At 40.3% G+C, this 127748-nt stretch overlaps 1 protein-coding gene across 3 annotated transcripts; it reads right to left on the bottom strand.

Moving 5' to 3' along the window:
* Window positions 1–12057: 12057 nt before the first annotated feature.
* On the bottom strand, window positions 12058–96559 carry Emcn (endomucin). 3 transcript variants are annotated; one of them, XM_013066068.3, is made up of 12 exons: window positions 96326–96559; window positions 64168–64290; window positions 58784–58849; window positions 51478–51588; window positions 36888–36926; window positions 29513–29602; window positions 29247–29300; window positions 27583–27678; window positions 23532–23556; window positions 22203–22264; window positions 17380–17445; window positions 12058–12955 (listed from the first exon to the last, which is right to left on the bottom strand). In XM_013066068.3, the coding sequence occupies exons 1-11, from the start codon at window positions 96393–96395 to the stop codon at window positions 17411–17413; spliced, it is 771 nt and encodes a 256-aa protein (XP_012921522.1). In that variant the 5' UTR covers window positions 96396–96559; the 3' UTR covers window positions 12058–12955; window positions 17380–17410. The 3 variants fall into 3 exon arrangements, with proteins under 3 accessions (XP_012921522.1, XP_021101069.1, XP_012921524.1); XM_021245410.2 differs by lacking the exon at window positions 29247–29300 and having other exon boundaries at window positions 96326–96538; XM_013066070.3 differs by lacking the exon at window positions 58784–58849 and having other exon boundaries at window positions 96326–96538.
* Window positions 96560–127748: the final 31189 nt, after the last annotated feature.

Raw genomic sequence — 127748 nt, 5'->3', positions numbered from 1 at the left:
CATGAAAGTATCTTTTTTCTCCATCAATTTTGAAGGATGATTTTGCAGGGTACATCAATCTTGGTTGGAGGCTGTTTTCCTTTGGGATTTGAAATACATCACTCCAAGCTCTTCTTGCCTTGAGGATTTGCATTGAGAAGTCTGCTGTGACTCTGATGGGCTTTCCTTTGTATGTGATGTGTTTCTTTTCTCTAACTGCTTGTAGAATTTTGCTCTTCTGTTTGGTTTCTGGAATCTTAACTATTATATGCCTACGTGTAGTTTTTTTTGTTCATGGCTACTTGGAGTCCTATATGCTTCACTTATCTGTATGTCAAGTTCTTTTCTCCTGCTTGGGAAGTTTTCTGCAATCACTTCTGTGAAAAGCTTTTTTATGTCATCTGCCCTCTCTCCTGTTTCTTCATTGACTCTGATCAGTCTTATGTTATGTTGCAAATTGTGCAACTGCCATAAGTTGTGTAATGTGAGCCCCACCCAAGTGTCATAGGTTCAATTAAAATGCAGATGATTTAATACAGAAATGCAATGGAGACACAAATAATTGATATATAATATGCAATTGAGACTTAGCAGCACTGTCACCCAGTTGGAGGGAGCTTCAGATCTTCGTGGAAGTTATTGCAGCTGCTCCACAGGCAGGGGAGTGTAGCCAGATGACTCTGTAACATTTGATTTGGAAGAAGTAATTTTGATTTTAAAAAACTTCACAATCAGATAATAATTATTTCATACTAGTAAAGGCGCTGCACTAGAACAGTACCTCGATGAGCTTATTAGAGTGAGTTGAGATGTTGGCGTGTGGATAGCATAGAATAAATTGATCCATTTGATGAGATTATGCAAGGTCATCTGATTAAATTGTATTTGCAAAGAAATGATTTCAAGTTCAGTAGAGCTGGTATAGGCTGTGTGAGCTCCTGAGCTTATTTTGTTATGCATTTCTCTAGCTAATGCCTCTGGCCCAGCTTCCAGTCATGGTGGTAAAACTGCATTAACTTAGTGAACAATGATTGTCCTTTGGTTTACCCCAGCAGATGTATCTCATCACCTAGTAACTATTTAAATATATGGTGTAGATCGGAGACTTAAGGACATAGACTTGATTTCACATCATTACCAATGGATAAATGTCATAAATTTATTTTTTTCACTATAATGTGAGCAACCTTGTTAGAAAACACCCTCAAAAAAGCATTTGAACTGTAAGACCAAGAGTGTGATGTTATTCTTTGGCTCATAGGCAAGTCCTTCAGGAATTTTCAACATGATAAGTGGTGGGTAAAAATTGAGAATAATCTTACCTTACCTTCAACCACATTCTTAATAACTACGTCACTATTGATACCAAGCAGAAATACCATCTGTGTTCATATGTAAAATATTAGGTTTAAAAAATCCTAATTGTAATTTTTGTGTGTGTTGTAGTGGGGACTGAACCCAAGGTCTTCACACTGTGTGACATCCCCAGTGCTTTCTTAATATTTTATGCTGAGACAGGATCACACTAAGTTGCCAAGTTGCCCAGGTTGGGCTTGAGCTTATAATCCTCCTGCCTCAGCCTCCCAGAGTGCTGGGATTACAGATGTGCAACAGCATACCTGGCTTTGCATCTTTTTTTTTTTTTTTGAGAGGAACACATAAGAATGAGAATATCTAGTGGGACACTTGACTTATTTACATTATTTTTTCTTTATGAAAATGATGCAGACAGCACTTTGTTGAGGAATTAATTTGATACTTTGACAAATATCTGCTTCTGAACTGTTTGGTATTGCTCTATCTTTTCAGGCTTGGATATTGCCTTTGCTAAATTCAAGGGTGAAAGTATCTGGAGCCCTTAGACTTGTGCTGCCCAACATGGTAGCCATTACACACAGTGGCCATTAAACATTTGAATTGTGGCCGATTTGAATTGAGATGGGTCATATGTATAAAATACACTTGACTTCAGAGAAATCACTTGAAAAAAAGTATCCTATTTAAAGAAATATTTGTATTATTATATATGTTAAATTAATAATATTAATGATATATTTGGTTAAAATATACTCATGTGTCTTTCTAGTTTTTGATGTGGCTAAGAGAAAATATAAAATGACATACGTGACTTGCCTTTGTTTCTATCAAGTCACATTGCTTTAGACTGCAGACAAATCTCCAAAGGACTGGAAAGTGTAGCACTGACATTGGCTTGAGTTTCAGTGGACCCTAGAGACTTGGTAACCCTGTTAGCCCAGGACAACCAGATGACAAAGCATCTCCATGAGTGCTACCACCCTGTGGATTTGGAATGTTCCCAAGGCCATGAGTGGAAGGTTTGGTTGCCACCTGTGGGGCCGTTAGAAGGTGGGAATTCTTCAGGAGGTTGGACCAGGAAGAAGGAGGCCAAGTCCTTGGGTTTGCACTCTAGGAAGGGATTCCAGGGCCTCTGACATGTTCTCAGAGATGAAAACATGTGAACCTTTTTCTTTTTTCTCTCTAAGGCATGGATAAGAGAATTTACTTTTCAGTCTTTGGTGACTGATGAGGATTTTTGATAAGCCAGCAGTCAAGACTGCATGCTGGGGAGGAAAGTGATCTTACTGAAATCTAGGAAAAGTTAAAATTTCAGCTTCACTGGTGAAATGGTTTTGAACTCAAAGTCAGAGACCCATGTTAAAGACTTTGCTTGGCCACTTACAAACTGTCTACGTGTTTTCCACTAATAAATTATATTTCTGGGAGCCAATAATATGTTGGCATATGTGTAAGAGGGGGGGGAAATTTAATAACAGCAATAAAACCTATCTACACGGCTATTGTGGTAAAAAGAACCATGGTTCCATAATTAAAACTCATAAGTTCAGTATTCATCATTGTCAGATGCATCATGCATTTTTCTTGATGGCCTTGTGTGTGCAAAGTATTGAGATTCTATTACCTTTCAATCAATATACAGGCAATAGGTTGCATATATATTTGTTATGTTTTTTTCCGAGAGAAAATATATATGTAGTCTTTATATAATTGAGATCTTGCTAAATCTAAGCTAAACAGAGATACATTTTTACCATCTTGCCCCCAAATACTATCCAGAGATAAAACTTTAACTATTTCTATTTTCAGTTCTCCCCACGCTCATCATTACCACTCTAAATATTAATATATTTTCTTCTGTAAAATTTTGCATAATGGCCAATAATTCCCTGCTATGAGTGCATAGAATTTAGTTCACTCATACTAACTAAACATTTTCCCTCCTCTCGCCTCCCACTATTTAATGCTTTTATCATCTTTTCTAGCACCTTAGACAATGTTGGGGTGACTCTCATAGAATAAAATGCATCAGCATCCCTCCTGTATCCCCCTCCTTCCCACCACTTTGCAGCTCCATTGACCCACACCATTATTTTGTAGCCTCAGAGTTGATGACATCTTAGGTTCAACCTCACATTCTGTGCACAGTGTGACTACAGCATTGAGAACCTATTCCTGTTCATTGTCAGACCTGGTGGTGGGGCTGACTTTCCGCAGAGACCCGAGTAGCTCTGCTGAGTGCCTGTCTGTGGACTTGACGTGCTGCGTCTCAGTGTGGTACAGCATCCAGTGCCAACCTATAATTTGCCATTAAGACAATAGCAGCTGTCTACATGCACTAACATGGTCCTTGCTTGCACCTGTATGAGAATTTTTCCCTACATCCAGCTTGGTAATAATGTCTTTTAGAAAAGAATGAAAATGGTTTCCTGACATCTATAATAGGAGAACTTAGATTGCAATTGGTTTCTCTTACTGTGAATCATCTTGTCATAAAAGCAGTGGGCAAGGAAGTCACCTCAAGGGACGGATCGAGTGAAGTGCCAACTTTGATCCTGGATGAATTAATTTTTAAATTTACCACTCTTAAAACAGGGGCAAAATAAGTCGCAGAAAATCTTTGGAAATAAAAGAAAGAGATTCAGTTGACTGAAATTTGTAGATCCTGTATGGGTAATAGTTTATGAAGTAACATTAAGGTGAATATTAAGTAGAGGAATTTTTTCTGATAATATTAGGTTGATGTTTGTATCTTAAGATTTGTTGAACCTTATACTTACTGCCTCATAAAAATACTTTATTAATGGGACTTAGCAAGGAGAAGGGAATCTTCCTTTGGCTAAAAATTGTGTCCCAAAATAAATCAAGAGAAGGAAATATAATTTTGTCATTAAATTATGCCACTTAAGGAGGCTAATGTAAGCATCAAGATTATATGCATTCCTTTGGAAATATTTTTAATGGTGTTTTTCTTTCTTTTCTTCATTAAAAGAGTAAAATAAGATTTTTGTTGTGTCTTCTCTTTCTTGCTTCCATTCAATATAACCAAGCTGAAACACATTTAAAATCTCTTTGGTGCTTATAAAAAAAGAGTCCAAACTTTCCAGGATGTGACTTCTACTTGTGTCCCAGCTTTACCTACATTGTTGCTTGTCTGTACTAGCTCTCTGGCACATTTCATATTTTTGTTTTGAAGTTATTTTTCATGCATGGTTTATATATAATAGGAATTGTGGTGAATGATTTGCATACATTACTTAATCTTCTCAACCTTTAATATTGCCATTTTAGAATTGAGAGGGTAGATTGGAGATCTGTTCTGCTCTTGTGAGCTGTATAAGCAAAGCTACATAACCTTTAGTTTTCCATGTAATCACTTCTCTCCACATGCTCACATTAGCAGCAAGGAAAAGAGCACCCTCCTTCTTCTGCCACATGCCTTGCTTTCTATACTAGACAATAAGCTTCTGGAGTAAGTGATTATTCATGCTCCACTTCACCAGTCCCTGTACATAAAACAATACCTTGGACTAGTATGAGATAATAAAACTTTATTGATGAGGGGGATGGTGATGTGAGGATGAAGATAATAATGATTTGCACTTGGTATTAAAGCTGGTTTTAACCTTTGTTTCTTTCCCACACACATTTCTTCAAACTTTAACTTTTGAAATCTTCCCATACTTCTCTCTCCAAGAGTTTGCCTTCGCTTCCACACTGCACGCTCTGAACCTCCACCAAGTGGGAAGCTGAGCCAGTAGGCTCTGTTCCCCTTTCTTGCCAACCCAAGGAGCAGGGCTTTGCCACAACACAGGAAGGAGCCAAGGTGGGTACCTCTTTCTGAGATGCCGAAGTGAACTTCAGTGGATTTCCAAACCAGACTTCTCAGTTAAAGTGATGCTGATTAAAAGCAGCCTTGTGCCACACACACCATAGGCAGCAGTGCTGAGTTCTTTCCTGCAAAGCCAGAGAATATGTCCTTGGTGGCCCCCTCCCAATCCATCATATCTGATAAACTGCGTGATGGGATTAAATGACATTGCAATGGGACGTGCCACACAGTGGCTGACAGAAATGCTCTCATTTGGTTCCAAGTCACAGGCTGTAAATCCTGCCCAGGGCTTAGTTTTATAATTTAAATGCACACAACATTATTATACTGCACTGCAACATCAGCAGGAGAAACCCTCTGAAATATTTTGCCACTACACTGAAGACACTCTGTTCTTTATAGCAACACATGCACACATTGAAAATCAAGTCTGTACTTAAAAAATGTTTTCTCAAACTGTTTGTTCTTATTGTCTGCCTCCACATTGTGAGAAACCACCACTAAATACCAGTGATATTCAGAATGGCTAATTGAGGCTGTGACCTAGGGCTGGGACTCATCAGGAGAAAAGTCTTCACTTTTACAGGTGTGATCTAGGTGCTAGGTCCTAGGGAAGTGTAAGGGTGTGACAGAGGGGCCGGGGGGACATCTGGAAAAGGAATGGGGTTATTCATTTTCCTATGTGATTCTGTACTAAAGCATTTTAATATTGAATGTCATATCAGACAAAAGTCAATCTTGCTAAAATCTCATTTACATGAAAGGTGGTACTAGAATCAAGTAGAGGGTTGAATCTAGAGGTAGAATAGAATGGTTCAGAAAATTTCCTGGTTGTTGGACAGGAATCGAAAGGTTTTCAGTTAATCTCAAATATGGATTTTCCTATTCCCTGGGAAATCCAAGAAGGAAAAAGGTAAAAAGTTGCTGTTTTATGTGTCCTTAATATTTGTAATTTCATTTAATTATGCCAGTAACCTTGTAGGAAATTACATTAGTCTGCAGGCCAAGTAGCTTAAAGAAGAGAAATTTATTTTCTTAAAGTCCAAGATCAAAGTGTGGGGACGTTTGGTTTCAACCTGGGGTCTCTCTGCCTGGCTTATAGATGGTCCTGCTCTCCCACGACTTCCTTCTGTGTATGTGTGTGTGTGTGTGTGTGTGTGTGTGTGTGCATGCGTGTGCCTGTGTGCGTGCGTGTTCTCATCAACAATGTACACAAGTCTGGATTCTACATGTTCCTGCCAACACTTATTATTATTGACCTTTATAAATTTAGCCATTTTTGAAAATCTGTAGTGATAGCTCCTTGTGATTTTAAATTTACATTTTCCTGATTAATAAAGGATGGTGAGGGTCTTTTCATGTACTTATTGACAAATCATATTCTTCCTTACATAAAGTGTTCCTGTATTTTCCCTGTATTTTAGTAGATCTCGACCTCTATTCTAAAGTTTTTAAATTCCTTTCATATTCCAGGTAAAAGTCATTAATATAATTTATGTAAATAATTTTTTCTGTTCTTTGGCTTTGCATTTTCAGTTCATTAATATTCTTTTGAAGAGCAGAAGGTTTTAATTGTGATAAGTTCTATTCAGTATTTTGCATTTAGTTTTGGTCTTTTTGTGTTCTATCTAGGAAATCTTAACGACTTCTAAAGAGGGCAGAGTCCTAAACTGGACAATGTTTAGGTTTGTGGCATATTTTCAGTTACTTCTGCATTTTGTGTGTGTTCCATCATCTTTCTAGAGCACAGGCATCCTAATTGCCTGGAGCCTTTTGGTGAAAATGCTATCTTTTCCCCGTTCATTCCTGTGACACCTTTGACACTTTTGTCAACAATCAGTTGACCATAAAAGGGGATGGACACATGGGGAAAGGGACATATTTATTAACTTCTGGGATTTCTGTTTTGTTCCACTGATTAAATTCTGTTCTTATGTCAATACCACACAGCTTTGATTTCTGTACCTCGACATGGCTAAGTCTGTAAATACAAGCATATGAGTCCTCCAACTTTATGCTTTTTTAAAAAAAAGTTTTAGCTCTACTTGTCCTTTGCATTTCTATATAAACTTTAGATCAACCTTATCAATTTCTATAAGAGGAAAACTGGATTTGGATTGGCATTGTGATAAAATCATAGAGCAACTGAAGTACAAGTGACATCTTAATACTGAGACTCTCGATCTACAATCTACTGTTCTTTAACTTCTTGCAGAAGTTGGGCAGTTAGAAATGTGTTATGGCTTAGACCTAAAACTGCCCCCAAAGCCTCCTGGTTTTGGGGGGTGACTGGGTTATGAAGGCTTTATAGCTGACTCACTCTTGAGAGGTGGGATCCGGTAGGCATGACCTGGAAGGGTTTCTCTCCCTTCTCAGCTCCTCCTTTGACTTGGCTTCTGGCCTGCTGTGAGGTGAACAGCTATTCCTTCCCCGGCCCTCTGCCATGCCCTCCTGCCTTGAAGCCAGCTGAATACAGACTGAACAGGAGTCACAGTAAACTTCCTTCCTTTTAGCTGTGGGCATCAGGTATTTTGTACCAGTGAAAAGAGACTAAAACGAAGTGTACACAAAGCACATGTATTTTACCAAACTTACCCAGAAGCATTTTATATTTGTTGACATTATCCTAGGCATTATTTAAAAACCTTTTCAATATCTATTGTTTTTCTTACTAGTAAAAGTTATTAGTTGATTTTGTATCTTGAACTTGTATTCTACAATTATAATAATTCAGTTATTAGTTCTAGTAGCTTTCTTGCAAATTTCATAGGATAGGTGCATGATTTTTAAAAAAATCTTCCCTACTAGCTGTTTGAACTTTTATTTCTTGAATTACTCCATTGGCTAGGAACCTAGAATCCCCAGAACAATTTTGAATAGAAGAGGTAAGAGTGAATATGGTCTAATTTATAATTTTAGGGAAAATAATTCAGTTTTTATCATTTATATAAAGGGGTTTTTCACAAACATGCTGTTATCAGATTGAAGTTCTTTTTAAGTCCTAGATAAGATATTTTATCATAAATGAATATTGAATATTTTCAAATGCTTTTTTCTACATCTACTGAGATAAGCACACTATTTTTTCTTTATTCTGTTAATATGTTGAATTATAAGGATTGCTTTTCAAATGCTCAATAACCTTGGACTCCAAAGGTCAATCTCTCTTATCATTTTTAAAATTTTCTGGATTTGATTTGCTAATATTTAAATTTGGTGTTTATTTTCATGAGGACTGTTAGCTACAAGTTCTTCCTTTCTTTTCTTTCTTTCAGATGTCTTGGGCTAGTTTTGTTGTCAGGGTAATTGTGGAATTGGCTGTAAATTGTCCATTCCCTTTGTCATTTCTGAATCTGTTTTCACTCACTAATTTTTCTCATGGTCATGCCTTGTAATTTACTTCTTTGGGAGCATATATGTAATTTAAATTGAATAATGATATTTGGAATGTTGTATTGTTCAGTCATGTTTTGTATTTTATTGTCTTTATAAATGATGGCCAGCCTTTGTTCTAGAAGCCTGGTAAATGTCCAGTGGATCAGCTTAATTCCCTCAAGGCTTGTTTCTAAGCCGTGCTAGGCTTTATCCAAGTCTTCTTTACCCCAGGGGTATTTTTTAGCACTTGTACAGAGGTGCCATTGATCAAGGTGAGCCATGAGCATTGTCAAGCACTGTTGTCCAGGTCGAGACTATTTCTCTGCTCTGCCGTTGTCTAGAATCCACACCTCAGCTCCCAGTCACTCTGTCCCAGCTGGGTCTGCATGGCCCCATGGAGTTTTGCCCTCTGTGTGGTCACAGCTTACTACCTCATCACCAGCAGAGAGTCACACACTCGCAGAGGCTTTGGGTTTGAGTTAGTGCAGGTTCTTCTTGTCCACAGATTCTAGTGCCCAAGTCCTCGGCTCCAGTCTGTTTCTCTCTAACACAGAGTGGCTGTCAGCTTCTGGTCAAGTTCCCCTCCACACTGGGGTGGACGAGGCCAGCGCCAGAAAGTCCACAGCTCGGGCTCCTGAGCCCAGCCCTGCCTGCGGTCCACTGAGACAGTGGCTCAGATTCTGCTTGTTAATTGTGAGATTGTAAATTCTTCCACTCCTTTGTGTAGAACAGTAAACTGAGGCTTAGAGAAACTAACTAGTAGGGATTTGGGCATACTTGAAGATCTAAAATTTCCTGTTTAATAGCTGTATGGCCTTTGGCAAAGTTACTTAACCTTCCATGTTGATTTTGAATGGAGAGGCGGCTGCTGGTAATATGCAAGGAGAAATTACCTGTTCTATTGACTTGATGATTAACTGAGCTGGTATCAGCGAAACTTCTCCCCAGTGTTTCACATACAGTGGACACTGGCTATGGTGTTTGTTAACTAGTGATATTGCTCATCATTATTTTGGTAGAATTCCTTTTTAAATAAAATATGATGTAAAATATATCATTTATTTATTTCTAAATGTTAACAAGTCTTTGGCCATCTCTAAATTATTACTGGTGACCTTGGATTTGGAAGAATTTCTGACTTCAAGTTCAGGAATGTAATATTGATGGCAAGAGGAATGCTTTGTCCATTATTTATTAAAGCAATTTCTTTTAAAAAGTCTCCAGGAAGAGAGAATAGGTAGGTTCGAGCCCACAGGACAAATCTTCTGGAAGCAATGACAAAGTACACTCATTTCCTGGAATGAAAGGCTTGTTGGTGTTTGTGGGGAAATTTGAAAGGAAAGTTCTGTGGACATCCGTCACAGATTCTCAGTTCAGACCATGTGGGATGAGGTGAATTAATCACAGTGATAGATGTCTTTAATATTCCCACTGCTGCAGTGAGGATCTCGGTGTCCTCCTCCAGGCCCACGTGGCAGAGACTTACTTGGTTCCTATGTGGTGCTGTGGGAGGTGATAGGAAGGCTTAAGATGTGAGGAGCATGGGTGGTCTCGCTTTCCTTTCCTGTGGGCAGGCCTGCTTCACAGTGCCCCTGTGCCATGATGTGAGCCACGACGTGTGCCATGACATAAGCCAGAAGCAATGGCATCATGTGGGCCTGGCCAGACCCTCCAAATCTGGGAGTCAAAATGCATCTTTTCTTTTTCTAAATTGATTTACCCCAAGTATCTGTTATGGTAGTGGAAAACCGATGAACACAAACACTGATAAGCAGTTTTATAATCTTAGGATATCCATAGCCAATCTGTTCCGGGAGTCTCCACGGAGACCAAAACTTGTGTATGCTTGGGTGTTTTAGATAAAATGATGTGGGATTGCATATCACCTACAGATTTCCTTCCATACACTTGGAATCATCTCCAGGTTACTGTCAGAGCTAACAATATAAAAGCTATGCAAATAGTCCTTATACTGTATGTAAAAGGAAAATGACAGAAAAAAAGAGTCTATTCAGTACAGATGCAATGTTTTTCTTAATTATCTGTGATCTGGGGAGGTTAATCAGTGGATCCAGGAACCTGTGGATACAGTAAGTTGACCACATGGCCACTCAAAAGACAACTTTCAAATCACACTTAGTTTTCACTAAAGAGTGCCATCAATTCTTGATCTTTTTTTCTTTCACTTTTTTTCTTCATGGTGGTGGGGATCAAAGGCAGGTCTCATGCATTCCAGGCAAGTGCTCTGCCACAAAGCCCTATCATCAGCCCTGAGCTCAAAAAAATCTTCATGATAAGTAGCCCACCAGAGAAAAACCAGGCTGAGGTAGCGTGGTCATTGTTAAAGGTATAACTGTGCGCTCAGTTGTTCCTCCTGAGCTTAAATATGGCAGGTAGGTTAGAAATAAAGCATGCTTGTCAGGCGTGTGCAATGAGATATTTCAGGGGAGCAAGAGGAAATGAGACATCTTCCCTGCTGAATGACCACAGCCAGTGTGCCAGCCAGTGGTGCCCTCTTATCCTTGGGTGGCAGTGGCGCCAGTTAATCAGCTCTTGCTTATGTGTCCATTGACAGTCATAAGCAGCACAAACAACAGCAAGTCCTGCCTGTGATCCGAATCCAGGCTTTCCTCCATTTCAGTGAAATTTGAAGCATATCAGAATAAAATTTATAATAAACCGGCATTAAAATTAGACAATCTACTTCTAAAAAAAACTGATTAATGATGATTTTGGCTTGAAAACAAAATACCCTACCTCAATGGAAGTTTAAATTGGTTAACAAAAATGTAGACATTTGGGATTACCTTTGAGAATGATGCTACAAAATTCCATGAACAGCTCCATAAATTCCCCAGTCCCCTTATTCCTTTGAGCTTTTTAAGACTTACCGTTGTAGGTAGTATAAAGTATACTCCTTGTGTAGAATTCTTGAAATGGAATCAACTTCTTTCTTTCGTGGCAGTTTAAATGCTTTCCCACTCCCTAGTCTTTTTTACCCCTACTTCCCATTCTTGAAAACTCCTTTCTAACTATGGTCATGAAAGTTAGAGAAAATGATTTTCTAGAAGCTGTCTCACTTGCAGGAATTTAAACTCTAGACAAGGTCGAGTGTTCAGAATTTGTTGTGTGTAGCTGAGAGACCCTTGGCACATTGCAGGCCTTTGGGGGTGGTCTCCTTGGGAACACAGATGTCCCCATGTGGCATGCCTCCCACCCTCACACCCACTTAGTGACGTGGAAGTTCAAGAGGAGTCTGAGCAGAACATCCCTGAGGCAGAAGCACACAGTGGAGATCCAAGTCCTTTGTTTCTTTTCCTTTCTTTTTTTCCTACTTCCCCATTCTTCTCCAAGAAAATAGAGACACTAACAGAAATGTAGATGCTTGCTTTGTGTGTCTGACTGGAAATAGCCCAAACATTGAGAAGCAAAAATCAAGACAGGTGTCTGATCTGCAAACATGGAAGTTCCCAATACATTTTGACAGAAGAAATTTCAAAAGGTGGAGAGGCAGTGAAACTCACACAGTTTTTAGGACAGTGACACACTGAAAATTAACAGCCCAATTATGTATTTAGGAAATGTTGATTTTGTACAATCCGGAGTTTTAGCAATGATTGCTAGAACAAGTCATTACATTTCTAAAAGAAATAAAACATGTACAGAGTTAGTATCAACCAAATAGATTAATGAGAAGCCACCATCCTGTCCCCTTCTTCATGAATGGAGCCCAGAGCTTGCAAGTCTCCTTATATCCTTGTCAGGCAGAGCAATTACCAATAGAGAGACAAAAAAATATGGTAAATCTCTGTCCCCTAAGAGCATCTGATGCACAGACCCTTTGTCTCTTTCTCACTTATTACAGAAGCTTCTCTCAGAGTCTGATTAGGTCTCCACTCTAAGAAACAATCCAAAGATACTCGTAATCAAGGGAAGACAATACCACTTCCATTTCCCAGTGACGTGGGGATGCTTTTAGTTAACTGCAGCAATTATTTATTAAAGAAACACATGGAAACACGAATAAAATACCTATATGTACAACGTGGCACGGTATGATTTCTAATAATAATACTCAATAATACACTTGCAGTTTCCCTCCATTAACATAGTATAGAACAATAAATACAAACCCTGGGTAATATGAGAACACCAAGAAAGTGGGGATATTTCCGTAGATAAAGCTGTACGCCCTGGAAGCTGTGAGCTTGGCCCCGGCTGGGGTTCAGCACTCACAAAGCCCCCGAACCTGGCTCTCCCGGGAGGTCCCTGGAGGTGGAGTGATATGCTTTGCTACACTGTGGGGACCGGAGAAGCCTGCCGTTCTTTCCGATTCCGTCACTGCAAGTCATCTCGAAGTCACTTTACCGACTGATGAACGGGAGGGGACGTCAGGGCTGATTCCCCGAGACTCTCTTCTCACTGCTGGAGCAGAGAAGCTGAAGATGAAGCCTAGAGCAAGACAACAAAAGTCAGAGTCCAAGGAAGCGGGGAAGAAACAGGTGAGGAGTGATCACAACATGGGGAAGACGCTGTGGACTACAGAAGTTTTCTCCGCATGCAGTGGAGTCACAAGAACACCTCACAGGCTCTGCCAACTCAGCGTGCTTCCTGGGGACCCAGCCCTCGCCCCCAGACCTGTCCCCACTGACCTCATGGGCTCAGGCTCTGCTCTCAGCTCCGGGACGCACCCCGATGCCGCTGGAGGCGGGGATCACTAGCGCCCCGTCCTTTCCCCCTTGTCTCTGCCCACAGCCCATCCATCATCCCTCTCTCTCCTTCTCCAGCCCTGGTCAGGCCTGGCTGTTTCCCGGGGGGAACATTTCCCTCTGAGTGCTCTGCCCCACTCTTCCCACCTCCTAAGACTTGTGCCTCAGATGTGCAGCAGTGTCTCCAGCAAGGCTCCTCAGCCCCTCGCTGTGCTGCACCCTCACTAAGGGGCTGCATCTCCAGACCTGTTCTGGGAGTGAGGATGAGCTACTAACTCTGCGGATGGCTGTCCCGCTTCCCGCTGCGTCCTCACCAAGGAGAAGAATGAACCTGCTACTTGGCCTCTCCTTCACAGCAGGGCCAGCCAGACCTCAGGTTAGGACTGGGATTTCTGTTTGTAGCCTAGACACTGCTCTCGGTGTTGGTCCAAAGACAGTGCAGGCTGAGGTGTCTTCTGTGTCCAGGTGGGAGGCGGCCAGGCCAAGCCAGCAGGGCCGAGGGGCTGGGCTGTGGATGGGATGTGCAGGCTCACCTGAGCCTGGGAAGAGGACGACTGGGTGAGCTGGGGACAGTGGTGGAGGTGTGTCCTTTCTCATGCATGGATGGTGGGAATGCTCCTTTGATAGGGGTGGCTGCTCTGTCTCCTGGCAAGGGGGACAGCTGGACGCCGGCTTCTGTGGCCTGGGGTGGCCACTGGATTCCATGACAAGTTTCTGAAGTCCACCAGAGCAGGAGTGGCTGACACAGGCTCCAGGACGTGCAGAGCAGTGTGAGTCTGGAGAGACTGTGGACCAGGCCCTTGCTCAAGCATGGGGCACACTTCCGGGTGGGGACGGGGCAGCCCTCAAAGTGGGTCAGTGACTTAGGGATGGCGTTCAGGAGCCAGGAGTCTGTGCTCCTTTCCAGCCCCAGCCACTCCTGAAATGTGTCCCGTTCCGTGGTTCTGCCCCTCCCGGAGCCTGCTCGGCTCTCTGCTGAGCTACTTTTCTAGACCAGTGCTCCCCATACTCTCAGCAGCCAAGCACCAGGTGGGCTTTAAAGAATGCCTAACCGGCTGAAACGGATATTTTAAAATACATGATTACGCGAATTACATGCTGCAGGGTGATCAGCTTGTTCTGACAATTTTTAAGCTTTTCATCCTGTCCTGTATACACTGCTCAGTGTCATAACTCTTTATCTTTTGGACATGCTGTTTTTATGCCTACAGGATCTTTCCTTGCCTAGGCTATATTAAGAAAGATAATTCTGTATGTCTCAGTTTAAATACCATCTGTAGGAAACTTGCCATTAAACTTTTGGGGCCACATCTGTCCTTAGATATCATTATCTTATCATTTCCTGCATTTCACCAGCATGGTTTTCCTTCTGTGGGCTCCTCTCCAGTTCTCTGGGGACCTGTTTATTCAGATCATATATTGGCACCAATAAGAAAGCAAGGAAAAAAAAAAAAAGAAAGCAAGGTACTTTGCCTCCTCTATACTTTTGCACATACATTCTAGCTTTAGTTGTTTTAAGTGATAGCAAATAATATTCTCAATTATTCCATCCTCTCCTCTCCTTATCCTGAGAACTAATCTCAGAAAGAGAACAGAACATGTTTTCCCCACCGATGAGCACTAACATGAATAGAAATACAAGTAATGCACACATTTCATACCTTTGATTCTAGTGGCCTTCAAAATTTTTCAGAAGGTATTTTCCATAAATGGCTATTTTGCAGGTGGTGCCAAATCTCCTGAGGAAGGAACCACTTTTTTTTTTTTAGAGCCAAGACCAAAGAGGATTACACAGAGAAGGTGTAAGTTAAGATAACCCTTATCTTATTCTAAGAAAATGACAGTCCTGATATATTGCAATACAGCTGCAGTGAAATAGTGGTGTTTTCTGAAAACCCTGTCTACCTTCCTAGTGTTGATATAGAAGTGGCAGATTCTAGAGTGTGTTTGAATTAATGAGTCAGTATCAATCATGTCCACACAACTTTTTAAATGTTTTCTCTCTTATCTAATTTCTGAGCAGGACTTCATGTTCCTGGTAGATAATGCTTATGGAAGGCAAAGCTATACATTCTGGAATTCCTGTCTGCCCTGACAAATCACATTAAATAGAATTCTCTGCACAAAGTAGATGATCAATAAATGAAAGAGCAGGCATTAATTATATCTAGGGTCATATTTTGATTGAACCTAGATGGTTAAGTCTATGCCTGCTGCTGAATACAAAGATTCAAAGACTTTTCCACTTCTTTCCCTAAACCTTTTAGGTCTGATGAATACATTCCTGTTCATTCTGTATCTCTGCCTCAGTAACTGATTCCTAGCGCACAGCTTAGGAAGTAACTACTCACTAGTTATTCAATTCCCAGTACAGCAATAGAAATACATATTTTAAGAAGACAAATAGGCACTAGAATCGACAGATGTCAAACTTGTTTCCTCCCATTACATTCTGATCTTTACTCTTTAGAACGTGGTTATATAATTACAAAATTACACAGAGGAGAACAAACATTGTGTACCTCTGAAAATCAAAAGTCATGAAATCAGAGCCTAGGGATATTTTTTAAAGTACAAAAATGGAAATGAATGGGAGTTGGACAATTATTTCCTTTGCTGAACTTGTTTGGGTCAGCTCTATGCCTTGTCTCCCATATAACTTTTTCTTCTTTGCCTTTTCTTATGTTCCACAGCTGAAGAGATGACATTTGTCTTTCTCCAAGTTGGACAACTAGCATCTGCTCTTTGAGGATTTTGGTATTCAGAAGGTTTCTCTTTGCCAGACACTGGGGTGCAGAGGAACCAGAGCTGGTTTGCACACATTAGTTACAACCTGCCCAGCGCCCCTACTGGCTCCTGAAAGTGTTCAGTACAAAAAGGTGGCTGACTCCCAGGTTCCTCTCTTTCTAGTTCACCTTAAGTTTTGGTTGAAGAGGGATGACATTTGGATAGGATGTGTGCATCTGTCTTCTGGTACTCTGCAGGAAGCACGGTGGACACCATTTATTCAGCAAGCAACTGCCGAGTGTCTGTGACAGCCCCACATTAACAGCTCCATGGTAGGCATGGTGGTGGACACACAGTGACATTCTTCACCCAGGCCACTTTCCCGAGAGACCATCACTGTGGTCAGGCCAGTTTGGGGCATTTAAGTATTGACTGGTTCTTGGTCCTACTGTTTGTTCCAAAGGACAGAGTCTTCTGCTGGTTCTATGAAGCATCACACATTAAATGTAACAGTGCTTAACCAATGTATCTTAGAGTAACTAACATCAGAAGAAAATCTCCTGACTCAGTTCTAGGAAGGAAAAAGACAATTCTGTACTGAACAATTCCAGTGCAGGTTGAAACTAGCCTGAGCTCTTTCACTGAAGTAAAAAAAGCATTTTCCATCCCCTGGCTCCCGGTCAAGGAGTGAGATAACAAGCATCTGAACAAGCTTCTGAACAAGCTTCATATCCAAGCTTCTGAAAGACTCCCATTGATTACTGACTTGGAATTATTATAAAAAGATCGATTATTTCATCTCATTGATACCTGGAGGTTATAGAGCAGAAAGATGGCAATATGACCAGTAGGGTAGAAAAAGTCCCAAGTGAGGCTACATCTTGAGTCACCTTCTTCACGGTGTTTTGTGACAAGTTCATGGTTCCTGAACCCGGAGGGAAAGTATATCCTGGTGTGGTCCTATGGAAGAAGGCAGGGCTTTCTACCCAACTCCTCCAGGCTCTGCCCTGAGCCAGCCTGGGGCTGTGATGCACAGCCTTACTTTCTGGCTTGTGTACTGTATCCTTTTCTTTCAATAAACTGAAAATTCGCAAGCTTTGTCATTTGGGTCCTGCAAGTCATTGTTAGCTACAGGACCTTGTCTAACTGCCATCGTTGGTGTGTGTTTACTGACCCAGGCAGGCTGCACTTACAGGAAACGGAAAGCAATTTATGTCATCCCTTAGACAGGCAGGGCTAGTGGAAGAATTTTCTACAACCTCAAACATTCATTTCTCTGGCAACTGTTCACAGGGCGTGTTTTTTAGACAGACAATGATGATTTCACTGACACAAACCATTAACTTCTCGGGTTTTAAAAGTCATTAAAATAATCCAAGGTGCAGCCAGCTAAGAAAACAGGAACGAGCAAGGATTCAGGAGTGGAATGGGGACACTTACATACTCATTGCCCGGTGTAGGCGGATTCTTCTCAGTTCTTGGTCTTTCCTGCCACACAGTGCTCACCTAAGGACAGAGAGAGGCTTCGGTCTAGGTGCCCCGAGAGTGGCTCTTGATTTATTTTTTGTTTGACTGGCTCACAGTCTGGAAATTAGTCACCCAGATGCATGAGCTTTTTCTGGCCAGCACCCACCTCACCCTACAGGAGCCCTGCTAAGTTGGCCCCAGGAAGTGGCAGGCAGGGACTGGGTGACACCAAGGCAGCACAGATGCCCCTAGGCACAGGTCACTGACTTTTGCTTGGTGCATGAGTTGGCTCCACCTAAGCAAACCTGTGTCGTATGTGCAAAGTGAGACTGAAGTCAGGGATATATTCGAGGCCCCTTCTGTTCAGGACATCAGTGACAGCCATGGGAAAGTGAGCTTACAAACCAACTCAGACACTTCCGGGACCACAGGGCAGCATGAACTGCAGCAACGCTCAGTCACCTGACACAAAGATGAATCCAGTAGCCTAGGTGAGGGAAACCGCAAGGCCCCATCCCTGTCTCTGTGCCGCTGAGCGCATGACCAGTACATTTCACAGGATCTGTGTCCTTCGGGGGGGACCGGGCCTCAGGGTCAGTCCTGTCCTATATCAGTTCAGAGATCTTGCTTTTGGAATCCAGCTCATCGTGAACTCCAGCTTTTATCTGCTCTTGGCTGGAAACTCTGTCTTCCTTCGACTCTATGGATGTCACTGGTCATGTGCATGGTCACAGCCAGTGCCACAGACCTCTGAGGACAAGCAGGGACACCTCATTTTGTCCTTCTGAGGCCTTCTTGGGCTCTGAGAAATGCTGAACACAGCCTGACAATTCTCTCAGGCCTGCCACATCACAGCGTCTGTTCACTGTTGTTGATTTGTGGCAGGCAAAGAGCTGCCTGGGACCCCCAGCCTGAAGTCCTGGCAGAGGAATAAACAGAATGAGCTTCTACTCCCCCCAGATATCTGTCTGGAATCATGTAGAGCAAGTCATGGGAATACTGCAGTTCCTAATACCTCCCTCAAGTTCTCTCTAACCAGGCATGGATAAGCTGAGAAAGATGCTGTAGCAAGATGGGTTCAACAGTGGTGATAATGATGATTTCTCCTGCAAGAGCAGGTGAAACACATGCAATCTGGGGAAAAAGACCGAAAGGAAATGTGCCAAAAATCAACAGTGGTTGTGTCTAGGCTGTGTTGCATGGATAATTTAAAATTCTTTTGTTTTCTCTGTTTTTTTTCTATTTTCCATTGTGCATAATGTGTTCAACTATTAAAATAGTAGTTTAAGCCATAGGGAAATAGTGCTTCTCAGTAATGCAAATTAATTTGCCAAATGAAGACTAAGCTAAGAGAAGAGGAGACCAGTGACAGCTCAGGTGGCAAGGGGGCCTCTGTGCAAAGGCAGCCTGAGCCACCCCAGAAAGGTTGAGAGGCGGAAGGTGTCTCTGTGGACGGCTTTGTAAGTCTGCAAGTAATTTGCTCATTCTCACTTTTGTTCATTTCTTTTCAATAAGCTTTCCTTTCTAAAATAAATATGCAGAAAAGTTAATAAGTGACTGTGCATCTGCTGAGTAATTACCCTAATACACAAACCAGTGTGCTAGTGACACCTAAAAGTGGGAGATCCCCTCGATGATTGGTGGTGGCAGCTTAAGTGTGAGGGCACAGAGTGAAGGATTGTCCCTTCCTCCCTCACTGGGCCAGGGTCCATGGGGACGACAGTGAGGGGAGGGAGGGTGAAGGCTGGGAATCTGCCATAGGGAATGGTTCTGCACGGAGCTGGAGGAGCGGACATGGCATGGAAGGCTGCACAGATACACTGAAGGTTGACTTAATTGACTTAATCCCAGTGACAGGAATTCATCACAGGTCTCTAAGCAGAAGGATGGGATGACGAATTCAGATCTGCATGCTTTCATTCCAGTGTTTCAAAATCAAGCAATTTTTGAGACTTAGTTCAATAGTAGAGTGTTCTCTTTCTTTTTCGTATAATCATGTATTTTCTATTTTAAGCAATTTTCTTCATAACTTTTCTAGCCTTCCATATTAAAAGTGAAATAATGTACATGCACTTTCTGGTATGGAGGGTGAGGACCACATTTAAAAATGTGTCATGTCACTCATATATTCTGCAGTCAACCAAGGTGACATTAGCTTGGCAAGATATCTCACTAAAGCCGGATGGCATCATCCACGCTTCCCGAGGGACTCCCTTGAGCTGCCACAATTGACACACACATCCCTATGAAAGCATGTTCTTATGACATGCTCATGTACTTACTCTTCTAGAGAAGAGGCTTGTGACATCTCTGGGCTTCATCTGTGGCATCTGAAGCAGGCAGGGAGTGTAGTGGAGGGGCAGTACGACCTCAGTGGAGGGGGGAGGACTTGGGCTCAAGGGACTGACCTCCCAGGAGAGATGACTAAGTCTGACCTTGGCTCCCAAGGGCTCTTAGAAACCCAGACAATTTAGCATCCACTGTCATTCCCAGACCGGGCTGCTACAGAGGTCTGTTTCCTCGGAAACATTGTTTATTGGCTGCTTCAATGACACAATTCATTTGCAGACAAAAGTCCAGAGTTTCTACATTGAATAATGACTGTGCCAGAGAATTGTGACTGCCGGGAAGCTCAGACATCTTGGGGCTACTGATTTACACACATTCATTGACACTATTTTTCTTAGACTTTGAGGCAAACAAGATAAATTGTAACACTCATTGATTCTGATTGGTCAGATATTTGTTCTGGGAAATTGTTTTTTGCATTTAAAAAAATTTAAAGATATTTATGTAGGTGATAGTAGAAAAATTGGACTAAACCTGTGAACTTATGTAAAACCTAATTCTCTGTTTTGTTCTAGTTATATTTTAGGGGAAATGTCAGTATTGGTCCTGAGATATTGGTCCTGAATAAAAATAATCTTAACAATGTAGCATCTGTTAAGTGAACATAGTTTTATAGGCAAAATGAATTTGAATAAATTTTGAAAGGCAGTGGGAAGAGATTGGTTTGAGAATGTTAAGGGGCTATGGAGTCTTGTTAACAGTCGGCTTTAGTAAGTATTATGGTGGTCCAGGGACTGGGTGGTTATTGTTATGCTTGAGGTTATTAATCCTAGGTGATTGAAATCTGCTCTGAATCTTTGTTTTCAGCTTTTCCATATCACCACGTAGTTTTCATGGTAATCACCTTGCAGAGGTTATTTGAACTTGGCAGAAACAAAAGTACCAGAGAATCTACCTTACTGAGTCTGCAAAGTTCCTCTCTACACCTGTGACGAGGAGCTTGGAGGGCTGAGGCTCTGTGAAGATCCCCACCGGTCCACTCCACACAGCCAGTGGGAGGTCGCCTGTCCTTACTGAAGAGTCCACTGTGCATTTTGCAACCAAAATCATTTGAGGTTCTGTGAGGCTTTGCCTGGAGGAAGCCATAATCCCAGTGTCCCGTGTAACTTCCCCAGAGTGGTGTGTGGAAGACAGGAGGTGGCCCTTTGGCAGCCCCTTCTCAGCAGAATCCTTACAGGGACCCACAGGGGGCCAGGAGCTTAGGCCTGCAGGTGACAGGCAGGTTCTTCATGAGGACTGAGCCTGGTTCCTCCAGAGCTGGCCAAGGTCGGCCACTGTGGGCTGCTGGGCTGCTCCCTGACCCTCTCCTTACCCAGGAGGAGAGGTGGCCACTTGGTCAGGAAGGTGAGGGCCCGGGAAGCCTGGCTCTAAGGGTTTCACCTGCGTGCCAGCCAGCATGGCTGCCTGTGTTGAGCTCTCCCACAAAAAACAGCTCCAGGCTGCATGGGAGGCTCTGGCCTGCTGTCCAGACTGAGCACCTGCCCACCCAGCCAGGGACATTAGGCCACGGCCCTGGATATCTTGCTCATGATCTTGGATGATACTTACAGCTTTTTGTCGTACATAATTTTTTTTAACTATAAAAAATATTTATAATGCAGCTTGTCATTTTATAGCTCTCACTTTATATAGCCCTTTGGGGGACTAGTGTGTGTAAGATAAATTTGGCTGGACTGAATGTTGTAAATGTATGAATGCAACTGGATATTAGACTTAGAGCTACCTGGATTATTTTGTAAAATTTATAATTGCTTTAAATTTATTTCTTTTGTGATATCAATGTTGTGATAACAAAAAAAATCTGCACTTTTTTATTTTTAAAACCTCTTTAGTACCTTTTTTCATTGTTCTTGATACAAATATAACTCATACTAATCGTATGTGTGCTTTGAAAGGCTTTTATATTTCAAAAAAACAACTATAATGAATAAATTAGGAAAAATGCAGAGTTTAGCAATGGGAGATTGTGATTATCTTTATTGAGAAGCTCAATTAAGATTGTATGAAATGATATGGAACATGTCTTACACTTTAATGGATTAATAATATGATGTAATAAATATTGCTGGTTTGAGTTGACTGTATACAGCCATTACCAAAATTGAAACAAAACAACAGTGATACTAGGAAGTCTATCAACAAATTTAACATTCTTTTAGCTACCCCTGCAGAGCAGGAAATGTGTCCAGCACCACCTGTTCCTTATAACCCATCCATAACTCAGTGAAAAGCAATCTCAAAAGGCTAGACAGCCTAATGGCCTTATAAAATGATATTTCTAGGGTTCCTCTTTCCTCCATACAAAACATTTCTCCTCTCTGAAAGTTACTAATTGACTACTTCTAAAGAAGTTATGCTTTTTGGTTTTATTTCATGGAACAAATCCAAGGTTATAGGTAGATTTTAAAATAACCATTTTCCACCTAAACAACTGTCTGGGAACTTACCAGACTCATGAGAAATTGTCTTGACAGTGAGCAGCTTCACACTCTCTTTGTCCGACTGCGGTCTGTTTGAAATGGAAAATACCATTAACACATAGCATTAGCAGGGGGTGTCTGTGGAAGAGAGTAAACGCGACACTAAAGAGGGAAGGAAGGCATGGGCCTTGATATATGCTGTATGTCTATCTCCAAGGCTACACCTGCGTTTCTTCACATGCAAACTCACATGCACTGTTTAGCACTTCCAGGTCTGGAATTGGAGCCCTAAAGCCTCTCACTCCATTGCAGTGGTGCCCAGCCTAACTCCTGCATCAGCATGGCAGTGGGGATGCTGTCACAGGGCCACCTCGAACTTGTCTCCAGCTCTGAATTATGAGAGGGAGAAATATAAATGTTCCCAAGCCGATGGGGTTGGGCTGGGCTCTGGGGCTGTTCCTGTCCACTTGTCCTGGACACTGCAGAGTTCCAATGCCCAGCCAGTTTCCAGCCCTCGTGCCCTCCCTGGGACATCTCAAGAGGTTTCATTTCTAATTCAGAGTGGCAGGTGCTTGAAGGTTGTTATTTCCAATGTTCACAACCTGATAAGATACAAAACCACTTATATAAATGCAGGCCACAAATGCAGGCCAATGGAAAATTTAACCACAGTGCTTGTTTTTGACGTGAAAACAGTGATTGTTTGCTCTTCACGGCACTTAGTGGTAACAGTTGCCAGGATTGCTCACAGCTCCTTGTCTGCTTTTGTAAAGTCCAAGTAGAAACCATCTGCCATTCAGGTAGAGCCCCTCAGAGCCAGCTCATGGACAGGCAGGACTTCTCCTAACTGATAAACACGCTGAAAATGTCACTAGGAAAACTATTTTAAAACTCTGGGCGTGTGTTCCATGGTAGTTTCTTTCTTAGTTAGTTTATATTCCATTTCAATTTCCCCTGTCATCTCACTACTCTATCCACACATAAGAGCAGTCTTCTTAGCTATTGGAATTTCTCTGTTCAATAGCGAGAGCTCTTAGAAACAGCCAACCCCCTGACAAATAGCTTTTTATACCTTTTTTCTTCCTTCCTTTTCTTTTTTTCCTTCTTTCCCTGCCCCTTCTCTCTCTCCTTTCTTTCTTTCTCTCTCTCTCTCTCTCTTTTTTTTTTTGGTACCGCAGATCAAACTCAGGACCTTGAATGCCAGGAAGGTGGCAGAACCACTGAGTGACACCCCGGGTCCTCTCCTTTCTTTCTTTCAAAAATAGCACAAAGGATAAGTATTCACCAGAATTAAACATTTTCTGTATGTAAACAGTAAGGTCAGAGCGTCTAGGAAGAAAGAAATGCCTTACTTACTGATCGCTTCCGTTTTCCGGTGTGCCTAGGAGAGGAGATGGTGGTTATGAAAATTGCAAGGAACTTGGGCACCAGAAACCTGGCCCACCTCTCTCTGCCGAAACTCTTCCTACAGCAGTTTTAGTTTTCTTATTCTCCCACAGGAATTCTGTTTTCCTTTATACATTGCTCTTTCTCAGCACACAAATAACTATTTATGGTGAGGGGTGAATGTGATGTAGGTATTATTTCTAATTGCATATTAAGACCACCGATTCAGCCTCTCAAAAGCATCTTGCAAAATATCACTGAGGTTATGAGGTGTGATAAAGATAGGTAAATGACTAAACTGAAAAAAATTATTGCAGGAAAAAACATATTGTCTTTAATCCAACTGAAAATCCTTCCTCTCTCTTGGAACACACTTATCCTATCTCTTGCCACCTTCTGAAGCAGTTCTGGAAGTCCTCTTAATTATGCTGTCCTGGCTGCCTTAGTGTTCTGAATCAATTCAAAATATTTACCTTTCATGGCCATTTTTTACACTGGGGCAGAGGCAGAAGTTGCTCTGTGCCAGATCCCATGAATGTGGTGGATGAGGATGTGCTGTAGTATGTTTACAAACCTGCCTTTCCATTAGATGGAACTAGGAGCAGCATTCACTGCATTTTTGATTGCACCTCATAAAGACACTTATGAAAAAGGACTTCCAGAACTGCTTCAGAAAGTGGCAAAAACAATGGGATACATGTGCTTGAAGCAAGGGGAAGTATTTTAAAGGGGATTCATGGTGATGTGTCTTTTTCTACAATAATTTTTAAAATGTAAGCATTCTCCATATATTTTGATTGTACTGTGTTCTAACTGAAACTTCTCGTTTGTACTCTCTGCCAGGCTGCCTTGCAAGTGTCTGGGAGGAAATCCCTTGGGTCCAGAGTGAGGACCCAGAGTGGAATGGCTCAGTCTGTACACAATATGGCCCCTCTGGAGTGGGTGTTGATGGTCAAGCTCTACTTTGGGTACCTGATGAGCATGATAGATGAACATGTCCCTTGTGAGGCTCCTGAGAGCATCCATTCCACTCAACTCCAATCTCTTGGGTCATATTAGGTCTTGTCACTGGGATAGGCCCTTTGAATGTAACTGTCCTGGCTTTGACCATTCTTGACACTTACTTCCACTAACATTTTGGCTGCATCTATTTTTGTTGCTTTGGTTGAGACACCCAATCATGACTCTTAATCCTGAGGAGTTAATCCATGGCACCGTATGCTGCTCCAGTGGGGTCTAGCCTTGTCTTCTCTTCTTTAAAAAATTTCTGTATTTGTCAAATACAGTTCCACTCATGAGCCTCATGAGCCTGTTTCAGGACGAGTTGGAAGGTTTGCATGCCCATTCTAATGTCTTCCCTCAGGGCCCTGCAGTGATGGTCCTTAGCAGACTGTCGATGTCAACAGATGACTAGCAGCAACGGCACTGTGCTTGCTTGGGTTAAAGTTCAGCCTACCATCACTGTTATCCACATAAATTTAATTTCAAACTGAAATCTCTGAGTCACGTTACCTTCCCGAGATCAGAGTGGGCTTACTAATTTTCTGAACTTAATGGAGTCTCACCCACATACTTGAAGAGTGATTAACCGTGGGTGTTTAATGGCGCTGTTTTAATGATATCAATGCTATAAATTCAGTTTGGAAAACAAAATAAACAGTAACCAAATAGATTTGGCTAATTATATAATTTCCAAACTTAGTCTTAAAGCACTATACGTCTTAAGAATGACTCTCCATGGTGGTAGGAATTCCATATACCCATCGAGTCCTCTTTAAAAGAAAATGTCAACTTTTCAAACAATTCATTTTAAAATTTTCTTTTGCAAAGCAATTTTTCAAGTCAGGTTATTTTTACAAAAGGATTCAACATATTAATTTTTTATCTAACCTATATACTCAACACCCACAATTCCGATTTGGATGGCTGATTTCCCATTAAAAAAAAAAAAAGATTTGTGGTTTAAAATTAAAAAGAAATTAATGGGATTTATAAAAATGCGATTTCCTCTTTGAAACTGGGTAAGAAAACACATTTTAGACATTATGAAGAAGTCTACTCTCTCACTCCTACAGGAAAAGACAATTATTTGTTTTCCTGTTTTCTCCCTGGAGCTAAATGAACGGTGCTGCTTGGTCTCTGACCTCTACTGATCAGGCACTAAAGTCCTGTGAGACCCCACCCTGCCGGCCCGGTGGTGGTCAGTAGTGTCCCGGGGGCCCACTGTCCACAGAGTGACAGAAGCAGAGAGCAGCTGAGGTGTCTTATTAAAACACATGTGTTTTTACCTTTATGCGATTTAGGTTGACTTTAGCTAGTGAAAATGTTTAGAATCAAAGTGAGGAAAGAGAAGATGGCACTCGGGCATAGAGCAAGGGCCTGGTAGATGTTAGGCACAGTACAGTGTTAGTAACGTGGGTTAAGACTGGGAGGGATTATGTAAGGGAGCTCTACATAAAGAAGTAACTATACTATAATATTTTGTGAATTATATCTTCTTTTATTTCAGTACTGAGAATTGAATCCAGGGCCTTAGCACTGGGCTACATCTCCAGATCACTAAAAAACAGGGACTTGATAAGTCATTAAGTTGTAGGAGGGGCTTGAACTTTCCATCCTCCTGCCTCAGCCTCCTAGGGGGCTGGGATTATAGGCCTGCACCATCATCAGATTTTGTAGGATTAAAATTGAAGGGACCATCCCTTCTGCTTGAAGAAGTGGTATGTTATAAAAAGGTACTGTACCCTCCCTTCAACCCCTCCACTCTCCCTATTTACAAAGGCTTTGTTTCTGTTTTCTTCCTATTTCACATTATGTATTATACACTTTGATCCTTATTTACACTTTCAGTTTCCACACACCAGAGAAACTATTCAGTACTTACACATGTGTGAGGGCAAGGGAATGGGGAAAAATAAGAGCTAAGATATATCATGTAAAGGTACAAGATCCCAATGATGACTGTCATCATATTGTATACCTAAAATGTACCAATAAACTTAATAAATAAAAAGGTACTGTAAATCGGTAGATGAGCTGGAACAGATACGGCAAGGTCGGGGTAAGCTGTAGAAGGTAAGGGCAGGGCTGGACATTCCAGGAAAGGGATTGTGTAGATGCAGGCATGGACCAGGACACGACATGGTGCCACCAGGGCAGGCCTGGCATGGGAAGGCACCCTGGGCCCCAGGTAGCACAGACCCCCTTCTGTGGCAGAGGGGCCAGGGGCTGAGCTGAGGGGCTGAGGGGATTCAGGACAAAGCCTGAGCAAAATGGTGCCACAGTCCTCGAAATAGAAAAAAGGATGGAATAAAGACAGAAAGAGACAGGAAAGCAGTCGAGAGTTTAGTTGATAAAAATGTATGGATATTGGCTCATTAATTGTGACAAATACACTATAGTAATATAATATAAGAAGAGGGGAAGTTAGGTATGGTAGATAAAGGCACTCCTTGTTTTTGCAAATTACCCATAGTTTAGATCTATTCTAAATCTAAAGAATATTCTAAATCTAAAGAGTCTGTTTTAAAGAGAAAGTTTACTTAAATAGAGAAAAAATAAAACCCAATCATGGAAGATGCCTTCATTGGAAGGAAGCTGAGTCTTCAAGGAGGGAAGTTGAGGCACAGAGTGGCTCTGAGACCCTGGTTCTTGAGCTGAGTTATTAGTAAGCCCTCCTTCTGTACTGCTATGTGGAAATGGAATAAAAAACCTTCCTGATAGAACAGGCATGCCATTCAATTCCCTCTTGTCTACCATATTCCCTTGAGCACCCACAAAAGGGGCTGTTTCATTAATAAGAATTCCCTCATACTTAATACCTTCCAATAGTAGTTACATTCACCAGCATTCACTGGGTTTCTCTGCCTTCTCCTTCTATCTTTTGTAATCTATTATATGGCATTTTATTTCTCTCTATATAACCACTCTCTCCCTTGAAGTGTTTAAGGTCAAGTTCGGACTGAGCAAATATTCATTCTCCTTTTAGGAAAACAAAACAAAATAAAGTGCTGTCACCTACCTGGGTCATTCTTCCAGCACATTCGATACAAACCCACCAGAACAAACACTGATAGAGTTATGACAATCAAAACGATGACCACTGGCAAAATGACACCTAGAAAGTATGCAGACATTGGCAGTTAAAGTGGTGGCTGGAGTTCATGTGGACAGGTTACATAAAAAGCAAAAGCATGCTTGCTTTCTTCTTTCAATCTGATTCTAATTATTAAATTTCAGGCCAACCAGGTTGATCAGACTCATAGGTTTTGCTCTTGTGTCATTTCTGAGGCATCCACTTGATGTCAGTCTTGCAGCCTTTCTGAAACAACTTCCACCCTAAGAGCCATCACTCCCATCTTCCTGAGCCTCAGGAGGAGGAGATGAGAGGCTGATGGGAGGCTGGAGAGGTAAGGACACCAGCAGATGACAGTTAAGCCACGTCTGCACCTGGTGGTCCTTAAGATTTCAAATGAAGCTACTGGAAAAGAATCATTGCCACTGGCGACTGCTCTAGTCCTAACGCTGGTTTTCCAAAACACACCCAAATATCTTTCCTATAATACTACTTTAAAACTAGAAAAGGCATACCATGACCTAAGCAGATAAAATTCCTGCAGACTGAACAACACAGTTCAAGAGGTGTGGGGGTGTGTGTGTGTGTGTGTGTGTGTGTGTGTGTGTGTGTATGTGTGTGTGTGTTCGGGGGAGTGGTGTTGCTGTCATTAACTTAGGGTGAGGTTTTTTTTCCTGTTTTTATTAAGAGGAGGATTTTTATTTCTTTAAACAAATTTGCCTTCTTCTCTGCCAGTCATTTCCCAGCTTGACTGTGTCTGAAGACAGCAGAAAGGCTGTAAAGGGGACAGAACGGAGGGACTGGAGAGCAGGCCATGTTTGGTTAGTGTCCCCTCTGCTTGTACATCTGCTTCTATGCTCACCAAGGGCAAAACGGGGTCTCCAGTCATGGTAGGTGGTCTGCACCTCCAAGGTCAGGGTCAGACATTTGTCTTAAGTGCACATGCTGATTTGACAACAGGCCTTGGCTGAGGTTGTGACTCCCTCCAGGTGGGGACCCTGAACCAGCAGGCCAGGAATTCCTGTGCTAACTTACTTAATGACATGGCTTTGCTCAAATCCAAGAGAAATATTCATCCTATTCTCAATTGCTAAGCAAACTGACTGTTCCATACTCCTCTTAGCATATGTGTGTGTGTCATGTGACGCATACCTACTTTAGCTGAAATGGAATGTTTCTTAAAGTCCATTGTTAGGAGAAAGTTGTCAAGGTGAAATGTGCCATTTTTTGGTGTAATTTATTTATTGAAGGGATTTAACTGGCAAATGAATATGGGATCTCTACAGAGCATGCAGCACGGTGGTTTGGCGCAGTTCATTTGTAGAAGGACCCCACTCTGCACACTTTGGTTTTTCTGAAACCAGTGCTGTTGATCATCCCTGGCCCTTGGTGGTAATTGTTTAGCACAAATGTGAGAGAAAAAATTGAAAATCAGATTCACAGGAAATTCTCCAAGCAGGCAGCTGTTGCGTAGGCTTAGAATGGAATTGCAGGCTCAGTGAACTCGGGATAAGGCCTTCTCCGAGCCTTCCCTTTATTGCCATGACCCTCTCTCTACTCTAATCCCTTTCTCTATTCACTGCACAAATGGAGATGGGCTTGTTACTCACTGGAATAAGAAGGGCTGGTTGATAAAGAACTTGTATTTTTTCCATCTTTGATGCCTAGTATTTTTAAAAAGAAACAAACAAGTCAGCTTTGTTTATTACGAGCCTCCCTCTACCCCCATAGAAGGAAATGTCTGTGACCTGTAGGTTTGATGCTTCCAGTGCAAACATTATTCTGAAAGAGGCCTGCTTTGAAAGTGGAGCTGGGTGGGGTTTCCTGGATGAGGACACTCTGTAGTGCAAGCCTCCTCTCAGACACACAACTGTACCTTGAGACTGTGAGGTGTTCCTTGAGGTTGTTAGTGTTGAGAGTGATGCAGTAACTTCAGAAGGTGATGGACTTGGTTGTTGGGTGCTGACTGTAGAGAAACCACAAATCCAGGGTCAGACTTTGAGATTAAATCTTGAAGCTGGATTATTTGTTTGCACATTCAAGAAGTTTGCATTTCTGAAGAGCCAGGAAAACTATTCATTATTGAGTTATAGGATACATATAATGGTGGCAGTAAACCCTAAGTGCATCTATTCCTCCTGGAAAAATAGTTAAACTGGAAATCACATGACTTAGGTATCAGCTTTTCATTTTCAAAACCTGGCCAAGAAAACCCATGTGAGTCTCTTCTCTTTGGGTTGATCCAGGATAGCCTGCTGCACGAGATTCTTGTGAGATGCAAATGTACGCAAAAAAGCCACTGAAATGTCACATGTTACAACTTTGGGAGACCGGGATTTTCTCCCTCACACATACTTAGAATGGGCATGAATGCACAAGACTTGGGATTTTATAGTGTTTTCCACAGGTGAAGAGCAAAGATTCCATTGAGGGTTTTGTTAGAATGGTGGAGGGCAAATGCAAGAAGACTACTTCATTTCATCCCTGCAGCTCGGCAGCTGTTTCCACGGTGTGCCTCCTCTAGAATAACTGCCACAGGGCTTTATTTCCACAATTGTCCATACTCTTTTTTTTGTTATTAAAATTTTATTGACAGTATTAGTTATTGAACAATTGCTATCTTCAACCAGAAGCAGTAAGTAGAAATTACGAATAAAGGTTTGTTGTTCAAAATCCACACAGCTCAGTAAGTTTAAAGGAAATACAAGTAATTTAGTGTTTTGCAAGCGGATAGCACCTCGTCTTGTGAATTGGGAATAAAATGTAATTTGTATTTAGAAATTATTTGTGGGTAGTATGAAGCGCTCGATTGTATCACACCTACTCACATCATTGAGAGCAGACCCATCACTGAGGCCCCTCAGAGCCTGGCCACAGCCAGTGTGCAGGACCGGGGAGCCACCTGCTCGGTGGAGCCAAGAGTCACTGCCTCTCAGGAGTTTAAAGGCCCAGTTTAATCGCACCAAAGAAATTGTTATTTCCAAGACTGCCTAGGCTCCTGCGTTGCTCGCCACCCACAGCCCAACATGCTCCTCCACAAGCTCGTGCATTTCTGACATCTGTGGGGGAAGAATAATGTTTAGAGTCTGTACCATTCTCGCCATGTGAGAGCTCTGTGGGAGGAAGCTAGATATATGCCCATAAGAACAAAGGAAAATGTCAGGCTAGCCCACTAAGCAAGCAGAGAAAGGAATACGAACTGGAAGAGTGGGAATGAGCTGAAACCTTGGCACTTGTAGTTACTTTTCCCAGTGTCAAGCTCTTTAGGATGGATGTGTACGCCCTCGGTTATTCTAGTAGGGGATGGAGTGGCTGACTAAATAACCAGTGGACTCAATTTTCAGGATTCCATCTGCTCCTTTCTCCTTGGCAGCCCCAGGACTGAGCACAACCTCTCTGGCTCAGGTAAAATTCCACCCTGCCCCCTCGTGACAGGCAGACTGTCCCAGCCAGCAGTTACTGCTAATGACCCATAGACAGGCAGCAGAATCCACCCTTCCCAGTGCAATGAGTTACTCACTGCTGGGACAAAAACTTTCAATGCTTTGTTTTGTTTTTCTTTTAACTACAGCCCTCAGTTAACAAATCATTTCTGAATTCAACATGGGCACGCACACACACACACACACACACACACTTACCTTCATTATGTGTAATACCATCTGCCATTTCCTGTTCATTTACTTTCATTTTAAAAATATTGATCATGGCTTCTATTAGTTACCCACAATTTGAGAACCCATGTCTTTTTACATGATTTTATTGTTGAAACTATGGTGCTTGGCTTACTTCATAGAGTGTGAACCTGAAGTTATTCATTTTGTGACTGTGATGGAAGGATGATTCTTGTGGGTTTGGTTGAGACTGTCATCCTACATCACAATGGCATTGTCAAGGGAGGAACAGGTGAACTTCGGAGTTCGGAGCAAGACCCTGAAGACAGAGTGCTTGGCCTCAGAGCTGACTCTGGAGCTTACTTTCTACAGAAGCTCGGGCAAGTTGCAGCTTTGTGCCTAATTTCCCACATATATAGATGGGATTATAGCAGTTCCACATCACATTGCTGTAAATATTGACTGAATATGAAGAAGTTTAAACTACCTAGAAGAATGACTGACAATAAATGTATATATTATATAATATTATATTTTACTATATATCATATAATGATTATGACCCAAGGAAGTTGAATCTTTCACCCAAAGTCAGTTTGTCTAACTTTTTTCAAAAATTCTAAGGGTAAAAATACATGCAATAGATTCTTCAGACTCTTCCATGTTGGCAGATGCTTCTTTCTCTAGTCAGGAGGTGGAGAGATTGGACTACATGGTGATCTTAGATGACTAGGCTTGGACTGGGACACTGCCTTGGTGATTATGATGATTAGTGAATCACTGGTGTATCATGCCACCATTAAAGTCCAGTTTGCAAAAGTCAGGTCACAACTCGAAGGAAAGGGTTTGCGGCAGAGTCTGTTAGGGCCAAGTGTGTGTAAACTGACCCCTGATTTCTGACCGTGTACATCACTGGCCTTGAGTGTAAACCAGTGAGTTGATAAATCATTGAATACATTAAGGCTGAGAATGTTTACTGGTGTCCTGGGGACACCTGCACTTGAGAATTTGCCCCGACTGTGCTCTGACTACAGAAGGGCAAGGGACCAAGGTTCCCAGTGCCCTCTGTGATCCATCCCAACATGTGCTCGTGCTATGCTTTCAAGGACACTCCAAGGACACTCTGGGCCAGAAGGGCACCTGGAGAGATGTCCTGCTGAGAGTGCATGGTGACCTAGGGTGCTGCCACCTCCCTTTCCTCTCTCCTGTCCCTTCATTGCACTAGGGTCACTTTGCTGGCAGGTCCTGCCTCTCCCGGCCCCTTCGCCATGCTCTGTCCCAGGTGTTTTCTCTAATAACATCCTGAACATTTAACTGCTCCTCTGAAGATTCTGACTGAAGCGGCCTCCATTAGTATCCACTGGGAAGATCACTTCCTCTGATGGGCGGAAATAGAAACTTGGGAGCTTTAACCAGAAGACGTGGCCACTGTTTGTCTTTGGACACATTTTCTTTCCCCTTCTTTGGAGAATTTCACCCTTCCTATGGGGAAACCTGTGTTGTCACATGAGGTGCTCCTTATTCCAACTGCAGGCACTGTGTGACCAAGGCCCTCTCCTAACAGTCTGCATGAAGAGTTCTGAGCTTTTCCCAGAGTGAAGTTCTGAGCAGACTAACTATGGGATTTAATTAGCCAGGGCCAAGTTTTATTGTTTGCAACCAAATAATTGGAATATTTAATGTATCATTTAATTCTTTTCGTTAACTGGAATAAGGGTTCACATCTCTTGGATCCCTAACACCTGGATCCCCCTTCAGGCGCTGTTCTAATGCTTATCCCACTGTCAACAAACACACAGGTTTCCCTATCAGTTCACTGGTAAAATCATTGGCCACCTGCACAGTATGACTTCAAATATGGGCAAGCTTTCCCATGCCTATAAAATGCCCCTGAAATATCCAGGTCTGCAGTCTCATTCCAGTGTGGCACAAAGTCTTACCACTAGATTTGGACTACACCATAAACTGGTGACACTTTTTCTAAGAAAACCTTTATGAAAGTTCTCTACACAGCCATTCCAAAACATTATTGATTTTACTTGGAGCCCTCAGTTAATAAATCATTTCTGAATTCAACACAGACACATTTACCTTGACTATGTGTAATATCATCTGCTGTTGCCTGCTCTTTTTTTTTTTCCTTTAAAAAATACTGGTCATGGCTTCTATCAGTTACCCACAGTTTGAGAAGCTGTGTCTTTTTATATGGCTATATTGTTGAAACTATGGTGCTTGGCTTATTTTACAAATTGTGAGCCTACAGTTACTCATTCTGTGACTATGATGGAGGGGCTCATGTTGTGGTCCGATGATCAGGATGTGTTTGGTCCATCAGGATGTGTCCAATATATATTCTAGTTATTTTTAGAAAATGAAATTGTGACTCCAAGAAGGATTTCATGTTAACCCACCACTAACGTATAAACCCACAAGCCTGGCTGAGTTAGTCATATCAGATAATTAGGGTTTGCAAATTAGAAAAAAGGAATTAAGAGGGGTGTATGAGATCCACAGTTATCAGTGGGAGCTAAGTGGAGGAGATGTGCAGAAATACAAGTGTGTTTCAGTTTATTTCCCTTATGTTGCCTGTACTTCTTTCCAAATACATGCCGTGTGGCTTTAAAAGAGCACACTCTATTGGGTTTCCTGCAGCTGATTTCCTCAGCTCCTTGGTTGATTCCTTGAAGTCCGCCCGAATTACAGCCTTGAAGTGCCCCAGCACTCAGCCTTGCTCCTAAGCTCCAACTACATTCATTACGTACTTGGCGATCTCATTCGCTCTCGGGGTGGAAACAGTACCACTGCTCATGATCTTCCACTTTATTCCTCTAGCCCAGACCTCTTTCCTCAACTTCAGATTCAAAAGTCCAGATGCCTCCTGAGCAAACAATAAACACTTTAAATGCCACTAGAATTTCTTTATCTGCTGCCTCCCTATTCCTCTTGAGGACAACAATTAATTCCTTCCTAGGGATCAGGCCAAAGCTGGATTTGGATTTGCCTCTTTCTGTCATCTCTTATCTGTGGTCATCAGGAGCACCCAGTGGCTCTACCCCCAAATACGTCCAGAATTTGGAGATTTCATGCCACCCAGCATGCCCTCTCCCTCATCCAAGCTACCAACATGTGGCTGCTGGATAACCTGCAAACGATACTCCTGCTTCACAGACACGTCCTCCTCCATGCTCTGAGTTACACTTAGGAAGGAGGAGTCAGGTCATGGAACCCTTGGGCTCAAAACCCCAGTGGCTTCTGATTAAAGCACACTGTGGTGCTCATTAGAGAAGTGTACTCACTTGGCAATATCACTGAAATACTTTGGTTTCTAAAGGGAGTTTTTAGGATCTTGCACTGTGGACTAGAGTGGTACAAGAACAGGGCAGAAGTGTATTTAACCAAAGTGTATTTAACCAAAGCAAAAGAAAAAACTAAAACTCTTCCTTCTCGGAACCTACACGCCATCATTTATGACAATACTGCTACCCACCTGCAACTGGGGTTATTATAGTTACTTATGACACTGACTGGGCCCCCAAGTGGCCCCGCAGTGGCGGCTTTGTGCATCTCTCATAACTCTGGGTGTTACCTGTCTGAATATCAATGGGAGCAGAATGAGCACTCGTTGAGTGCCCTGCTCGGCAGTAGCTGACTGGATATATTACTAGCAGGGGTCATACTAAAGTTGAAGCTTCGCGAGATGGATCACAGTGGCAGCTGAGCTTTGACCTTCCCACCAGCTTTAGGAACTGAGTGAGACTGTAGCGTGAAGCATCGTTAGGCCTGGCTTTCCACTGCCTTCCATCAGGGCTCCTTTGAATGGAGGCATCTTCAGGCCTTGATCTGTCATTTCCCCATAACCACACGGTCTTTTGCTTATCTTCATTTCATAACACTAAGCATCTTATGTAAGTATGGTTGCTTATCATTCACATTTATAGAGAATTGCCTTATGAATCTCTAATCCCTCAACAAGTAATCATCATCAATTACATATAACAATTATCAAATTAGAAATGGAGTCATTGTTGAAGTAGGTGATAAAATGGAAGTTTTAAAAGAAATCAAAGCTACATAAAAATTATGAAGGAAAATATCAAATGGGAGAATTGTGTATAATATGTTCAAAGCCTACACTTAGCAATTACACATTTATAGAAGGTAAGCAGTACTAGCAATTCTATGGGCTAGAATTTTATATCAACTTTTACCTAAAAGACAAAAACTAATTATTTTTAGTAATATGCCCATTTTTGATCCTATGGATAAATATTTTATAAATTTTATATCCTAATATGTCTGATGACATAAGACGAATAACTAGAAGTTTCAACTAAAGTATCAGATATTAACATATTAATAAATTTGTTAATTCATCTTTGAGGAGACATGAATCTGGATTTAGCATTTAGCCACAGCATACCTCTGAAGTTTGTAGAGTGTAAAGAAATGAAAAAGGCCTTTCTTTTTATTTACTGCTGTCTCCTTTCCTTCTCATCTGTTATTCAAACAATGATTTGTCTCTTATCTGTTTTAGAAGTAGTTTATGCAACACAAAAAAGTCAAATAGGCTAAATGTGCTATTTATCCCATTTAACAAGATTTATGGTTGTAACTGAATTTTGTCAATGTAAATCTTGGGCCAAATGAAGTGTGTTTCGGGGCCTCCTTAGCAGCAGTTCACAGCTAGGAGTTCCCCAGTTCCCCTGATCTCTTCTCCATTGTGAGTCTGTGAGGCAGGAGCACCCTCAGAACCCACCCTAACCCTGCCTGGGTGCAGGCTTTGTGTATCCTAGTGCACAGCACATTTCTTGATTTTGAAGATGGAAATAATTTAAAAATGATGAATAGATGAAAGAAAATTAATAATACAAAATAAAACCACAAATAGTATGTTTTATTATGTAGCAGAAGATAATTTAAAAAGCATAATAATCTGCATTAAACACCTTAAACAAAGGAGGCGGCTGGAAGACTAAAACTGTCCAGGACATGTGATGTGAACATGGTATCAGAGTCATTCATATATTTTTTATGCTTTTTTTAGTTGCATATTTTTAAAGTTTAATTCATATTTTTATTTTATATATATTAAAAGGGACCAGGATTGATAAACCATGACATGTGTCATTAGTACAAGTGCCAGGGAAGATGTAGGAAGGTCAAAACTCTCCCCATAGTTACAGTTTTAAAACCAAAGGAAAAAGCATGTCTTTCTCTGCCGGGAGACCTTTCCTCACTCCTGTTGTTCGTCTACAGTGCATGCAGGACAAAACTAAGGTGTAGCGAGAGCCGAGCTGCTGCTGTGGACTGTTGGCTCTGGCTTCCACCAGGGCCTCTTAGGAGGCCAGGTCTGGACACTGCCTCAAGTGTGGAGCAGATAGATGCTCTGTCTTCTGGAAAGGGACCCTGGCCACAGAGCAGCCAGGAGCTATGGGCTGCAGTCCAAGCTTCCAGGCTGTCCTGTGTGGGTCCTTAGTCGGCATTGTCTTTAAACTCAAGGCCTCCTAAATGGTTTAGCTGCTCTTCTGTGATCTGTTCCCATAGCATTTCACCTGCTCTCAAACTGTATGGCTTTGCTTTGACTCATTGTGGGAATTTGACCCATGATTATACTAAGAGAAGAAAAAATCAACTTACCTGATATTTCTGTTGTTTTGATTGAAGTCTGATTCTCAGCTTTAAAGGCAAGAAAAGAAAAAAAATCACTAAAATTCAACCTCAAACATCAGATCTGCTTTTACATGGTAAATGGATACAGACCTTAGCTTCAGATAGTACGCAAGTATAGATCTTAGCTCATTTCTGATTCACTTCTTCCCCTCAAATCATAAACTCATGAGGCTTCAGAATGAGAGGGAATTTTGGGGAAGAAGTCAACTATCCTTTTTCTTAAATGCCAAATATTTTAGCCGTCGTAAGCTGTAGAGTCTGGGTTACACCTCCTCAACTGCTCCTGTTAGTGTGAATGCAGCCTTATGTAGTACCTACAGAATGGGCATGGCTGTGTCAATAAAACTTTATTTAGTAAAACGAGGGGCCAGATTTGGCCTGTGGAGCAGCATGGTTGCATCCTGCTTTAGGGCATTTAGTACAACTCCACATCTGGAAAACTGGAGGAGCTCAGAGTGTGTGACAGGTACATGGATAAGTGCTTTGTGGACAGTGTTGTGCTGTATTGAGATCCTACTAAGACATGATGCTTCTCATAAGCTGGGGAAGGTGCAGAGAGGCTCAGGTAGACAGTTTGGAAACTTGGGAAATTCCCTTATGTAAATACAGTTTAGGAGAGCTTTCTGCAATAATGTCCCTTCAGAGAATTATAACAAAGATCCCTTCCCTAACTTTGAATATATTGGGCAACAAATAGGATTTGCCACATGAAAAACACAGAAAATAATTTTAAAACAAATAGAAGCCTAACAGTGACATTTAAAAAATATCTGCTTGCCTTCTTTGCAGAGTCACTTGTCCATCAATCCCAGCGTCTCTCATTGCTCAGGCCCCAGGCAGAGCTCTTGCCTGTTCCTGCAAACCTGCCTCTGCCCTACCACCTGCTCTGCTTCTGTTCATGTAGCACCTGGATCTCTTCCTTGAGAACCTCCCACAGCTCCTGGAAAAATCTTGGAAAATTCAGACTCGGCTACCCCAGCAGCACCCTGCTCCCAACAGTGGCTGGCTAGTCCTCCCCAGAGGCAGGCACCTGTCTTGCTTGCCACTTCCTCTCCACTGTCCAGCCCATTGAGCCCTGTTCCACCTGTGACTCTTCCTGCCTGATCTCTCTTTCTTCTCTAAAACACTGTGTATTGTCTGCTGGAACTAACTCCATTGGGAGAGACTTCTTGTCTTGCTTAGAGCTGGGATTCCAGTGCCTACCACCAGGACCTGGCAGATGAGATAGAAAATAGTAACAATAAATCAGAACAACTCTCCCTCCCCGAATTGATCCTTGTTTAGAATTGCCACTTGGATAATGATAGCATTGTTACGCAGCTTTTATGATCAGTTCCATATACTATTTGCTGATGCTTATAAGACAGATACAGTATTATTCACATTTATTATTAGCTGAGGGAAAATACATTAGTCTTTCAAAAGTAGAACCAGGAGTATATTTCAGGTGTGTTGGTTTCAAATCCATTTTCTTTCACTAAAGGAGATAGCTTTTCTTTCCAATAAACTACTCCAAATAAGAGCTTGTATGGTTAATTCTTATTTTTGATAACTAATTACAATACTTTTGAAACTTATAGCATGATGTATTTAGATGATACAGTTAAAAAATAGCTGCTGGAGGATTAGAATACAGAGAAAATAAAAATCCTTTGTTTCTCTTATTAATATCAGATCATAAACTTTTTTGCTCATAGACTTGGTTGGGAGTGAAAAACTTTAAGCTTGTATTAGACAAAACGTTCTGACTATCCTTTATTTGCATTTCATTTAGTTTTGTAAATGCTTTATAATTTTATAGGCACATAAAATATACAGAAAATATACCCATGCCTTAAGACATAGCTGAATCTTAAAATTATATTGAGTATCCTAAGAGGCTCAGATTTTACCTACATATGAGTTAATAAATTGTTACTCTGAGGACAAAATTCTGTAAACCTCAAGTATTTAATTAGGAATAGAATTACATATTTCCCACTCCCCCAGTCAGCAAGATATTTTGAAGATGAAAAAATGTTTTCATATAAGTACAACTTTCAAACTGGACTCAGTTTTGTGGATGGATATAAAGGCTTAGGAGAGATGAATGCTATGAAATATGGCTAAGTTCAATGATAACTGAAGACATTTCTGATTACTCTTTGTTTTCATTTATGACTTTCATGGCATGAACGTGAAGAGGCCAAGTTCTGATCTATGGAGGAAATGGGGAGATTCTAATAGCAAATGAGTGTAAGGTGCTTCTGTTAATCACTGTTAAATTTAGATGTTCAATGAAAACCCGACCTTTAGTCACTATGGTTGGCAGCTTAGAAACCTGTCTGTTGATTTTGATTGCCTAACATGAAAAGGAAGTTTTATGAAATGCAAATGAATTTTAAAATGCTGATCATACTGATGTAAAGCAAAACTTTACTCAAATAGTTATCTTTTAAATCAAAAATCTTTACTATGAATATAACAAATCTTTGCCAAATATTCAAATCTTCAAAGGGCATCATATTTCTAGCTAGTAAGTTACAGTTGCACATAGAACATGTGTGTAGTGAAAACAATTTTTCATTGATTCACTGTAAAATAATTGATCATGACCATGATTCAAATTTTCCATATTTTCCCCCCACACGGCATTGAATGAGTCACTTGGTCATGAGGTTATTTCTGGTTTAGGCTAAAGCATGAAATGTTTTGAAGGCTTTACAGTATTATACTGAAGATTCCTCTTGTACCTGCCCACATGAAATGGTATGAATGAACTAAATACTATATAAGGAAGATTATGGGTAAGGGCCCAAATAAGAGACAGCAATGAATGGTACAATTCACAATAACAGTTGAGGCTAAGTGAGCAATCAGAAAAATTGATATTTCCAAAGAGTGGGATGACAGCGTCATATGAGAGATCCTATGAGGTGATATGATTGGAATATTCAATGAGAAAACTGCTTCCTTTTCACTTTGTTTCAATTTATTTGGTTATTTTGATGAAAATATTTCAAAATTTCAGTTTGGTACATACGTCTAGCATGTGTTTACCTGGAATTATTTTTTTTAAACAAGAATGAGGAATATTTGCACAGCTTGTAGAAGAAGAAGCAGAAAATCTGCACCTTCCTTCAGCTTCCTGAAGAACAGTGTCCAGAGACAATTTACACATTCATGTTAATAAAGGTAACAGCGGAAAGTTTTATTTTTGAGAGCACTATGGTGATTCTGATTTCCTACTAAAAGTACTTATTTGATTTAGATTTTATAAAGAATTTCTCATATGCATTAGTTATCAGCTAGCTATTAAAAGCTGAGTAGAAGTTTTCCTTTGTGTAGTTTAGTACATCATGGTTTAGATCTAAAATGTCCCTCCAACGTCGCCTGTGTTTTGGAGGTGGGGCTTAGGAAGGTGACTAGGCCATTGATGAGATCATGATTGGGTGGCACTAACAGGAAATGATGGAAATTTAGAGTGCTGGGGTCCTGTTGAATGGAGTGGGTCTGCGAAGCATGAGCTTGGGAACTATGTCTTGTCCCTGCCCCCTTCCTTTCTACCTGTGGCTTCCATGAGGTAAACAGCTTTACTCTAGTGCCCATCTGCCACGATGATCAGGTCTAAATGGAACCAGATGATTATGGACTGAAACCTCTCAAACCATGAGCCAAAATAAATCTTTCTTTCTCTAAGTTGATTTTCTCAGGTATTTGGTCACAGTATTAGAAAGCTTACTGACACACTATTTACTTCTTAAAATTTCTCTCTGTACAAAAATTCATTTATAGCAACTTTTGTAAATTGCTATATCCATTCATCTAGTTTTGATTTCCATACTCAGGGCTCTTTTGCAGATAATTTTGCAGTTTATAATATTGTTTCTTTGTAAATGTCTGGCACTTCTCAACAAGTTTTCCAGTTCCTTTAGGTCAGGAACTTGTGTCTAATTGTATATTCCTATTATATACAATAAGAGCTCCTAATGTATACCTTAGATTTTTTGAGAGTTTTAAATTTTATTTTACCACACAAACTCTTTGTTTGCTTGAGAGACAATCATCTAAAACTTGGACAATCATAAATAGAAAATAATGTAGGGATTAGTAAATGATAGATAATCTTTGCTTCTTAATTTGGATTGATGGCATATTTCTATCTGATTAATAAGAATATAAAACTAATCTAGATAATCGAGATTCTGAGCAATTTCCCCTCTTTTGCTAAACATATTTTCTTTATGTACAGAATGTGTTAAGCATGACAGTCCTGGGTGGCTGTCTTCAACAATGTCAAAGGTTGGGTTTTTTCATAAAATACTATTTAAACATTGAGTCTCTTACAATGACTCAGAAAGTCAGGGTTGAAATGACCTCTTGCCTCCCTGTTAATATTCTTCACTCTGAATGCTTCTCTGCTGATATTAATGTAGGCTTTCAGTTTTCTTCTCATTTTAACCAGTGTATATTTAAAGTGGGGTTTTTGAATGCTGCATGTAGTTGGGTTATACTTTTGATCCAATCTTACAGTCTCAACTTTGTAATGGAAATGTTTAAACCATTTCATTTTATGTGATTATGGTTATAATTGGTATAAAAATATGATCCTGACACTTTTTAATTGTCCATTTGTTCTCTATTTCTTTTTTTCTTATTGTCTTCTTGTGATTCAATTCAATGTACTTTTTTTTTTTTTGGTACTGGGGATCAAACTCGGGTCCTTGCGCTTGCAAGGCAGGTGGCGGAACCACTGAGCTAAATCCCTGGTCCTCAATTCAATGTACTTTAAGATTATACTTTAAGATGATCTCCATTACTGACCTTACACCAGTATATTTATCTTTCTACCATATTGGCTTTCGTATTATTTGTGTACTTTACTTCTACAGTATGTTTACACCTTCAATATGCTTTTGCTAATTTTTTCTTTAAACAATCAATTATCTTTTGAAAAGCCTAAAAATGCATTAAGTCTTTTTACTTACATATTTACCATCCCCAGTGCTCTCCATTCCTTTATTTGGGTCCCGATTTCCAACTGGTGATATTTTCCTCTTGCTGAGTGTTTTTTTTTTTTCTGGTAATGAATGTTCTAAGCTTTCCTATACCCCTCAAATTCATAGAATTCTAGGGTGACAGTTTTTCCCCCAGTCCTAAAGATGTTGCTTCATTGTCTCCTGACACTTGTTGTTCCTGTCCTGACTCTGCTGTCACGTTCATAATTGTTCTTTTTAATGTGTCATTATTTCAGCATCTTCTTTCAAGATTTCCTCTTTATTGCTAGTATTCCGTGGTTTGATTGTTGTGCTTTGGTGTGGTTTCCTTCCTGTTCCTTCAACGCGGGCCTCCTTGCAGTCCCTAGTCTGTGAGTTTGTAAGGTTTTAAAATCACATTTGGGAAATATTGCTTTAAGTCTTTTCCCTCCCATTTTTCTTATTTCTTCTTCTTGTGTAATTTCAACTATGTGCATGTTGGGCTCCTGGGCCTCACAAAAGGTTGATGTTTTGTTTCATTCTTTAATTTTCCAGTCTTTTTTCTGTTTTATTTTTTATGGTTTCTATTGCTACATATTAATGTTAAAAAGCAAACTTCATTTTATCTTTTGTATTGTATGTTTACTTTCAATTCATTAATTTCTTTCATTTTCTTCCTTCTAGTATTTTTTGTTTATTATTTTTGTTTTCCCCCTAACTTCTTGAGATGGCAGTTCAGATGTTTATGTTTCAACTGTTGGTCTTTTTTTTTGGAGCTATTTTAGAGCTAAGGACTTCACTGTATAGGAATGGCTTAAACTATAGGACTGGATAGATTTTGGTAGTTATTTAAAATGTGTGGAGACTGGCCTTAGGACACAAGTTATTACTATTAAAATTGTTATCTCTTTGAAAATAATTTGCTTCATGGAGTTGAAATGCACTGTCCTCCATTTGTCTACTATATTAAGTTTGTCACACTGTCACATTGATTAACTCATTACTGATTTGCTGTTTTGTTAACCATGGAGTCAGGTATCTGAAAGTGCTCACTAGAACTGTGGGTTTGTCTTTGTCATTGAGTTTTTACTTTGTACAGCATGTTAGTCAAGGTTTTCTGTGGGAGCAGAAGCATATGCAATTCTAAAAGGGATTCAGAGAGTCAGCTTGCATGGTCAGGAGTGGGGCAGTCAATGGCACTGAGAGCCAGGGAAGGCAGTAGTTGCTCAGTCCAGGAAGCCAGAAGCCTCAGACAAAGAGGGGCCAGGGATGCAGCCCCCGCCTGAGGCTGAGGGTCTAGAATCCCTGGAGAGCTGCTGGTGTGAGTCCAGGTACCAAGGGTGAGAAGTTGGAGGCCCTGGCAATGGCGGCAGCAAAGGATGCACCTGCTTAAGAGCAACTTAAGTGCAGATGGCAGCCTCCACACCCTGCCACCTCCTTCCCCCTGCCCTCAGCCTACTGTGTGGTGTCCCCACGGCCAGGGTGGGTTCTCTCAGCCACAGTCCGCCTGGAAGAAGTCTAGAAACACCCACAGACACAGCTGTGTCTCAGTTCAATCAAACTGACAATCAAGGTAACCATCACATGCATTTGCTGACAACATGAGCACATACAGAAGATATGCATTTATTTTATTTTTTCTCAAAAGTTCAGTATTTTAACACTATGAAAGGTTCCCATTTACCTGTATTTAATTTCTTTCCTTAAATTTTATCATATTTCATGTGATATTAATATATATTTATAATCTTTAATTAGTTTTTGGAGTACATGTATCTTTTTTTCATCTTTTAAAAAGTGACCTCTTAAATCTTTTAAAGACAGCATGCTATAAAGTTATATTTCACTTTGCCAATCTTTTACTTTCTTTTTATTTTTCTCTCTCTTTTAAAAAACTTTTTGAGCATTCAGAGCATTGACATCAAATGCATTATAGTTGTTTATATATAGTTGTGTTTTATTTATTGTTTTATTTCTTGCTTTCTAGTTGTCCTATTTGTGGTATATTCCTGTTCTAAAAAAATTCCTTTTTTGGCTATGCTTTGAGTTGATTGGGTGGTATTGAATATTATTCTATTTTTTCCTCCTATGGACATTTTCTTCTGATCAGTTTCCAGCATATTGATTTTCTTTCAACAATTTTTAAACTACCATTGAACTTAGACACTGAGTTTTTAAATAAGACTTACCAAATTTTAGCTCTAAAAATTTAGATTAAAAAATTTTTTAAATTTTTGGTTTCTATAGCACTGGTAAAATCATCAATTTCATCTTATTTCCTTTGAATGCATTATGAATATCTAATAAATTAGTACAAGTATTTTCTGTTTCTATGAATATCTAATAAACTAATTTATGTATCTTCTGTTTCTATTATTTGTTATCCTTTCTTCCTGTTGGATTTTAATGAAAATTATTTCCATATTCTCTAGTTGGTTTTTATGTAGTGCAAGGCATAGTATTTAACATATTATAATGGTGATTTGAGGCCTGGGATGATGTTTTCTCCAGGGAGTTGATATTCTAGGTTATCCCAACCCAGGAATCTGGGTACTGACACAGTCTGAACTTGAACCTCAGGGTCTTTGTGGGTGGTTTGAGTTGGTTTCACCTTAGCTGTTTGGGATTCCTACCCACTAAAGGAAAGTTTGATCAGAGCTCTTTGTCCATTATTGCATTCTGAATTCCACCTTTTTAGTCCTTCTCACCTTGAAGGAGGTCAAAGTCGGCCTTCAATTCCAGGGTTCTCATCAGCTCATTTGGGAATCAGCTGATTATTCTAGAGGAAAAGCCACCTAATGCCAGGCTATTTCTATTCCTTCTCCCTGGAGCTTGAATCCATAATCTATATTACATTATCAAATATATAGTATCCAATGATACATATATGGCCAACTTTTCTAATTTTCTGAATAGCAGCAGACTCAGAGTTTCAGGATCATTTTTTTAAACTTCCCTTACTGATTATTTTTTAAATTATCATGGCCAAAATATAAACACAGTATTTACCATTTCAGTGATTTTAAGTATGGCATACAGTAGAGTTTACTATATGCACCTTTGTGCAACAAGTCTTCAGAAATGTTCACTGTTTACATCCATCAAACAATTCCTTTCTCCATCCACCAAGCCGATGGCAACCACTATTTAACTTTGTATTTCCAAGGATGCAACTTTTGGAGATTCCTCATATAACTGGAATTGTGCAGTATTTATACTTTTTCAGACATTTTAATTTTCATTGCACTTAGCACAATGTCGTCAAGATTCATCCATGTTGTAGAATCCATGACCAGATTTTATTTTCTTCTTACAGGCTTAATACTATTCTACTGCATGTGCGTATCTCATTTTATTTGCCCACTATCTGGTTGTGCACATTTCTGTTGCCTCATCCTCTAGGCTATTGTAAATAGTATTGCAATGAACATGAGTACACAAATACCTATTTAAAATCCTGTTTCAAGCTTTCCTTTTTGAGATATAAACCCAGAAGTGGGTTTGCTGGATCATAAGACAATTCTATTTTTAATATTTTCAGGAATTTTCATACTGTTTTCATAGGGGCTGCCATCACCAACAGTACACAGGTTCAACTATTTCATATCTTGGCCAACACCTACAATCTTATTTATTTATTTATTTATTTATTTATTTATTTATTTATTACAGTGGCCATTGTAATGGGTGAGAGTTAATATCTCACTGTGGCTTTGGTCTATACTTTCCTGATGATTAAGTACATTTTCCTATGCTTGTTGTCAAATATTATGTCTTCAGAAAAATACTGATGCATATCCCTCATTCAACTTTTTAAGCTGGTTTTTTGTTGAGTTGTACTTCATATAGTCTAGATATTAACCCTTACCAGACATCTTGTTTGCAAATATTTCCTTCCCTTTTGCAGGCCGCCTCTTCAGCCTGTTGATTGTTCCCTTCACTAAACAGATGCTTTTCATTTGATGTTCTCCCATTTACATATTTTTGTATTTGTTGCCTGTATTTTTGGTGTAATTCCCAAGAAATTATTGCCAAATCTAATATCATGAGACTGTTTCCTTATGTTTATTCTGGGCTTTAGGTTTGGATCTTTGATCCAATTTTAGTTAATTTTTGTACCTGGTGCAAGGTAAGGGCCTAACTTTGTCCTTTTGCATGTGGATATCCAATTTCCAAACTGAAGTTATTGAGAGTCTATTCTTTCCTCATTGTGTAGCCTTTACATGGTTGCCGATCACCTGATTACTTACATTGGAGCTCCGGGTCTTCTATTCTGTTCCACTGGTTTGTTTGTCTGTTTGATGCCAATACCATTACTTTGATTAGCCTAGCTTTATCCACTGACTTTGAATCAGGACCTGCAAGGCTCCAGACTTGCTTTTATATCTCCCATTCTTTAGTGCAGCTCTTTAACACTGACTCTTCTTTCCTTTTCTTTGGGTCTGAGCAGAGTAGAGCTCAGCGACCTCACCATGGCAGGCTCACTCCATATGGGGCTGACCTTGCTCCCTACTCAGGGGTTACTTCATCCCCTTCACCCCAACCTCAGGGCCCCTCTTTGTTACTCAGGCAATCTCAACCATTCACACATAGCCCTGTGCACTTAGTCTTTCCTCTTCTTCACTCTTTCCCACAGGTATCCATGTCCTGCCTCTCACTTTGTTCATTTCTCTCCTCAAGATGCCCCTGGGTCAGAGAGGACTTCCTTGAGCACTGGGTGAAAATCACCACCATCATTACCACTGTAGCTCGTTTTCTCTTTATTCTGTTTTAAATTATTGTTAACAATAGGTCTATTTGATATTAAATTGTTCATGTTTAACTTATTTGTTATCTTTTTATCCACTAATAGGCAAATTCCACAATTGTACTCTCCAGCAGATGACTATTTCTTACAAACTAGAACAATGTAAGGTACACAGGTGAAATTCCAAAATATTCTTAGTGAATAAATTAGTTCAATATGCCCATATTTCTTCAAGTTTAAAGTCAGAAGACTGAGTCAATGACTCTTAAAGATTCTGGGATTTTAGGTATTTAGTTTCTACAGGCAGAACAAAACAAGAGACATACACACAACTCTAAGAAAATGTAAAAAGATTAGAAAATGATTTGAGGACCTCCTGTGTTTGGTCTCCATTCCACCTTTCCAGGAAGTAAAGCAAACCCTTGACTCCTATTCGCTGAATCAAATATCTCAACAGGACACGCCCACAACACCCTACCCCAGGGACGGCTGTTCAGAGGGCATGGTTCCAACTGCACTTTGGGGAGTAAAAGATGGACAGCAACAAAGCTGTATTACCCAGCAATCTGGTAGGTTCCTGGTTTCACCACATGACAAATGGAAACTGCAGTTCATGATGTCATGTGGAGTCCATGCTGGGCAGAAGGCACCTGGAAGACAGCTCAGGAAGGATGGCTGTCTAGGGGCCATAGAATTTGCTAGATATTTATAACAGATACCTAGAAGAACTAACATAGGGCAGCTAAATCAAATGACAAGTGCAAAAGACAACAACGAATGCCTTTATTTCATTATCTTGTTTTCCAGGGTGGTTCATTATTTAAGAAATAGCTTTGATGTCTTTTTGAGAACTGGGAAGAAAGCCATTTCCAACTGTGTTTAGGAACTACATAAAAGCAATAGTCTCCAGAACCAAGGTATGGAGGGCAATTTACTTCAAGAAAAGTGAAATTAAGTCTTAAGTGACTCATGAGGCTGACCACATACTTCTGCATAAACACTGATTTTAATAAACACTGGTCACTGAATATGTGAATGTTTAATACAGAGCAGAAACTACAGAGTTTAGTCTTCCAGGAGCTGCCATGTAGTCTACAGAGGCCTGTGTAGCTTTCTTTTTGTTTGTATTAGGGGCAGTCATATATATTACCAGGTGTATGAATTGTATTTTCTGAAGGTTCCTTTCAGACATATATTATCTGCAAAATAGGTTCTATTTATCAGAACACAAACACTATCACAAAGAAAATGTTCTTCCTATGAAAGAGAGAAGATCCTACTCTTCTAATTTTCTATAAGGCAACTGTTTCATTAAAAGGAACCTACAGTTTACAATTATGACATGAAAATAGACTACTTGTCTCTAGACAGTTTTATGTGGTGCTTAAGTGATTCCAATGACAATGGGAGAAATGGTGTTCCTGGTGCTTTTCTAGGCACGAGTGGGTCTTGGTCACTTATAGTTCCTCCTTGCCCTCCCTTTTTACCTTTGAGATCTCCTAGTGACAGAGGTAGAGACTGTGAGCCGTCCATTGGTGGTTCTTGTTAAGGATAAGGAAATGACAAAAATACACTCATTAACGATGGATGGCATCCAATAGGGCTATCATGGCAGATCGCTAGCTCTTTCCTCCCGCTTCAGGACATTTTGACTATATGTGTATCTCCCTTTAAACCTCTGCCCTAAAGGCCATAGTGTGGGAAGCCCTTGTGAGGCTGTATGTAGGCTGGATCCAGAAGCCAGGAATTATGGGAGGTCTGTGTCCTGCTCCTGTCTGTCTCTCATGAGCACTTTAATCCTGCTCAGGGGCTCTCCCCACCTTCCCACATCCTCTCCACCCTTCCCTCCCAACTCCAGTTACTCCTAATACCTGCTTCCTTATGCTATAGACATGCACATGAATCGCAGTGATTTTCTCAGAACACCAAACTAATCTTTTGAAGCTTTAGTTCCCATGGCTAATTCTTGTTTGTTTGGGGTTTCTAGGTCTGAGGATCCAGAAAGGAAATTTGATTGGTCATGCTCAACATTTGTTTCCTTTTGTTTTTAAACAAAGCTTTGTAAGGATACTGTTTGAAAATTAACTAATACATAAATTTACTCATTTCAAGAATACAGCTAAAAATTTTTAGTAAGGGTGCAGTTGTACAACTGTCCCTTCATTTCCACTGACATGAAAATCTTCCTTTAATCTTTCATATGTCAATACCACCTCCACTTCCAGCTGCAGGCAGTTAGCTATTTTTGTTCTAAAAATGTCTTTTTACAAATAATATGATTTGAAAATGGGCAACAGACCTAAACAGACATTTCACAGAAGAAGGCATACAGATTGCCAGCACATATATGAAAAAATGTTCAACGTCACCAATCACCAGGGAAACGCAAATCAAAACCACAGGGAGTTAGCACCTCGCTCCAGGAGGAATGGTTCAGGGACAGAGATAGCAGGTGCTGGTGAAAGCATGGAGAAAAGGGACCCCGTACATTGTTCCTGGGTGAGGAAAGTAATTAAGACATTGTGGAAAATAAAAAAAATCTGAACAAATCAAAACTGTTACCACCCTATGACCCAGGAGCCTTACTTCTGAGTCTATCCAGAGTAAAATCAGTATGTCAGAGATGTAGCACTACTCATGATAGCCAAGAAATGGGAACAACCTAAGTGTTCAAGTGATGAATGGATGAAGAAAATGTGGTGCATATACACAGTGGAATGTGATTCAACCCTAAAAACATATAAAACTTTACCATTTCCAAGAATGCAGGTAAAATCAGAGATCATTATGTTAAATGAAATAAGCCAGGCACAGGAAGACAAGTGCCACATGGTCTCATTCTTATGTGTGACATAAAACAGTTCATCTCAGAGAAGCTGAGCGTAGAATAGTGGAGAAAGCTGGAGAGAGTAGAGGGGAGGAAAGAAGGGAGAAAGACAGGTGACAAATCTGAGTAAGAGGTTCCGAGGGTCTGTGGTACCACAGAGTGACTAGAGGTAACAGTAGTGGGTTATATATCGCAAGACACGACAAGAAAAGATCCTGAATGCTTTAGCACAGAAATGGTAGTTGGGGAGTCAGATGCCTTTGCCTGAATTTAAACATTACATAAACTATACATGTGTCCAAACATCGCATGATATACCCCCAATAAGCACAATTTTTGTATTTTCTTACACCTGTAAATAAATTTAAATTAAAAATTCTTTTTGCACATTTATTATAAATGGGATCTTACTGTTTATCATATTTTATGGATGACTTCATTAAAACAAAATATTTTTGAAGTTCATACTTGATTATTATAGTTTTAGAGTAAGGTTTGAAATTGGATTGTGAAAGTTCTCTAATTTTATTCTTCTTTTTTCAAGAGCATTTTATCTACTTTAGGTCCTTTCTGTTTGCATATAAATTTTAGGATGATCTCATCAATTTCTAAAATAACAAAAACTGTGATTCTGATAAGAAAATGTTAATGATTATTAATTTGAGAAGATTTACCATTTAAAACATCAAATCTTCCAGTCCATCAACATGTAATGTTTATTTAATTTATTTATTTATTCAATTCCCATCACTACTTTAGTGAACAAACCTTACACTGCTCTTGTTAAATTTATTCCTAAATATTTAGTATTTTTGCATGTTATTATAAATGCAATTATTTCTTTTATTTTGGATTGCCATTGCTAATATACAAAAATAGGAGTTTTTATATAACTTATATCCTGTGATAAAAACCATTCCTTATTGTTCCAGTAGGTCTTTTGGTGAATTTTTGAATGTTTTGCTTATCCAAATGTGTAGTCTGATAATAAAACTGTTTTATTTCTTCCTTTCCAATTGGATGGATCTATTTATTTATTTCTCTACTTACCCAGCCTCTATCCACCATTTTATCTACTATTTGGAACATCTGGTTGGTAATGCTGAATAGTAATGATGAGAATGAATATCTTTAATGTGTTCCAGTCTTAAGGAGAAAATATTACATTTTCACTATTTAGCATGATACCAGCTGTAGGTTTTGTAGATGTCCTTGATTATGTTTAGGAAGTTCCGTTTCATTTTTTGTCCATTAAGAGTTTATCAGTGGTGGGTAGATTTTGTCAAATACTCTTTCTGCATGTACTAATTCTACTAAATGGAATATTAATGTATTTAATTATATGCATAATTAATGTATATTTATGAGATAAATCCTCCTTGTTCATGTTTCATATTTTTTATGTAATTGAGGCTTTGTTTCCTAATATTATAGATATTCTTTATATTCACGAGTGATATTGATGTGAAATTTTCATTACTGCCTTTTGTTTTTAATTTCTTTCTAGCTTTGGTATAAAGGCAATACTGGCCTTAGGGAAATACACATCAGTGTTCCCTCCCCTATTTTCTGGAAGTGTTTGGCAAGGGCTGATATCACCTATTTTGAAAATTTTTTGTAGAACTCACAATTAAAACCATCCTGGTTTGGAGTTTTTGCTTGGGATATGTTTTAAATTTCTATTTCAGCTTCCTCCATTGTTAAAATTCTTTGCAGCCTTCTATAACTTCTTAGCAGACATTTGCATTGTATCAACGTTGTCTATCTTGTTGACCTAGGTCTCCTTGTGGTGATGTTGTCATAGTTTACTGCCCACCCATACACTACTCTCTGGCACTGACACAACTGTGACTACAATAGGAGAAAGTGCCACTGTGAAAGACAAGGCTGTCACATTCTTATCTTTGATAGAGACTCGGAAGGGACATGGATTGACAAAGTTCTTTTGCAGCTATGGGCTAGAGAGCAATCTGAGGCCATTCCATCCACACGCTCCTCTAACACAGCACCGTGAACCCTCATACTCACTCATGTTCGGGGAGCTCTGTAATGTCAGAAAAGTACTTGAAAGTGAGGGACTTGTCACTGTATCTTCTGTGGTGACAGATTCATTGCTTATGACATCAGGGATTGTGTTTCCTGTTTATGTAAAAAAAATAAACAGCCATCAGGAGCACAGAAAATCACTGGCAAGTCTTTTTAATATTTATCTTAACATCAAATCCCTACTTGAACATTAGTTGCTGAAGTTGTTCTGACCAAGATTCAGAAACCCAGCATCTTAATGTCCCCCTTTTAGTGATTCAGTTAATTATTTTGAAGAAAATGGGGTTACATAAGGTTGTTCTATGTTTGCTATAACTGATGTCATTTGATCATCAATGTAATTCTATAAAGGAAGTAATCTTTATATCATCTTATTATCATATTATCATCATTTTATACATGAGACTCAGAGAAATCCAGTAATTGCCCCATAGTCACATAACTTGTAATAGAAAAGAACCAAAACCTGCATCTGACACTTTTTGATATAAAAGATATCAGCTGTGCTAAAAAGGGGATTGTAAGGGAAAGGTGGTGGCCAAAGGTGGTGCCATGATTCTCATCTTGCCTGGGACAGACTTTTCAGTCATTTGGATGGCCAGGGATGGAGAGGTCCAGGAAAGAAATACAATATGCTTTTAATTATACTGAGCTAAGTTTTGAAGAAAAAAAAGGAAACTTAACAGTGATAAAAAGATAAGCTGAGTTTTTAAAAGATGACATTGAAAACAATGGCTTTAAACAATCTAAATTTGCTTAAATATCATGAAAAATGATGGATGCTCTTCAGTCTTTTTGGAGTCCAGCACAGGGACACTGGATTGATGAAGAACAGACAGATGTTCCAGTCAGGACATGCTTCGTTCCAACCAGACACGATGCTAACTGGACATGGAGGGAAGGCAGTCTAGTCCACTCCAGTCACAGCAGGATGGGCTGTGCGTGGATTGCCAATGCCTTCTAGGAGGGCCAGTCAGCTTCCAGTCCATGGCAACAAATGCCTACTGTGTAATGCAAGTTCTCAGCACTACCAAGAGACTCATGCTGGAGAAACTGACAGTTTCCAAGACTTCATGAACAGTATATAATTATGTCTTCAGGTAAAACCCTTCAGGAATTGATATATAAACAAAATGGAAATAAATCAAATGTAAGAGAAAGAAATAAAAGGGATATTATAGGAAGGAAAGCAGTCAAATTATTATTATTTGCAGATGATATGATCCTCCACATAAAAGATCCAAAAAATTCTACCAAAAGACTAGAATGAATAAATTCAGTAATGTAGCAGGATACAAAGTCAACAAGCAAAAATCTCGTACACCAATAATAAACTCACCAAGAAAGAAATTGGAAAAACAGTGTCATTCACAATAGCATCAAGAAAAACTAAATTCTTAGCAATTAGTTTAAAAAGGAAGTGAAAGACATCTACAATGAAAACTACAATATTCTGAAAAAGAAGATCAAAGAAGACATAGAAAATGGAACGATATCCCCTGTTCCTAGACAGACAAAACCAGTGTAGTCAAAATGGCCATATTTACAAAACTGATATACAGAATTAACACAGTTCCAATCAAAATATGAATAACATTCCTCATAGAATGAGAGAAAACAATCCTACAATTCACATGGAACCAGAAGAGATCAAGAAGAGCAAAAGCAATCCTGGGCAACAAGAGCAAAACAGGAGCCATCGCAATTACAAACAACATGGTACTGGAAAAAAAAAATCCAGGTTAATGGGTCAAAATAGAAGATTCGGAAACAAGACCAGGAACATTCAGCTACCTGGTCTTTGATAAAGAGGTCAAAAATATACGCTGCAGGAAAGATAGCCTCTTTAACAAATGGTGCAAGGAGAACTGGTTATCCGCAGTCAGAAGACTGAATGTAGAGCTGTATCTTTCACGATGTACTAAACTAAAATAAAAATGGATCAAAGATCTAAGTGTTTTAACTTTTGCTAGAAGATAAAATAGGTAAAACTCTTGACAACATAGGTGTAGATGAGGACTTTCTGAACAGAACCACAATTTACACAAGAAATAACAGAAAAATCAACAAATAGAATCATATCAAATTAAAAATCTTCTGCACAGCATAAGAATAGAATGAAGAGACAACCTAAGAATGGGGAAAAATTTTGCCAGCGATTCCTTGGATAGAGGACTAATATCTAGAATGTATAAAGAACTCAAAAATATTAGACCCTCCAAATTAAAAGACCCAATCAAAATGGGCAACTGAAATGAATAGACACTTTTCAGAAAAAGAAATATAAGTGACTAATGAATATAGTAAAATGTTCAACATCTCTGGCCATTAGAGAAATCCAAATGAAAACAACACATGGATTCCATTTTACTCCAGAAAGAATGGTGCCATCAAGAAGTCAAATAATAACAAATGCTGGTGAGGCTGTGGGGAAAAGGTAATTTTTATACATTGTTGGTGGGAATGTAAGCTAGTACAAACTGTATGGAAATCAGTGTGGAGATTCCTCAAAAAAATAAAACTAAAAATTCCATTTGACCCAGGTATTCTTCTTTTAAGTATCTTTCTGATAGAGTTAAAGACATCATATTACAGTGATACATACACATGCATATAACAGCACAATTCATATTATGTAAGTCTTGGAAGCAGGTTATATGACCATCAACAGATGGATGGATAAAGGAAAGGTAGTATTTACATACAATGGAGTACTACTCTGCTATAAAGAAGGATACATTTTGTGTCTTTTGTAAGAACATAAATGCACCTTGAGACCGTAATGTTGAGTGAAATATCATATACAGAAGCTTTAATATCATATGGTTTCTCATATATGAGAACTAATATAAATAAAGAGCAAAATAAAAGATAGATAGAAAATAGAAAATAGGGAGGTAAATCTTTTGCAAATGGGAAGAGGACCAAGAGATAGAAAGAGAGGAGAGTGAGGGGAGAGAAAGGTGATAAAAAAGAATTAAGATGTGTCATGTCCATACACAAACTCCTCATGAGGAATGTGATCATTATGCACTGCAAACATGGACTAATAAAAAAAAGAAAAGAATCTGCCAGGACTGGCAGAAATATTTAAGGCATTTGAGGGTTTTCCTTCACCACTGGGAAAGTTGTGCTTGATCTCACAATAAAGCAGAGTGGGCCTTCTCTTAAGAAATTCAAAGTTCAACCACAGTGTTAAGCCTGCCTATGGGAGAAGGTGGGGGGCGGGGGGGAATGGACACAAACTTAAGAGGCATCTTGCAATATAAATGGAGAGGGAAATACTTGAAGAGCTGCTGGGTCGTATTGTATAAGGAGAAGGGAAGTCCATGTTTGTGCTAATGTGGAAGTGGGGAAGGCCACCCCAGGGGAAGAAACTTAACACTCAGTGGAGAAACACATAACACATGTGGGTGAGAATGTTGCTTCTCCTTGGAACCCCAACTGACACTGGGAAACATTAGAACAAGTGCATCTTTTCAGACATCTTTGGATGAGAATTCTTCAGCTGAGACAAAACATTGAAAAGCTCTCCTCTGGCCTGAAGGATCCCTAGGGAAAGTTAGGGTGCTGTGGCTCCACCACCACCTCTCCACATCCAGCACCTGGCCTGGCTGGAGGACAAGTGCTTCACACCCCTCACCACCCTGAATGCCAGACATCTTTGCTAGCAGAGGCGCTAACATCAGTGGTGCCTGAGGAGACCTCCATCTCCTGATGGGGGCGCAGTTCCAACCGTAGGAGCAGCCACACAGTGAGCACACCACTGCCATCAGCACCACACTTGCCTGAACTTCTAGAGGGCTTCACACCCGCATGGTTCAGAGACAGTGGGCTTTTTTGACTCCACCATGGTATGGACTATGTTCAAAGTAATGAATCAGAGCCAAGGAAGCTAAGGGAGACTGCACTATGGTCCCAGCCAGAATGAAGTCAACATTGCATTCCAAACTATCATCCAGACACTTCTACATGAGAAATGCACTTACCAAGATGGCCACCTCAGAGAAGCGGTGGAGATAACTGACCCACCAGACCTGCAAACATCAATGTAGAAGCACAAGAAATATGAAAAAACAGTACAATAGGATGACTCCAAAAATATAATAATTGTCTAGCAATAATCCCCAAGAAATCAATATGATTGAAATATCTGAAAAATAATTTAAAGGAATGATTATAAAAGAACTAAGAGATCTGAGAGAATACAAAGAATTAAATAATAGTAGGCCAACAATGCAGGTTATAAATGATGAATTCAGCAGATTAAAAAAAAACCCCAGAAATCTTGGAAATGAAGAGCTCAGTAAGTCAAATGAAAAGTTTGAGAGCCCCAACAACAGTATAAATTAAGAGGCAGAAAACCTATCTATCTGCACTTGAAGGCAAGTCTCAAAATATCTTAGACAAAATAAACAAAGAGGAAAATGAAGAAGAAAGATGAGAAAAAAATAAAAAGAACCTTCAAAACTTTTGTGACATCATTAAATAAACACATGACTAAATTTTTTTAATACAGGAAAGAGAGGAGAGAAAATTAAGGGCCTAGAAAATCTATGCAATGAAATAATACCAGAAAACTTTGCTAATCGTGAGAAAGATATGAATATCCATGTACAGGAGGCTTACTGGACACCAAAAACATAAAATAAAATCTTTTCACCATGGCATATTACAGTCAAATTGTTATAAGTACAAGACAAAGAATTCTAAAATCTTCAAGAGAAAAGTACCATGTCACATATAAGGGCAACCCCATTGGACTAACTGCAGATTTGTAAAGAGCCCTGTACAGCAAAATATGGAGTCTACAAGTTCATACTGATGGCCCCAGGAAGATGTTTCCAAGCACTGGCAAACACTGGAGCAGGAGCTTCTTGAAGATTTGCTCAGATTCTTTTGGTTTCTGTCCTTGGTGTGAAAAGATATATCTCAGATTGAAATAAATTTCAGTCTTAAGTCTGAGAAGGGAAAAAAAAAAGTGAAGGAATGTATGCCAAAGAGCTGAACCATGTAAGAAGTCAAGACTTTGTTTCCTGTGTTACTTCCTTCCAGGGATGAGGAGCTCAGATCATGGAGCCAGGCTAGGTGGAGTCCCTCAGACTCTGGAGGGAACAGAAGAGAGTGGTGAAAGACTGCAGGTGAATAGGACTTAAACTTATAGTAGGACATAAAAAGGAGAGAGAGCTTTATTTGTCTGAGTTTTATATTTCCTTTTCATTTTCCATGTCATTTAAATAGTGGATGAGGTAGGCACTGGAGATCTTTGGTGATAGCCTGGTGAAGTGCTCTCCTCCCACAAACTGGTGCCACCCCAGGGAGCAGGCTTCTCAGAGCTCCCTGTGGTACAGGCCTTGGTGAACTGGGAAAGAGATCTGTCCACTTTCTCACCGCATTTATCAAGGCCAGTGCTGACAGAAACTTGAGAATAATCTCAGGCCAGGAATAAAAGTATACTTATATTTGGAGCAGTCCTTTGTTTAGAAACCACAGAAATCTAATGAGTTGAGATAATTTGGTAGCCTCAGAAGGATCCAAAATTTGGGATTTTAAAAAATCACTTTGCTACAAATGTACAAATAAAAAAATCCCTCTGCTCTTTTTGAAAATTTCACTACATGTGGACGTTGACTTTTCTCTTCCTTAAAGTCTATTATAGTAGTGTTTCTTGGAGTTAGAGTAAATTTTGGTAGATTTCTTCTTTATTTTCTCAGATATGTTGATCCTATTTACCCATAAGGCCACGTATACCATTGAATCATTAGTAACAGTGCTTACTTAGTAACCTTAGATGCTTCTGGAACATCTCAGCTGCACCCTATTCAAAGCTGCAGTTTACAACAGTTAGTAGAGAGGTTCCTGCCAGGCCTGATCAAGTGAATGGGAATGTTTTGTTTGCTTTATGGTTGTAGAATGCACATGAATTTTTTGTTTTATTGTTAAGAGAATTTAAATTACCAGACTTTATCCCAGTCATTTTAAACGGTATTCCTAAAGTGCTGCTTCTCCCAGGCATGAGGGGAAGCCCCAAACACTGCCTCAGGGGGAACAGAGAAGAACAGAGCGTAGGCCGCCTGCCTCACACACAACCATTTCACCCTGCTCACACTGAGTAGCTTAACTCTGTGAAACACTGGCATTTAGGGCTGCTTCATAAGAGTTTATATAAAATTATTTCTGCTGGTTAAAAAATTAGGCAATGATGGCCTAATTTAAAAGTGAGTTTCCTAAAATGGTGACCTTCTTGTCCACAAAGATTCTTCCAGAATTTGTGAGAGCAGGGAACACTTTCTGGTTAATTTTAGGAGGCTAGTACAACCCTGACACCAAAACCAGATATATGTCACAAGAAAAGAAGGCTAGGATGATTTACCCTTTATGAATATAAACACAAAAACCCTGGACAAAATAATACAAATCAAATCTAGCACCATAAAAATGATTATATGTACTCCATGACCGAGTAAAATTTATCCCAGGCATGCAAGCTTGGTTTGACATATAAAAATTAATGTTATATGCCACCTTAATAATCAAAGGATAAAAATTGCATCATAACCTCAATATGGTGAGAAAAGGCATGCCCTTCCATGATAAAACAATAAACAGAGTAGTAATATAATTTGCTCATCTTAAGAAACTCCTGTAACTCACACCATTCATACTGGGGAAGCACTTGCACCCTTCCCTTACAGATAGGAAGGAGGCAAGGACGGACATCCCCTCCCTCCCCTTCTGTCCTGCATAGCACTGGAGGACCTAGCCAGGATGATCAGGCAATAAAATAAAATGAAAGGGTGTTTGTTGAAAGGAAGAAGGAAGACTACCTTTCTTTGCAGATGATGTCATACTGTGTATAGGAAAGCCTAGGAAACACACACACACACACACACACACACACACACACACACACACGCATGCATGCACATTAGAACCGGTAAATGAGTTCAGCAAAGTGATGCATTTCTGTAAGTAGCTATGAACAGACCAAAATTTAAACTAAGAAAAAGTGATTTCATTTACAAAGGCAAAAATGAAATAAATCATGAGGAATCAATTGAGTTAAAGAAATTCAAATGATTTACCCTGAAGACTATAAATATCATTGAGAGAAACTAGAGACATAGATAAATAGGAAGGCACTCTATGCTCATGGATTGGAAGATGGCACATTGATGAGAATTTACAAATTCACTGAATTTACATGTTAAAGGGGTGAAATTATGGTTTGTGAATTATATACATATACTAGATATGTTTTCAATGGTGGCAACGTGAGTCTACTCACCAGCACTTCCACTTGCTGTTGATGAAGTAACTGGTGACTCCCCGGGTGTGCTGCTGTCTGTCCTTCCTAGTTAGGTAAGAGATGCTGTTGTTACTCATCACCATTTCCTCTCACTTGTCAAGCAACAAGTAAGTCAGTCAGATTAGGGGGGACAGGATCCCTTTGCAGAGGGACTGGGTTAGCTTTTGTCTGTCTTCAATTTTTCTATTTTCCTGCTCCTTTTGTCCAAAGAGGAATGTATGTGATGAACACTTGGGTGGGTGGCCTGATTTTAAACACGTGCAGAAGCACACACTCATGCGTGTGAATGTGCACACACACACACACGCACATTTTTGTATGATAGATCCAAATGGCAAATTTCTCTTGGAGACTGTTACCTGGGTACCATTAAACATACAGAAAAGTATTGCAAAAATTCTAAACTCCAGCCTCTTAAAATTGCCTTGTTTTTCCCTATGGAAGAAAATGTCCTGGTCAACAGGATCTGGGAATATCATCTGTTGTTATGAAGAGTGTGTTATTTTGTTAAATTTAGCTATGGTAATGAAAATTCCAAATAAGCATAAGTCATAAAGGAAATTGTGCACTTGTAATTATTTGTTGATTCATGAAACATTCTTAGGAGAGTGTCCAGCTCTTACTGTCTTTCTAATCTGAGTAACATCAAGAATAATTCCTGGCATTTAGTAAATACCATTTTTTTAAAAAAGGACATTGAGGACATGAGGATCAACAAAGAGAAAAGATCTTTCTGTCCACAAACATCTAACTTACGTGTATAATGTTTACAAGCACAACCCATCAATTTGATACATACTCTGTAATAACATTCTCTTCTCATAAAACACCTAGGAATGCCTCTATCTTGTGGTACTTGGGTTTGGGGGGTGTCCCAGGGTGCTCTACCACTGAGCTACATCTCTACTCCTTTTCGTTTTGAAGTAAATTGCCCAGGCTGGCCTTAAATTGCTATCCTCCTGCCTCAGCCTTCCAAGTAGCTGGACCTCCAGGTGTGTACCACCATACACAGAGCTGAGAATGCTTGTTTATAATAAGGGCTCAATCTCCTCATTGCCTTGATCTATGCAAAACTGAGGAAGTAAGTAGATACTAATTTCTGTGTTCCTAAACTTGTGTATGAATAGTGATATTGTGATTGTTACTGATCCCCAAATATAATCAGTGTTTATAAATAATACACTTTATTTTATTTTTCCAGTCTTAGATTCAATTGACAAAAAGTCATTTAGATTTAAAGTGTAGAATGTGATGTTGGATAGATGCATGCTTTGTGAAATTATTGCCACAATCAAGGTAATTAACATACTCACCACCTCACACAGTTGGCATTTGTGTATGTGTGTGAGTGTGTGTGTTTGTGTGTGTGTGTTTGTGTGTGGTGAGAACAGTGAAGTTACTTTAGATCTATTGATAATTTATGAATATTCACTTTCAAATATGAGTAAGCATTCTTCATACAAATTATGGTGAAATTTTCCCATGTTACCTATGTTAAAATTCTGAAGTATAAATGCATATTATTATTATGAAAAAAAGTCACAGTGACTGATAAATATGATTTCCGTAAATGTTATGTGCAAAAAAGTGAGTAAGTACATTGAATTAGCTAGTGAGCAGAAAAACAGGTTGATGTTAGTATAACATTAAAACAACTATAGCTACTTATTTTAAGGTTGCTGCAGCATTTTGAATTAATAAATGTTTAGATCATGCCATTAGAATACTACAATTCTACTCTGTACAATGGTTTACTGAGCTAGTATTTACAGCATTTTCTAAAATAACCTTTGAGAGGCGGGTTAAATTGAATTCAGGCCACTGTTTCAAGAACATGTCTAACCTGTAATCATTTATATTTTGTGATGATAAAAACACGTGAAACATCAACTTCATCGCATCAAAATTCTGTGCAAAGGAGAAACCGAAGATTGGCATGTGCGGGTATCCCAAAGGAACTCACTTTTTATCCCAACTTAACAGAAAGACAGTGGATTAAAGACGAAAGATGACAAGGTAGCCAAGCCGTTTTACTTCTAAGCAATCATCCAAGAAAACCTGCAAGAACAAGTGTGATGTCTGCCCTCCAGCCTTCTGTACACACTGTCCGCACAGACAGCCCGCGCCTGGCCACACCCAGCACTCTGGACCGCGGCCCACACACCTGCCCTTTCCTGTCCTGCCCCAGGTGAAGTCAGTTCTGCTTGGCACCGGAAGCTTTGGTATCAGTGCTGAGAAATGTTTATTCCTGCAGTATCATTCTACCATTAAAACATTTGACATTGAATCATGTTCAGTAATAACCACATTTAGAAACAAAATTTCAGTTTGGCTCTTGTATCGCAGGTGTTCGTGTTAGGATGGTGACACGCAGTGTCTGACAGAGGTGATTTTTATCTCTGGCCGTCTGACCTTTGCACAGTGACTCAAAGCCCACTGAGAAAGCCCAGTCCCTTGTCCCTAGCTGGTAAATCCCTGAGAACGGGTTCTCCTCCAGCAAAGCTCTGTCCCGCAGCTGCCCCCAGGGCTATGGGGCTGCGAGAAGAATCTCCCCCGCCCCCGCACTTTTTTCTACTTCTCTGATGGCAGCATTTCTACCACTGGCAAAAGAAAGAACACATCTGTGCTTTCCGTAGACACAGCAGCACGAAGCCAACTGCTTTTGCTCTTTAAACAAAGAAAATGTGATTGGGAAGCCTTAAGATGAAAATAAAGAAGAAATGCATGTTATTTCTTCTGTGAATACTTTCACTGTGGCTAAGAGGACTGCGTTGGCCTCGAGGAAGGAAAACAGAAACTGCTTCACTATGGAGACACCCTTTTGGCCTTATTGTGTCATTTTAAACTGATCATTTTGGAAGACGGGACAATGTATACAACTGCCCCAAACTTAAACCCTCACAGGCTGAGAGTAGGAAGCGAAGCATGCTGGTGCATTGTGTAGAACACCAGCATTTAAGACAAATTCTCCATTCCCTCCAACACCACGTGCTGACTGCATTTCCTGTTGGAGGAGGAGCAGGGCTGAGACCCAGAGATCAGCTCGCCTGAGCCTCCCCACACTCCAGTGACCAGGTAGCACCCACACAAGGAGCTCGAGTCTTCACCCTGCCCCTGCTGTGCTCTGAGCACACAGCCCCTGCCCTGATGCCCAGCTTCTCAGTTTGGACCGTGCTGGTGTGGACCTTGGAGCCAAGAGATTTTGGGGGTTCCATGCAGTGTCAACACCCACCTTCTCTGTGTTGGCAGTTACGGGGGCCTTACTGATGGCAGAGTTAATACACTTTTACCAAATTATTGTGGATTGTCAATTTCATGGCTAGAAATCTGCTGGAAACTCAGAGAGAGGAAGAGGGAGACAGAAGAGAGCAAATACAAGAAGTTATCAGAAACGACAGTGAATGTTTACATTTTAAAAATTTTATTACGGCAGAAAAGACATTGCCATTAACCTCCCTTAAAGTATCCCCCCTCGTCTCAGACACACTTGTCCCACTGTTCTTGCCACTTTCTGAAGCAACTCATGAAGGTCTTTATGAGATGTAATAAAAAATGCAGTGAATGCTGCTTCCAGGTGCCATCCAGTGGAAAGGCAGGCCCATAAAAACATCATTCTGTGTCCTCAACCACCTTAGTCTCTGGACCTGGCACCACGGGACTTCTGACTTTTCCTCAAAGTCAAAATGACCATGAAAGGTCATTGTTTTGAATCAATTCAGGTCATCAAGACAGCTATGACAATACAACCAAAGACACTCAAGAAAGAGGACTCCAGAGTTGCTTCAGAAAGTAGCAAGAAGAATGGGATAAGTACGTTCAAAATGAAGGGGATTATTTTGAGGGGTTCATAGTACCTTCCAACTTTTTTTTTTGTACCAGGGATCAAACTCAGGTCCTTGAGATTGCAAGGCAGGCGATGGAACCACTGAGCTAAATCCCTAGCCCATAGTAATGTATCTTTTATGATAACAATTTTATTTAAATGCACACTGTGGCTTTTGATCACGCCTTATAGTTATACCGTGTAAAAGTATCAGGATACCTGTTCTCAGAACCTGGGAGTACAGGGTTGGGACTATTTTTAAGTATAAATCCAAGTGTCAAGGTGCACACCTGTAATCTCAGCACTCTGGGAGGTTGAGGCAGGAAGTTCAAACCCAATCTAGGCTACTTAATGATTTAGTGAGACCCTGTCTCAAAAAGGGGAGGAGAAGCTGGGGATGCATCTCAGAGAGACTTTGGATTCCATTAAAATTAAAACTACAGTGGGAAGGAGGTGGCTGGAGGTGTCTTGAGCCATGGCTTCCTACCTGTGTCCTTTGGAGTTTCCCTTGGCTGGAGATACAGGTTGTACAATATTCTGGGAATTAAACACCCCATGCTGTTCTCATTGTATAATGTTTCCTGACTTGCTAGAGAAGTTCTAGGAGGATTGGTTTGCTTTCATCTCAGAATCACACATTGCAGAAATAGTAATCTTTGATCATGCACCTTAATCTCCGACCATCTCCACCCTAGTCAAGCCTGGAGGACTGCCCTTTGTTGCTCTGCATGTCAGAGCTTTGTCTCAGAATAAAAATTAAAGGAGGGTTGGAGAGCTGCGCAAGAACTACAGCCATCCATTCATTCAAGATTCCTGATTTTCTGGTCTTTCTGTGAACTTTGCATTCTAACAAGAGTTTCTGTCTCTAGGCAGTTGATGAGCAGGTTTACGTTTAGTCTCTCATTGATTAGTGCACCCAAGTGACATGCCCCACTTTTGGGTGTCACAGGATGAACCATACGTTGCTTTTCACTGACACAACCTTGGGTTTTACTTGAAGGATTCCAAAGGCATTTTAAGCTGTTATGTATAATTAGGCAATCCCTTTAATACCTAGCCAGATATGCTGGATAGGCTTGCTGTCACTCAGTCCAGTGACAGAAATGATGACATTGCCATGGAATCCAACAGAATGAATGTGTCATCAGCACAGAACAACGAACAGATCAATCTGTTCTTAACACAGGTGTGCTGGGCTGGGCCGGTTGTGCAAGTAGGGAACCAGAGCAATGAGGTATTTTTATGACTTAGGCCTGGTGTTTGTTTCTTCTCTAAAAATAAACTATGTTTATGTAATATTCACAATAACTGCATTTTCAAAGAGGAAGCGATCTCCGAGAATATTGGCAAGGAGACCCACTGAGATCCTATGTTTATGTTGAAACCCCAAATCACAGAGGGATCTCAAAATAGTGAAGTGCCACAGACCTTTAGAACAACCCTATATGAGATTCCAGGTTACTTCTTGTATTGAGTTATACAGGCTCTGCTAGTCTTGTTTGTTAGAGATAAAAAGCATTTAAGGAAGAGTTAGTTCTACCTTTAGGAGATGTTTCAGTTGTTGGTTCAGTAATACCATTGGTTGAGTTTGGTGTTGACACAGATATTTTTGTTGTGGAAAGTGCTGTTGGTGCTGATGCAGTAGTAAATGTATTTGTAGCACCTGAAAAAAAGCAAATTCTGTTAAAGTAATTCCATTAATGTTTACATTTATTTTGCTAATCAACCCACTAGTCTATTTAAGTGCAGCAAACTGCATATTTACTGCTGTTAATCCAGTCAGCAGGGCCTGGGTTAGGAACTAAGTTTCTAGTTGCACCGAGCTCATCCTTGGTTCAGCATTTGTTCATTGACTCTACCTGCTTCTCATCAGTGGCACAAGTTTTCATGGTGGCCAAGAATAACTATCTGTGTTTCCAAAGCTAGAAGGTTTCTGAGAAAACTTATGAGGAATAAATGTGCGAATCTAAATTGAACAGCATTTTTAAGCCAACTGAACTAACTTTGTGAGATGAAATAATTAAATGAGCACTCCCTGAACACTAAATATTTTCATAGTATGTTGTAATTGTTAGGTAGTAAAATTTCAGCAAATAATAATGTATAATTTCTTGATATGTTCTCTCTTCTCTCTTCTCCCTCTGTCAATATAAAGTATAAAATACAAAAATATTTTATGAGGGAGAGAGAGAGAGATGAAAGAAATACAATAAACTTTAAAGAAAACCAGTAGTTGCAACACGTTTAGATTTTTGCTGATGGAGCCACAATAAATCTGCATTTTGAAGTTATTGATTTTTCTAAATTGTAATTATGCTTGGGCAACCAAAGTCAACAATGTTATTCAAAGGATTTGGAAACAGTATTTTCTTCTATGAGAGGCATTGTTTTCTGTCATTACTTGGCCTGTGTAGAGCACACATAGTGCAATGATGTTGTGCAGTACAGTCAGTTAAAAGACTGAACTTAGAATAATGAAGACGTGTTCTCTCCAAGTCCACCTTGGCATTTTGTAATAGTAAATGGATGCCACTAGTACAAGTTTTAGACCTTCAGTTATATTTAATTTTCTCTTTGAACTTGGCATGTTGGTGAGAGGCGATATCTCAGAGTCACGGGATGACTACACTTGTTTCACTTGAAGGTGTTAGTTCTCAGCACTGTGTCCATGGATCCTGTGCACAGGAGTTTCTTGGTGTGTTCAGCACACAGACACACATGTGGCATGTACAGGAAGGATGAGCTTTACTTCAGAGGTCTATGAACTTGAGCCAAAACATGTTCACTTCTAGACGGACACCTCATGCCCAACCTGATATTCAGAGTTGGTGAGGCCCAGCTGGGTCTTTAGTGGCTGTCTTGTTCTAACCATCCTTCATTTTGCCCTGGATTCTCTCACCACTTATATAACATGATTTCTACATTTATACTGAAATGATGAAACTATTCAAACTGTGCCATTTCAACTGGAAAGCCTGCCTGCAAATAGCTTGAGTGTTCAGTCTCTTGACTTCCTAAATAGCAACAATCTTAATTATGAGCATAATTAATAATTAATTTCTGAGCATAATTAAGATCTTCAGAGATTTCTCTTCCTCTCTCCCTCCCTCCCTCCCTTCCTCTCTCTCTCCTTCCTTTTCCTTCTGTCTTCTACAATACTTATGGGCCTACTGCTTATTCAGAAGCCATGATCAGGTACAGTAAAGACTGTGATGGCCCACACAGTGCCACCCTGTCTGGCAACTCTCTATCTGGTGGGGACATAATAGCTGCACAATAAGCAGTGTGAGCTGCCCTGTGTGAGTTGTATAGACCAATGTTTGCCAAAGTGCTGGTGATGGCACATTTGAGGGCAATGAACTTTCATTGATAGAGTTCAGTCAGAACTTTTAGCAAATGAAAAAGAAAAGGGATGGAACTTTAAGAAAAGGTGCATGTTCAAGAAGGCTCAGGTGGATGACTGGGCCTAAATTCAGTGTGGAGCCTGATTGGGGTCTCATGTTGAGAGAGGAGAACACTCCTCCATACGGGATTGGACAACTATGGGTTAACTGTGTTATTAGGCAACTGTGGGTTAACTAAGTAAATATGCTCGTTGTAAAATGCACCTGAGTGACCATAACAACTTCTGTAATCTGTCACCAAAGGAGGATATCGACTCAGAAAGTCCTGCCAGAACTCTTTGCTGTCCCCATTTCCACTGCTCTGCCTTGTGTAAATCCTGCTTGCTATATTCCCAGGGAAACTCCGTGGAATTAAGCCTCATAGATGTAAAAAGAGGAATATAAGGAAGAACAAACTTCTATTTGGGGCTCTCAAGATTGCCAGGAGTCACTTGCTGAGCCACCGGCATCATTAAAAGCTGCTATTGCTCCTATACTCCTGTTAAAGAGTTATCTGTGCTGGGGTCCTCACTGTTTCCCACTTCAATGTGGAGGCTGTGTTCCTGGAAGAACAACAAACTAAGCTGTGCAGCCTTTGGGTAGACATGTTCCTCCTTCAACTGCCAAGATAAATGAAGTCCAGAGAGCCTCCTTTTGCTCCCCGGACTTGGCAATGAACTGCCATCCACACTCAGCCCATCAGCTGAGCGCCTCCCGATGCACACTCCACATCACTAAGTGGAAGTTTCTTTCATCTGCAGCACCCACTTCGCTCCCCTTGAGCTGGTCCCTTCTGTACCAAACCACAAGTTGCCCCGATTTGAAAACAGTTTCTGGTTTTGTTGTTGTTGTTGAACAAAGCCTCCTCTTTTTCCCCTTGAACTCTTTGCTGGTGAATTTTGGTTGACAGAGACAATGTGAGAGTGACATTGTAGATAATGAGGTTAAATTCTGTTTCAGGGTTTTTGTGTAGGGATGTCTGCATGCATGTGTGTGTGTGTGTGTGGGGTGCATGGATGTATGTGTATAAATCTGCATGAAATGAGTGCCTGTGCAGAACATATTTCTAACTGTGATGCCCGTTCAGAATTTGGAAGCTGCTGGATGAACAGTAACTTGAGCAGAATGCATCCACCCTGTGGCCTGAGCCATGAACTCTTCCTGGGAGTGAGATGGAATGAGACCTCCAGAGCTTCTGTTGGAGAGGGAGGGAAAGGGAAGGGCTGAGCAGAGCTCTGCAGTCCGAAGGAGGGTAGCCTGGGAGGACTTGGCTGGGCTGCACTGTGCTGGGAGAGGACAGTGGGCATTGTTTAAGAGAACCCGGGGGCCCAAGGGCAGAGGATAGAGCACCAAACCTGGGGCCTGGGGTTTAGGAACTCAGCGGGAGTCCTGGGAAGACTCCCAAGCAGAAATCCCACGTCAGGAAAATGACGAGGAATAGAAGGAGTGGAGAATGAGAAGACAGCAGGTGAGCCAAACTGTGAGCCCCTGGTTTCTACTGACTAAGATCTCTGCCCTCTGGAAATCATCATCTTACACCAAAGCCACACGATGACTGCTTGTGGGCTCCAAGCAGGTGAATTCTGTGGGTACTGCACTGAGACATGCCTGGGTCTTTAACCACCACAGAGCTGGCCCCAGAGGGAAGGTGGCTGCATGGTGCACCCTATCCTAGTGCCCCTGCTTGGTGCCTGTGACAAGATGTGACACAAAAAGGAGGAATGACTCCCTGCACGGATGCTTTGCCCTTTGCTACCTCTAATGAGGAAGTGGACAAAACACAGCATGTTTTCCTTTAAAAAATTGACAAATGTTCCACAGACACTCATGTTTGTGTCTTTGTACACACACACACACACAAACACACACTTCCACAATAGACTTAAAAGCTTTATAGGGAATTTTGCATGATCTAAGGAAGATCAGTTTTGCTTCTTCTAGGTCAAAACAAACCCTGAAACGCAGAATTCCAGTCTTTGAGAAAAGGAGGGTTTTATACATTCCAATAGAACAAATTTTTGAATTTTCTTTCTTGGAAAATGTGTGAAGTTTTTGAACATTTCAAAGGATCATAGCACCAGTTAGGAGAAAATTCTACTTTATTTCTTTCATCTGCCTTTATTAGATGCTTTGAAAAAAATCTGCCTTTGTTTCCAGTTCTGCTGTCGGAATCCGTGGCAGGCACTCACTGTCTGAGGAAATACCTATGTGGCTGGCTTTACTCACAGACTGTATTTCAGAAGTGAGGTTGAAGCTCTCAAAGGAAACACAAGAATAATTTCTTCAGAAATGTATAATTATATTCTGGGAAAATACTCTTTGCCAAATGATCTTACACATTCTCTATTGGATAATAATAATAATTTCACAAACTAGATAAACTAATCTATGGAAATGATGGTAAAACCATTTTATTTCTTGACATCTCAAAATGCATTATTTCTACAAATCCATGTTTTCATCCAGTGCAAACTTCTAGACAATCTCATCTCCTCAGATCTTAAAAAATTTTAGAGATTTTTATCTTGAAAAAAAGTAATTGCAAATTTAAGTATGAATTTGTGGATATTTGTCTCCTTATGGATCACTGTGTATAATAAACATACATCTGATTCTTAATTTAAATGTAACATTTCTTTGTGTTACTGGAGTCTTTTAAATGATAAGCAGGTTGATTTTTCATACCCATTTGTCAGTAATTGCTAGCATTATATTCTTGCTGTTTAATAAATATTGTATACACTGACTCTTAGTAAATGATCATTAGTGAAATTCAAGTTGAAAATTTCAAATTTAAGTTGAAAAATTTACATATTGACAATACAATAAGTATACAAATGTAAGACATTTACATGTAAATATGATAAAATGTATAAAATAAATGCAAATAAAATAAGGCATTATTTTCTGTAGTCCTATCAAAACAGTAGTTTATTGAATGACACTACACCAATTCTTTTTGGTGATCAATTTCATATTAACACAGATTTACACCAATGGCATTCCTTCTGTTTTGACATAAGAGAATTGAATTTGCTTCATTGTTGATCAAACTAGGTACAATTCATTTTAAAAATAATTTGTATTAACAATTATGTGATGATGTAGTCAATTATTTCTTCTATTTACATTGACCCAAAATTTTTACATCTCATATGTGAGTTATTTACATTTGTCTCAATAAACATTTTAAAGCATCTATTTCAACAGGAATTAAAAAAAATTCACAATGTACGTTTTTCCTAGAGGAACATAGAGATTGTTTTGATACTCAGCTGTTCATATATGAAGCCACACTATAAGATTATGCTTGCAGTTGTGCCATATAAAATGCTGCTAATAATTAGTGCTATGTACAGCTGGTTCCTCAAAGTATTAAGGGAAATCAAGGTAAGATCATACCTCTAGGTCTGCATAGCAATCAGAATAATTCTCTTGAAGGAAGAGATTTCAAGAGGATCAGATAATTCCTCTTGGACCCAACAAGGAAGAAAAAACATCCCAGATCCAAAGACAATGGGACAGAATCATGTGGCATGGTCACAGTCCAGATGCACCTGAGGCCTGAGGAGGCCACGGCAGCGGTGAGTGCTCAGAAGCCCAACCTTTGGGAGGCGAAAGCAGTAAAAATCTGATTTTTCAATGAAACACCAAACCTAGTGGTAACTCTTTAAAAAAGGGAAAATTTAAAGCACATTTTCACTAAGGCCAAGAAAATGCTGCAGAAGACACAGATCTTTGGAGAATGCTCAAGCTTCTCCCATATAATGACTTTGGGGATGAACAGCAAGAAAGCCTGGTCTCTGCCAGGGAGGAAAAGAGCCAGGGCCTGCAGCAGTGGCCCCACGAGGGCATTCTCAGGTTCCCGCCCTCCGGGAGGCAGTGCCGCACTGGCTGGCTCACGGGACAGGCATCTCCACCACCTGGCTCCACTTGGGGCCAGCATTGTGCTGGTGGGTCTGAGTACAGACACAGTGTCTGCAGGAGCCAGCCGAGCACCTGAGGCATGGCGGGGTGCAAGCTAGCTGTGCCAGCCCCCAGGGGTCCCTCACACTCTGAGGAGTCTGCAGATCCTGTCTGGAAGAGTGAGAGCTCACTGCATCACAGGCTTTATTATATAAGGAACTTTTTATATAACAGATTGTGTGATTAGTGAATCTCAACTCATCAAGGAACAAAAATCAAAGGTTCTTTTAATATTTATAGTACAGGAGTCGGAGGGACAAGGGACAATGCAGAATCTCCTTGGCTTGAGACTACTGTTCCAGCTCCTCCCTCCACTTGGGTTCCAAGTCCAGAGAAATTCTGGGATTCTTCAGCACAAGGTGGGGCCAGAGGAAACAAGAAGCCAGGGCTCCACGTAGTCTTGAGCTCTCCATGCCCGTGGTCTGTGATCTTTCCAGGTGTCCTCTCGGCCCTTCTGTTGCTGCTTTGGGAGCCAATGGGTGTTGTAGCAGAGTGCAGTCCCACTTTTCAAGTTGAACCTTCAGCTTTCTTCTGAATTTGAAGCGCTGGAGTTTCCTGAGCAATGTGAATGGGATGGTGTCAACAGAAACTGATAACCAGGTCACATTAGTTTGGAACAAACTGAATCTTAGGCACTTACACACATGAAAAGTCAGGCATTTGAAGCTAGAAAACAATTGGCTGAGATTGTGATATCTTATCTGCCATTTACTCTTACTTTTACTTTCTCTAAATATGAAGAAAACTTACCTAGCTGATATAAAACATACCTTATATCAATTGATAGGCTGCTTTTAGTTATAAAAGGATAAAATTGAAGTTATTTCTAGCTTCTGAAAAGTCAAAGGTACTCTTTCCTTGCCCTAACTATAAACTGGCAGACTACAGTTCTATGTATTTACATGGTGCAAATGATGTTCTGATCTATAAATATAACGTGAAATAATTAAAGCTAACTGATATGACCATCATCTCAAATACTTCGGTGGTGCAAACCTTTGAAATTTACTCTTTGATTGAAACATGTACAGGACATTGTTTGCTGTATTGGCCACACTGGGCAACATAATCTCAAGTGAAATAAAATCTTTTTCTTCCTGACTGAGCCTTTGGTCATCATCTGCCAGCCTCTGGCCCCACCTAAGTATGCACCGTTCTTCTCTCGGCTTCTTTGAGGCCATTGCTGTAGGGTCCATGCATGGGTGAGCTCGAAGGCTGATTTTCTTTCTGTACCTTCTGTACACTTATGCTTTCCAGTTCAGCCACATTGATGCAAATGGAAAAATTGCCTTCATTTTTGAGACTGAATAGTATCCCAATGTGTTTGTTCTCCATACTTTCTTCATTCATCCATCTATTGATGGACATGGGTTGATTTCATAATGTGACTATCGTGAATAGTTTTGTGATAAATACACAAGTGCAGATGTTTCTTTGACCCACTGATTTCCGTTCTTTTGGGTATCTATCCAGAAGTAGGATTGTTGGTGGTGGTTCTCCCCCAGAGTTTTGAGGAATCTCCACACTATTTTCTACAACAGCTGTGCTCATTTGCATTCCTACCTACAGTATACAAGAGGTTTCTTTTGCCACATCCTCCAAATTCTTGTCATTTTTTGTTTTGTAGGTAACAGTCATTCTAACAGGTGTGAGATGATAACACCATGGTTTAGATTTTTCATTTCCCTAGTGATTAGAGAAGTGGCATGTTTTTTGATGTATCTGTTGGCCATCTATATGTTTTCTTTTGAGAAATGGCCATTTTTAAATCAGATTATTTTTCTTTCCATAGAGTTGTTTGAGTTCCTTAAAAGGGACATGAATCCTTTATCAGATGTACATATGATTTGCAGATGATTTCTCCTAGTACTGTTGCTTGTCTTTTCACTCTGCTACTTGTTTCTTTTGCTGTACAGAAGTTTTTATTTTCAGGTAATTCCAATTTTTTTCTTTTGTTGCCTGCCCTTTTGGAGTCCAATATAAAAACTTTATCACCCATATCAATATCCCATATGTTTCCTTATATGTTTTCTTCTAGGAGTTGTATAGTTTTAGGTCTTATATCCATTTGGAGTTGATTTTTGTATATAGTGTGAGATGAAGGTCAATTTATTCCTTTGTATGTGAATAACTAGTTTTTCTAACACCATATATTAGTGAAACTACTCTTTACCAGTATGTTTTCTTTTTTTTTTTTTTGGTACCAGGGATCAAACTTGGGACCTTGTACTTGTGAGGCACGCAGTGGCACCACTGAGCTAAATCCCCAGCCCAGCAACCAGTATGTATTCTTGACCCCTCTGCTGAAGATCAGTTAACTATAGCCTCTGTGTTCATCTCTGGGCTGTATATTCTGTTCCATTTGTCAATGAGTCTATTTTTAAGACAGGACAGCATTGTTTTAATTATCATTCCTTTGCTTCAGAGTTAGCTGGGAAATTATCAGGGCTCAAAGTGACATCTGAACCTAGCCCAAGACCCAGCCTGGGCAGTGAGATGACCAGAGCATCCAGTTTGACCAAAAACAGAGGCTAGATCTGCCTCATCTGGGAATTAAAACAGTGCTCAGTTAAGACTCAAAGCCCACACTAAAGCCTCACTGAGCCAGGGAGGTAAACCTCCACCAGGCATTTCTACAGAGCAAAGCCTGCTATCCAGCCTGACCAGCAATTCCACCTAAGCATGAGGTCCCTCCAGCAGCACTGCCCCAGTTCTTAATGTACTTAGCTGTGTCACCTGGCCAGGGAACACAGCCTGTAACCTGGCCTAATTGCAAGGATGCCTGCAGAGCTGAGCCAGTGCTGTCATTGAAGAGTGGCCCCCAGCCAGCTGCCCCATTCAGACAGAGCATAGGCAGCACCTCTGTCACTGTGGTGATTGACGGAAAAGAAACATGATTGGCTCTGAGATCCACCCCTGAGATTGGTGGAGCACACTGCTAGGTGTGTCTGAGTGAGTCATGAAGGTGTGACCTTGGGGGTCTGTCATCCTTCACCCTTTCTACTTTGGTACTCCTCCCCTATTCTGCTTCCTGGCTACCATGAAATAAGCAACTCTGTTCCATCATCATGTTCTGTCTTGGAGCTTGCTGAGCATGGGCTGAAACTGTGAACCAAATTAATCTCTCCTCTTTAAGTTGTGGTATTGGATGTTGTGACTCAGTGATGAGAAAGCTGACTATTACAGTCACCTAGAGATCTGAAACCAAGCTGCCTGATCAGGGTTGTTGTTAGCTGGTTCATCCAGATTCAGAGGCTAAACTGAATAACAGATATTCATCTCTGCCAATGACGTCTATAAAAACCAGAAAAGGTGGCTGTCTGCTCAAATTCAGACACTAATCAAAAAGCACAAATATTACAAAGACTCAGGAAATCATTTCCAAAAGAAACTAACAAATCTTCAATGAGGGACCCTAAGGAAAGGGAGATGTATGAAACAACAGAACAATCCTTCTAAAGAGGTTCAAAGATGATAGATAAAATTAAACAAAATCTGGAAAAAATACACTAAGAAAATGAGAAGTCTGACAATGAAATAATACAATAACAAAAAAATAGAAATCCTAGAGATGAATAACACCATGACTGAGTTAAAAACTGCAGTAGAAAACACCCTTTGCTGACTCCATCAAATAGAAGAATCACTGGGCTTGAAGACAGAGGCTTTGACAATGCATTTAGGGGAACAAAAAGGAAAAGAATAAAACTACATGAAGAAAGCCAAGGAATTATAGGACACAATCAAGACAGGCAATATGTGTATAATATGAATTCAAGGAGAAAAACAGGAAAGGGGTCAGAAAACGTATTTCAAGAAATAGTGGCTGAAAACATCCCTAACCTGTGGAAAGATGCCAGCAACACGAAGTGCAGAGGTCTTCTATCAAATTCAACTCAAAGAGGAATTTATTAAAACAAATAGTCAAACTATCTGTCTTAGTTACTTTTCTCATTGCTGAGACAAAATATCTGACACCCAAAGTTAAAGGAGGAAAGGTTTACTGTAGTTCACAGTTGGTAGATATTTCAGTTCATAGTTGACTGGCTCCAAGGCAATCTGGCATGGCAGAGAGGTATCAAAGAGCACACAGGCCAAAGGCAGCAAGCAGCAGGCAAGCAAGAAATGACAAGTGGCAATAGCAGCTTCTTTCTGTCTCTTTATATTTTATCTAACCTACCTGCCCTTAGGGTGAGTATCACTCACACCAGAATTATGTCATTGGTGGACTAATTTAGTAATCACCAACCCTTAATCTCAGTAGTACACATTTAGATCCAGCCACCTCTGAAAAAGCCCTACCTATGACCACATGAAGCTTTGAGGGGACATCTAGGCACAAGGCATAACACTATCAGAAATCAAAAACAAAGAAAAAATTCACATTATAGGGGCTGCAATACAGCTCTGAGTGAATTTCTCAGCACATTATTATTCTTTTATAGGTGTATATAAAATAGTACACATATATACACACATGTATGTACATATATTGTCCTCTGAATAGAAGACACTAAAGAAAGGCACATAACTCATTATCGAGAGAGAAAGCAGGCACAGCCCCATGTACAGAGCAGGTGACAACAGTGCTTAGGGCCATACTACCAGGCTTGAGCCCAGGCCTCACCACTCACCTGCTGTTGACCTCATGCAGGTGGCTTAACTTCTTCATTGACACCCTGTCTAGGGGTGGCACTATTGGGAGATGGGGGGACCTTCAGGAGGTGCATCCCAGTGGGGGGTCCTGATATCCAGAGAGGATATGCCTAGAGTGTCATTCTTGTGAGAGCTGCTGTGAAATTGAGTTTGGCCCCAGCCTCTCTCTGCTCCTGGTTTGAGAAGTCATCGTGTCCTTGCTGCTGCATGTGATCCTGCTTTGCTATACATTACAGTGTGGTACAGTTGAGAACTGCGAAGATGCTAGTACCATGCCCATGAAACTCCAAAACTCTTTCCTCCACAATAGTAGCTGCTTCAGGTATTCCATTATGAAATGAAAGTCTGATTGATACAACTCCAGGTTCAATCCATAGGATATACTTCATGGAGATTTTTGCAGAGCAAAAGATGGAAACACTTAAAAAGGTAAACACTACAGCTAATGTGTTGGTTACACTTGAATTCATCCTCATTAAAAATTCAATGATATGAAACACATTTTGTAATTCTACCATTCGGTCAGATAAATTTACATTAATTGGAAGTATTCCTTCTATACATTTGGTTAACTCATTTGAAGGCTATCACCAACACAGCCACAAGGTTCAAGTCAGAATAGTCTTTCTAAGAAAAACTCAAATCCTCTTCAGATTATAATCTGATTCTTTCAATTACATCCTGACTTTGATGACCAATTTCATCGGTTTGAAAAATTATTTTAACTGTTTCCTTTTTAACTTTCCTTACACAATTTCTTCTAAAAAATTGATTATAGCAGTAGAAAAGAAAGATTGCAGGATAGAAAGAGAAAACTTGGAAGTGAGTTTCATGGAGAGGAAGAAAGAGGTATTGCTTTCCCCGGGCATTGGGCTGCCAAGGTCTGCAGTTTCTACCAGGAATATGCACACTAAGTGTTGTCTATATTCATATGGATAAAATAAAATGATTTGCACATATATGCTACTATTTTTAAATATCCATGGCTTCTACTGTAATTAATAAAATTACATTTTTAAAGTTGCTAAACATTTAGCAGCATTTTATTTCTTTCCTCAATCGGTGGGTATAGGCTTCAGAATTTTTTCCATGTGAATGAGATATTTATCTTTAGAAAGTGGTGGCGCTCTTCCTTGTACATCTAGCGTGCCAAAAATAGTGAAGTTTAGCTGATTTCACTCAACACTTTGTAGCGTCACAGGACTGAGTCAGAATTTGGAATCTTCTTACTCATTCCCTATCTCTTCAAACACACATGACTGTGATTTTTAATTAAAAGTGAACAAATACCTACAGAGCCAGGGATTTGCATCCTTTCATGTCCAGTCTAGACCAGTTTTAAATGGTAGGGCCAAACTCTTCTTTTTTCCCTGCCTCTGTTCTCATGTGTTTATTTCTCTTCTTGGAGATGGAAACATGATTTGAGGACATGCAGCAGGGGCACAGGATTCATAGAAGGATCCATGATTTTCTACTGTTTGATTTTAGAGATTAGCTTCTTATGATGTGTTTTCCAAATTAAAAATATTTTGAACTATTCCATTAGGGTGTGATCAAAAGAATTACTCATGGTGGCTTCATTACATCTTACACACTTCAAATAACCCTTCCTGGTGTGGGGCAGATGCCACCTTTGGGGAAAGAAAGAACCTACACTGCACATGAGAGCAGGTCCTTCACACTGAGCTGGCTGCAGATGCATTTCCAGAGCATGCACCCAATGCCTGGCTGGGGAGGGTTAGCTGTGCTGGCAGTGGGGGATTGGAAACCTAGAGTTACAGAGAAGATCAGCCAGAGGTAGGCGCTAATCACTTAGCTGCAGCACCCTGTCATATGGCACAGTCCACCACTTTGAACAGAAAATCAAACCCCTCCACTATCCTTTCCCAAATGCCAAGACAAAGACTAGGATGGAAATGGTACTTATCTAAGAGTATGTGGTCAGGAGCACTCTTGTAAGAGATAATTTTAAACAGCTAAAAGAATGTCCAGGACCAAGAAGAAGCTGGGTGTGAGGCCACATAACTGTCATCCTAGCTCTCTGGAAGGTTGAGGCAGGAGGGTGGCAAGTGCAAGCTCAGCCTAGGCAACTTAGTGACTTAGTGAGACCCTCTCTCAAAAACCAAAAATAGAAAAGGGCTGGGATGAAGATTCTGGGTTCAAACTCAGTGACTCACACACACACACACACACACACAGACACACACACAGAGTGGAAAGAACTAAATTGCTCTCCACTAAGAAAATTAAACATTTTATTTACCCTTAAAGAAGTGGAGGTAAATAATAGAGAAAAGGCCAAGAAAGAAGATGGTGTATCCAAAAGTCATTTAAGAACAGCAGTGTCTAAAACTCCTCATTTGTTTGCATCCCTCCATTGTGGCACTCCTACTTCATTAATGTCTGCAAATGCCTACCAAGAATCCGGTGAAGTGGAATTGAATTTCTGGTCAGCTAAAAGAAAACACAACTGCATTTCGGTTCTTGCTAAGGTAAAGTTGAAAGACTTGTCATAAAAAAAACCAAAGGAAGTACAAGCTTGATGGACACAGGAAGCTGCAAAGAGAGCCCAGCATGAGAACTGAATCCTTCCTCTGTCACAGGAACTGCAGAAGGTTTGGGCATCTCCCAGGGCACTGGTATTCCAGGTGGCAGTGTTATTGCATTAAAAGAGGGACGGGTGACATTTGCCTTATATCAACCAGCTTTCTTGTTTCACTAAACATTAGGTCCTAGACTCAGAATCACATTTGCTGGGTCATAATCACATGTTTGCCAAGCAGAAAATAACTGCAGATTTGTTCTGTAGGAAATTATTCTAGACAAATGATGGTGAACCTTTCAGAGACTGAGTGCCAAACTCCAACCCAAACCCCAAGTACTTATCACAAAGTGCCAGCACTGCCATTAAACCTGAATACTGAAGTTGTGGTTTAGTAAAAACAGCTGTATATTAGCATCTTTTGTCTTACAAGAAAAATACAAAAAAAACACGTGCTGTTATAGACCATGCTGGGGTAATGTTTCACAGATATGACCACATAATCAGAACAAATAGACCCTGGCATACCAATTATAACTTAAGCCCGGGATATCACCATAATTAGGGGATAAAGAGTTTTCTAAGATTTTGTAAATTTAAAGGCTGCCATTAAATCAGGGAGTACTTTGTGAATTGGCTTTTTCTGACCTTGAAGACAATTTACACCAGAACAATTAAATTTACATCCCTGACATTGGAACAGAGGTATGAATAAGAGAAAACCAAATAGATGTTCTCTCACATTATCATCCATATGTAGCTAATTCTCCTTAGCCAGGCCTCAGAAATATAATGTTCTGCATAATTTTATGAGTTTATAGTTATGAAAATATATAAGAATGATCAATTTTCAAATAATTTTGATAGATAATATTAACATTGATCTGTGCATCTTCAGCTACTTGCAGTACTTGATACTAGCTCTTTAAATTTATTAAGTACTAATTATAAGTACATTTTGTTTGAACAGAATCATTGAAGTTATACTGAACATGATTTACTTTAATTCATTTATTTTCATATGTAAATAAATTTTTGCATTTAAATGTATTTGGAAATCATTATTCTTTATACTTAGTAAACACACTTCTGCTCTTTTGTGACCTCATAGTATTGAATGCTGGATAAATTTGGACTTACGATTTTTTTAAAAAATAAGGTCACTTTAAAGTCATGGAATAATTCATGGGGCATTTCCTGTGTTCTTAGCATTTTTATTTTATCTCTAGTGAAACAGTAACATTTAGATGTGTTACTGTTCGTGTCCTCCTGGGCCATAAAAGTTCAAGTAAAATGCACTTTATAAGTTCAGAAGAGCATTTACCAATTACTAATGTTCTTGAAACTTGTCCATTTTAGAAGCTTCCTTATAAGGAAAATAAAAAAAGCTGGCAAAGGAAGGCCGTGCTTGGGTGTAGCAGCCTTCTCAGGTTTGATCTCCAAAAATGCATGTATATCTGAAACTTCATCCCGCCCAGTTCTGCATTTTTAATTTTTAATGTCCTTTCCTATTATTTCTTTGCATTTTCTTAAAATCAATTCTCTTCTTAAAAATTTACTTCATAGTATTATAATGTTTTAGTATTGCCACAACATAAAATCAGTCTTTATAACCACAAAATAATAAATACCATGAAGAAGTCCTGAGATTAACTATGATGGTTTCATCTTGAGTTCTGCTCTCTCAGAATTAAAAAGAGAACTAATGAGTTTAGGATGTGCCAAAAACATAAGAACACCAAATGCACATTCTTCCTTAGGAAATCAGAAGCATAAGAGAGATTTGAATCCATGTTATTTGATTCTATGGCCATTTATGCCCAATATTACCTCATAACGTCTGTTGTACCCTCTCACACACAGGCGCTGCACCAGACAGTGTGTGGAGGTAGGTGGCCATCAGTCAGAGTGGATAGGGTTACACACCACCCCAGACACCTCGTTGTGACAGAGTCGCCTCACTCCCCTCTTGTCCCTTTGTCTTCCCACCCTGCCACGGACTATTCCCTTTCTTTCAGATCCAAAGCCAAAAGGCAACAAAGCTCAACCTTGTTTTAGAGACTGCTAATATAGATGGAAAATAAAGGCTGAAAAAATTATTAATAGCCACTTAATGTCCCAAATACTTAAGTGAAGAAAATATTTTATATGCAAAAGGGGGATGTAAGCCCACAATATCTAGCCATGTTTGAGTAAAGCTTTTGATTTTCATCTTATATGAAATTATTATCAACAAAGCAGATTAAATTCCAAGCCAGTAAATGACCGTGTCAAGGGAAAACTGAGTGCCATGTTTCAAAGGAATCTGACCTTTCCAGTTTAACAAAGAATTCAAGTCAGCATTGATAGGATGGTGCACTGAACTGCATCTTTAATATCTTGAGTAATAATACAGAAAGTGGCAATGTAAAAATAAGAGAAATAATTAGAGAAAATTTGCTTATTTGTAGGATAAATTTCAGAAGGGATGAGATGAAAAACAAAAGTGCAAAATAAAAATATACAAATTTAGTAAAATAATGTAAGAATAAACATATCAAGAAATTATGTAAACCCCAAGGAAAGCTAAACTTTGAAAATAATTGATATGATGCTTTAATATCTCCCTTTCAAACAGGCTGGAGTGATGATGTCATACTGTACAAGAATTAAAAAGTAACCATTCTGTTTTTTCAATAATAGGTGGATTCATATTATAGCATGAATTCAATTTTTCTCTCTAGATTTTATACACCAGCTAAGTTGTCTTCAATGAGAAACTAATGTGGGTAAACTTGTGAGTAGGATTTCAGAAGAAGAAGAAAAAGCATTTGGAATGATTTACTGTTTAATATAAAAAGCTATGCCTGAAACTAATTTAATGTTTTTCAAATTTAAATTTCTTTGCTACCATTTCTCTACAGTAATTTTTCAATATGTGAATTAAAGTAAAAAGAATTTACTCTAAACCTTTTGACTTTTCATTAGATGTAAAAAGCAAGTAATTATTTTCCTAATGTTCAGAGAATATAAGTAGGAAAATACAGTTCATGAGCAGAGTAATTCTCATGAAGGGAAATTAAGAAGTACAAATTATAATTGTAAACAAAATCAATTAGTAAAATGCACCTGCCATAAAAACAACATGATATCTTCCATAATTACAGTGTCTAGGCTTTAATTGTATTAGAATAACAGAATAATTTCATGGCTTGTATCATTTATTGATAGTATCCCTTGCTTGTGTACTACAAAAAAGAGACAAAGTATCATTCTGATTCTATCTATACTGATTTTTTCAGTGGTAAATTAAAGGACTTTAAGAATATAGTAGCAAGACATAGAATCCTAAAGATATTTTTGGCTATATGGGGCAACTAGAAATGAGCAGGTTGCAATCAGCCAATACTAACTAATATTTATCACAGACTTAGCTTGAGAGAATCTGCCTGAAGTTTAGGAAAATCCCCATCCAAGGTGTTCTGTTTCACATCCCTGCATGTCGATTAAATTTGTGACCAATTCTCAAATGCACTGCAAGTTTTAGCTGATGACACAGTAGCTACCTCTCCCTGCATCATACCTTTCCCTATACATGTGTCTTCAACAACCACCTTCTGTTTTTTCTCAGGGTTTTGGCTCTGAGCAGTACCATGCATCCCCATGACCCCAGAATATGACAGCTTCCCCCAGAGAAAGCAGGGTGGATGCCAGGGTGAGCTCTACCATGGCCCTTGCATGGGGCCTGTGTGTCACAGACTCTGCCCTGACTCAGTGTGGGATGCTCCACCCATGGCCTGAAGTCCAGAGGGCAGGGTGCGTTGGGCCATGGTGCAGACTGGCTGCTACCAGGCTGTCTTAAGGACAGAGAGGATTAGAGCCTAAGAAATTGCTTTCTGTACCCTCCGAGGAGCTTGAAAGACCTATTTATAACTTGAGCCTCTCCACTCCACTTCTCACTGACCTCTGCCGAGTGGGCTGGTTTTCGTGCTGTCCCTTAGATACAGCAGTTCCTTTCCTGCTCTCAGCTATGCTCACGCTGTTCCTGCCTTTTCCTTGAACAAAGCCCCCAGAGAATATGACTCATTTTCTTTATTAAACCTCAGGTTGTGCCATCCACATGAAGTCATACTTATTAGGCCCATCTATAGTGACTGACGTCCCCTAGCCTTGCTGTACACACAATTGCAAAACCCATGGGTGAATGGGTGCTGAGCCTTTTTCTCCCAACATAGACAGTCACCGAATGCCTGCTGAATACAAGGGCTGTCTGGGATCGACATAAACATGACTGCTTATTTCCCTTCTCAATTCAAAGAATTAATGTTACATCATAACAACCATGATACTGATGTTTAGTTTGTTCCGAAGGTGCAGTGTTTTTTTTAAGTTCACAAGTGTACATTTTGTGTGCAGGAAAGATTTTTCAGAATTTAATTGGGCTCTGGAAATCAATATTAAAATTTTAAGTCACACAATAAAATATTTCTCTCTTAAGCCTGTAAGTTCAATTTATAAACACTATTATCCTATTTACCAAAGCTGCAAATTTAGCAATCAGTCTAGGCTCCTTCAACATTTAATCTTGTTTGTATGTTTCACTGAATTTTGGAAGTATTTGTACTTTATTATAAATTGGTGATAGTTAACATCACCACTCTGTCTGGTTTTTAGAGTTCTACAGAGTTAGCATATGTAAATGGCTTTGCAAAGGATCAGTCGACACACAACTATGGTTATTACATTATGAAGTCAGAGATTCTTCCTTGTTGAAATGATTTGAAGGAAAGCAAAATATAATTTTGCTCAAAAATGATTCATGATCATTTCTTAAAATTAAAGAAAATTTAAAAAGTACTCTTACCTTGAATTAGATGGAGATTGGGGAAACACAAATTGAAATGGAATTAAAAGCCCTCAGGAGGATTCAAACATTGTTTCCACTAATATAGGCTGCTTCAGCCCCAGAAAACATCACCAGTGAACTTCACTTTGGAACGATAACTCCCATCAGTAACAAGCACCCCCTGGGGACCCCAGAAGCCTGGCCAGCCCAGCTTCAGTCCTCAGTGGGGCAGGCAGCAGCCACCTCCACCTGTGCAGAATGTAGTACAGAAGGTGAGGCCCTACTGCCATAACAATAGGTAGCAATGCTGCCTGAGAGCTGTCCGGTCCCAGGGGTGGCTGAGCAGAGGCCAAACTCATGTGGGAAGAGATGCTGACCCCAAAATAAGTGAGGTGCAAGAAGCTGAACCTCAGGAGAACAGCACAGTGGGCTTGGGAGGAAATCGATGATAGCTGAAGCAAACCTTGAGAGTCTACATGTGGATTCTGTATTCACAGGGGATTTATTCTGGAGACGTGGGAAAATAAAGGATCTACAAACAACATAGGAGCAAGGATAACGGATTTATTTGGTAAAAAGTTTGTTTTTGTCACAAAACACTTCAGAAGGCCACGGATGCTGCTCTCCCCAGCTTTCTTTTCTTGGTGTTTCTTAAGGTTTTCTGATGAACCACAGCCATGGTTAAGTTTTAATCATGCTTAAGAACTTGTGGCATCTTTATCTCCTCTCCCCAGGGGACTGGTTATTTCCCCTTTACTCCGTCTCTGCTTCAGCTCAAAAGCTTAAACTCAGAATCAGTTTTATCCCATCCTCCACTTTTGTTACAATTGTGAAAGGTAACAGGCAAAAAGGCACAAAAATGCAAATACGGATGTAATAAACGAAGCTAAGCCCAAACCTGGTGGAGTCATGATGCAATGAGAAACAGTATTTCTGGGGTTCTAGGGATGATGCATCTCCTGCTCTTCAGAGGGACCCACAGCGGCACGGGGACCACTCAGCCCTCTCCCATCCCTCCTCCCTCTGCACACCTCCGAAGATCTCTGAGTGCACATCTGAGTGCTTGAACCTGATGTGAATGAGGACATAGTTTACCTATGTTTTTTTTGCTCAGCATATTTAAAGGTTTTCATTGTATTGATGAAAACTTCATTGTAACCATGATGTCTACATTCTATTCAACATCATTGCTGTGTATAATTCATTGAATGAACCATAATTTACTGATTCATTTTGCAATCAAAAGAGATTAAGCTTATACTAACTTTTGCCTATTCTAAAAAATTTTGCCATGAACACATTTTTATATTTATTTTTGTGCAAAAGTGAAATACTTCAGTTTGGCAATTTTATCTTTTGATTGAGTTATTTTTATTTTTTTACTGATTTATAGTTTTTCTTCTAGGTACTGTGGAGGAGTCTGTTTTGGTTAGTTCTGTACATGAAAAATACCTTTCATTTTATGACTGTCTTTTCAGTTTTTCCGCTCTGTCTTTTGGTAAATTGTCATTCTGATGCAATTAAATGCATGGTTTTTGTGACTAATGCTCTTGGTGTATTTTCCTACAATCCAGTTAGAAGGATACTCTCCTGTATTTCTTATAGTTGTAAATGTTTACGTACTACACTTGAGCCAGTGATTCTCCTGGAATTGCCTCTGTGTATGGAGGAGACAGGGGTCACTCCTGCCTTGAAGCCCAGGTCTTCCCCACGGAGCCACTACTCTTCCTGTCTCTCTGTCACTCACCCACGTGGGTGTATCAGCTCTGGGCAGCTTTAGAACTTGGTTCCTTTATCCATGTGGCATCATTGTCGCTGCTGCGGATTTATCTGCCACTCACCATGTTGAGTCTTTAGCTTCTGTCTTCTAGTGTGACATCTCATAAATGGAAGAGAAAGTTCCCCTTTCTCAGTTTACTTTCAAGAATTCCTGAGGTTATCTTGATTTCATGCATTTCCATGTAATGTTTATATAATAAACTTTTATTGCAAATACTGTTTTGCCCAATCAGTGAACAGTATGGTTCATTTTTCCAATATTTCAATAAATGTTTTTTTTTTTTCTCATAGAAATTACAAGTATCTTCTGCTAGAATTACTTACAGGTGTTTGACTTTCTGTGATCGTTTAAATGACATTGGTAAATTGTCATTTAATACTTATTTATCTTGTAACAGGGCTTTTCTTTCTCAGCATTTGCTGAAATATTAAGTACAATGTTGCATAAAAGTAGCATTGCTGGATAAGACTACTTTGTTTCTGTTTTTTAAAGGAAAGCTAACATTTCACCACTAATCACTAAGATGTTGCTATTTTTGAAGCTGCTGTATTAGATTAGGATCATACCCTTAGAGTCTCAGTTTCCTCAGTGATTTTACCAACAATAAGCACTAAATTTTTAGAAGTGGTTTATCTGCATCCACCAAGATGATCATACATTTTTCTCCTTATTCTATCAATATACTTAGTTGACTGATTTTTGTAGCTATAAGCCAACTTCACATTATTAATGAATCCCAATTAGGCAAAATGAGATAACTTTTTAAAAATATTTTCACGGTTCTTAAAAAAACTTTAAAAATGAGATTGGCCTGCAGTAATTCATTTTTAAAGATCGTTATCAGGTCATGTGTGCACCACAGAGCAGTGACATTCCTGTTGAGGGATTGGTACGTGGCCCTAACATATCTGGGTCATTTTTCATCTTCTAGCCCTTTCTTCCCTAATCCCTAGTCTCCTTCACCCCCCATCCCCTCCTCCATCTCTAAAAATCTGCTTTCTGGCTTCGTTTCCCCTCTCCTTTATTTTGTTCATGGATTTAATTATATTTCATATGCTTTCTATAGAAGAAACCATGAGATATTCAGCTTTCTATATCTTCTAATGTTCCTGTCAGGTTTGAGTTTTAATTCTATGCCATCTTTACAGCGGAAATTGAAGCATAAAACCTCTGTGTTTATTCTCTGGAAGAATTTTTGTAAGACTGGCTTTATTTATTATTTTAACGCCTTGTTATCTTTCTGGTGACACTAACTCGGCTGGGGGTATTCTTTTAAGGAAGATAAATTACTGAGTTGATTTCCTCAGTATTTACAGGTCAACCAAAGTTTTGTATTTTTACTCGAGTCAGTTGTTGTAAGCTGTCTTTCCTACAAATCTGTTTATTTTATATCAATTTCCATAATTGCATAAAAAATTTTATGATCTTCACATATGAAACATAATTTTCAGCAGAATCTGCAGTGATTTCTTTTACTTATTTGTTTCTTTATTCTTGATCATGCATTTACCTTCTATCTGATTAATTATGAGTGCACAGTAATTATTCAGAACAACGGATTGAACTGTGACTATTCACACGTCCATACAACATACTCTGATTATATTCTCCCTTCCCTCCCCCAGTTCCCTTCCTGTTCTCTAAGTTTCCTTCTGTCAAGTTGTCTCTGCCCCCAGACTCCACAGGAGAGAGAAAGCATCTACAGAGTAAGAGTGGTGATGGTGAACACTCCTGCCTCACTCCTGATTTTACAGGAGGTGCTGTGGGGCTGGCGGTCGTCCGCGTGTCCTTCCCAGCCACGGAATGAGCATACAGGTTTGCCTTCCAAGGAAAGGGGCCAGTCCAGAGCTTTCAGGAGAATTTTGCTATGATTTCAGTGTGATGTATTTTTTTTGCTTGAACTAGTTTATGATAACAGGAAGCCAGTTTGTCCAACACAAATATTATCTGAACTCCTGAGATCTCCGCAGGCACCAAGGCTTCAATTGCAGCTCTGTTTGACCAACACCTCCCGGAACAGGCGTCCTCAGCCCCCTCATTATGAGAGCTCATTGACTGGTTCCAGAGCTGTTGGGGTATTAGTCTCCCTCCTGCTTCATAACACGGACAGACCCGGGGGCTCTGCCTATAGGCTACTCAAGACAATCAGCCACTTTTAACAATCACTGGATTAGGGAAGCAGCTACAGTGCTCCCTTTAAAGCTTCAAGTGGGGCCAGGATGTTATTTTTGGTACCGGGGATCGAACTTGGGACCCTGTGCTTTCGAGGCAGGTGGCGGAACCACTGAGCTAAATCTCCAGCCCCGGGCCAGGATGTGTATGTCGATCTAAACACAAAGCTCTCTGGCTCCCAAGGAACTGCCAAGGGTGGGAAGGGCGTGGGGAGATGTGCAGAGCCCTAGGACTGGCACGGACACTGAAAGGAATGGAGACGCGGCGCTGTTGGGAATCTGGGCTGGACACGCAGGAAAACTTCCAGAGTCAGGAAGCAGCAGGCTGGAACGTGTCAAGGGTCTGTCTCCCTGCTGGACTAGCTGCAGGAAGGGCGTGGCGGCCTCTCTCCCAGAGTGCACAAACTAGCCACCTGGACAGGGACCAGCAGGGGCGGGTGTGGGCGACTACACCAGAGTGTTGTTTAAAAAAGAAAGTTTCGCAAAACAATAGCCACGCCCAAAGAAAGAAAGAAAACTTCAGCTTTTCTGGCCACTCTGGGCCTCACTTTCCCGCAGGGTGAATTCGGTGGGTTTTAAACTGAAGAGCGTCCTCCTTGCTGCACAGGTGCACTCGACAAACGCTCTGCCCAGCCTGTGGGTACTGGGGATCCCCTGGTGAGGGCGAGCTCTGCCCCTGGGGTGCCGGGCGCTGCACGCACCCCGGGGCCTCCCAGCATCAAGCCCCACCCAGGCTCCCGCAGGGCTAGGGAAGGTCTGCCCCAGCCCGCCCAGCTGTCAGGGACAGGGTCCCTGCGCTCAGCCTCTGCACCCCCTTCTAACTCCAGAGATGCTGTCCCCGAGCTTCTCTGTCCTCCTCCCTTCTCTCTAGGCCCAGCCCCACAAACCTCTCGGAATTCCATACAACTTTACCACGCAGACAATGGAAAGAATGCTTTAGGGCCTGCTGCGCCCACGCCCGAGGCCTTCCCGGGGTCCTGGCGTGAAAATCCCGAAGGAGGAGCTGGCCGGGGGCGGGCAGCACCTGCGCACTTCTCCAGGAGGAGCGCAGGCCACCAGGGCAGAGGTGCAGACGCTGCTGCTGGGCAGCATGAGGGCTGCGACCTGAGGGGAGCACTCACACCTGCGGCCCAGCCCCACTGTTAGAGCCCCAGAGGATGAACGCTCTGTATGTCGTGCAGCAAACCCCAGCCAGAAGCAGGCCCCGGACTTGGCGGGGGCCGGGCTCTAGTCCTCTCTCCACTGCGCCAGGCGCTGGCTTGGCGTTGGGTCGTGACCCAGTATATTCAGTTTCTCTGGCAAAACTCCCCTTTCAAATGTAATGATCAGACAAATAACATATGGGTTTGGGGAGTTTTGTGTTTTTATTTGGCAAAGGCCAAATTTGTTACTGCTGTATCAGTTGCATAAATGGCATTTTGATTATTTACTCATCTATGAAATTTAAAAAACTTGAAAACAACTGGATTATCTGATGCCTTTACTTTTAAAGGATCAGAATAAAATTAATTACTCAAAGTATTCCAACTTTAGGATTGGAGATGTGAACTATGTAATTAATGTTGAAGTTTTATAGTTTTCCTTTTCTGCTTGTGAGTGTGGGATTAATACCCTCTAAAGGGTGCAGCATGACCTGGTGAATGACAGTGCACACAGCTAGAGGACAGCGCTTTTTTCTTGTGTGTATAAATGATTGCACACTTGCATTCGGATAACCATACCCTCCAGTGCCACTGGAGCAGTCACAATGGTCCAAGGAAGGCGTTTTCTGCGGTTAATTCAGAACAGGATGGCAGGTCAGCTTCCTCGAGCAAACTGCATGAGGTGAACCAACTAAGAATGTGTCTCAAAATGCCCTCACCACTTCTTCACTGTGTGGGCCAAGGACAAAAATAAACATTTCAGGGCCAGGAGTGATGGTGCATGTGTGTAATCCCAGCACTCCGGAGGCTGAGGCAGGAGGTCCACTATGAGTTTGAGGCCAACCTGGGCTACCTGGGCTACATAGTGAAGCCCTGTGTCAAAAAACAAAACAAAACAAAACAAAACTTCCCTCAAGGGAGTGAAGGGAAATCCAAGAACGCTTAGGTATTTTCAACTCTGCTGACTTTTGAAATGCAGTTCTTCAACTGAAAGCAAAGGCCGATTACAAAACATCATAGAGGAGCCCAAAGAAAGGTCCCCCAGGTGAGGTGGTACCTGATCCTAGGTGTTGAGGCTGTTAGCAGTATTGCCATTCTTTTTACTTTGGAAACCCATAGAATTTTAAACGTTAATTGATATAAAACTTGAACCAAATAAATTAAGCTGCTAGAAAATGAGAAGGAAAAAAGAAAAATAATGAAAAGCTCATTGATTCGGGTGGTTTAATTAATCTAATCCAATAGAGAGGTTGCTATTAAAAGTTTTAGTTAATTCCATCTCTTCTTTTCAAATCGGACTTGCGGGGAGAGACCCTGGGCTGGGAGGAGCCACTGTGCACCCTGGGAGAGCAGACAAAGCCCCATGCTGCCCTCACACTCGCCCGGCACCCGGAGGGCGATTTCACAGCTCATGCCACAAAAAAGGATTTCTTTTCCCACTTCAGTTAAAAATAAATCCAATGTGTGATACAAATGGTTTTCTGTGTGATTTTTGTAACTCAAGTATTATTTCAACACATGGCCATTTGGATGTGAACAGCCACACACACACACACACACACACACACACACACACACACAAACACACACACAGAGGAACTGTAACCAAAAGAAAAATGGTGGACAGAGGGCCTATTGGTTCTAAAATTTATGAAGTGCTTTTCTAGATATGAGTCAATTCTACCATTTAATGTTAGTTAATACAATATTTTAATACTGTAGTATGAGTTACACAGTATTTAAAAGTGGTTTTCTCGTTGTCACGTGGCACCAATACTATATCAACATAGATCCTTTTCCTCATTTTTAGATATAGAAACTGAGGCTAAGAAAGATTTGGTGTGTTGGCCAATTCTAGTATACCAGGAATCTGGACTTGTACTTAGTTTTCACATTAAGTCCACATTTTCTTCCACTAATATATTCCACCTCTGAGTGTAAGCAATGTTCAGTGCTTTATGACAGGTAATAATATTTGTGAGAGTTAACTGTTTTCAGACCGGAAGGTCAGAATTCTCATTAAATACAAATGATATTTTGCTTACTAATGTGAGTGGTGAGTTCACAGAGTAAGTTAAATAAATCTGAGAGACATTCTAGGGAACACATGAGTATGCATATATCAAATAGTGACTGCATATACTGTAATTAAAAGTACAATTTGGCAACAATGTTTCTAGTATAGTATCCACATCTATTGTGAGAACTCTCGTGTTTATATTTTAGTTTGTGCTTAACCTTCCAATTATTTAAACATTTGCTGATTCTGATTGGAGTCAACTTGGAAACAAAGCATTTTATCTAAGGGATGGAATATAATAACCTATAGAACTCTGACCTCCAAAACTCAACAAAATTCATACAGCATTTACCACATGCTGGACTCTATTACAGGAGCTCGAGGTGATCACCTCCCACGATATTCCAGTGTCCCTGTGGGGCAAGGACCATAGTCATAAAGGCAAGTAACTTGCTCAAAGTCACACAGCTGGAGTTTCAGCCTAGATGATCTGACTCCAGAAATGTAAGTATGACACTAAGTTATTAATTCAGTAATAGTTATTTCATTTTACTTTCTTTCCTTCTCCTCCAAGTACATTTAGAACCAAGTGCATTTTATTTCAAGCAACATAGCAATGGATAAGTAGATAAATGTCTATAACTCCTTCCGAACCATCTACTAGGAATAAATTGAATCCTAAGAAATCAATGTTGCCAGGTGCCCCTGTGGGAAACAGCAGTGGCTTCTGAATTACTCAAGTGAACATAGCCAGCCTTACTTGTTTTGATAAGAAGACTAGGCTTCCCAAAGAAGTGTCACTACTCTGGGAAGTAGCAAGTTGTGAGGATAGGTGCTGCAGAGCAGTGGCCCTGGTTTGATTTTAAGCCATACGACTTTAGCATGACTTCAGTCTTTCCATGCCTCTTTTCCCTCATCAGTAAAATGGGAATCATGCAGATTGCCTTGGTCTATTTTGATAGAAGCAATGTGGGCAAAAGCAACATGGGCCAAATGCCTGGCCTGATAAATGGCAGGTGTTTGTGTTTATAGAGACAAGATGCCCTTAGGTTAACCTGGACCAGATCTCATGGTTATTTCCCTTTTCTGGTCTTTGACATTATGAATGTAGGCTATGATTGATTAACCAGATTAAGAAGCAGTCCACACTTCAGTAAAATCAATGGCATTGACATTTTCCATCCCAGCTTCACAGCATCGTTCATCACCAAGTCTATGCAAAATGGCAAATGATTGCCTCAGAACAGTTTTGCTTAGAATATTGTCTAGTTTATTCAACAGAAGATTGAGCAACACCTGTTACTTTTTCAAGTAAAGGAGAGTAGTGCATATTAATTATAGTTCCAGAGAAACTGTAAACTTACTTATACACTATCATCCACACCAAAATGTTTCTACCAAGAAAAATAAAAGATCCAAAAGAGAAGGCAGGACTGAGATAGGGTGATTGTGTAAACAGTTTATAGAGGGACAGGATCTCAACAAAGGAGTAATGAATTAAAACACAGAAACTAGAGTGGAGTAGAAGAGAAACACATTTATTTGCTGACTCTTGTTTAAGAGCAGCCTTGTGGAATGCTAATGGCTCTCACTTCCAGCCCTGGCATCTGACAATGCCCAGCGGGATGCTGAAGCCTATGCTGGTGCTGGTGTCGGAATAGCTCCAGACAGAAAGCAAAACGTGTGCATTAAAGCGAGGTGGGTGCTGTCTGTCACACCTATGTGCACCTCATTGCCACCGCAATAGTTGGAGAGTACTGGGCCAGAACAGATGCAGGGGAGACAGGCAAGGTCTCCCTGGGCTATCCTCACTGGGTGGGTACTTCTACGTAAGAGACTAGTTGTGATTACCTCTGCTGGCCCAGAATTCTGCAAGATATGAAACCTCATTCAGGTTCAGAAAACTGTTTTTCTTAGGGTCCTCAACATCTGGGTACCATGTAGGGGGCTTCCTGGGTATAACTGACACCACTCATAGTTTTTGTGAGGATGCTGTGACTGTGGCTAACAGTCCTGAAAGGGCCCCATGTGCTGATGAGTTTCTGCTAATACCTGACAGGAATGTTTGGCCAAGCCCTGGAGGACTGTGGTGAGCATCAGAATTCAGAAGCAGGAAGGAGTCACCACACAGGAATTGAATGTCACCTAAATTCCTGCCTTGACATTCAATGTTTAGAAATGTGCATCTCAAATTGCTCTTCAAGATGAAAAGGAAGTTGGCAAGCAATCACTAAGAAAGAAAAGTAAGTAACTTGGATTATACAATCACTTACAAGTTAAAATATTTACCTGAAGTTGGAAAAGCATCTTCACCAATAAAGAGGAAAGGAGAGGCAATTATCTATTAAATTAAAAGCTTTCCGAAACCCTCAAATGTTCATCCTTGTTTCCGAACAATATTCTGAATAATTGCAGTTTGTTTCTGGCAACTATCATGAACCTCCTGAGAATAAGAATTCTATACTAATCACTTCTACTTTTAGTCAGGGATATTAAAAAGAGTAAGTGGAGAAATAATGTGTAAAAAATGGTTTGGGAACTAATTACTTATCCCACTAGGTTTGTTCCACTTTGATTTATTCTTTCTAAAGCAGATTACCCCTTTCAGATATGAGATATTAATGTGGGCTATGTGAAGCAGAAGTACTGAGAAAGACTACAATCATCTGCTCTGAACCAACCCATTCATGTTACTAAAATGACACATGAAGTACTCATGTGCAGTATTTACTTAACTTTCTTCCAACCTTTTTGTGAACTTTGCTTTTCAAAAGGGATGTTTTGTAGTTTTAAGAAGTTGCTTGAGAATATGCTATCCCTTTGAATTTCTAAATATAACAAAATCTCAAATTAAGTATTTGATATCCACAAAGGAGAAATAGAGCCAATTCTATTTAGATATTTTCCCTCTCAAGGATTGTTGTCACAGCAGTTTCTTTGCCAGATTTGTTGTAAATTACTGTTGTCTGAAACTAGGTTGTCCATCTGTTTTTATCATTTTCTCTGCTTCTTGGGTTTGAAAGCTGGCTGACCTTTGATAAGAAGCTCTCTCCTTATATCTGGTGCTACTTTCAGAGCCTGGAATCAAAACACTCCATTGCCTCTATGTTATACTATGCGATCCATACCTGTTCCTAGCCTTCCACAAGGACAAGGTAGTGACCTGATAAGTGATGGGAGGAAATTAAAGATGAACACGGGCAGACAATTATTTTAATCATTTATGCATTCAGATAATTATGTCCTAATTATGTTGTTAGTACTATTACCGAGAAAACAAACTGTAATAAACATGGCTCCTTCTTTCAAAGGATTTATACTCTGGTAGAGGAGATAAGACATTCACACAAATAAATAACTCTGATAGAAATGGAAAATAAGTGAAAATAGAGTTCGAAATACAGGCATCCAGAAGGGAAGGAAGTTGATTCACTTTGTTATTAGTGTTATGAGTTCGTTGGGTCCAAGACTAAAAAACAACCAACATCTTGCCTCATCTCCTTCATCTCCAGTGTGTTCGCACTGCCCACCGGACAATGGTAATCCACCATAGCCATCACAACTTGAGCGTCTTAGCAGAACTTTAAAATGACTGTGTCCAAAACCAAACACTGGTTCCCTCGGCCACCTCCTACCTTTCTTCACCTCTACCCCCAAGCCATTGGCCTAGTTCTAGGGTCCAAACAGCCCTTCTTTACATTTCGGATACCTTCCCTTTCATCACCAAATAAACAAAATGTAAAATGACACATTTTTTATTTCTTTAAAGCTTTTTTCAGTACCTTCTTTTCATTTTATTGACAGACTTTCCAACTTGCAATAGTGCTCAAACTAATTTCTTTAACTTCTGTCTCCCCTGACTTCCATAGTCTAATCTACGCAGTCTAACTCCAACAATCTATGTAAACAGTCTCCAAGAGTGTAACTATATACCACTGACAGATTGACTTTCCCAACTTACAGCCCCAGTCATGTAATTTCCGTGTTCAAAAACATGTACAGGCTCTAAACTAATTAACAATATCAGTTGATATTACTTTTATTTTTATTTTTGGTGATCTTGGGGTGTTAACCTGGAGCCTACACACATTAAGCATGTACTCTGCCACTGAGCCCAGCAATATGAATGGATATTTCTCATCCTGATATTCAATATCCCCCAATACTGTAACTCCAGCTTTATTTCCTATTATTTAACCATGTCCAACATGTGGCTTCCTTACATTTCTAGACTGGAATGCACTAATATTTCAGTGCTCACACTCAAGAGAATCTATTTGTCTTGAAACTCCAGATTTTCAAGCTTCAAAGCTCATCATCATTTATACTTGTCTAACATTCCTCGTTCCCAGAACAAGGCAGCCATGAACTTCCCAGACCATTCTTTATTCACCTCTTAAAGTCTACATTGCATCCTCCCTGTCCCACTTTCCAGGAAAAGATTTGTCATCCCGACCTCTGAACACCTGCAGTGCTTAGCATCGTGTTTGCTCAGAGTATGCTCAGTCAATTTTTGTTGGATGTGATTGAATATCCAGTCATTAATAAATGAATTTCTCCAAAAAATCAAATCACTTTTCATATACCAATAAAGTAGTGCCTATTCCTGCCTGCAAATGTCTACAACAATTTGATGTCTCCTGAAATCAATGTCACATTTACAAAGCAAATGGCACTGGAAGACTAAACACATATTGTTTCCAGGGCATGTTTTTTCTTAGCATCCTTCTTTATTTAAGTTCTCTCTGCCTGACAGGCAAAAGCTCATCAATCTTGATTTAAAAGCCTGAGGAGCTGAAAAGCCAGTGTAGGGGTCTGTTCAGTTTTAAACACAATTTAGAAAACCCAGTAAGGAATGACAGTTTCCTTTCAGGAGCCTTCCATACACATTTCAAAGAAACAGCTTTCCAAATTGGACATTGTAAAACATTATACCACCAACCGAGTAATAAATGTCATTCACTACCATGAGGAGATTTCCTTGATTTTGACAAAAAGCACAAAAGCCTATATTGTATTTTTTAAGTCTGAGTCTGACAAAAAACATCAGAAAGGAAAAGTGCTCAATTTTGCTAAAAGATTATTATTTAGAAATAAATTATTATGCAAAAAAGGCATAGATTTGCTGACAACCTGTGAATTTCCAGCAGAGGAAATGTCTCCCTCACACGCCTGGTAATCAACTGCTGATGAAATGTGTTAATCCCTCGGAGTTCAGGGAACACAAGAGGCACTCACATTTACGTGTTCCTGGTACAGGCGTTAAGGAAAGAACCTACCAGCTCATCTCAGGAAACGCTTCATTTCCTGTGCCAGTCTGGGAAGGAAACTTGAACCAGGCAGATCCAGGTGTGACAAAGTCACCCGGCGGATGGGAAATTCACCTCCCGCTCCTGCAGACATGCACGGATGGCTGCTTCACGCTCCTGGGCTGTAATTTCCTTTTCTAAGATGAGTGCAGCAGTTTGTATTTTTATTAGCATTACTTTTCACCCATACTGGCCTTAAGTTAACAAGTGGGCTTATTCGCAGAAGTTGAAGGAGACAGTTACATAACTGTCTCCCCCATTCAATGGGAAGCTCTTCCAGGGGCTGACAGTTCATTAGAAGACGGTGCTGGTGAAGAAAGACTAGGAGGCTGCTGTCTTCCCAAGATACCCGTAGTGGAAACCATCTGCCAGGCCCCTGTGACATCCTCATCGCCTTCAGACTCCCTCCAGCTGGGGTTCGGGACACCACCCTGCCCCATTCTGCTGTGTAAGGAAGCTGCGATGTAGAGGGATTCACCTAGGCTGCTCTCTGGCACCTATGGACCAGAATGGCCACCCGCTACCTGGAGCTTCTGAACCTAGAGGAACACATTGTCCCTTGTGAGTGGGTTTTGCAGGGTATGGGCTCTTATCAACCTTTGCCATGCAGACTGAGCAGCTCCTCGCCAGCTAGCCCCTTGATTTCTACAACACCTCGTAGACAGTCTCCATTTTAAAAGTCACAGTCTTAGTCTGGCCTCAAAACCTGGTGCACCCCAACCTCAGGGAACCCAAGTTGTGTGTGAACCAAGGGTAGATGATGTTGAAGTGTTTGGGGACCTGTCCTAAATTTATGGAGCTACTGTGAAAAATTACTGGGAAAGAGTTGCTCAAGGTGGTGTGTGCCTATTTTGTCCTACCATGTCGCTGGAAATTAGAATGTTTTTAGGAAGAAAACTTTTGAAAAGAACATAAACAACATAAAATTAGAACTGAGATTTTTTGGTTCCCCCTCAGGGCTTCTCAGAATAAAAAATCAATCTTTCCCATGGTATTCTTTTGTGATCGTTTGTACTTCGGTTCTCACACTTATTAAATCTGTCTTATATTATGATCACTTGTTTATTTTTCCCACTGTGGGCAAGGACAACATCTTACTTGTTTTTTTATTCCTTTCACTGCCACAGAGTGGGGGCCTAACATGTACTGATTAAATTTAATTTTTGAGTTTGAATAACTCAGGAAGGCTTAGAATTCAGATGCGATCATTTCTTGCACTTGATCATTTATATAGTCAGGGCTTATGTAGGATCACGTATATCCTTTACCTAAGTTTCTTACCCTGTAATCAATGGTAGGGCTTTTATGTCTACAAATTCCTGAAATGTTATCAAAATATGCTGTGTACATATTCAGATAAGAGCATATTTCTGCAACAAGTCTATAAACTGTAATCAAATGACTTTCTAATTAGCCACCCCACTGGACACTGAGATTTGTGTCCAGGACAGTTTCTCCCAACCTCCTGATCTCTCAGAGCCCCCAAATATTGGAGACCACAGCAGATGAGCAGGCAGGAGCAATGCACATTTCCATTACAAGCCATCAGCCCTGCACAACAATCTCATTATTTCTGGACTTCTGTCTAAAAGGAAGACATTTTTGAGAAAGAGTACTTTTTCAGCCAACATTCTATCCCCAGATTTCACTTTCTGAAAAGGGCCCTGTGAGTTTCCTGGGCCTCCATGATCCCACAGGAGGCTCAAGGCTGTTGCTCCAGTGGCCATTCCCTTAGGGGAGATGAAAAGGTCCCTCCATGGAGCTGTCCCCTTGCCCTCCAGCCTATTGCCCACGTGCTCAATCCACCAGTTTCAGAGCAAGCTCCCTGAAGGTAAACTGAGGCTAAAAGCCCCCTCAGAGTTGTTTGTCACATTCCCCATCACAAGGAAAAGAGAAAATGGTACCTGTGACATCGCCGTGGCAGAGGCCAGAGAGCAGGAGCAGGAGCGTGGTGGCCGCTGGAATTCGAGTCATGGTGTTGGGGGTCGCAAGGCTCCTCTGCAGCCGAGGCAGGGAAGGCTCCCTCCCGCCGAGGCCCTGCAGCAAGTGGAGAAGGTGTAGGGAGCCCCAGAGCCCCTGCCCGGCCCTACTTATTTTGGGGACTCTGATAAAGAACGGGAGGAAACACACGCACTCCCTCAGGGAGTTCAGCAGAGAGATTTATTGTTTCAGTCCCTTACAGGAACTCTTTTTTTTCCTCTCTCCTTTCCCTTGGCAGCCACTTGTGTTTTTGTTACTGCATTATTTTGTTCTTCTTCAACAAAAAGGTCAGGATGGGTTTTGGGCAGAAATGGAGCTTTCTTCTCGGGGGCACCAGGGAGCTTTCTAACTTTTGTTTTGAAAGAGCACGTTGGAGTGGTTTTTGGGACCTCATTAGGCAGCTACTCATTAGCTACTCAGTTTAGATAAAAAACAACAAGATGCCATAATGTCCCAAGAGCTCAACTTTAGAGCAGAATCCAGAAAGAATCTACTTGTCTCCTCTCTCTCCAACCCGAGAGGAGGCTGGTGCAGACCCCCGCAGACTGCTTTCTGGAGACAGGCAGAGCCTCGTTAGAGGTCACGCTGGCCTTAGGTACCTTGGGTAAGAAGCAGCTTCCTGTGGGCTGCAGAAAGCTTAGCCAAGTGTCGCTGGTAGAACAAAGCAAGGCTCTGGGGGTGTCCCCTGTTCGGGGGGAGGGCTGAGCCTTGATGAGGAGTGAGGACAATGGCTGTAAACCCTCATGGGCCAGGGGCTGGGGTTGGAATGAATTGCAGCAAACCAGCGGGGCAGGGAGAGGATTCCAGCAGGCGGGCAACCGTGCCCAGGGGCCTCTCCAGTGCTCATGATGACGGCTGCCACCTGGTCACAGCACCGCTCAGCCTTGGACACTGCCCTGGTAGGACGGTCCAGCCACCTTTCCCCAGTCACAGGCTGATGTCCACTCCCAGCCCTTCTGTGAGTCTCCAGAGATGGATGTGGGTGCATCAGCGGGGTCCACCCACCACATGCAGGAAACTACTCACGGTCGCCTTCCCTGTCGGGAGGAGGGCACCCTCCCCCAGGGCTGGACCTGCTGGGAGGACTCCGAGCAGAATGCCCAGAGCAACCACCTGCTCCCAGCACCTGGCACAGTTCCTTCAGCCTGAGACATGCCAGGCCTCAGAGGAGCTGTGCTTCTGCTCTGTGATGCCCAGGCTTCATCCTACCCTCTCCAGTGATTCTCTAAAGCAAGCCCCTGTGGGGTTGTGACCGGAAACACAAAGTGGCAGCATGTGTGGGGGAGGTCACAGGATTCCTCCGAAGTCATTCGAGCTTAGCTTGTGGAGCACCCCACACAGGAGGCCCCATTCCTTCTCCTCATGTCCCCTGATTCTGCAGGCATCAGCACACAGCATCACAAAAGACCCTGGTTATAGCCATTCCTACGGGGCCTGATGGCCTTGGGTCTCTGAACCCGGACTGCAGTGCATTTACTGGATCCCCAGTCCAGGACGGTTTCATCCTAAGTGTGTAGGCTACTCAAAGACGGGAGCTGTAGATGGAAAGGAGAAAGAATGGAGAAGACAGGGACATGAAGCAAATCCACATTAAAGTGGTTAAGGAAACAAAAAAGGAAAATGGAAGCAACAAAGACTGGTTAGCTTTGTCTTACTAGATCAGAAAGGATCCTTGAGGTAAAATATGTAATTAAAGCAATGATGATGTCCAGAAAACAGAGATCAATAGCACAGAAAGTATAGACATAAAATATACATTATATATTTATATAGAAGCTGAGGCTGAGAGCACCCGCATAGTTCTATAAATAAATATTTATATAATAGATACAAAATACCTATGTACCTAATATATACATATATTTTTCTTATTCTTTAGAAGATTAAGTGAGGGTCCAGAGGGTCTTTAAGACCGTATATTGAAACTAAAAGGAAAAACCAATAAACAAACACAAACACAAAACAATAACAAAGACTGAGGTTCACTTCCAGCATCTCGAGCTGGAGCGAGCACTCGGTGGGTTCCAGGCTGTCCGGGTTTTGTGTGAACCCTCTCATGCCAACGTGGCTCCCAGACTCATTCCAGGAATCAAGAAACTGCTGCAGGCTTCTTCCTTGTCTTCTCCTCTTCCAGGGTTGTGACTTTCAGCCCCATGCTGCCTCCAGGCAGCTGGGTTGGGCCGCACAACTGGGTGCTGTCTCCATGGGGGTCTGCAGGCCCGTGGGAGAATCGAGATGCTGGGTTCCTCACTCCACACCTGGCTCAGTCACAAGAGGCTGAGCTCCTACTCAGACTCCTCTGGCTGAACGCCATGTCTCAGGGCCAAAGCAGGACCCTGGGACTGGTTCTGGCCCAAGCTTTCAGCAGAGGTCAGTGTTTCACTCATGGACACTGCACTGAAGAACAGCCGGTCCTTCCCGTTCTCCATCCCCTCTCTCCATCCCATCAGGGTGGCAGCAGAGCAGCTTCCCACCTCCTCAGTTCTGTGCATGCCTTGAAGTCTGCAGGAGCAGCAATGAACAGCCATCATTGGAGCCACAGAGACTCGGTTTATTCCATTACTGAAGCCGAGCACCACCACCCATGGGTGCAGAATTCTGTCCCCTGCTCTTGATACCTTAATTGGGTGGCTTTCGGACAAACTGGTCCACTTTTCACTCGTCATCAGCCTCCTGCCCCAGAGAGCAGAACTTCTGTCTCAACCCCAGATCCCCACAGGTTAGCGTAGTGACTTCACAAAGCTCCCAACTCTGCCAGCGCGGCTGATGTCTCCGCTCCAATCCTGACTGGCCGAAGCTCTTGTATCTGGCCCTGTCCTCCCCTGTCACCTGTGCTACTTCATCCTTCACCGTCAGCAGTGACGAGCAGGTCAGGCCCCCTCATCCCACCGGCGCCCACAGATTGCTGTCTGGCCTCTGATCTCTGTTTCACATCCAGTACCTGATTCTCCAGTCACCGCGTGTTGATGACCTGCCAGCCCTCACTCAATTTCTGGACAAGCTTGGAATCCCAGGAACTTAGCAGGGTTTTGGCACCATCAGAAGCTGAAAGGGCCAGGAGGTGGGGACACAGGGGTGAGGCCCAGGCTGTCCTCAAGTGGTCATCCTGCTTTTACTGGGAGCGAACAGTCTCAGCTCAGCACTTTCTCTATGTGATGAAAGCACGTAAGGAGCTCTCTAATTCTTAGTTTCTCTCTTCCCACCTGGCATGTTGTAGTCAGTTTTGCATCCATGCAATGAAATGCCCTCCACATGGTCACAGTTTTGGGGGTTTGGGGAGTGGTGCAGATCACTCACTTCTCCACTGAGTCACATCCTGGCAGAGGGTGGAGACAGAGGACAACAGGGCCAGGCTTGCACCCTCTAATGCAGGTCCTCTCCCTTCAGGGGCCATGGCACTGCCCATCATTCCGTGGAACCAAGCCTTCAACACAAGGGACGTTTGAGGGACATGCAGTACATTCCCAAGCTACTGTAGGATGTGACACAGGAAATTTGTGTGTGATCAACCGGAAGCGGTGACACGGCTCATGTTCAATCCTGCTACGGTACACTAGGCTTTTAGTTGACTCATCTATAAAATGATAATGAATGCTCAGTTCTGGAATTATCAAGCTCATAGTATAATTTTGAAAATTGATGGTGATGACTTGAAGGAAAGCATCCTCAAGCCTATTAATTCATTTTTATGTAATTATGTGTCTTTTAAGCTGTCTGAAAAATGAGAAAGTATTTCATAATACAGATAGTTTTAGGAATAGGGTGTTAGTAATTAAGAACATGGCCATTAACAAATTCCTGGCCTTACCAGAATGAAAACAAGTTTACCAAAGTGCAAATCATTCTTCCCCAAACTTCTCAAAATAAATCTTTTCCATTTCATCACCAAATAGAATTGTTTACAAGTGTTTTCAACTTCATTAAACAAACACTGCCTTAATATTTTCCTACCCCATCTATATAACTAAACACAAAAATATCTTGGATGAACAACAAAGCTAGAATCCAACCTGACCCATCCTTCCAAACCCAGCCTTTAGTCAGAGGAAATGACATAGTCTCAGCTCTCTAAGCAGATGAGGGCCACATCTGAGCAGATTTGCAACCATTAGACCCAAACTTTCTGTCTTCTGAGGCTCTGGATTCTGCCTGACACCCTGACTGGCCTGGTGCTGTGCCACTGGTGGCAGTTATACTCACATTTATCCTCAAATCTCAGCATCTGAGTCTGCAGGGATACCTTCAAAACTAGATCTATTTAAACTTCACCCATAAAATGTGGGAATTACAAGGTGGGGGCCAAGTATATATATAGGCAAAAAGCCATTGGTGTGTCTGGTGGTTTCCTTCAGTTAATAATTACTGACTTAGATCATTAAGAAGATTTTTTTAAAATGTGTGCTTGTTACTATTCAAAAGGAAGCTGCTGCACTTGCCGTCAGCATCCACACAGAACTTTGCTTTAGGATTCGATAAATGTGTCTGTGACTCCAAGCAAGCCTTCTCAACATCAGCATATTCAAATTGTTAAAAGCAGCAGCAGTATTTCAAAAACTCACTTTTACAGAATTGTGCCACTTTAAATTAAAATATGAGCTCCATTCCTATGGTCAAACCCATAGCAAATGAAACCTGGCTTGATCCTGCCAAGGGGCAACAAGAATGGTCCATGGGGCAATTAATTATTGTGATTTTGAGCCCTCAAATTCCAAACACTCCAAACAGCCTTTAAAAATGATTTATGCATCCTCTTTTGAATCTCATTGTATTTGCATTTTGACTTGTAGACCAGAAATAAGATGCCTCTAGTTCTCAAAGAAATGGTGATACAGTATACTCAGTGATTTTAGAAGTTTTTCCTTTCTCTCGGCAGTGTTTTTGTGAACATCAAGTTTGACACATGGTGACCAACGTGATTCCATTAGAACATCATTTGATCCAATTATTTAATTATGTCATGATTTATTTCATGAGGTTTAAACAGACTTCTAATCATAAGTTTCCACCCAAGTAGAATTCTTCTCAGAAAAATAATTTGTGGGCCCATGGACACATGTCTCAGCACCTCAGCAATATTTATCCTTTCTCCATGAACAGATTAGCATTTGTTTCTCTAGTGACCAGTCTCTTGAATAGGTTGAGTTTGGTTTAATTCCCCAGATCTGATAAATGTGAGTTTCTGAGCCTATTAAACTGAAAGCAGAGTCAGTCACTGTGACCCACACCGGTCACTCTCTGTGCAAACCCTCCTGAGTGTCCCGATGACGTTTCTGTTTTGATTGCTGTGTCTCTTGTCTGAGGAGAACTTCCTTATTCATGGCACTATAAAGTTTATATTGTTTTCTTTTCCTAATGTTTCCCAACATAACTTTTCAACCTCAAGCATGGTTAACCCCTGAACGCTAAATATAAGGAAGAGTTCACATTTTTCTTCAATATTTTTTATAAACTCTAATGATCTCCAAATGATGCCTTTTACAGTTTATTTTGTTTCTTTAATGTCAGATATGTTCAATATTTTCATTTCTAAAGAGTGAGTGTTTTGCTTTATGCTCATCTTAACATCTACAGACATCAATGGTGGGAGCTTGTGACTGATTGTGAGCAAAGAACGAACATTATGCACAACACTCTCAGCCCCCAGGCCCCAGGTGGGGAAACCATTTGCTGTGTCCCTGTCCAGATGCCTTCCTAGTGGCTTCCCCTTGCAGCTTCTCCATTTTCACTCCTGGGATAAAATTCTAGAATTGCCACAGGTGACATTGACCTTGAACTAAGTAGCTCTGATGTTTCCAGAATTGATTTGCCTTTCTGGCAATGGGTATGGGGGTTCCACAATAGGGTAGACATGATTGATCTCGATGTCATTTTTGTTTTACAGGATTGTATGCTTTCTCTTGAGATTTTTGGAGGACAATTTACATTGTATTGGGGAGGAGTCAAGAAAAGAAGAAAAGGATACAAAGGAGTGATTTGGGAAACTACGGATAATCACTGAAAACACCAAGACTTAGACACACCAAATCCTTACCACCATACTACTGTAATACTAATGTCTAAAAAAAAATCTTAACTCACTATGTTACAATTTTGAAATGGCTTACAAAACCAGAAATAAAACATAGAATAAAACAAGAACTAGGAAAGGTTTTTAGATATGGAAAGACCAATACCAAAGTCCATAAACGAAAATAGAAAAGAAAAGAAACTACTCAAGGCTTGTACAACAGGACTGGCTATTGGCTCTGAGTCTGGCTGATTCCAACCTAGCTAATGGTCATCAGGAGTCCAAGCTCATCAAGTAATCTTGGAAATACTGCAGCACAGTTCTCCTCTAAGTGTGGTCACCAGCATAAAAATCACCATGTGCTTGAGCAAAAATAAAGAGCATAGGTTTGAAGTCCAAGACTTTACAAATAGGACTGAAAAATATATTACCACAAAGCTCACCCAGGTAATTCTTATGCATAATAAAGTTTTGGAAGCAAAACTATAGTTTTGTGTATGGATTTTGTTTTGTTCTCCTTGGAGTTTTCTGAGTGTGACCTTCTCAAGGAGCCCGAGACTCATGAATCAGCCATTAAGACAACTAAGGTGTTTGTACCTGGTGAGAATCACATGATTGTCTTAGTTATTTTATTGCTGCTGGGGCAAAATACCTGACCCCTGGAAGTTTAAGGAGGAGAGGTTTATTTTGGCTCACAGCTTGTGGAGAATTCAGTCCACAAGCAGCTTGTTCCAAGCCAGGGCACCATGGCAGAGGAGAAAATTCATGACATGACAGGAAAGGAGTAGCACAACTTTGTTCTTCTTTCCCTTTCTATTCCATCTAGGGTACAAGTCTCAGCCCACAACACTCTGGGTGCCTCCTGCCAGGGTGACCTTGGCTCCCTGACTCCAGGTGTCTCCCATGGCTGTGCCTCATCTTGACCCTAGGAGCCCCAAGATGGAGCCAACTCTTGGGTGCTCTGAGTCCTGAGTTCAATTGGCCCCTTCCCAAAATGATGACCAGCTAATTGCTCTCTCCTGGGGATGCCTGAACCAGATAGGAATCATTCACCAGCCACTGCAGTCTGCAGCATTTACTGCTCCACTCCATTCCACTTGTGCATTTCTCCGTGGAGGCCTCTGGAGTCACTAATAGTCACCTGTATCTTCAGGCCTGAGCCCCCTCCCCCCCACACACACAGTAAGCACATACTCAGGGAGAAAGTGCCACTGGCCATCTCCCTCTTCTGCATTAAGGTCCCTCTCTTAGCTTTTCCTGTGGGCTCCAATTCTTGATTCAGATCCTTGCTGGGTCCCAGGGACCCACTTCCCTCCTACTTCTCTTCCTCGTATTGCTATATTCCAGCATCTGGACTCCAAATCTCAGAGAGGCTGATTTGCTGCTGCTTACCACTCCACCATCTTCCCAGAAGCCCTCAGGGCACAAGTCAATTGGTTGGTGCCACCTACACCTAGGGTGGGTCTTTCTTCTTCAGTAAGTCCATCACCCACACCCAGAACTATGCTAAACCTATCAGTGGACCAATCTAGTATCTCACACCCACAATCTAGTCACCCCCCAAAAATCTCACCTATGAGCACAGGAGGCTTTGGGGAGACACCTAGATGAAAGACAAAGCAGTCATTTTCCTGAAGATATTTCAACACCTATTGGAGATTTTAGATCTGCTCCAGAATAAGGGGGACCATCAACATTCCATACTTCAGCCTCACCTCGCACACACCCTTTCTAGCACATGGATAGGTGGGAATGTCAGTGCAGGAAGAAGGGACAGGAATACTTCTCTTTACTTAAATACCAGATAAGTGATTTTATTTGATAGAGAAAACAAGACCTCACTAACTATAGACTCCACTATCTTGTAAACCTTGGAGCAGTAGCTCAGTGAAAGGTGCTTTGGGGCATTTATTTATAGCTAAACCCAAGGCTGGGCTAAGTCATTTTACAGAATCAAGTTATTTGCTTGCTGGATACAAGGTTAAGGACTGCTATAAAACAGAAACACAAACATTACTATTGAGAGCATGAGAAGAACTCATAACCTACTGAGATCTGCTCTTTCATATTTTTTTCCAACATGCTCTTATTCTGGCACCATTATTTTGTGCATAGAAATAATCTAACCCTCCAAAAGAATACTAGAATCTGCCCCTTTTGTTGGTTTTCTTCACAGGGAACACAATGGAAAATAAGGGCACTTGTTATCCCAAGGGTAGTTATTTTCTCCTTGGCCTTCTGGCAGATGAAAGATCTAGAAGACAAAATATGAGGCTCAGAACTGATGGTCTTTAAAAGGCCAGGCTGAGTCTCTGGTCTGTGAGAGGCAGCTGTCTCTCCAGCTTGGTGTCTTCCCCAGTCTTATTCTGCAAGAAAAATAACCTAGGTTGATGTGTGACCTGGGGTGGATGCAAATGACCACGAAGTGAATGAAGTTTGCACTTCAATGCCAAGCAACTGCCCTGTGCATTCCAGTTTATCTGGGTGGGACTGAGCAATGCGTCCATTTAGTCTTGTGTTCTTGCTGCAAAATTTGTAAAAGAAGATGCTCTGACTGAAGTCAGTTAATGCTACTATCTCTTTCTCCACTGTTTCTCTTCTCTTGTTGGGCGGCCTTGGAAATGCATACTTTGGGGATATGGCAAAGGGGAAACTGAGTTGGAGAATGTAGCCAGGATTCAGTGCTGTATATTGATGTGGTTTGCCTTCCTAAGTATTCAGCTATTGCCAGCTGTTCTGGGGTCCTGGGGCCTTCAGGTGCATAGATTCCACTCAGTGCCCTGAGCAGCCCCTGTGCTGGGGATGATTATCCCATGAATGTGTTTATGGGTCTTGGTATTCCAATTCTGTAGGTTGTGAAACAAGAGAATATTTGAAATGCATAGAGCCAAAGGCTGATTTTTGAATACTTGTAATCATTGGGTGTATCAAGTTATAAGCAAACAAGTTCCCTTGTTCTCCTCTGCCAGGAACATTTAATAAATTCCATATATTTACATATACAATGCAATGTAATGTAGTTTTGTTCTTTTGGGGGGGTATGAATCATAAGAAATAGAATTTATCACATTGCCTGTATTCTTAGATTAGTATTACAAAAGCAAGTATATTTGAGTATGAAGTCACAAGTTTAAACATCCCAACTGTGTGCAATTGCACACAAATTTTGTTCAACCCAGTTTGAGAAAGACACACTGATTATATTTCTTTCCTCTATGCAGAAAGCTGTATTACAAAATCTTTATCCTATGAGCCAGTGGTCAAATATGACAAAGCCCAAACTTGCAAAAATAAGCCCTGTGGGTATTTTCTACTGCATTTATGATATTCGTGGGTTTTTAAATATACACATTGCTATGCTTTATTCTTGTTCTAAATGAATAGTAACTCTTATACCTTACTTTTTTTTTCTAAAAATGACCATCAAATTTTACCAGCTTTGGCCCCACAAAGCCTTGTTTTTGTCCTTCTTTGAAGAGAAAATTAGAGGATATTAACATGTGTAAAATCTTCAAGTAAACCAACTAATGTGGCTCTCAAAATAATCCCCAAAACTGCATAAGATAGTGAAACTGTATAACACACACACACACACACAGAGGCTATGTAGACATTTCATACTTTAGAGTACATTCTTTCCCTTCAGAGTTGTATTTTACACCAGGGAGAGACCAGTCCCCCTCGCTGATGGAATTCTGCAGTGGAGTCAGTTTTCTTGTTATCTCTACCTCCCCGCTGTTGACTCGCAATCAACCTGCAAAGCTCATTCTGCTCATGCCTCTGTGTCTAACCCATGCTCATCTGCTCTGCTTCTGAGCATAATCTTTGAATTTCTTTTATCTTTTTGAGCAGTTGTCCTTAATTATTTAGGCTACATACAGTAATTTAAAAAAAATAAAAAACACCTGGAAAAGATATTCAGTTCTTGTTAGAAAAAACCATAAGAAAGAAACCTCTCAATCAATCAGTCAACATATACATGCATATTATATACACGTATTTTGTATGTGTATATATAGCATATATTATATATATTTTGTTTCTCATACAGGAGAGCAAAATAGAAGACAGATAAATAAAAAGTAGGGAGAAGTCCAAATACTTCCCCAACTTACATATTCCATTATTTTGAAAATATTTCAACATACGTGCTAATTTGTTTCATTTTCACTACTATTTTATTTTTGTTTGTGGAAAAGAAAGTTAGTGCTTTCTTTTGTGAGAGTCTTTTTGGTTTATGTCTTGGACTGATTACTTTGAAGATTACACTGTGCAATAACTGTTGTTATGCTTATTATTTGGTTATGAAATTTTGCTTTATTTTTCCATAAAAAGTGGACCTCTTGATTGGATAATAAATCATAGAGCTAAATCTATAAAGCCAATATATGGACACTTTTTTAATGTATGCAACCTTGAAAGTACAGGGAAATCATTCAGCTAGACAATTTGCCCTAAAAGAAACTCGAGGAATCTTCACTTAGTTCGTCGCTCACACTGTGGTCTCAGGAGCGAGGGAGGTCCCTTCTGGCTCCCACCAGCCTTCGTGACCCGGTCCAGGGCTTCGCGATGCCCCGGCGAGCACCTTCACCAGAGATGTGAGGCCAGCAGTTACAAGACTCAAGCTCAGCTCAACTTCACAACAAGCCCAGATCTCAGAACTAGATAGAGTTCGGGTTTCTGGACAGTTTGGGACTAGGAAAAACTACAGTTAGACAAAATGTGAGATCAAAGGTGGAACAGACATGTTTTGGACTCATTTCTCTTTTTCTTTGTTTTGTCCTGTCTTTCGCTTTTTGTTTTATTTAGTTTTCTTTTCTTGCATTTGTTTATTTGTTACTTTTACCCAATTCAATTAACTTTATTTTATTCTTTAATTGGATTTTTGTGTCATTTGCTCCACTTCTGCTTCTCATTTTCCTTTACATTCTTTTCCAATTTCACTTTTCCCTTTCTGCATGCCCTCTGTTGTTATTATTGTTGTTATTATTATTGTTAAATAATTTTTAGTGGGTCAAGGATTTAGCTCAGTGGTTCTGGCACCTGCCTCACAAGTGCAAGGTCCCGAGTTTGATCCCTGTTACCAAACAAAAAAAAATAGCTATTTCATTAATTCTATGATTACTATTGATGAATTGTTTTCTATTGTTAATGATGGTGTAATTGCTGCATTTGGTAGATACTGACTGTATGTCAATAATTCACTGTCTTTGTGTCTATATTATTACTGCAGATCATTTTCTATTGTTAAGGGTGGTATAGTTGTAGCTTTTTTTGGTTCTTGTGGTATGCCAATTTGTTTTTTATTCTATTATTGTTGTTGATTTCTTTTCTATTGTTAACATGTCATAGTTGTGGCTTTTAATTTGTTTTTACAATATGCTATTATCTGTTTGGCTTTGTGTCATCAAAGTTACTGCAGCTTGTTCTCTCCTCTCTAGGGACCAAGGCCCCAGAAGAAGGTTGGACACTAAAAAGATCCTCCAATATCATCCCAAGAAGGTTGAAGAGGGGTATAAACACCAAAACACCCAAATCAAAGGACATATCACAGGGAGATGGAATGGGACTAAAGCTATCCCCACAGTAGTGACAGATTTTCTCTACTGTAACTGACCTTCAAGCCACATTGCAAAAACAACAGAAACACAAGAAAGCAAGGTGAAAAGATGCCTACAAAACCCCTAATTCATCAAAAGCTGATCTCTTGTGCATTGAAATAGAGGAAGCTACAGGCAAAGAATTCAAAAAACAAATGATCACAGTGTTTAAAGAGATAAAAGAAGAACTATATAAGCAAACACATAAGACAATTAATGAATTCAAAGATTTGATTAAACAAATAAAAGATTTTTACCAATAAAACTTTAAATGAGCTCAAACAATAATTGAATTTAAAAAGACAATACAAAATATGAATGACCATTTTGGTAAGGAATTAGAACATATGATAATAAAACAAGCAGAAATACAAGCTATGACAAATTCAGTGGAAAGCTTGGGTAGATGACTGGACCAATGTGAGGACAAAGTGTGAAAAATAGAAGGCAAGGAGGATGTAGTAGATTATAAACTCAATGGTACCCTAAAAGTAACAAGACAGCATGCAAGCTAGATCCAACAGCTGCAAGAGGACTAATAAAACCCTCAGAATTTTAGGAATAAAGGAAAAATTATAAGAGGATTAAAAAGTTAGCTACTGAAATAATAGTGAACATTTTTCCATATCTAGAGAAAGGATTCATGTACAAGAAGTATATAGAATCTCAAATAGCCAAGACTAGAAAAGAACCTCTCTGAGACATATCACAGTCCAAATTCCAGAAATTCAACAAATGGAAAGAATATCAAAACTTTTAGAGAAAAACAGCAAGTAACCTGTAACAGAAAGCCTATCAGAATAGCTTTGGATTTTTCAACACAAACAGCAAGGCCAGAAGAGGTGAGAATGAAGTTTTTCAAGCCCTAAAAGAAAGCAATAGTCACCTTAGACTTTTATAACCTGCAAAATTAACCTTCAAAATTGACAGAGAAGTAAAGACTTTCCATGACAAAGAAATCCTAAAGAAATACATGACCACTAAACCAGCATTGCATAAAATACTTATAGAATCCTAGGCAGAGACAGGGAGGCCACAAGCATAAAAGAGCTTAAAGAAAAGTATACATCTAGCTGGAAAAGAAGTTAAACAAAAGGAAAAAATAAAGAAATCAGCATTGAAAAAATAATGCAATGATGGGATTCAGTAAGCACCTTACAAAACTAACTGTCAAAGTCAGTGATCTCAAATCCCCAATCAAAAGACACACTGGCAGAGTGGATCAAAAAATGAAATGTAACCACACGGGAGATATGGCTCATCCAAAAGGAAATATGTACCCTGAAGTGAAAGACAGAAAGTTGTACTCCATTCAACTAGAGCCTGAAAGCAAGCAGGAGTAGCTGTCTCATTTTCAGACACAGCAGACTTCAAGCCAAACCTGATCAGAAGAGACAGAGATGGTCAGTACGTACTGGACAAGGAAATAACATACCTGGTAAGAGAGGAGAGGAAATTCACCACTGGGAGGTGGGTGTGCACTCTAGGAAATGCTTTTGAAAAGGTTACTTGTATTGTAGTGTGGCATATAGATTGGAGAACCCGTGAGAGCACCTGAGAAAGTCAGTTATAAAATCATTGTTTTAGTTTAATAAAAACACAGTTTAATCTAGGGCAGAAATATACTGAATTGGTAAATTCAAAACAAAGTTTGAAAGTGAAATTTATAAGACTTGATATTTATTTGTCCAGAGGCAGAAGAGAGTTGGAGTCAAGGAAGGTTCTCAAAGTGCATGTGCGAGTGATCAGATGGGTGATAAGGAGCTATAGAAGGAGCTACTTTGAGGGGTGGAACATGGATTAAAGTTTGAGCACGTTGAATTTGAAAACTAAATAGAAATAGTCTGTTGGCAGCTGAATTGGAGCTCATAATAGATAATGGGCCAGAATATAATTTGCAGGCAGGGAGATCTAGATTATACATGGTAACTAAAGCTGTGGAATAGATAGCAGACTAGAGAAGAGCACATAGAGGGGTGGAGAGAGCCTGAAATCCAGCCCCAAGGCTCATGTGAAAAGGAATCTCAGTGGAGAAGATGGAAAAGCAGCATCCAGGAAGACAGATGGAAAATCAAAAGCACCTGTCTTGTAAGACAAGAAGAGAAAACGCATAGAGAAGAAAATTGTCAACCTGCACCAGATGATCCTGAAAGGTCAGATATGATAAGCACTGAACACCGCGGTTAGATTCTGAGCCTGGGAGGCCTCTGATGGCTTTAGGAGCCATTGTAAGTTTAGGGTTAGTATGGGAACCAAGTTCTGGAATGAATAGGAGGCAAAGGGGAAGACATGGTGTGCAGACCAACACTTTTTCAAGCAGTTTAAAAAGTTGAGGAAGGAAGAGTGAGTGTGAGGCTGCTGTGCTGGCTCAGTCTTGAGTCCCAGTGACGCAGCACATCCCCTCCATGAGCCAGCCCAGATCCACCCGTAATGGAGGCCAACACAGGCTCCACTTGCCTGGGGATGCCAGGCCTCCTTCATGGCTATGTTTATGCAGCCAAGTTGGCATTATGGCTTTTTGTGTCATTTCTGAGCTCACAGGAATCACAACCACATACCACTGAAAGATTCTAGTGTGGAATCTGATAGCCAAATTACAGGACCACAAAATTGGAAAGAGCAGAGAAGTTACTCATTGAGGCCTATGAGAAAGCAACAGGCTGGAGACAGTCATGAAAATCAGTTCCCTTGCCTTCTGCCTCCGTACTCTCTCCTCAGAGCCAGCCTGGAAAGACTGGCAGTGTCAGGCCTACCTGCTGAACACCCCAGGCCACAGGCAGAGTGCAGAGCTGCTGATTGGTGCCCCTCAGCCAGTGACCTTGGCCTTGCTCCTGGCTTTGCTTTGGTTTTTCTCTGTCACAAGGCATAAACACTTTGAGTTTGTATCAGGCTCCCTACTTTACAATGAATCTGTGCTAAAACAAGGATGGGTCCAGGGAGCCTTTCCAAGTATTTGCTTAACAATGGAGAAGATTTGAATGTGTTTAATTTCTGAACAGAAGGATCTGGTTGGGTAGAAAATATTGAAGAATTTTCATTTGAGTCAAGTTTTCAAATGAGGAGAGGATATGGGCTCCCTAAATGCAGGGAAGGTGGAGTGACATTTTCTCCAGCTTTCATTATGCACAGTGCTGAGAATGCTTGCTTCTTGCTTGCTTGCTTTCCCTCCTCCTTTTCTTTTTCCTTTTCTTCTATCTTTTCTTCTTCTCCCTCTTCCTCCTCTTCTCCTCTCCCCCCCCGCCCTCCTTTCCTCCTCCTCCTTCTTCCTCTTTCTTGTTTGCCTCCTACTCTTTCTTCTCCCCTCTGTTGCTCCCTCCCTTCCTTTTTCTCCTTGCTTCCCTTTCTTCTTGCCTGTATTTTAGTCTTCATCCAATCTGTTGAAGCAGTTCTCACCATTGTCCTCATGCTGCTGATGAGGAAACCAAGGTACAGAAATATTACCAAGTTTTCCACAGCCAAACAATTTAGATGGAAGAGACAGAATTACACAGGACCACTTGTTTCTGGAGCCAGTACTATTACTTCCTATGTTTTCCTGCACATCTTTCACTAGAATCAGACAATTTCCTGCATCATGATGAGAACACAAAAGAGACTGAGCACAGGTACAGATTTAAAGACGTTCATGGCTCCTGTCAGGTTGCTCTCGTCTCTCGGTAGACCACAACACCTGTGGAGAATGACAGGAAGATTGTGCTGGGAATTCACTGCTGTGTGGAGTCAGAAATAATTTCCTCTCTTGGCTGAGTAATAGCAATATCCTCCATCCAATTCCCACACCCTCACCCATCTCTGTCCAGTGTGTTCTCACAGCATCTGAGTATGATCTCGTAGTGCTACTCACCAAAGACTCCTCTCACACTCGGAGTCAAAGTTCTGTGTGCTGTGGAGATCAATCCCCTCCTGCTTGCCTCCTTCCCCACTGGCCAGCTTCCACAGACTTTTCAAGGTTTGCTCAAAAGTTGCCTCTCACAGAACCCTCTCCTGGCCACACTAAGATCTCAACGGTCTGCCAAAATCTCTTCGCTGCTTCTCTTTTTACCATTTTCTCCTTACCACTTCTAACTACCTATCACCCTATATACTTTAATGTTTTTCTTATTGTCTGTATTTCCCACTGGAAAGGAGGAACTTTTGTCTGCTTTTCCACCACTGTAGCCCTAGTAGCTAGAACTGTGCCTGGCTCTTAGATGCTTAATAAGGCTTCATTGAATGAATGAATGAATGAATGAATGAAAATTGTAGAAAGTGGAAGAGGTAGGTGTCTGATAAAATGCATTATTCATCTAGACAACAGAAGACACCAAGTGTCGGGTGGTGACCATGAAGCATGATCTTGATGGCTGTGTGGAGTGGAGTGTAGTACTTTTCTTACACTACAGTTTGTCTCAATGGGCCCTTTTCTCTCTTGTATTCTGTTGTTGACAAAGTCTTGGAGTTCTTTTTATGTCTTATAAATCTTTAGAGGGACAAAAATTAGTGATAAGCCACTTTTAGAAGGCTTGAAAAAATTCAGGTGGGAGTTACGATTGCTAGATATATGAAGTATAATTTCAATTAAGAAAGGTTCAGATCTTAAGTTACATGTATCTATTTCTTCCATTTAGGAAAAACTTGTGTTTGTTGGCAGACTGGTGAATTTGCAGCCTAGATGCTCTTTCGGGTGAGCATTTACAATTGGAGGATCCCAGACTGGGCTTACAATCCTGCTGTGTAAGTCAGTACATTTCCATTTATTTTTCCACTCGCAAAGAATGGGAGATTGAGTCATTAAATGATAAGAAATTTCCTAGTTGACATAAACAAGTCTTCTTGTTCAGCATGGAAAGTTAGGGCTAGCCTTAATCGAGGAGCCTGAAGATAAAGGACATATTCTAGTGAGAATTTTAAAGATCCACTCTGCTCTTTAATTAATTAATGACACACAGGTACAGTGTGGTTTTCCAATTTTCTGGGCACAGGAAGCTCCCGGGATGTTTGGTAAAATGCAGAATCCTCAGGGTCTAATGTGTGAGCATCTCCAAAGTTGAGGACCTAGAATCTTAGATTTAATAAGCCCACAGTTTGTTCTATTGTAAGTTGTTAAGACACCAAGCAAAGACAAACACTGTAGTAGATCTTAGCCTATAGAAAAAAAATGAACATAAAACAACACTGTCCTCTAAGTTACCAGGTGGGTGAAAGTCAGACCCAAATTCCTGCCTGCTTCTGAAGACATGAGCATCATATACTCACTCAGCATCTCTTCATTTTTATTTTAAACAAATGTATAACACCACTGCTTGGTTATTTATTTCACATTTTAATAACTGAGTTGACACAGCAATTAGAAGAGCAGATAGCACCTGCTAGAGCTGGGTGAGCTGAAGTCTAATTATAAGAACTAATAGATGAGAGTCTGTCAGGGAATTAGGAAAACAAAAGCCACTTCCAAAAGCACAGGAAGAATGACAGCATGGACCTGTTTAGCTAGGGATGAAGAGATCTCGGTAACTCCACAGGGCATCACTGAATTGCACTAACAATGTCCCAGAGTTAATAATGAAGGATTGGATCATTTTAGTGTTCCCTGTTTAGGACTTCAGGGATGTACAGTGAGTCTCCCAAAGACTTAGATGCACAAGATAATATTAAATACAGATTAGAGTAGACTTCAGATATTTGTGAAATTAATGGAAGTGGAAAAGTTTACTCCACAGATAGCGAGACACTCAGTATTTCCACCTGGGCAGGGGCTAAATGATGCCCTTTGGCAGACGTGGGGCTGGTCTAGCAGGAGAAGTGGTCTGGTGGGTGGTGACACAGTTTTCAGTCCAGCTGCAGGAAACCGGGGGAGCCACGTCAGTGTGTGTGGGCCTGGGAAGTCTGGGACCCACACTGTCAGTACCTCCTGAGGTTCAGACCTCACCCCACAACTCCTGAGTCAGAATCTGCAGTTTGCTGAGTTTCTGGGGCATATGAAGAGGTGGGAAGTGCTCATATTGATGCAGCTGGAATTTCAGTGGCAAGGGCCATATTTCCTACTAGACACAGAGAGTTCAGAGTTCAGGGACTGGGTGCTCACAAGGAGGTTCAAATCACAAAACTCCCACGAATCATCCAGGAGTGTCCCCAGGTCTTATAAAGCAGGGACAAGGTGACAGGCTGAATAGATCTAAATCTCATGTATCCATCTCAAATTTTCTTTAAAGGCTTTTGTCATGATAATTATTGAAACATGCAAATGTATATTCAAATCAATGCTTTCTAAACATTGATAAGATAATATCTATATGGAATATAAGGCAAAGTAACATTTGAAAATATAAACATTCAGATCATTACTGCTCTGATTAAGACATAAAACACATTCATGGTTTCTCTTGTCACCTCACATCAATTCTCAAACCCACAGGCAGTGGCTGGTCCAATTTCCATCACCATTGATGGTCCTGCTTGGTTTTGAACTTAACACACCTGGATCAAACATTATGAACTTTTCTGTGTCTAGATCGTCTTCCTTACCAATTCTTTTGCAAAGCTGCTAGGATCATTGCACACATTGATAGTTTGCTCTTTTATTCGTGAATAGTATTCTTTGTCTGAATATACTACATATTGTGTTTTCATTCTCCCAGTGATGGACATTTAGCCTTTGTTGTCTATGAAAAAATGTAAGAAGAAGAAGAAATGAGTTAAAGAATTAAATGTGCAGTACCACTATTAAGGATCCAGGACTTGATAAAATTTGAAAGTGAAACTTTTGTTCATTCCTTGACTCTCAGGGAAGATTCTGACATTAAGGAAAATTTTTAAGACAAATGTCAAATGTATCCAGGAAGCCCCACTCAGGAAGGGGACAGATCACAGAATCTTTCAAAATGCAAAAAGTAGGAAGCCAAGAGCTACCGAGAATCATTTTCAGGACACAGTGCTTGACCTTAAGCCAGAAGAGCTCAACATGCCTCCAGATGGACATTAGGACTGTCTTGGTCCAGGGAGCCTGGTGTGGCCCCTCCTGAGCCTTCCGAGGTGTCTGTGCAGGTGTTCTATGCCTCTGTCACCAGGGCAGGCTGGACACATGGGTCACAAGAGTTGCTTCTTTAGTGTACTCCCTTCATAGTGAAAGGAGCCCTATGAAAGGAACTAATGCCAACTTCCTGGTCTGTACAAGTGAATGATTCAGACGACAAGATCCTGGACTGTGAAACTGAGCCTATGTCCTTTGTGAGATATGCATTTGAAGGTTCTTGAGGGGAGCAAGATTATTTTAGACAGGAAAGGAATGCAAGTAATTTGTAGCCAAGGTGTGAATTTTGGCAGCTTTCAACTGCAGCCCCCCAATTTTTCTACCTTTCTTTCATAACATCATAGTTTCTGCAGCCCCTGCCACCGAATTTAAGCTCTGTGACTGTGTGACCAATCCCATACCACAGAAGAAACACTGGACTGGCTTCTGAGCCTACACCTTAGGAACCTGCAAATTCCACCTCCCTCTTCTCTGGGCTGTGAACTCCTGGAACCTCTGGGGAGGAACCAGAAGAATATGAACAGGTCATTCACAGTGTGAAGTGGACAACTGCAGCTGGTGGACCCTGGTGTCCACCCATTGGTGACCTCCAGACCTGCCAACGAAAAGCTTCAGGTGACCCTCACCCCTGGTGGAATCCCCTCCACCTCCCTGTCACTGGAGCTGCTGCCTCAGTAAGCAGATGGGTGACACACCTCGAGCCTTGCCCAGTTGAGGACCTGTAGCCAAATGCAGTGATTGCTCATAGATTAAGTCATCAGGTTTGGGATGGTCAATTACTCAGTGATTAATGATTGGAACAAAGCCCTTTGCTTTTATTTAATAGGAGGCTGCTTCCATTTTAAAGAATTGTTTTATAAGTGCCTTTTTTATACATTCAGAGTATAAGACTTTGTAAATATATATACTGAAAATATTTTTCCAAATCCATGACTTACCTTTTCTTTTTCTTAATAATTGTGTCAAACAGAAACTTTAAATTTTTTTGTAGTACAATTTATTACTTTTATGGCTAATGCCTTCTGTACCTATTTGAGTGAAGCTGTGTTTGCACTAATTTCATGAGATATTTTTATGTTTTTTTGAAGCTTATTCCATGAAGCTTTTCTATAGGTGTATTATGCAGTGAGGTTGAATTTTGTGTTTTTCTGTATGTTAGTAATTATTGAAAATATTTCCCTTTCTATGAAAGAATCACCTTGGAATCTTTGTTAAATATCAGACAACTCTCTTCTTTTCCACTGATCACTTTGTTTTTTATGTTAGTATGATTGATATGGGTTCATATAAAGTCCTGAAATAAGGTAGTGAAGTTCTTCCAACTAGCTCTTATTTTTAAGTCTGTTTTAGTTATTTAAAATCCTTTGCATTATTCAAATCTTCCATATTTTTCTCATAAAAATTTTATGACTTTTTGGTGGGATGTTTAAAATCAAATTAGTTGATGACTATTATTAGTTGAGTATTAAAATCTGCACATATATTTATGGACTTCTCTATTTTTCTCTTTACCTTCAATTTTTCTGGATGTACTTAGGAGTTTAATGTCTTTGTGAAGAATTGATCATTTTATCATTATGCAGAACTCCTATTTATTTATGGTAAAATTCTCATGAATTTGCATTGACTAATGTTATTCAGCCACTCCAGTTTTTGCATGCTTACTATTTGCACAGTATATCTTTTATGTCTTTATTTTTAATGGAGCTGTATTTAAATTTAAAATGGATATCTTGTGGACCTTGTTAATTAGATTTTTTTTTCTCATTTTTAATTTTATTGAAAATTTTGATAACTTGGTAAAATAAATAGTTATAAATACTTTATAAACGGGGGTGAGGAATGGAATATTTAAGGATTCAGCTCACTCATCAAGCCAAAGTCAATTAGCTTTTGATTCTGAACCATTTGACCCTCTCTACGGGAAGCCTTTTCATACACTGGGCTATTTGAATAGTATTACTAAAATTACTTGTTTTATCAGAAACAAATTTGGCCTAAGAAAATTAATATAGCTTAGGGTAGTGAAGAATTATTTTTGGCCTAATATCAGCCTTCTGACTTTGTTTGTCTTAGGTACAAACCTTACTATAATCACTGCAAAACAATCCTGTAAGTAATCCCCTCACACTACTCTCTGAGCTCCAATTTACATGTACAATACCCTTTAAGAAGTTCCTGCTTCGAGGTACTGTAGGCATCACAAATAAATAACTCTATTTCTTTTATCTCACTTTGTCCATAAAATCTCTTTCCTTTTTTTGCATCATTTTCTTAAACTAAATCAGCCTACTTCTGCCATCAAGTTATACTTTGCCTTTTATTTCTTATTTATTCTTTCTAATGAGTCAACAAACTTTCTCCTACATTGTGGATTCTTTTATTTTCTTTTTCACAATTATCTTGCACTAATTTAAACATTCCAAAATGAGTTCTATGATTACAAACTCGAATACCAGGAACATATTGATAATTATCATCATAATAAAGATATAAAACAAGGTTTACTTTGTGTGTACAACTGGTCTTCCATATGCATGGATTCTGCAGCTGCAGATTATTTAATCAACTTTGATTAACTTTTGAGGACCAAAAATACTCAATAAAAGTTTCCTCTGTACTGAACATGTTTGGGTTTTTCCCTTGTCATTATCTGTAAATAATATAGCATGAGAATTATTTGCATGGCATTTGTATTGGGCAACATAAGGTACCAATGTAGCAGATATTTCATGATAATTTGTTTTCATCTCACTTAAATACTGTGAATAACTTCTGGACATCTCCAACTATACTGTGATCTAATTGAGAGAAAAAATCAGTATCTTTATTCATCTCTGTCTTTTTCATCCTATTTCATAGTTTCTTGCTCCTAGTCGGGTCTCAGCAATGGATACAGCAACACATTTTAAAGAATGCTGTATGGATGGAGGCCACAACTGGAAGACTGCACCTTGTGGAACTAGGAAAGGAAGGTGAGTTTGCTTTAGAAACAGGGCACTAAGTTGGATAGACACAGTGACATGGAGGAACTTGGGAAATAAGACAGATCAGTGCAAAGAACCTCATTAAATGTTTAATCTAAATTTCATGATGTGTGTAGGGAATTGAAAAGGCTCCCTGAGAAGTCATAAAATGAATTTGAAAGAGAATTAAAAATGGAGAGTGACAGTGCTGGGTCAGGGTTTTGTGTCCTGCGGGGCTCCCTGAATGTGCTCATGAGTGAGGCGTCCTGTCCGGAGCTCAGGAAATGCATCTCAGCCTTGGCTCCTCCTGGCCTTGGGATCCTTGGAATTATTGTCTCATACTCTTGGCTGTCTCAGAGGAAACAAAACACCAGTGTGTGTTTGGGTCAGGCTCTAACTTTCCAGAAGACTAAAAAATTCAGTCACTGCTCAAACCCAAAACTTGTCTTCTTTTCCTTTATTCAGGAGGGGCTTGTTCTCTGCCTGGAAGACAGGAACCGGCAGAGTGGGAAGTGCTGTCCCCAAATCTTCCAGCATTGGCTCTGCAGCTTTTAATTCATGGAGAAGATTACTGTGCAGAATTCTCTTGCTTATTTTTCTCCTTTATTAGTATTGGGTAAAAATAATGAAAAGTTACCTAAGATATTAAATGCAATGCCTTTAACTCCAAGTATAGATGAGAAAATATGCATGGAAAGTCATGACACTGAAGACTTATTTAAAAATAATGTGAATGTAAAATAAATGTGAATAAAAGATTAAAATTTGAGTGCTTAAGTGTTTTAAAATTAGTATTCACTTAACTAAAGTGGTTTATTGTACACATTTTTACAATATAAATAAGATTCAAAAGGTGATACACAAATGCTTGCTAGAGAAAATTAGCAATTGAGTTAGACCTTGTACTGTATAATATGACTGTCACATGATGCCCACAGGATTTTCAATCTTTCATTTTCAGGCATAAAAATATAGAGAAAGACAGAGTGTATTCTAATGTTCCAGCTAGGATTATGTTAAAAAAAAAAAAAGCACACATTGTAAATTTGAGTTTCCATCTCATGCATATTCCTCAATAAAGAATTAGATATTTTGTACACCAGCCATTGTGTACTATAAATTTTAATAGCAAGATAAAAAGATGATCATGCTTTTATGATTACTAAAGGACACTGTGCCTTAGATACTAGGGATTTGTCAAAATATTGATAGTAGATGAAGTTAGCCAAAGTTACATATAAATAAAAATCCATTTACAAGCAAAGCTCTTACAGTCCACTAACTGTCCAGAGATACAGCCATTGGTTTACTACATTTACACAGAGAATTTCAGTAAACTGCAGGAAAACTGAGACCCAGAGTAACTGAGAATCACATGACTTCTTCAGCAACATCTAAGCAGCATGTTCCACATATTTTCTTGGAGTGAAGTCCAGGGCTGTAAATGATTAGTCAAATAGGTTTCGCTGTAGAAGGTGAAAGATTTCAATACAACATTTTGAGTGCACTGGCTGGAGGGAAGGGTGAAATCAGAAAGCTCAGGGGCCCTTGAAATCGGAATTCGGTTGTTCAGAGGAGAAAGCCAGCCAAAGGAGAATGGGACAATACCTGTTGCCCCTTGAATGCTCTCAGTTCCTGTTAAACCAACCCAGAACATTAAGCTTGGGAATTTTCTCCATTTTACTGATGAAGCTGTTGGGATTCAGAGAGTTTAAGTTAACCTAGTTAATGAGCTGTGACTAATAAGTGCCAGGTTAGAATTAGTCTCAGATAGGTCTGGTTCCAAAGAACATCTCATCATAAGCATAAAGCAGTTGCCCTGGACAGGGAAAGAATGTTTGTTTCTTGTGAAAGAAACTAATATCCCATGTTCCAGAGAGGAATAGGGAAAATTATAGCCTGATACTGAAAAGACTTTAAAGGCATGATTTCCTCATGTAACTTTTCAGAGGCAGCTAACTGACATGGGTTTTCCTGAAGTAATTTATTTTGCCACACTGAAGAGATGATGGAGGGAGACATTAAACAATCACACCACAGTAAAAAATGTGCACCCATGTTTACAGTTCATAATAGGTAAAGCTTGGAAACAGCCCAAGTACCCATTACCTGGAAACTGGATAAAGAAGATGTGTTTTGGTTTTTTTTTTATAAAATGGAGTACTACTCAGCCATAAAGAACAAGAAACTAGAGACATTTATAGCTAAATGGATGCATATTGAGGCCATACTCTTAAGTGAAATAAATAGGACACACATGTAAATACCAAATAGTTTCTCTGGGATGAGAAACTGAAAGTATAAATAAGGATTAAAACAAATAATTGATAATTTGAAATAGGAAGAAAAGGTAGGGGAAGTGGGAGGGGAAGGGGAAAGGAAAGAAGGGAAAGGCAAATTATGAGAAAAGAAAAAAATGGAAACAAAGTCTTTGTAAATAGGGAAGGGTGGAGGGGGGAAGGGCGCACAGGTAAGGGGGAAAAAATAAGAACCAAGATACATCATGTACAGGTATAACCACCTAATGATAAATGTAAATGTATTGTGTACCTAAAATGTACCAATAAAAGAATTGAAGCAAAAAAAAAATCCTAACCCATTTCCCACTCCTTACTTGACCTGATACGTGAAACTTGATATAACTGAGAGCTCTCTGGACACTAGGGATAAATTTAATGATTTTAAATTTGGAGTAGGAACACAAAATATTTCTAGCTAAGATTTTGTTTTATGCCCTTTTCTATTTGAGAGGGAAAGGAAATGACTGCGTGGGTAACAAACAGAAAGGGAGGCTTGTTTGGGTCACAAATTGGAGGAGTTACTGGTCAGTCACTATTGGTTTGTGATACTGAAGGATGAAATTCTGCTATGACAGAGGCTTCCTGGTGTTTTCATTCATAGGTTTTTGTTTTTCTTGACACATCACTAAATGAGCTTCCCATCCTCCCTGACTGGGGACTGTATGGTAAGTTCTGCTGCCTGGAATATAAGGAGGAGCAATGTGTGTTTGGATGGGGGTGACTGCAAGCAGCATGCTCTCCTTCCACCTACACGTCCTCCCAAAGCAAGGACTTTTGTAGCTGAGAACTCCGCAGCCCCGAATTGTGTGGCAGCCACAGGTTCCCTGTGGCCTGGCTCTCGTAGGAATGCCCAAGACAGAGGTCTCTGCCTGCTGATATTGGGATACAGAAAGAAATACACCATTTTTGGGTTTAATCACAGGGGGTTTGGAAGTTGCTTGTTACTGCACTCTGTCTGTCCAATATGTCAAGCAACAGATTATGTGCACTTTGCCCTTATGAAACCATCTAAGCTGATTACCATTTTAAGTTGAAATTTGAATTTCAGAAATGCATTCCACCAATGAACCTGGATCCAGTGAGTTGGAGGAATCATGGAAATGTATGAAAGTGTCCACCAAGCCTCAGGATAGAGTAATAGGGAGTCACATTTATTTCTTGAAATGTCTGCATATCAAGGTGGACTTGGTATAGAGTAGAAGGAGGGATCTCCTTTTCCCAGGTTGTGCTGAGACCTGGTTGAAGAAGCTTTGGTCTTTTCTATGCAGACAGAGCTGAGGCCTTTATTTACTGAACTGAATCAATAGACAAGGTTCAAGAATGCAGCCCTGTCCTCGCTCTCCCACTGTGATCAGCACTAGTTACCAAAAACTAAAACTCCAGGGCTCAGACTTCCAATCATCTTGCCTGGATTCCAGAGCCAGCCTTAGACCTTGAGTGGATCACTTCATGACCCTGTCACTTTAGCCTGCCCTGGCCCTGTGACCCTTGACCATTTTGGAAAGAGTTCCATGGGTTATGACTGAGTCCTAAGTTATCATAGTATTAATCTATCAGGGAAGTCATGAGATTATTGCAGCAGGATGACTGGAAGGTAGGTAAATGAAAACAAAGAGGAGACAATATGGGAAGAGCAATAGCAGCTGCTGTGATAGGAGTTAATTCATTAAGCCAGTTGGCAGATTTAGATACAGCAGTTAAAATACAAGAATGCTACTGATATGTAAAAGATACCAAAGTGTATTGAAACCTTCATATATAAAGTTTTCTTCTGGGAGACACTTAGAGTGGATAATGTGATACATTATTTACTTTCCTCACTAATCGATGCATTTTCTAGAAGGAGCAATGAAGATTGGTACTTTGAATAGCATTGGAAAAAACAAAGGGCTGATTTCCATGTATAAACATTGGTGTAAATCCAAGGAAGGACATACACAGCACATAGTCTGATGTGTGCACTGGGGGTTAGGAAAGCAGCGTTAAAATATTCATAGAAAATGTGAGTCTATGTTATGGAACTTAAAGGAAGACAGTAATTCAAAAAAGATAAGCATTAAGGCAAGAACAGGAATCTCTAAGAATGAAATCTGACAATTTGATCCTAAATAATCCTAGAAAAGAAGAAAAGAAGAATGGCATAGAGATAACAGGAAGCAATCTGAGAATTTAGAAATGATGGTAGAAGAGGTACATTTCATAGGAAAAATATGAAGTAGTGTTCTCACAAGAAAATTCATTGGAAAAAATATAAAACTCATAATAAGCCTGGCTTTGAAATATGCCATGGACAAGAAACATGTCCCTGCTTTCCACTGGGGATGCAGAGATCACAGGCAGGATCCTCTTGGACTAGGTGTTATAATATTAAAAGGGAGAAAGAACAAGTCAACATTTATTTTTTCTTCTACTTACGTATGACGGTGATCTTCAAAGCAGAAGGGTAAACTTTGCCAAGAAGGAGTTCAGCTCAAGATGGACCCAAGGAGAAATTAAAACATTGATTAATCTCTGCTGTGAGCTGTGCATTCATTCGACAATTACTGTTTGGGGATTATATGTCCATACTCTTGTAGGCTGTGAATGAATGCATTAATGCATCTCTGTGTTCAAGAAGCTTTCGTCTACAGTGAAATTTTATACACACATCTCCTGTGCTCCTAGGAATTTAAAGATATCTTTATGGAAAAGGACATCAGTGCTCAAAGAAAGTTGGTAAGTTGCTTAAAGAAGTGAAGCATTTTTATTGTAGACACTAGAATGCCAACCTAAGCCTGTCGACTCCAGAAGCCATGCATTCCTATCTTCTCTTTGTGACTCTCTCCAAAGTGGTAAGCAGACTACATCCTACCCCTGGGACATAGAAATAATTGCAAGCATATTGCAAAAATTGGTCCACATTTTACAAAGTTAAAAATATGGCAAGTTTCAGAATACTACAAAAGGACACCTACTTGATTAGTCAAGGGGTAAATTATTTATTCTAGAACCTACAAGTCAGGATGTTGCATATATTGAAGAACAGATTCTTACCAGTGATACATGAGCACTTATAAATAAGTATTAATCATTCGCAGGCTCTTCAGTTTGCAGAAATTCGTGTCATATTTAACTTGCAAAGCAGTGATTCTGGTTTAAAAAGCATTTTCCCATGGAGCACAAAGATTTTTCAAACAAGTCTTTTGGATAATTTAATGTTTATTGATGCAGATGGGTTTATGTGTGGCTGCTGGTTAAAAATATCCCAAAAGATTACTGGAAGAAGTGTTTGGGTAAAAGGTGGGTGAGATCTTTATAGTTCCAGAGGAAGCTAAAGATGATTTGTTTTCTGTAATAGCATAAAATCTTTAAAATGGTTGGAAGCATCTAAAACTGGAACAGGGCGCCTGAGCTCCCTGTCGTGTATTACAAAAAAAGGTCAAGTTTCAGAGAGATGCCGCAGATGGTTCTAACAGCAAAAGTTCTCTGATTCCTTGTGCAAGTGTGATTTTTTCCCCTAATTGTCTTGTGACATTTCTTTATTTTCTCAGTTTACTAGTCCTAAAAACGTCAGCTCTAAAATAGTTCATTGGATTTAGTATTTAGACCATGTTAAGGTTACTTTTCTAGTTGATAACCAAAACTGAAGTAAATTAGAACTCCAAAAAATTGCCGTCAATTTGAGCGAAGTTCAGAGCTGAGAGGGACTGCTATGTGTGGGAGTAAAGTCACAGCTTTGGGCAGGGTGACCTGTGGCTGTGAGCTGGGACTGTAAGTGGGACTGGTAGGAAGCAGGAGAGGGCCTCCTCCCTGGGGCAGAGTCTTTCTCCTAAGCACAGATCCCTCGCAGCCCGAGGGGTGCTTAACACAGTGAGTTTATTGGTTCTTAACTAAGTACATGGATAGATGGTAGAATCATCAATCCAACAAACATTTGCTGACAAATGCTGCACTAAGATAAGGAGGGTAGGAAACTGCCTGGGACACTATTTTGCTTTTAGTTGTTCTCAGCAGTCAGTGGGAGGGACCGATGTGTAGACCATGTGACTGTATGCACAAAGCTGTGTACCTAAGAGACCAATCTCCAACAGGGAAGAGGGCCAGACAGACATACTGGGCCACTTGGACTCATAAATTCATTTTAGGAGGGACCGACTGATTTAAACAACAGATGAAGAGGGGAGGACCCTGGAAATTTTCATCTCATAGTGCAAACCACGGAGGCAGACTGTTGAGCTTGCAAAGGTAAGAGCTACAATCACTGCCGAAGCCTGGAGAGTGCTTTGTGACCACCAAGCTCAGGAACTCTGTGTCACCACCATACATTCATACATCCACATCTGGACCTGAGAGAAGAGAAGGGATTAGCCGCAATCTCCTAGCCAGAAAATAATCAAATTGGAGCTCTGCCTCACATGGAAAAGCATGCTTTTCACTGTTAGATGAAAGCTCTCAGAACAGCTTTACATTGAAATGAAGATTCCACAGATGTGTTTCTTTTCTGTACAAACACTTTGAGTCCAGGGTTCTATGCATAAAAATGCTATCTCAGTACCACAGGTAAATCGTATCGATCCATAGGCCCAGGCCTCTGCCCTCCTGTTTTTCCTCATCTGCCTGTGAAGTACCAGGGTATCTCTTTCAAGGTGGGCACCTGGTGCCTGGGGCATCAACAAGGGCTGATCTGTGTCCTTCACTTTCTTTTTAAAAAACTGGACTGAGTAGATGAATGATTCTGTTTCTTTTTCTCATGGCGGTGATATTCTGAGTTGATGGCCATGAGCCTGTTCTTTCTGCTAAAAATTGATGGCACCTTGAAGATAAGTTGTCTCCTTGCACTGGCTGCCTGGACAGAGACAAGGAGAAGACCAGTGTAATCATAAACATACCGCTGCTGAGCTCAGGGCATGTCTGAGGAAGACAGACATTCTGACTGGAAGGACAGCAGCACAAAACCTGCTTCTCAGCTGGCAATTTCCACTTCTGAGCTTTTGAATTTTTTATCAAGCAGACTTTGAGTTTACAAACAGAAAGCAAAGTGAAATACAAATGCTTTACATTAACCAGAACTGCTAGTGTTGGTGTGAAAATGAGCTTTAAAGTGAGAAATGCAAGATTTAGCTTTCTGCTTCCACTCATTAGCACTATGACCATGAACAAGCTATTTAAAATTTTTAATCCCTCATTTTTCTCATCTGTAAAATGGAGATATTAAAATTCTAGGGTTACATAAAATGGATAAGTTCAGGCCAGGGATTTAGCTCAGTGGATCCACCACCTGCCTTGCAAGCAGAAGGACCTGAGTTCGATCTCTGGTACCACCACCAACAACAAAAATGGATAAGTTGACATAGATAAAGTGATTCTCATAGTCAATAACAAGCACAGCTAATCTTCAGTTCTTCACGAGTATTATGTGCTATTATTGGATTCCAGGAGAAAGATTTTCAGAAGACAAGGTTCTATTTCAAGTGCGGAAAACAGTGTTGGAAGGATCGGATTCTGTGGGGTAAATAATGACTGGGGCTTCAGTACAGACTGAGGTTCAAGTCCTGGTTTTCCTTTCCTACTTTTGTTTTTCAGATCTTTTCTTGTTCTTTAGATCTTTTCACCTTTGTTGTTGCAAACTTGTCAAATATCCACTTCCGTTGTAGAATTTTGAATGTGGAAAAGGTCAGGAGTATTATCAATTACAATTTATTTGTTTTACTGAAAAAGAACTGAAAATAGATGCCAAAGACTTTTTCATGACAATGGAATAAGAAGCCAGTAACAACTTCCATTCCAGTTTGTGTGGAAGACTAAATTGTGCGTGAATTGGATACATCTACTAGTAACTCTGACTTTTATTTTTACAATAGACGGTCACATTTAAATCTTCATTTAAAATTATGCTAGTTTGCATCTAGAACTTCTATACTTACACAATTCATCTATTCAGTGGCCCACTTAGCATTATTTTAACACCCCTCTGTTATAAATATTTTAGTAATATTCACAAAATAAAATTTAAAATGCAAGAAACATGTAGAAATGTTCTTTAATTCAATTTGTATACATAGCTATGTAAAAGGAAACAAAGTAAATGTGATAAAATAAAAAGATAACTGTGATTAATGATTTTTAATTGTATTAATGTTTTGAAAAATAGAAAAATAGCTCATACATGTTTCAAAAAAGTAAACTGCAAAGTTCAGATGATAATTTCCAAATGGAACAGTGAACTGAAGTATTTGAAGTTTTGTTCCATGTATTTTGCAATCACTGTGCCAGTGTTTATACAAGTTGAAGTGAACATGTAGGAATCTAGGACCACAGGGGCTGAATGGTCCAGCTCAGAATAGGGATTATCCTACACTGTCAGGTGTAAGGCTCACAATGACTCACAGTGGCTTTTGTAAACATCTCTTCCCAAATCGTTGTTCGGCAACATTAACTTAGTCCCTTCAGACTAGTGTGGAAGGTGTCATAATACCAAGGACATCAGCCAGGGTGACAAATCCATTTTTCTTTAGGAATCCGGTTGTTGAATGCTTACCAGTCCATCACACATCAAACTATCCTCAAAATGACCCCAAACTATTTCAGGCAGTAGACATGTCACTCTCAAGCCAGTTTTCTGCAGGAAGTCGACAGGGTGGACAGCCAAATACATCACTAGAAGTTCTCTGAATTAACTTTTACCTAGAACACACATGACCAGAAAATTTGGTTACAACTTAGACCAAAGGTCACTGAGAATTGTTTCACAGCAATTATAAAAACGAACTGATTTCAAATTGGTTTTATTATTGGATTAATTTGTATGTTTAAAATCTACTTTACAGAGATATAATTTACTTGTACATACATATTGACAATTTGATGAATGTTAACAGTTGTACCCACTTCAAATCCACCCCCATCACCAATAAACTTTCCTCTAACCCTGAAAAAATTCCTCCTGCCCCTCAGCTAACAATAGCTCCCACTACCTCAGCCCCAGGCAACAACTGATGTTTTCTGTTGTTATAATTTGCATTTTCTAGAATTTTAAACAATGGAATCATATACTATGTATTCTTTTGTGCCAATTATTTTATTGATCACAATGATTTCATAACTCATCCATTGTGTTACATATATGGGTAGTTTGTTGTATTTGTTGCTGAATGTTTCCATTGATTGTGTCTACTACACTTTGGTTATCTATTAAATACTTATTCTATAAATAGGCAAACACCTAGAGTGTTCTATCTGGGGACTGTTATAAATAAAGGTGGAGAATCTGTATACATGGCCTTGTGAGGACATATGCTTTTACTTCTTCTGGGCACATGATGAGGTGTGGAATATCTGGGCAGAATAGGTTTATGTCTAACAATTTAAAAGATGTAAAACTTTCTAAAGTGGTTGTCTCCATTTTTACTCCAACCAGAAGTGCAAGAGAACTGCAGTTGCCCTGTATCCTCACCAATGCTTGGCTGGAGGGCAGTCCTCTCCTCCC

This window comes from Heterocephalus glaber, unplaced genomic scaffold, assembly GCF_053883595.1.
Source record: "Heterocephalus glaber isolate CG9 unplaced genomic scaffold, H.glaber_assembly_v1.0 deba00001688, whole genome shotgun sequence".
Classification (NCBI taxonomy): domain Eukaryota; kingdom Metazoa; phylum Chordata; class Mammalia; order Rodentia; family Bathyergidae; genus Heterocephalus; species Heterocephalus glaber.
This window is presented reverse-complemented; position numbering and strand designations above follow the sequence as displayed.

What these genes read in the sequence shown, in the direction of transcription:
- Emcn (XM_013066068.3), bottom strand. Translation starts at nt 96,395, where the DNA reads ATGACTCGAATTCCAGCGGCCACCACGCTCCTGCTCCTGCTCTCTGGC. An exon ending in AACAGCAAGTGGAAGTGCTG is followed by an intron (nt 51,589 to 58,783) that starts GTGAGTAGACTC and finishes TTACATAAACAG; the next exon opens with GAAACACAATCCCTGATGTC. An exon ending in GTGCTGGAAGAATGACCCAG is followed by an intron (nt 23,557 to 27,582) that starts GTAGGTGACAGC and finishes CTCCTCTCCTAG; the next exon opens with GCACACCGGAAAACGGAAGC.